Source organism: Aethalodelphis obliquidens, unplaced genomic scaffold, assembly GCF_003676395.1.
Source record: "Aethalodelphis obliquidens isolate GAN/ISIS:26980383/991018 unplaced genomic scaffold, ASM367639v1 scaffold118, whole genome shotgun sequence".
NCBI lineage: Eukaryota > Metazoa > Chordata > Mammalia > Artiodactyla > Delphinidae > Aethalodelphis > Aethalodelphis obliquidens.
The window spans coordinates 2,596,002-2,733,428 of record NW_020838062.1 but is presented as its reverse complement, the minus strand read 5'-3'; the positions used below and the strand labels follow the sequence as shown (position 1 = coordinate 2,733,428).

Here is a 137,427-nt window from a genome sequence, read left to right as displayed (position 1 = left end):
CTTAATGTCACTTAATACACACTTTCCTTGCCTGAAAGATGCCTTCTTATAGCTGGTTTGTTCAGGTATGAACACTAGCAAGGTGCCCACTTAGCTTGGGGTTGATTCACCTCTCATGTCTTTTAAAATCTTGAAGAAGCCAACTCCTTCCTGAAGCATTCCTCACAGCCTAGATGTGGCTGATGGCATCCTTGTGGTGTCTACTGTGTTCCTTTGCCCCCTGAATTTCCTATAAATTTTTTTTTTTTTTTTTTTTTTTTTTTTTTGCGGTACATGGGCCTCTCACTGTTGTGGCCTCTCCCGTTGCGGAGCACAGGCTCCGGACGCGCAGGCTCAGCGGCCATGGCTCACGGGCCCAGCCGCTCTGTGGCATGTGGGATCTTCCCAGACCGGGGCACGAACCCGCGTCCCCTGCATCGGCAGGTGGACTCTCAACCACTGTGCCACCGGGGAAGCCCACAGGTTAAATTTTGTTGGTAAGACAACTCCTCAGGTGGGGCTGAGCGCTTCCCATCCTATGCCAGGAGACACACCTCATCCAGTTGCCCACTTTCAAAGTCAAGATGGATTGGTAGGTGCACGTGGGGTCAGCCTGATACAGCAAATGTACACCTAGCAGTTTTAGTAGGCATTGATGATCTCCATCTAGGGCCATTATTTTGGGTTACAAATGGTGATTTTCTGATTCTATAATTCTTCCTGCATTTTCTAGTTGGCTCTCTGGATGCAGTGATTATGGTGGAGACTGCTGGTTGCTTCTCTGTTGACAGACCCTTAGCTGGGCCCATGACCGCCTGAGTAAAGACCACACTTCTGAGCCTCCTTTACAACTGGGTGTGGCCATGTGGCCAGTTCTGGCCCGTGAGATTAACTGGGAGTCTTATAAAGTATAGCTCCTTCTGGGAGACACTTTTCAGAGACGCTGGTGTTCTCCTCGTTCACCCCTTCCCCTATTTTCTTCCTCATCTCCGTCCTGGTGCTATGGCTGGATCTCTGACTGCCATCTTGGATCAAGGCAATGAAGGCCACACTCTAGGAATTACGGAGCAGTGAGTTGGAATGATCTGGAAGGAATCGATTTTATTTAAAATGTATTTTATTTTTATTTATTTATTATTTTTCGCTGGGTTGGGTCTTCGTTGCTGCGTGCGGGCTTTCTCTAGTTGCAACGAACGGGGGCTACTCTTTGTTGCGGTGTGTGGGCTTCTCATTTTGGTGGCTTCTCTTGTTGCGGAGTACAGGCTCTAGAGTGTGTGGACTTCAGTAGATACGGCACATGGGCTCAGTAGTTGTGGCTCGTGGGCTCTAGAGTGCAGGCTCCATAGTTGTGGCACATGGGCTTAGTTGCTCTGAGGCATGTGGGATCTTCCCGGACCAGGGCTTGAACCCGTGTCCCCTGCATTGGCAGGTGGATTCTTAACCACTGTGCCACCAGGGAAGCCCCTCTGGAAGGACTCTTGATCCCCAGTGATTTTGTGGAATATCCATACTAGTCCTGAGCGTTTTACCTCTGGACTTCATTAACACATGAGACAAATGAATGTCTCTTGGTTAAGCCACTATTATTATGAGTTTTTTCTCATAAGTGTAACTGAACCCAATCCTAACTGACAGAGGAGAAAACAAAACAGATGTGGTCCCTGTTATTACCTATTGTGGGGACATTATTATTATTAATATTATTATTGTTATTGCAAAACTATCTATTAAAGAAAAACACAAGGCCACCTCTCAACAAAAAACCAATGAGAGAAAGAAAAATTCATCTTAGATGAATGTATCCAGATTTTTGCAATCACAAAACCAAGAAGGAAGCCGTTTTTATGTCAGTGTGGGTGCAAGGTTTGTGACCTTTCAAAACGTACACATTTATTTCTGTTTCTTTCAGCATTATAAACTAGATGCTCTGCATGACCTTTCTGATGAAAATAACTAAAATTGCTGAATAAAAGATTTAAAAATCATCCTTTTAAATGAACCAATTCGATGGTGAAAAAGTAAGGAATCCCAGAGTCCAAAAATTCAATCAAGACAAAAACCCAGAGAGGTAAACAGAATGCTGAGGCCAATCTTGAGAGCATTTGTGGACCCTGGTGACCTTGAGCTTCAGTTTTCATGGCCTCATAGATTGTGACTCCAGATATTGGAATGATCATATATAAACTTTAAAATAACTAAGCATACGCTGTTCAAAGATATAAATGACAGCATTGATAATTATGGCAGAGAACTGGAGCTATAAAAAGGAGCTACTTAAAAATTCTAGAACCAAAAATGACACTAACCAAAATTAATAGACAAATGAATGGGCATAATAGCAGAATACAGCTAAAGAGAGTATCAATGGACTGGAAGATAAGTCAGAAGGAACTATGCAGAATAAAGCAGGGAGAGACAAATGGATGGAAACTAAAAAAAGGGAGAAAGAGACAGGATGTGTGAGAGCTCAACATATGTGTAATTAGAAGAAGAGAGACGAAGGGGGCATAACCAGTATTAAAAGGCATAATAGCTGAGAACTTTCCAAAAATGGGGGGCAGAATCTCAAACCACAAATTAAAGAGGGCTTAGAAACTACACGCAGAAGAAATGCACACTTACGGATATCAGGGTAAAATAGCTAAAAACCAAATTACTGAATTGTGAAATGTTGAAAGCATTACGTTTGAGATCAGGTACAAGATAAGATTACCAGCTAATTCTATTTGACATTGTACTTGAGTTCCTGGCTAGTGCAGTAGGGCAAGCCAAATTTTAAAAAAAAGAAGATTTAGAAATTATTTGCAGGTGGTGTGGTAGTCTATGTAAAAAACCTGAAGATTCTACAGATAAATTATTCAAATTAATAAGAAAATTTAGCATAGTTTCTGGATACAAAATTAATATCTAAAAATAAACAGGGACAGAATTTATAAACAAAAGAAACATAACATTTACAATAGCATAAAATATCTATCTAGGAATAAATATAAAAAAGGGCATGCAATAATGTCTAAATTATGTAGAAATTTACAATCATTTGAAAGACATTGAAGGAAAGATTAAAAAAAACAATAGAAATATATGCTATGTTCATGGATTAGAACACATAATTTTTTCCCTTTAACTTCTTTTTTTTTAACGTAATTTCAAATTTGTGAAAGATTACAAGAATAGTAGAAATAAATGGAGGGGGAACATCTTCAACCTGATGAAGGGCATGTAGGAAAAACCCAGAGCTAACATTATACTTTGTGGTGAAATACTGAAAACTTTCCCCCTAATATCAGGAACAATACAAAGTTGTCTGCTCTTGTCACTTCCAGTCAACATTGGGCTGGAGGTTCTAGCCAAGGAAATTATGCAAGAAAAAGAAATACAAGGCATCCAGATTGGAAAGGAAGAAGTAAAACTATCTCTAGTCACAGATGACATCATTTCGTATCCTAAAGACTCCTAAGGAATCCACTAAAAAGCTGTTAGAACGAATAAATGAGTTGAGCAAGGTTGTAGGATACAAGGTCAAGGTACAAAAATCAATTGTGTTTCTATACCCAGCAATAAACAATGGGAATGAAATTAAGAAAACGTTTTAGGGCTTCCCTGGTGGCGCAGTGGTTGAGAGTCCGCCTGCCGATGCAGGGGACGCGGGTTCGTGCCCCGGTCCGGGAAGATCCCACGTGCCGCGGAGTGACTAGGCTCGTGAGCCATGGCCGCTGAGCCTGCGCGTCCGGAGCCTGTGCTCTGCAACGGGAGAGGCCACAGCAGTGAGAGGCCCGCGTACCGAAGAAAGAAGAAAAAAAAAACGTTTTATTTATAAATCACAAAAAAGAATAAAATACTTAGGAATAAATTTAACAAAAGAAGGGCAAAGCTTGTACAACAGTATTTTGTTGGAGGACATTAAAGAATATCGAAATAAGTAGAAAGACATCCTATGTTCATGGATCAAAGGACTGATATTAAAGTGGCAGTACTCTTCAAATTGATCTACAGATTCAATACAATGCTTATCAAAATTCCAGCTGGGATTTTCTCAGAAATCGACAAGCCAACCCTAAAACTCACATGGAAATGCAAGGGATCCAGAACAACCAAAGCAAGCATCTTGAAAAAGAAGAACAGACTTAGAACACTCACACTTCCTTATTTCAAAACGTCTAACAAAGCTTCAGGAATCAAGACTGTATGGCACTGGCATAGGGATAGACTTATAAATTAATGTAATAGAATCAAGAGTCCAGAAATAAACCCTTACATTTATGGTGAATTAATTTTTCGACAAGGAAGCCAAGACAATTCAATGGGAGAAAAAATGTGCTTACAACAAATGGTGCCAGGACAACTGGATATCCACCTGCCAAAAAATAAAGTTGGATTCCTACCTCACACCATACACAAAAAGTAACTCAGAATGGATCAGAGACCTGAATATGAGAGCCAAGACTATAAAACTCAGAAGAAAACATAGGTGTAAATCTTCATGACCTTGGGTCAGGCAATGGTTCCTTAGACATGACACCAAAAGCAGGAGTGACGAAAGATAAAATACGTAAACTGGACTTCTTTTAAATAGTTGTGTGCTGCAAATGATACTATCGAGAAAGTGAAAAGACAGTCCACAGAATGAGGGAAAGTGTTTGCCAATCATATATTGGATAAAAGGGGGTATAGCACAGGGGAAGAGCATTTGACTGTATATATTGGATAAAGGACTTGTGTCTAGAATACAAAAAGAAATCTTACAACTCCACAACAAAAAGACAAGTTACTCAAATCTAAAAATGGCAAAGAATTTGAATAGGTATTTCTCCAGAGAAGATGTACAAGTGGCCAATGAGCACATGGAAGATGCTCAACATCATTAATCACCAGGGAAATGCAAATCAAAACCATCATGAGATACCACTCCATACCCACTAGAGTGTCTGCAATCAAAAAGATGAACAGGGACTTCCCTGGTGGTCCAGGGGTTAAGATTCCTTGCTTCCAGTGCAGGGGGCACGGGTTCGATCCCTGGTCGAAGAACTAAGATCCCACATGCCCGCAGTGCAGCCAAAAGAAAAGAAAAAAAAAGACGAACAAAACATGTTAGTGAGAAAGTGGAGAAATTGAAGCCCTCATACATTGCACTGCTGATGGAAAGGTAAAGGTTGTGCAGCTGCTTTGGGAGTTCAGCAGCTTCTCAGAATGTTGAACATAGAGTTACCATATGACCCAGCAATTCTACCCCAAAGTATAGTCCCAACAGGTAACTTGTATGGCATGTGAATTATATCTCACTATAGCTGTTAAAAAAGAATAGTAGGTCTTCCCTGGTGGCACAATAGTTAAGAATCCACCTGCCAGTGCAGGGGACACGGGTTTGAGCCCTGGTCCGGGAAGATCCCACATGCCGCGGAGCAACTAAGCCCGTGCGCCACAACTACTGAGCCTGCGCTCTAGAGCCTGTGAGCCACAACTACTGAGCCCGCGTGCCACAACTACCGAAGCCCACGTGCCTAGAGCCCGTGCTCCGCAACAAGAGAAGCCACTGCGATGAGAAGCCGCTCACGCACCGCAACGAAGAGTAGCTCTAGCTCACCGCAACGAGAGAAAGCCCTGCAGGCAGCAATGAAGACCCAACGTAGCCAAAAAAAAAAAAAAAAAAAAGAATAGTAGATAAATTTCTTGTATACCTTTTGTGTAGATTCCCCAAATGTTGACATTTTACTCTCTTTGCTTTATTCTTGTCTCTTACATCTACACACACACACACACACACACACACACACACACACACACATCCACACACACATTTTCTGAATCTTTCAAATCAATTAAGACACGATGGTCCTGTATCTCTAAATACTTCAGTGTGTATTTCCTAAAAACAAGGAACATTCTCTAAGCACAGTACAATTATAAAAATCGGGAAATTAACATTGATACAACACTATAATCTTATCCTTGTCCAGAGTTTGCCAATTGTCCCAATAATGCCTTTTCTAGAAAAGGAGCATCTCTGATCACGAATTGCATTCAGTTACCATATCCCTGGAGCAGTTCTTTGGTCTTTGTGTTTATGGCATTGACATTTTTCAAGGGCGTAGGTCAATCATTTGATAGAATATCCTCTGTTTTGGTTGGTCTGACGTTTCCTCGTCATTAGGTTTAGGTTTTGCCCTTTTGCTAAACCTGGAGGCACACAGTGGTGGTTTGTCCCATTACTGGTGAAGGTAACTCTGATGACTTAGTTAAGGTGGCATCTGCCAGGTTTCTCCCCTGGTGAGTTGCTACTATTTTCCATTTGTGTGTGTGTGAGGGGGACATTTTGAGACTACTTAAACATCCTGGTCCTTGTCAAACTTTCACCCACTAGTTTTTTCAGTCATTGATCATTCTTGCTTGAATCAATCATTACTACGATGGCTGCCAGATGGTGCCTTTCCAGTTCTATCATTCCTTCTACATTTATTCTTTGGCTTCTACTGCGAGGAAGAGCTTCCCTTCTCCCCACTTACTTATTTATTTATATCAACGTGGACTCATGGATTCCTTACCTTCTGGAGGAACAAGATGTTCCAAGCTCTTCCAGACCTTCCCTGGCCCCCATTCTTACAATCAGCCATTTATCCTAGGATCCTTAGTTCATTTTGAGTGGATAATTATTGCATTTAGAAACCTATTAGGAAATTAACACACACATACCCCACGTGCATATAAGCATATATGCACACATTCATGCATATATGTAGATGTATATCTATGGATATATGGACACTTCCACACATCTGTATTTATTATCTAGCATCTATCATCATTTAGTGTCTATCTGTCTCTCTCTCTCTCTCTCTCTCTGAGTTCATACCGACATCTCTAATTCCAGATTCATTCTAGCCTTCTTCCCACATGCTTACTTGTAACTTCTTTCTATCATTGAGAAAAGCTGGCTCCCATCACCCACAGTTCGTTTATGTGTTTGCTCAACCCTCGAATACTCAGAAAGCAGTTTCAGAATTGTCAACTCATGTCTCTGCAAACAAGAAAACTACTCTCTGGAGTTCAATATTTGTTTCTGGTTCTTTGTCTTTAGCTTAAGGGCAGATATAGGCCAAGGACTCCGTTCAAAGGTTACCTGGCTTAGTTTCTTCCCCTCCGGAGTGGTTATACATTGTCTGATGTATGGTTTGTTTTTTTGGTTTTTGTTTGTATTCCATTTTTAGGATATTTCCCCCTCCCCCGTCCTTGTGATTTTATTTAGTTTAGGTAATTTGAAGTTTGGATGCTGTCTGTTTTCTAGTTATGCTGAGGGCATGGGTTTTGTGTGGTTTTATTTGTTCTTGTTTTTTTAATTGATTTTTGTTTGGAAGCTATGCTGAGAGTTCCAGATATATGGACCCCTCTGCCATTATCTTGGCTACCCAGAATGCTCCAAAAAAATCAATGTTTTGAATATGCCAGTCCTTTTCCATTTGATTTATAGATCGAATACAGTAGTAATCTAAATGCCATTAAAAAAATAAAAACTAAATGCTATGTTTAAAATGGAGCTTGACAAGGTAGTTCTTAAGAGCAAATGGCCGGGCAGAGCTGAGTCGCTCCCGAGGAAGGAGGTGGAGGGAGCTGCCTTAGCAGATTCTGAGACGGATTCTAAAGGTTCAGCGTTTAAGCCGCTGCGGTGTTAGCAAAAGGGGGACAAACAGACCAAGGGGGCAGAATAGGGAAAGTGGAAGCAGACGAGCCACGTGGAGAAATTCAATGTATGACAAAGCTGGCATTGCAGGTCAGTGGAGAGAGGAGATGTTTTTCAATGAATAATCCTGGGACAATTGGCTGTCCACGTGGAGAATGAAGTCTGGCAACGTTAGGTGTTGGCAAGCCCGGGGAGCCGCGAGCAAAGTCAGATACGCAGGTCGGCCTGGCAATCGGTGCAAGCCTTGGGAATGCGATTTGTCCTTCCTTAGCAGGGTGGAGGACGCATGTGGCCTGTGGCCCAGGGGCCTCCACCTGCGTGTCATCACCAGAGAAACTTGTGCTGAGCGTAAGGACGCCTGTCCACAGATGTGCGGAGCAGCCCTGTTTGTAACAGCAGGAAAGGTGGAATCAACCCCACCGTCCATTAAGCGGACAATGGGACGCAACGGGTGGAGGTTAGTCCCGCAAGAGAGTGAGTACGCAGGGGCTGGTGGCACTGTTCTTCCTACTCACACACGTTTTGTCAATATTCTTTTGTGTCTTCTCTACATCTACTAGAAACGATTTTAAAGACTAAGAGTTCTGCTGAATTACCTCTGCTGAGGCACCGGGATCCTGTCCTGGCTGGAAACCTCAGAAGCCGCCCTCAGGCCCTGGCGTCTTCCCAGGGAGGAGGGCCGGGTGCTGTGACCCTGCAGTCCTGGTCACAGCAGCTGGAACCCCGGGTAAGGCGGTACCCGCGGTTAAAGTGCTGAAGGACTCCTGCACCTATCCGCTCCCTGCCTGCTGCCCCCCTGCCCCCAACTTGATGCTGTAACTGGCGCTTGTGCCCGGCCCAGCAGAGGCCCCCTGAGACCCTGCTCTCGCCCTGCCCCCATGCCTGGCGCCCCCCCACCCCAGGTCGAGTGCGAGGAACATTGGAACCGCCCCTGGGGCCTCTGCTGTGCAAGGGCCCAGCACCCCTGCTCTGGGAGGAGGGAAGAGTCAAGGTTACCTCCGCCCACCGGATCCATTTGCCACCCTGTTCACAGCCAGTTTACCTAAAGACCAGTTCACCGGTTCGCCTAATTACCAGGTCACCTCCAAGCCTGAATTTGGAATTCAAATGAAGGAATTTATTTCCACCTTTTATTCGAACAGTGGCTCCAGCTTAATCAGTTCTCTAATGATCAATTTGCCTAATTAAAAAAAATTAAGCATTTTGAAACCAGTTCACCGACGGCCCTTCTGTCTCTGTGGTGTGTTTCCAAGGATTGTTTTGCGCTGGGTTAGGGGTGACTGGCTCCCCTGGGGGCCCTTTTGGTTCTTCTTTCAAAAGTAGACTAGCTGTAAAGCGTTTCCTAGAGCTGCCCGGCCCGGGTCTGTCCAGTGAAGGGGCAAGTGTCTGCCTGTGAACGTCTCACTATATCCAGTCCACAAAGGAAAACAGGACCAGAAGACAGGAAGTGATGTACAAAATACCCTAATAAAATATACTTATTCCTAGAACAAAACAACTTTAGGGAAAGATCCTTATATCAAAAGGCAAAAAAGTCCTTAAAGTAACTCCAGAGATAAGAAAAGAGAAAAGGACCGGTCTGGACCCAACGGCTCCACTGTCCCTGGCCCTTGACCCTGGGCAGGTCACACCAGCCTCCTCCATAAAATGGGGCAAGAATGGTGTGTCCTTCACACAGGTGAGGAGTTAACCGGGTTAATCCATTCACTGTTTACCGTGGAGCTGGCCTGGAGATCCACTTCAACTGCTGCAGAAACACAGATTAACGCAAGCTACTCTTAGAGGAATGCTTTGCTTTCTTTCCTTCTTAAAAATTCTTAAAATGCTAAAAATCTGGGAGAAAATCAGGCCCGATAGCTGCAGATGCAGCCTCACAGTAGCTTCCAAACGCAACCTCGCTGCCTCCCCATGACTTGTTTCTGCTTTTCCCTCCGCCTGAAGAGCTCCACCCGGGCCTCTAGCTCCTTCTCTCCATCAGCACCCGCCCCGGAAGCCTTCCTTGAGTCCCCTCCGCACCCCACCATGAGCCTCTGCCATCTTTGGAGGACAGGGCCTGTGCCCCTCTTGCAGCCTCCCCCCTCCCTCACTCAGAAGCTGTTAATGGTCTAATGGTGGGAGGGGTAATCCCTAGTCCACTTGGGGAGAAGGACCCCCCTGCTCTTCCCAGCTGCCTTCCAAGCGGGAAGTGAGGTGTGGGGAGAGCTGGGTACGTGGCCCCGGGAATGGGGGTGCACACTGGACTCACAGCAGGTACCTCTATCTCTCCGCTGGGATTTCTGGAGGCAGGAGGCTGGCTGGAGGGGCCCCCAGCTGAACCAGGAGGGACTGAGGGTGTGTGCAGAGAAGGAAAGGCTGGGTCACCTGTACCCCACTCTCCTCTGCCTTGAGAGCAGGAAGCTTGGGGGCCAGAGGGCCGAGGTTGGGAGAGGAGGCTGGGCTGCGGACACGGGTGGGACCCCAAGAGGACAGGGCTGGCTGGCCCCAGACGGTCCTTAGCAAGGAGGGGCTGAGCCCGCCCTGGGAAAGGGGTGACCCCCTCGGCAGGAGCCACAGTCAGGAATGGAGCACCCTTCCCCCATCGACCTTGGGCTGGTGGTGCAAGACAAGGCTGGTTGGCCCCAGCCTCAGGACGGGGGGTTAGGACCGGAAGGGAGGTCAGAGCGCCCTTGTCTCCATTCCGGTCCATTCCAGTCCTGGGGATGGGCATGGGGAGCTTCAAATGGGATGTGAGGCTCGGCTGAATTTTAATTGCCCAAAGGGACCAGAAAAGTTAATGGTCAGGGGTGAGGGGCTGGGGGTGGGGGAGGTGCCAGAACACACCGTGAGCAGCATAAACAAAGCCTTATAGCGAGTTACACCGGCAGGGAAAGGTCTGCAATTGCCGGCGGAGCCCCAGGAAGTGGGATTCCTGTTCCGGGCTCTGGGTGCCCAGCCCCAGGCCAGGCCTGGAGGTGGCCTCCTCCGCCTTCCCCTTAGATGGGGCCAGCGGGTGGGCCTCGGCTGGCGTTGGCACAGGGCAGAGCAGGGAGCAGCAGGCAGGACGGGGGCCCGGGGGCACGATGGCAACACCCCAACGGGCCCTCTAGTTTCTGAAAGCCAAGCCTGGTTGACCGCGATCCCTTCCTACCCCAAGAGACCTTTCCCAGAACTGAGGCTATGGGGGCAGGGTGGGACCCCTGAGTAGTCTCAGGAAACTGAGTAGAGAGAGGGTCCCTGAGTCGGCACAGTGGCTGCCTGCAGGTTTGGAGACCAGAGGGGCTCAAATTCTTACCTATTTTCCTGAGACGGTGGCGGGCTACCAGGGGTGGGCAGACCGGGCCCAGCAGGGAAGCTGCAGCCTATGGGGCCCCCAGCTCAGAGGTACTAGCGATTTCCTAGGTTCCAAACTGCAGGGTGCAGAGGAGCGGGACCCCGGAGTCTGTGGTGCTGTGCAGTCTGGGGACCCCCAAGATGTCCCTCCGTGGGGAGGACAACCGAGGGGCTCTCCCCCTCACTGTGTTCTTCTGGCCAACAGAGAAATGGGTTCCTCCGTCCCCAGAGCCCAGGCCCAGGGCCCAGCCAGCGGCGCCTTCTGCCCAAGCGTGTGTTGGCTTCAGCGTTTCCATTTTTTTCTGTGCACCCTTCTTGCAAGGCCCCTCGATCTGGGCGCTCAAGGAGTATATCGTGCCCTGCCGCTTACTCTCTGCCGCAGGGGGAGGGCTCTGGGACTGGGTTTTTCTCGCCGTCTCACTCGCTTTTGGCTGCCACAGCTGCACACCCAGGCAGCACCAGTATCCCATTGCGGGAAATGGCTTCCACCGCACCCGCTGCCTGGTAGCCTGGTAGCCGAGTGGAAACCATGGCAACAGGAAGCAGGGAGGATCTTCCCGTCACCCCGTGGAAAGGGCAGCCTATTTCTGGGACCTGAGCCCAGTTATTCACTAGTTCTGCATTTTGATGTGCATTTCAATTCTCGAGAGCTGGCTTTGAGGGTGCTGGGCCTGAGTTTGGGGGGCTGGGTAAGTGACCTGCTCCCCTTCTTTCTCTGAAGGAGACTGAACTCCTGGCCCCCAACAGGGCCGTTTGTGCCGCCACAAGACTCAATCTGTAGCATCCAATCGGATCCCTTCTTCTGCCTGAACAGGGGGAGATGGGTGCTTTGGGCGTGACTGGGGTGGAACCAGGACCCACTGAGGGGTCCCCTCACTGCATGACCTCTTCCTGTTCTGAGAGCCTGCTTCCCTGTTTCCATCAGAGAGGAACCTTTTTTTTTTTTTTTTTTTTTTTCCGGTACCTCTCACTGCTGCGGCCTCTCCCGTTGTGGAGCACAGGCTCCGGACGCGCAGGCTCAGCGGCCATGGCTCACGGGCCCAGCCGCTCCGCGGCATGTGGGATCTTCCCGGACTGGGGCACGAACCCGTGTCCCCTGCCTCGGCAGGCAGACTCTCAACCACTGTGCCACCAGGGAAGCCCAGAGAGGAACTTTTGAGTCGCCCTGGCAGCGGGCAGGAGGCTCCGACATGGTTGGGGAAGAGAGTCGAGTTTCTTCAAGCCAGCAGTGAGCATGTCCCCAATACTCCTGTACACACACACACACACACACACACACACACACGCACGCACACATGCACAAACGCACATGCACACTCCAGCGGTGTGGTCTTTGGTGTAGTCGACTCTGCCCCCTAGCGGCAGTCTGTGGCCAGCACACTGGGCTCGGGGGCGGGGCAGGCTGCCACCCGACTCACTGGGATTCCTTCCAGGCTTGACTTAGGAGGGGGTCTTTGGAGATGAAGGAGACAGAGAGGAGACTGGTCCTTTGATGCTAGGTTCAAGGAGAAAACTGCAGGCTACGCTTGGGGTGAGAGCACTTTCGAGAACATCCCAGGAGGGGATCGCAGCTGGCCTCCACCAGGCCATTCTTTCCACCTGCCACCTGCCACCCTCTCCTTGGGTGATCACCTGCCCTCTCGTGGCTGTCCAGGCCTTTTCCCTGGGCTGCCCCAAGCTGGGGACAGCTTCTTGCTGGCTCCCCGCCTCCTCCCCAGTACCCAACTCCTCACCCATCCTGGGGGGTTACATCCCAAATAGATTTTAAATAATCCACTGCGATAGGCAGAATTTGGGCTTTTGTGACCTTGGTCCTCTGATGTCACGCCCATGAATATGTTAAACTGCATGGCTGAGGGGACTTTGCAGATGTAATTAATGCTACTAACCAATTGACCCGAACATAGGGAGATTAGCCTGGACTACTGGCTGGGCCCAGTGTCATCACAGGAGCCCTTAACAGCTTCGCCGGCTAAGGCCAGAGGGGAGGCAGAAAGATTCAAAGATAATGAGGACTCCACTCGCCACTGCCAGCTTGAAGACGAAGGGGCCACGCGTCAAGGAAGCAGCGAACTCCGTCCTTCAGCCTCCAAGAGATGGATTCTGCCAACAACCTGAATGAACTTGGAAACAGAGCCTCCAGATGAGAGCCCAGCCCCATCGGGCATCTTTTGTTTTTATTTTGAAATTATTGTAGATTCACAGGAAGTTCCAAAGACAGTACAGGGAGGTCCTCCGTACCTTTCCCCCAGCTTCCTCCATGCTGACATCTCACATAACTACAGTGCAGTAGCCAACTGGCTCCGAGGTCAGGGTCGGGGGTCTTCACTCAGGACAACCTCCTCTACTTTCCAGGCAGAGTTGCCCTAGGGCAGTAACAATTTCAGGGTTCTCTTCTGGCTTTCATTTTTAAAAAATACAGCTTTATTGAGGTGTAATTTACATACCAACTCACCCATTTAAAGTGTACAGTTCAATGGTTTTAGAATCTTCACCACCATCACCATGTGGTTGTGCAAACATTACCACTCTCTTAGCCCCGAACATTTTCATCACTCGCAAAAGGAAGCCCACGCTCACTTCCTAGTCCCTCCCGCCGCAGCCCCTGGCAGCCATGACTCTCCTTTCTGTCTCTGTGGATTTGCCTATTCTGACCCTTCATAGAAATGGAATCATACAGTATGTGACCTTTTGTGTTTGGCTTCTTTCACTTACAATGCTTTCAAAGTTCATCCATGCTGTAGGCTGTATCAGTATTTCACTCCTTTTCATGGCCCAATAATACTCCATTGTATGGATAGACCACGTTTTATTTATCCAGTCATCTGTTAATGGACATTTGGGTTGTTTCCACTTTTTTTTTTTTTTTTTTTTTTTTTTTTTTGCGGTACGTGGGCCTCTCACTGTTGTGGCCTCTCCCGTTGCGGAGCACAGGCTCCAGACGCTCAGGCTCAGTGGCCATGGCTCACGGGCCCAGCCGCTCCTCGGCATGTGGGATCTTCCCGGACCGGGGCACAAACCCGCGTCCCCTGCATCGGCAGGCGGACTCTCAACCACTGCGCCACCAGGGAAGCCCTGTTTCCACTTTTTGACCATCAAGAATAAATCTGCTGTGAGTATTCATGTACAAGACTTTTTTTGTTTTTTTTTGCAGTAAGTACGCAGGCCCTCACTACTGTGGCCTCTCCCGTTGCGGAGCACAGGCTCCGGACGCGCAGGCTCAGCGGCCATGGCTCACGGGCCCAGCCGCTCCTCGGCGTGTGGGATCTTCCCGGACCGGGGCACGAACCCGCGTCCCCTGCATTGGCAGGCGGACGCTCGACCACTGCGCCACCAGGGAAGCCCCATGTACAAGATTTTGTGTGGCCATATGCTTTCATTTCTCTGGGGTAGGTACCTCGGAGTGGAATTGCTGTGTCGTACGGTAGCTGTGTTTAATCTTTTGAGGAATTACCAAACTTTTCTGTATTGGCTGCACCGTTTTACATTCCCACCAGCAATGTATGAGAGTTCCAATTTCTCCACATCCTTGACAATTCTTGCTATTATCTCTTTTTATTTATAGCTACCCTAGTTGGTGTGGAGTCGTATCTGGTGGTTTTGAGTTGCTTTTCCTTAATGTCAAGTGATGAGCATCTTTTCATAAACTCATGGCACGCTGGGTATAGTCTTCAGAGAAATGTCTATTCAGACCCTTTGCCCCTTTTTAATTGGGCTATTTGCCTTTTTATTATTGGGTTGTAATCGTTCTTTATATATTCTAGACTCAAGCCACTTACTGCTGTCTGACTTGCAGGTAGGTTCTCTCATTCAGTGCACTGTCTCTTCACTTTCTTAGTGGTGTCCTTTGAAGCACAGAACTGTTTAATTCTGATGAAGTACAATTTATCTACTTTTTCTTTTGTTGCTTTAATTTTTATGAACAATGTAGTGACTTTTTCTTTTGTTACTCATGTTATTTATTGGTCTCATATCTAGGAAACCACTGCCTCATCCAAGTTCACGAAGATTTATGGCTCTGTTTTTTTTTTAACATCTTTATTGGGGTATACTTGCTTTACAATGGTGTGTTAGTTTCTGCTTTATAACAAAGTGAATCAGTTATACATATACATATGTTCCCATATCTCTTCCCTCTTGCGTCTCCCTCCCTCCCACCCTCCCTATCCCACCCCTCCAGGTGGTCACAAAGCACCGAGCTGAGCTCCCTGTGCTATGCGGCTGCTTCCCACTAGCTATCTACCTTACGTTTGGTAGTGTATATATGTCCATGCCTCTCTCGCTTTGTCACAGCTTCCCCTTCCCCTTCCCCATATCCTCAAGTCCATTCTCTAGTAGGTCTGCGTCTTTATTCCCGTTTTGCCCCTAGGTTCTTCATGACCATTTTTTTGTTTGTTTTTTAGACTCCACATATATGTGTTAGCATACGGCATTTGTCTTTTTCTTTCTGACTTACTTCACTCTGTATGACAGACTCTAGGTCTATCCACCTCATTACAAATAGCTCAATTTCGTTTCTTTTTATGGCTGAGTAATATTCCATTGTATATATGTGCCACATCTTCTTTATCCATTCATCCGATGATGGGCACTTAGGTTGTTTCCATCTCCGGGCTATTGTAAATAGAGCTGCAATGAACATTTTGGTACATGACTCTTTCTGAATTATGGTTTTCTCAGAGTTTATGCCCAGTAGTGGGATTGCTGGGTCATATGGCAGTTCTATTTGTAGTTTTTTAAGGAACCTCCATACTGTTCTCCATAGTGGCTGAACCAATTCACATTCCCACCAGCAGTGCAAGAGTGTTCCCTTTTCTCCACACCCTCTCCAGCATTTATTCTTTGTAAATTTTTTGATGATGGCCATTCTGACTGGTGTGAGATGATATCTCATTGTAGTTTTGATTTGCATTTCTCTAATGATTAATGATGTTGAGCATTCTTTCATGTGTTTGTTGGCAATCTATATCTTCTTTGGAGAAATGTCTATTTAGGTCTTCTGCCCATTTTTGGATTGGGTTGTTTGTTTTTTTGTTATTGAGCTGCATGAGCTGCTTGTAAATTTTGGAGATGAATCCTTTGTCGGTTGCTTCATTTGCAAATATTTTCTCCCATTCTGAGGGTTGTCTTTTGGTCTTGTTTATGGCTTCCTTTGCTGTGCAAAAGCTTTGAAGTTTCATTAGGTCCCATTTGTTTATTTTTGTTTTTGTTTCCATTACTCTAGGAGGTGGTTCAGAAAGGATCTTGCTGTGATTTATGTCATAGAGTGTTCTGCCTATGTTTTCCTCTAAGAGTTTGATAGTTTCTGGCCTTACATTTAGGTCTTTAATCCATTTTGAGTTTATTTTTGTGTATGGTGTTAGGGAGTGATCTAATCTCATACTTTTACATGTACCTGTCCAGTTTTCCCAGCACCACTTATTGAAGAGGCTGTCCTTTCTCCACTGTACATTCCTGCCACCTTTATCAAAGAGAAGGTGTCCACATGTGCGTGGGTTTATCTCTGGGCTTTCTATCCTGTTCCATTGATCTATCTTTCTGTTTTTGTGCCAGTACCATACCGTCTTGATTACTGTAGCTTTGTAGTATAGTCTGAAGTCAGGGAGTATGGCTCTGTTTTTAAAAAGAGTTCTACAGTTTCAGCTCTTACATTTGGGTTTATGATCCATTTTGAGTTAATTTTTCTACATGGTATGAGTCTGGGCTCCAGCCTCGTTCTTTTGCATGTGGCTACTATCCAGTTGTCCCAGCACCATTTGTTGAAGAGACTATTCTTTACCCATTGAATGTCTTATCACCCTTGTTGACAATCGCTGAACCAAAGCAGTATGGGTTTCTTTCTATTCCATGGATCTATATCTCCATCTTTGTGCCTGTACTACATAGTCTTGATTCCTGTAGCTTTGTGGTAAGTTTTAAAATCAGGAAGTGTGAGTCCTTCAACTTTGTTCTTTTTCGAGATTGTGTTGGCTAGTTTGGGTCCTTTGCATTTCCATATGAATTTTAAGATGGGCTTGTCAATTTCTGCAAAAAAGCCAGCTGGAATTTTGATAGGGGTTGCATTGAATTTGTAGATCAATTTGAAGAATATTACCATTTTAACAATTTAAATCTTTTTCTATATGAGCATAAGATGTCTTTCTATTTAGATCTTTTTTTTTTGGCTGCGTTTGGTCTTCGTTGCTGTGCACGGGCTTTCCCTAGTTGTGGCGAGCAGGGGCTACTCTTCGTTGCGGTGAGTGGGCTTCTCATTGCGGGTGGCTTCTCTTGTTGTGGAGCACAGGCTCTAGGCACATGGGCTTCAGTAGCTGTGGCATGCAGGCTCAGTAGTTGTGGCGCACGGGCTTAGCTGCTCCGCAGCATGTGGGATCTTCCCGGACCAGGGCTCTAACCTGTGAACCCTGCATTGGCAGGCAGATTCTTAACCACTGTGCCACCAGGGAAGTCCCTAGATCTTCTTTAATGTCTTTCAAGAGTATGTTGTAGTACAAGTCTTGCCCTCCTTTTGTTAAATTTATTCCTAGGTATGTTATTCACTTGATGCTTTTATAAATAGAACTGTTGTCTTAATTTCATTTTGGTTTGTTCATCGGTAGTGTATAGAAATACAGTTGATTCTTTTTTTTTTTTTTTTTTTTTCAGTTGATTCTTATATACTGATCTTGTATACTACAAGTTTGCTGGACTCATTTATTAGCTCTAATAGTTGTGCGTGTGTGTGTGTGTGTGTGTGTGTGTGCGTGTGTGTGTCTTTCTTAGGACTTGCTCTATATAAGATTGTGTGATCTGTGCGTACAGGTAGTCTTCTCGCTCCCTTTCCAGCCTGGATACACTTTGTCATTCCTTCATTTGCTTTTGCCTTCAGCCTAATACTGTAACTCTTCTGATAGTTGCCTCCACATCACCAGACAACTGGCTTTCCCAGCTATTTCTTCATCTAGCAATTTAGACCATCTCTATTGACCGTCTGCCAAGAGAGTTGAGGGCTTGATTTCCTTGCCCAGTGAACAAATAGCAAAGACAAGATCTCTGGCTGACCTCACCTCATCCTTTTCCCTGAGTCCCTTTCTGGGTGTATGGGGGTGGTGCACAAAGTGTGACACCTGAGGCCGTGGGCTCGGGTGCCCTTAGAGTGACCCTGCCAAATGGGTGTCCCGCACTCCTTCCGACGTGAACAGACATTGGACACCTCCCTCCACCCCCGCAGCTGATTTGACCAAAGGTGGCTTCCTGTTTCGGAAGGGTGTATTCATAAGTGAGACTCATCCAGTCAGATTCTCCCTCTGGACTTAGACCCTTAGAGACAGACTTGGTCAAATGATGGTGGGCACGTGAGTAAAATCTGGGCTGCACTGTCCCTATGGCCAAAAATATGGCAGTGAGGAAGCCAGCTGGAGGGTGGGGATGGCAGTGGGTCTGGCCCTGAGCCTTGGCCATCCCAAACACAGGAAGGGCTCTGCTGGAGCTAGAGAGGCACACAGGAGAGAGGGGCCTAGCAAGGACAAGAAAAGTGGTGAGAATTTCACTTTCTAACCTCAGTGGGGGCCACTCAGGATGGCAGGGAAAAAACTGCTCCAGGAGCTAAAAGGCCCCCATTTGGAGTGGCACCCACGTGGAGGTCACCTGTGAGATGGACTCGGGTCAAGATGTCCCCATAAGCCCCCACTCTGGCTGGCGGGTCCTGGGTGTGTGGAAGCGTGAGCATCCCCAGGCCTGGGTGTTCCCCCATCTCCAACACTCCACCAAGCTCCCCTCCCCAAGGGGGAGCAGAGCGCCATGGTTCAGAACGGACATCATTCACCCCATTTCGGGACTTTGAGGGTCTGTGAGTTCACTTGTCTTTGAAGAGCTCCCTGGCTCCAGAAACAGGGCACGGTCCTTCCGCCGGCTCTGCTCCGCCCTCTGACTTTCTTTGCCGGCATGGTAATTTTTTAAATAACAGCTTTATGGGGATATAAGTCACATACCGTAACAGTCACTCATTTAAGCTGTGCAATTCAACAGTTTTGAATACATTCACAGAGTTGTGTATCCATCACCACAATCTAATTCCAGAACGTTCTCACTACCCTTCCAAAGAACCCCTGTGCTCGCTACCAGTCACCCGCATGGCTCCCCAGTCCCTGGCCCCCACTAATCCACTTTCTGTCTCTTGATTCGTAGCATCTGTTTGTGCACGTCTGTAGCTGGGATGCGTTTTCTGACCCTCACGCCGACTCTCAGCCCTTCTCCTGAGGCCCATCTTGACTACACATGAGATCTCATGGGTGCTCAGAGCTCCCTCCATTTTCCTCTCTATTGAGTCTGTCTTTACTCAAAACTCGTTTAGTCAAAAGGAAATAATCCCAGGCAGTAGGTTAACCAAGAACCGTAATCCCACCAATGTCCACACTTGTGAGGAAAGTTCCACCTTCTTTAATAGAACCAAGCCCTGACTTGCCAGGTAAACAGAGCTGCGTTCTGGCAGCCAGTATGGCTCCTGCAGGCTCGGAAAGGGAAGGGCACTGATCAGACTTCGCTTTTACAAAAGTCACTCTGTCTGGAGAGGGAGGGGTGGGGGGAGGGCAAGGCTACAGGCTCACCAGGCGCTCTGCTGATGGGGGAGGGGAGAAGAGGAGCCAGGAGAAAGTGTTTGGGGCGGGAAGGCGTGCGTTGTGGTCACTCTGTGGTGACAGGATATGGAGACTGGTGGTCCACACTCACCAGGAGGCTCTGAAAGGGTTCCTTACTCAGGTGCTGAGGCCCCCGAGGTGGTGGGCAAATGGCTTGCGAGCACGGAAAGGAGACTGGTGGGGTTCTTTGTCATGGGTGGGGCTGGGGTGAGGGTTCCTGGGTGGGCTTTGAACTCCCCTCTGGTGCCAAAGGAGGGAGCCCCCCGGGTTTTCTGATCAGCTTGCCCAGTCGTGGGGCATGAGGGGACTGGGGGGATGAGGCTTCCAAGCTGTCGGCAGTGAGACATCCAAGTACGGAGCCAGCCCCTGTAGTAAGCGGTCAACTGCAACCAGTGCTGCGGGTGGGAGGCAGCTCAGAGGTGACACTTGACCTTGGCGAGTACTATGGTCCGAATGGGGCCTCCCCCAAACTGATATGGTAAAGTTCGAAGGCCCAAGGTGATGGTACCGAGAGGTGGGGCCTTTGGGAAGTGATGAGGCAGGGCCCTGTGGAATTAGGGCCCTTATAAAAGCAGCTCTGGGGACCTCCCTGGCGGTCCAGTGGTTAAGGATCCGCCTTCCAATGCAGGGGACGTGGGGTCGATCCCCGGTCGGGGAACTAAGATCCAACCTGCCACGCGGCAACTAAGCCTGCCCGCCGCAACTAGAGAGCCCGCATGCCATAACTAAGACCCGATACAGCCAAATAAATAAATATTAAAAAAAAAAGAGGCTCCAGAGAGCTCCCTTGCCCCTTCCGCCATGTGAGGGCACAGCGAGAAGTTGGTTATCTGCACCCCAGAAGAAGGTCCTCCCCAGAACCCGACTGTGCCGGCACCTTGACCTTGGAATTCCAGCCTCCAGAACAGTGAGAAATCAATGTCTGTGGTTTATAACCCCCCAGTCTGTGGTGTTTTGTTATGGTAGCCTGAACGGACTAAGATGAGGATGGGGTGCGGGTGGGGTGGGAGGACAGTCTCCTGTGGCAGGGGCCGTATGTGGGGTGGGGGCCAAGGGCAGAGTGTGGGATCCAGGGACACGAGTGGCTTCAGGGATGTGGTGTTGAGAAGGGTGGGCGGGCAGAGGGCAGTGGGGGCGGGGAGAGGGGCCCAGAGGGAGGCTGCTGGGCTTGCCTACGGGGAGAGGGAGGCTTGAGCACCTGCCCTCACTGGCCCGGAAGATGCCAGTGGAGAGGGGGGAGGGAGGGCTGAAGTGGTGACAGTGGAAAGAGAAGTTTCCGGGGACAAGTGGCAGGGCTGGCCTTGGACCAGGCTGTGCTTCCACTGACCACTCCTCGGGTGGAGGCCCCCGGGGATGAGGTGGGCAGGGCGGGCACTTTAGAGATCACCCCTGCCTTTGAAGACCACGTGGGCACGGGCTTTCCTCTGCACCCTGCACACCTCTACCCCTTCTCTGCCCCATCCTGTGAGCTTCAGCGTGACCTACTCATTCACTCCCCCGTTAGGTGACGGCACCTTCGGGAGAAGGACGCTGAGGTTTACTTAGTGTCAGGGCGCACAGTCAGGGGGTAGATAAGGAGGCGTCGGCCAATATCAGAATCCTCTTCCGAGATGAAGTCCGCCCCGCCTTTATTGATCATCCTCTCTGTGCAGGGACTGGAGATGATCCCCAGGTGAGGTCAGGGGAGGGGGATGAGAGTGGAGATGCCACCTTTGGGAGTGGTGACAGGGGGCAGGGAAGGGAGGGTCCCCGTGGTGGGTGTGGCTTGCCCGTGGGAGGGGAGACAGTGCCTCGAGGTTTGCTGGCTCCAATTGGTGGCTACTGAATGATTCATTTATCAACCACTGTGCCCAGGCTGCCTGCCAGGAGGGTGCCCTATGACCCAGTGCTTTCAAAATTAATGTGTTCTTTGAGTCGTCCCCTTGAGTCACATTCACAGGCACCTATTGCTCGCTGAGCCCAGACTCCTCACACTACAGAAGGCCCAGGGGAGAAGGAGGGGTCCCAGCAGGGCTGTTGAACCAGCAAACAGTGGGCCAGAAGGTGACAGGCAGGCCCCTGGGCCAGGGGCCAGAGGGAAGAGTGATACGATCTGGGTGTGTGCGTGCGTGTGCCCACGTGCACCTGAGTGTACGTGGGGGGAGTGTCTGACTCGTGTGCGTGCATCTGTGTGTGCGTGCGTGGGGGGGCGTGTGCATTATACACAGATGTGGGGAGCTCGGAGGCAGTGGACCCACATCCCAAGACCCAGGGACAGACAGCAGTGACGGAGTGCTCAAGGCATGACAGGGGTCAGCAGCCCAGGAGGCTGGGGCCCCCAAGCCCCCTCACACGCGTGCACACGCATGCCCACACAGAGGTACTCAGCCCAGAGGGTCTGCCTCTTGCCCTGGACAGAGACAGAAAGGGAGAGACACAGACACAAGGGAGGAGGCCACGTGAGGAGGGAGGCAGAGACTGGAGAGATGCGGCCACAGGCCAAGGGACGTCTGGGGCCACCGGGAGCTGGAGGTACTATGGTCCTGGTGACACCTTGATTTCAGACATCTGGCCTCTAGAATCGTGTGAGGATAAAGTTCTACTGTTTTAAGCCACGTAGGTTGCTGGTCATTTGTTACAGCCGCGCCAGGAAACCAACCCAGCTGGTGTGGAGAGAGGGCTGGGGGAGGGGGAGCTCAGTAGGGGGGTGGGGGCTGAGGAAGGAGATTAAGGTTGGCCTGAGTGGGTGGGTGGGAAAAGGTGGCCTTTTTCCTCTCAACGTTCCCAGCTCTCTCAAATCATAGCGATTGTCTGACTGTAACAGAATGCCCAGAGTAACTGTCTGTCACTAGCTTGGGCGTCCCTTTGGTGTTCTACATGCCTGACTCCTGACGCACAGTTTCCTACTTGTGGAAGACACAAGTGAAACGTGGGAAGCCACTGTGAGCTGGACATTCAGCAACATTCATTCAGCAAACATTTATTAAGCTCCACTGCGCTGCCAAGCTGCAAAGTCGAGCAGCAACCAGATCCCCAAGGGCTGCTGGGCCCCTGGAAAACCCTGGCACGAACAGCCCTCATGCCCTCATTTCGTGCACAGCATTCCCTTCAGGGCTCATCTGTAGGTCTGGGAAACTCTGACAAACCTGGATTCGGGTTTTACGAACACTGACATTGAACCCCACGTCTTCTCCAGTTGGGAGACACCGATGTGAGCTCCGGTAAGCGATCCCCCCGCACCCGGCCCCCGCCGCGGCTTGGCAGACAGCCAGCTCTCCCCGTCCTGAACCACGCTGGGCCACCAGCCCGGAGGCACACCTTAGTCGGACCGCAGGGACTTGTAGCTCAGGGGCCGGGGAGGGTGATATTTTCGTGCCCTGATCTAGGACTGTAACGTCACTTCACCCTGGAGGAGTAGCCCCGCCGGTTCCGGTTGCCGCCGTTCGGCTCCCGAGGGCGGAGCGTGAGTCTCCAGGAGGCGGGGCGTCGGCCTCCCGGGGGCGGGGCCTCGGCTCCAAAGGAGATGTTTGCTGCATCTAGGGGACAGGGCGGGCGCCTTCGGCCTCTGCGCTTGCGCTTGAGCTTGAGTCTGCGTATTCGGCCGGACCCGCCTTTGGCGGACAGCTGCGCTACCCACCCTGGGGCGGGCGGGCCGGCCTGGGCTGGGCTGGCTGGCGGGCTGGCGGGCTGGCGGGCTGGCGGGCTGGCGGGCGGGCGGGCCGGCCGGGGCGGGGCGGGATCTCCGCTCCCGCCGTGAGCACCCGGGGAGCCGGCCGCCTCGCGTCCGGGCCCTTCTCGTGGGGGATCTGGGCCCGTGGGGCGGGACCTCATGGAAGCAGTTGGCCCGGGGACCTGCGATGGAGGGGATGCGGCACTGGGCGCGGAGGGGCGGCCAGCACCCGAGGCGAGGGTGCACTTCCGAGTGACGAGGTTCATCATGGAGGCAGGTAACCACGGCCGGGAAGAGGGCGGGCCCCGCGCGGACGGGACGTGGGAGCCAGAGCCGCATTGCTGCACTTTCACCCAGCTGGCCCCAACCCGCCGCGGGAGCACCGAGCAGGCAGGCAGGGGCTGGCGTAGCGGGGATCCGCTTCCCGAAAGATGGGACCCGCCAAATTCGGTGCTGGCGTGGCTGAGCGGAGGGAAGAGATCGGGCCTGCACTGCCCTAGCGGAGGCTGGGAGGCTCGGCTTAGGGGTACCGGCCTCTGCCTTTCCGCCACGCCCTGCATACTAGGCTTTGCGCTGCGAGGCATACGCGGTCATGGCCATTTCATGGGCGGGCGCGTAGGTCCAAAGAGAGGATGTGGAAACTAGAAGGCCCCAGCTAGAAGGTGGCGGAATCGGGGCGCCCGCATCTCGACTGAGTGTGCCGCGCCTTCTGACACACCTGCCTCGCAGCATACGGGGACGCTGGCACCTGGTCACACGGAGCCTTTTGGAGCATATGCCCTTGGTGAGGCTCCTGACAAACCTTGTTGACGAGGTCCCATCACATCTGGGACCCAGGGGCTTCCCTGGTGGCGCAGTGGTTGAGAATCCGCCTGCCAATGCAGGGGACACGGGTTCGATCTCTGGTCCGGGAGGATCCCACATGCTGCGGAGCAACACAGCCCATGCGCCTAGAGCCCGTGCTGAGCTGGGCCTGCAGTGCTGTAACTAGTGAAGCCGGCGCGCCTAGAGCCCGTGCTCCGCAACAAGAGGAGCCACCACAGTGAGAAGCCCGCGCACCGCAATGAACAGTAGCCCCCGCTCGCCACAGCTAGAGGAAGCCCACGTGCAGCCACGAAGAACCCAACGCAGTAAATAAATAAATAAATATACAGGGAACTCTGGCAAATTTAAGTTTAAAAAACAAACAACCCCCCCCCCCGAAAAAAAAAAAAAACAAAACCACTAGGAGCCAGGGCGCAGCTCACGTTTTGAACCCGGCCAGGGCATCCACACCGTGGTGTTGAGTGCTCTAACTCCGAAGGCGAGGCGATGTAGCTAATTGGATTCCGGTAGAAACACTGTTTCCGTCAATAGTGGTTTCCTCCGTTGTTGTTGATCTTTGTTAATTTGTATGCAGTCTGCCGAAGAGGGCGATCTTTGTTACTTTGTATCCATTCTGGCGAAGAGTTCACTTTCAAGTCAAGGTGGGCAGAGTCTGGGGAAAATAGTGCAGGACCATTAATCCCAGTGATTTGTACATTTAATTTCCAGGAAGTTTTGCAAAGTGTATAAGGAAGGATGGCAGTGCCTCCTCATATACCCCCTACATCTGCTTGGAGGATCCGTGTGAACCAGGCAAGCATGCTACTCTTTGAGGGTTTGCTCTATGAAAGCAAGACTTGGAGGGTCATGTGCAGTAATACCACCTAATCTGACATCTCTGAGAATGAGGGGTCCCATGTAGGAACTGTCTATGTAACTGAAGTTTAAACCTGGAAATGCTAAAACCTAAATGCTAAAAGCTAATGCTGAAGTGTTTTGCATATGCCCTTGCCCTCTGTGTGAGGCTGAATACCGGTCCTCCAAAGATTTCCCCATCCTAATTCCCAGAACCTGCGACTGTTACCTCATGTGGCCCAATATAATCACACCCATCCTTAGAGAGACAGGCAGGAGGAGCAGATAGGCCACGTGATGATGGAAGCAGAGTTAGAAGACGCCGCACCGCTGGCTTTGAGGGTGGAGGAAAGGGCCGTGAGCCAAAGATTGCAGGCGCTTCTAGAAGTTGGAAAGGGCAAGGGAGTGGATTCTCCTCTGGAACCTCCAGAAGGAAGCAGCCCTGCCGACACCTTGAACTTAGCCCCCTAAGACTCATTTTGGACTTCTGACCACCGGCATTGTAAGAGAAAGAAGTATGTGTTGTTTTAAGCCACTTAGTTTGTGGTGCCTTGTTACAGCAGCTCTGGGGAACTAATACACCTTTTTAGGTAGAGGGTGTTGAACACAATTTGAATGATTGTCGGCTGTTCTCCACCTTCTTTCAGTCTATGGGGTGTCATTTAACCTTCCCTTATTAACCCTGGTCATTGTGAATTTGTTTTGGTTCTGTGACCCAATGCGGTGATTTCCCTAGGAGCTGTCGGGGGGATTTAGGGCTTTAACCCCTACATCAAACCATCATGCTCTGGTTTTTGAGTTCTGTTCCCTTTTCCCTCGAGCCTGGCTGTGGCCTTTCTCCTGCTCTGCCGGCAGTTGCCTTTGGCAGTCACCCTGCTTCGCTTTTCTTGCCTTTGCTAACCTGTGGATCAGTAAACCAGTGCTGAGTATAATCTTAAACTGTGACCTCAGGACTCGCGGCACCTGTTTGATACTCAGAGGCCTTTTTTCCTCCTGTCACATTGGCAGGATTTTGGTTAGGTGAGCTGCAGAGGTGGGGGCAACCTCTAGTTAAATGCCTGCTAAGGTGGAAACAGACACACAACTTGTTCCTTTTCAAGATGTGCAGAAAGGGATATGCCAGGTGCAGTAGCTTGAAGCCTTGCTTCTCCTGGCGTGGCCTTGAGGCTTGGGAGAAGCGTGGAGCCCACAGAGCTGCTGAAGGGAATGCTGCACTTCAGCGTGACCCCCAGGGGCTTGTTAGCACGTTAGAGTCTGAGAAGCTCACGTCTAAATCCCTCAGGTCGAGGACCCAGTGGAAGGCATGGCAGCCCCTGCCAGCTGGGCCCTGAGATCTCGGTCTTGTCAGAACAGGGATGTGCACCCTTAGGGCCCAACCTGGCGGCTCCCCTCACACTTTGCAGGGGGCGAGCCCTGGATGAAGCACTCCCCTGCCTGCCTGCTTTCTCTCGGTAGGTGTCAAGCTAGGGATGCGGTCCATCCCCATCGCCACCGCCTGTGCCATATACCATAAGTTCTTCTGCGAGATCGACCTGGACGCCTATGACCCCTACTTGGTGGCCATGTCTTCCCTTTACTTGGCCGGCAAAGTGGAGGAACAGCGCCTGCGCACTCGTGACATCATCAACGTTTCCAACAGGTAGCCGCTTCTGGTGTCCCCGTGAATGGGAGGCCAGAGAAGGATCTCACTAGGCCCTGCCCCCCCTCCCCATGTCCAACTAAGGAGGAGGCACCTGGGTGGCCGTGAACTGGGGCCGGGAGCAGTAACAGCAAAGGCAGGGGTGAGCCAGGAGCCTAGGGGCACCTGTACGAGAGAAGCTGGGGCCAGATTTTGGGGAACCTCAGAGGCCAGATGGGGTGCAGAGCGGGGTGGGAAAGAGGGTGTCCCTAGCGTCGCACGCGGGCACAGCTGGAGCAGAGTGTGTATGAACAGCTGATTCACTTTGTGATACAGCAGAAACTGACACACCACTGTGAAGCAACTATAGTCCAATAAGGGTGTTAAACGATAAATAAAAGATCAAATTCTATTCTAAAAAAAAGATTCTCGTGGAATCTTGGACAGGATGGATGGAGCCAGTTGGGTTCTGGGGCCAGTGTCCTGTTTAGATGGTGTGGAAACATGGTCAGAGTTGCTCAGGAATGTCTCTCGCAGAGTCCTGGGCCGGAGCAGCTGTGTTCCTGTTGGGGAAGGACACGGGGGTCCAGCCGGCTGGGCGGGCTGTGCCGAGGTCCTGGGGCCTGGGAGGAAGCAATTATGGAAAGTTAGTGCGTCATAGCCTTTCCAGGAACTCTAATCATTAGGGGAGAAAACTATTTTGTGCTGCTTCTCTTTTAAGAAACAGTTAACAGAAAAGCACTCCCCACCCCGTAAACATGACAGGTTCACGGTGTACCTCGAAAGAGTAGGAGAAAAACAGGGGAGGGAACCGCGGAAGGGCAGCTGGAGTCCACCTGTCATTGCCAGGGCCCCAGCAGGGAGGGTGGGCGGGCACGAGGGGAAACTGTGGGGCGCTCTAATAGGACGTTGGCGCCCGGTGTGGTTCTGTGGGGAGATTGGAAGAAGAGGGAGGGGCCGGGAAGGGTGAGTCAGCAGCAGAGAACTGGGGTCACTTGAGTGTGTATCCCATTCCCGCACAGCCTGGTGATCTTGCATAGGTGGGAGTGTCGTGGACGAATAAGGTGTAAATAAGGACACAAAGATCTGGAATGAAACAAAATGGAAAGCTAAAATACATTTACATTTCTGAGGGCAACATTCTTGTGTTCAAATGCCTTCCTTGGGCCCAGAGTGAGAGCCCGGAGCATCGCCACCCTGGGTGCAAAGACTGTTCCTCAGGAGGCACTGCAGAGAGCCCATCTTTACACTCGACGTCCTGCTGAGGAGGTGGGACAGCCACGGGGCTAACGCTAGAAGTGGCTTCCTTCCTCTCTGGTTACCGTTTTTATGGCATTCGTACGCCCGTAGGTGGAGAGTGGTTGATGGTGACCCTGTGCTGATCAACAGCACAGGGGCCCTGGCGTTGCCTCTGGGTATCCCACGACTGGGGGCTCCTGGGGCCACCCACTTCTGCCGTCAGCTGTGCTGTTTCTCTGCACAGGTACTTCCACCCGGACAGCGAGCCCTTGGAACTGGACTCGCGCTTTTGGGAGCTCCGGGACAGCATCGTGCAGTGCGAGCTGCTCGTACTGCGGGTTCTGCGTTTCCAGGTCTCCTTCCAGCACCCTCACAAGGTATGTGCTGGGGGGGTCGCCGACAGTTCCCAGAGGCACGAAGCTATTTGCAGCCCCCTGAGCCTGGAGCCACGCGGGGCCCTGGGGAGAAGCAGTGACCGGCTCGGGCAGCCTCACCCGTCACCACTCTCGGGGTCCGTCAGGCAGCTCTAATTGCAGCTGCTGCCTTTCCGCCCGCGCGTCTGTGGCTGCAAGCCAGGATCCGCGTGCCCTCTGAAGCCCGTGCCCGTCCCCAGACCCGTATGAATTGTTTGTTCACTGAGCCACGGGGAGGCAGGGCCCGTGTCCTGACCTGCCGAGTCTCTGTGCCAGGAGTTGCTGCCCCGCCTCAGAGCTCAGTGCCAGCTCAGCTGTGTGTACGAACCCACGAGAAAAGCCTGGTCACTCACCGTTCACAGCTAGGAGTGCGTTCGTCCCAACAGAAGAATTGCTTCAGAAAGCAGCAGAAGGGGCACGTGAACCCTTACAGCACTCGGAAGGACCTGTGGGCAGCTGGAAAGGTGGCCTGCAGAGAGGCGGGTGGGGGGGGCTTGGGACGTGTGCCTTCCCGACCCCCTCCCTAGTCCCAGAGCCGCTGGTGGAGATTCCAAGCCGTAGTGTTTTCTGTCGGCGTGCGGTGCAGGGCTGCTCTCCTCAGTGGCACTCCCCGTGGGCTCAGGAGAGAGTGGTGTTCGGGCAGAGGGGGAGCTGACGGACGGCCGAGCTGGCCCTGGCGCCCCGAGAGCCAGTGTCCGGTGTCTGGCTGGCCCCTAGCCTCAGGCTGGACTGTGGGTGCCTTGCCCTGTCGTGCAGATCGGGACGCCGTTTCTGGAGTTTTAATGTTTGAGCTGGGCCAAGGGCATGAGGAGAATGATCGCTGATGGTGGCCGGCACAGGGCCACGTTGACGGAGAGGGACAGTGGCGGGGTGGCCATGGAGAGCGGCCAAGCGGGTTTTGGGAGCTGGGCCTGGAGGCTGAGAGCAGGCGGGCCTGAGGGGACCGCGGCGGGGCTGGAGGTGAACCTGGCAGGAGGGTGGGGCAAGGCCTGTGGAAGGCACTGGGGCTTTTTTCCAGTGGCACTGGGGCTTTTTTCCAGTGACACTGGGAGGCGACATCCGATCTGTGGTGTACACACATCGTGACGCTTAGGGGAGAGTGGCTGGTGGGCAGACAGGCCGCAGGCTCACAGTAAAGGAGGCAGGTGACGGGGGGCCAGCTGACTGGCGTGTCTTTGCAGTACCTGCTCCACTACCTGTTGTCCGTCAAGAACTGGCTGAACCGTTACAGCTGGCAGCGGAGCCCCGTCTCCATCACCGCCTGGGCCCTGCTGCGCGACAGCTACCACGGGGGGCTGTGCCTCCGGTTCCAGGCTCAGCACATAGCCGTGGCGGTGCTCCACCTGGCCCTGCAGGCCTATGGGGTCGAGGTGCCCGCTGAGGCCGAGGCCGAGAAGCCATGGTGGCAGGTGAGGTGACTGCGTTGGCAGTCCCCCTTGGCGTGCGTCCCCCTCTTCTCTGCCTGAGGTCCCTGTACCTGGTGTCACATTTCTTTGTAGTAATTATCCACAAAGAAAGAGACGGGCTACTTGGGAACCTTGAAGCTTGAGGATACTCTGTCCTAATAGTGTAAGGCAGGTTCTCGCCCTCGACACCGTGGACGTTCAGGGTCGGATGTAGGAGCAGGACAGCGCCAGACGTTGCCAAGTGCCTCGGGATAGGGGTCGCCCCTGGCTGAGAACTACTGAGCCAACCAAGCACTTTTTTTGAACTGAGTGGGAGCTCGTAGATCCGAGGTTAATAAGTCTGGCTTCACGTCAGAAGATGTACAGGGGGTGCTCTAAAAAGACAGCGGTTGGTAGGTAGGTAGATAGATGATGTGTGGATGGATAGGTGATGGTGGATGGTGGGATGGAGAGATGATGGAAAAGGAGGTAGTTGGATGATAGATGGGTGGGTGGATGCATAGATAGATAAGACAGATGACACCCCGCCTCCCCCAGACGTACTGAATGCTGAGAGCAGTTTGTCGAGAGCTGGGTGAAGTGTGTCTGTCAGAAAGGCTGCAGTCCTAGCGGGTTTCCCTGGGTAGTCCCACCGTTCCTTAAAATGGGATTTTGACATCATTCTCCGTTTTTCCTTTCCTGTACTTGAAGTTTGCTGGCCCTCTCTTCATGATACCTTTGTCCCTCCTTGTCCTACAGTGAGATTCCATGTAAACAGACTTTGAGGTGACGGAAGGCTCCTCCTTTTTGGGCGCCACCCCTCCCATGCGAACCCACAGTGGCTGCCTCCCCCTTCCTGAGGCTCCCTCCCCCGGCCTGCTTGCCCTTCCTGGGAGCTCACAGCTTCTTTCTGTGATTCACTGTCCTCTATTGCCTGTCTGCCCCCCAGCCCCCCACCCCACCCCAAGGCCAGGGACCTTGTCTGCTTCATCAGCTGCCCCATGCCCAGTGTCTGGGCAGGTGGGGGGCAAAGGGCAGCTGCGTGGACAAAAGCATTGCTCCGTGCCGGGCTTCTTGGGGACTTCCAGATCACGTGAGCCCAAGGTCCCCACTCTGCTGAATCAGGTGGCGGCGCAAGGGGCCGCTGCTTCCCGGCGCGTCCCGGGCTGCTTTCCTCTGTGTGTCCTCCCTGCTCTCCTTTCTCTTCACTTGTTCCTGACGGTGACCGGGGCCGGAGCTGCCGCAGCATCCTCTGCCTCCCGCTCTGGGCCGTCACCCCTCACCCCTCGTGAGAGGAGAGCACGGGGAGCAGCTCCGCCACGGGCCTCTTTTCTGGGCGACACACACGTGCCCAGCAATCGTTCTCCTGGACGAGGCCGCCCCTCTGGGCGGTCCGCCCGCGCTTCGCTCGCTCTTGTCTTTCCGGGTGGCTCCGAGTTCCGTGCACGGGAGCGGCCGGGCATCCTTGGGGCATGTGAGGGCCGCTTGCTTGGCGCTGAGTGGCTGCTGACGAGCCGCCTGCCCAGCCCCGAGGTGCTGCCTCTAAATCGTGAGACCTTCTTACTGCTCATCTGCTCTCAGCCACCACTTCTGTGAAGTCACCTGTCTGCCCTCGAGCGTGGCAGCGGTGGCAGCGGGGTGGCCGTTCGTGCCCAGGTGCTTCGGGCCTCTGGGTGGATGAGGCTCTGGCTCTAAAGCAGTAGCGAGTTGTAGCGGGTGTCGGAATCCCCATCTTTTGGAGGCCGAGTCCTGTTCCGTGGTGTGGCTGGACCGCGTCATGTCGGTTCGTTCCTCCATGAGGGACATTTGGATTGTTTCCAGCTTTTGGCCCTGGACTACTTTTTTTAAAAAAAATATTTATTTATTTATGTGGCTGCGCCGGGTCTTAGTTGCGGCAGGCGGGCTCCTTAGTTGCAGCTCGCATGTATTTCTTTTCTTTTTTTTTTTTTAACATCTTTATTGGAGTATAATTGCTTTCCAATGGTGTGTTAGTTTCTGCTTTATAACAAAGGGAATCAGTTATACATATACATATGTTCCCATATCTCTTCCCTCTTGCGTCTCCCTCCCTCCCACCCTCCCTAACCCACCCCTCCAGCCGGTCACAAAGCACCGAGCTGATCTCCCTGTGCTATGCAAGCCTGTATTTCTGAAGTATTTATTTTCCAACCGGAGTCCAGGGGGTGACGGCTGATCTTCCCAAGCCAGTGGTCGAGGGAGGGGCTGTTTCCAGGTCACTATCTCCCACCTGAAGTGACAGCCTGTGGAGAGTTCACGCTTCCTTTGGTGGCCGTGCAGGAGGGTGGACTCAGGTCCAGCTTTTGCCCCAGCTCAGCCCTGGGCCTTGACCTTCGTGGTACCTTGATTCCCCAGGCAGCACCCCCCCGGCCCGGGGGCCACGGCATCCAACCAAGTGCTCCTTGTTTGGCTTTTTACTTGCCGTGTCATCAGGGGTCCCCAAGGGCATCCTCAGGCTCGCTGTGTTGCCGGGAGGACTCACAGAGTTCAGAAAAGCCGCTATGCTCGTGGTTATGGGAGTTCGGGTTAGTTACCGGGGAAGGGTACAGGTTGAAATCAGCAAAGATAAAAGGAACGGAGGACAGGTCCAGGAGAGACCAGATATGAGCTCCCAGGTCCCTTGGCCCTGGGCGAACCGAGACCCTCTCATCAGGCAGGGGCCTAGAGTTCCCCTCCCGGGAGCCAGGCCAGGACCGGACCTTCCTTGGGAACGTGCAGAGTTAAGCCCTCTTCACTTGGGCCCCTGGGGACTCACGTTGCAATTTTATAAGCTCCGTGACACAGTCAAGTGGCGGCCCAGTGGTTAGGACTCAGTGCTCTCACTGCCGGGGCCCGGGTTCAGTCCCTGGTCGGGGAACTAAGATACAGCAAGCTGTGCAGCGTGGCCAAAAAAAAAAAAAAGACACGTTGTGGTCCAGGCTAGAGAGCAGGTCCACGTGCTCCCTAGGGGTTGGCCTAGGGTAGAGTGGGGTCCAGGAGACCTAGCCTATTTCTGGAAATGAACTCCCCACCCCTGCTCCCATACCCAGAGACTGGACCTGAGAGCTCCAGGGGGAGGCAGGAGCCTGTCACCAGCTTCCCATGTAACCCAGGGCAAGTCCCCTCTCCTGTATGAGTTGGATGATCACCACAGCCTCTTCCATCTGGAATGTTCTCTGCTTTGTGATCAGCCTCGGCAGGCTGGACCTGAACCGGCTGTGCAGAGAGCCACCCTCGTTTCCAATAGCCGAGTCCCCATGCCATCCCCCACCCCTGTGCACTGTGATTCTGTGCTTAGTGGCGGGTGCCTTGTTTAACGGAGAGGGAGTCTAACCGGAACCTGTTTTCCTTCTCCTTTCTAGGTGTTTAGTGAAGACCTTACCAAGCCAATCATTGATAACATTGTGTCTGATCTCATTCAGATTTATACCATGGACACAGAGATCCCCTAAGGCCCTGGTCCAGGCCTGCCCAAAGAGAAGTCCGTGACGCTCGGCAGCCTGGGGATGGTACCGCCACAGGGCCGTGAACGCCAGCCCCCAGAGGACCCGCTGGAAGGGCTGGTGAAGGCGATGACTGTCCCCGGCAGCCGTGGTCTGGACAGTGACAGGAGCCACGCCTTCAGCGGGCGGGCTTGAAGTTCACCGCGAGGGCTGCCGAGGCCAGGCGCCGCGTCTGCTTTTGTCCTTTGAGAGGACCTGACTGCCGTGGAGGGTGACGTCATCGGAAGGAAAATCAGAGAAAGGATGGGACTGAGCCCCTGGGGATTTTTTAAAAGCCTGATTTATAGAATGAATGAATGTGCAACATAGATGGAACTTTATTTTGTGTAATAAAAGATACAAATGAACTGGGACACCCGGTGTTTGCTCTCTAGCCCGTGCTGCCCTGGGGGGTTTGTGGGTACCATCCAGACTCGGTTTCCCCTCAAGCGCTCTCCAGGTGGAAGTGCCTGGGGTACGCCCTCCACCACTTCCGGAAGGCAGGATGGCACTGTGTGCCCGTGTCACAATGATGTCCCCTAGAAGGGCCCACGTGTCCTCCCTCCTCTGCTGGGACCCTTGCAGGGCTTGGCAATCGTTCTGCTTGGCGAGTGAAGTTACATCTTGGAAAGAGGGGTTAAGGAGTATCATCTGAGTTCAAGAAGACCAAAATGTATCTAGAAAGTTACAACTTTTTATTAAGGCCAAGACAGTGAGTCAAGATGCCGAGTCTAGGGACTCGCAGAGCCGTGCCCCGCCCCCCGACTCCCACTCAAATGGCACTGCTTCGGGAAGGACTGCTCTTGGGCGTGCCCTGGGGGAAAGAGGCCAGCCTGGGCGGCTGGTAGGACGCACGCTGGTAGGACCATCCTTCAACACATGATGGCATGGGGGCTGGGGGACCGTCCCAAGCACTTCACCACATTTGCGAGGTTGTCACCAGGGGAGCGCAGGCTCTGGCCACTGGCCACCATGCCCTCTGGCACCCACAGGTATGGGGGCTGGTCGGCACGCCCAGGGTCCACTGGGTGAGGGGCACAGGGAGGGGCCGCTCATGGGTGACAAGTCAGGCAGTAGGGCTTGCTTGAGTTTGCAAAGTGATTGTGTTATTTGTCTTTAGGGTGAAGGATATGAGTAAATGTCCCCTCTTCCACTGTGTCCTTTCCAGCTCAACGGGGCACCTTTGATGACAGAGTCTGTGCCGGAGCACAGGGCCGGGGCTCTGAGCGCAGACAGTGGAGGGTGAGGGGCCTGGCTGGCGGGCCTCTGAGGGCGGCCTCGGCTCTCTTGCCAGTCCTTTCTGCCTCGTGCTTTTTAAAAAGCACCTTGCCTCCATCACCCCCTTCCTCCCCACAGGCTGGGCCCAGCTGCTCCCCACCCCGGCCTTGCCTGCCCCATGTGGCCTAGCACTGCCCTTGGTGTCCCCACCCCAGCCGAGAGCCACCGTGCTTAACAGGGCGAGCTCTGGGCTGCGGGGCTAACAGCAGCCTCTCTGGAGTTTCTGTGGCCCTAAGTTTCCTCTCACGATTCCCAGGTATCAGGCAAGTTCCTCTCTCGATGGGACTCAGTTTCCCACTATGTAAATCAAGCAGGTTGGACCAAACAACTTCAGACTGTGCCTGCTCGTTGCTATTTAAAATCCCTCCACCCACGTGTGTGCCTGTCACACTGCCCTGGGGACTTGCTGGCTTTGTGTGCTGGCCTCTGGGCCTGTCAGCTCAGTGCTTGTCACTAAGGGGTCATCTGTGTGTCTTCCTGATGCCGCTAAGGCTGTGAGCCCCACCTTCAGTGTGTGTTGTCATTGGAACAGAGATAAGGACAGGTATTGGGACGTATGTGACACTTTTGAGGAATATGTGACACGGCCAGCTGTGCTTTGTAAGGACAGTTCGGCCACAGAATATGAATGAAAACCTGGTGCAGGGTGGTTTCCTTTTGTTTGCTTTGGCTTCCTATTCCTGAGGCTCTTATAAAAGATATACAACCTTCCATCTCCTTTATTTTAGGTTCAAAAAGGAGAGATTGAGATAAGATTTTCTAGAACCTGAAGCTTCCAGGAGCTTTTCATTCCAGAGCACGTCTTAATTACTGTAAAGTGATAAATGTTTGATCCTTCCTCGGCCTGTCAAGCCAGAGGAAGGAGGGGGCAAAGCAGGTTCTGTGTGGGGCTCGACCCATCTCTTCTTTTCCAGCTGGGATGGGGAGTGGTGACCCCCAAAGACACGTTCACGTCCTAAGCCCCGGAACCTGTGGATGGGACCTTATTTGGAAATAGTCTTTGCGGTGTTGTCAAGGTAAGATGCGATTCTACGGGAGTAGGGTGACCCTAGTCCAATAGGCCTGGTGTCTATAAGAAGAGGAGAGAGACACAGAGATAGGCCTGTGCAGAGGGAGAATACCAGGTGAAGACAGACTCACAGGGACAAGGCCCTGCAACGACGGAGGCAGAGACTAGAGCGATGTGTCTACAAGCCAAGGACTGCCGGCGATGCCAGAAGCTGGAAAAAGCTAGAATCTTCCCCTAGAGGCTGCAGAGGGTACGTGGCCCTGTCACACCTTGATTTCAGACTTCTGATCTCCAGAACCGGGAGAGAAGAAACGCCTGTGCTTTAGCGCCCCCCATCTTCCGGTTTGTGGTACTTTGTTACAGCAGCCTAGGAAACGCACACGTGGGCCTTCCCCCAACTCGTGGCACCCACCCCCGTTCCCAGGCTGCCAGCTGGTAAAGATGGCGTCCGGCTTCGTGAAGGGATGGGTGTTATAGTACCTTCCTCGCCCCAAGGCATTTGGCTAAGTACCAGTTTCTTCCCATGGGAACCTGGGTCATATTTGATAGTGGAAGTCCACGGAAAAGAGAATTCAGACATAAATGAATGCGATCTCTCCAGAAGGTGCAGCTGTCTTGATGTGGCATTTGGCCCAACCTAGGCTTACTTAGAGTATGATTCGAGGTGGCTCGTGCGTCAGTGAAGCAAGAGCTCCTGTATTTGTCCGTCTGCTGTTTTCCGCCACTTGTCTCTGGCCGTCTTTGGAAGCATGGACTCCGGTGGTTGGAAGGGAACTTAGAAGCCATTTTGCTCGTTTCTTGGCGGCTTCCCTGGAAAATGCTTTCTCTGGCCAGAGCTGCCTTCGTGGCTCTAGTGGTGCGGCACGGCTGTCCCCAGCACGGGTGTTCAAAGACGCCTAGTGAGCGAAGGAATGAACGGGGCAGTGACGCTCGGAGCAAGTGAATGAGTGCAATAATGGGCTTTCTTTCCATGGCTTTGGTTTAAAGAGGAAATCTGTGATTGGAACCCTCGTGCACTGCTGGGGGGAATAGAAAATGCTGCTGGTGCCGTGGAAAACGGTCTGGCCGTCCCTCCAAAAATTAAACAGAAGATTACCATAGGATCCAGCAATTCCACTTCCAGGTATCTGCCTAAAAGAAGTGAACGCAGGGGCTCAAATAGGTATTTGTACACCCGTGTTTACAACTGCGTGATTCACACTAGCCAAATGTGGAAACCACCCAAGTGTTCATTGAAGAATGAATGGACAAACAAGATGTGGTCCATCCAATCAGTGGAATGTTATTCAGCCCTGAAAAGGAAGGTCGCTCTGACACCTGCTACAACATGGCTGGACCTACAAGGCATCATGGTCAGGGAAATCAGCCAGACACAAAGGACGGATACTGTATGACTCCACTTGTATGAGCTGCTTAGAGCCGTCAGATTCCTAGGGACGGAAAGTAGGATGGGGGCGGGGCACGGGCTGGGGGAGGGGGAGGGGGGCTAGTGTCTAATGGGGACAGGGTTTCCCTTGGGGAAGATGAACGGTTCTAGAGATGGATGGTGGGGATGGCTGCACACCAACCTGAATGTACTTAATGCCGCCCAGCTGGGCGCTGAAAAATGGTTAACGTGGTAAACTTGATGTTATCTGTACTTTTCCACAATAAAAAACGAAGCCGTCTGCATGTGTGCCAGGGTTCTGGCATTTGGGTGGCGTTCCCTGCTCCCACCCTCCTCTGAGGATGCCACCCTGGAGATTCAGGTCAGGCCCTTCCAGGTCAAGACAGTTTGAGGCCCACCATGCGAACCTGACCCCACAGGGTGGTCGAGCCCTCTCCTCCTTCCATTAGGATTGGCAAGGTGGCCACAACCCCAGGGGAACCCCGCTGCCCCCCGGGGCTCACCCCAGCTTGGTAAAGGGAGGAAGACACTTCTCTTTAGGTCTGGAGGAGAATTCACCAAATAATAAATCACACACGTTACCCAGACTGAGATTGTGGGAGCCTTTCATTTTTTTTTTCAATACACAGAAATTTTGGTCTATTCTTTAAATTAGGAAATTCAACTACAGACTTTAAATTATTATGTATCTGTGGTCTTCCTCATTAAGATATTTTTGTTCATCTTTATAACAGGCAGATAAAAATGTAAAACAGATTTAATAACTGAACACAGTTGACCAAGCCATTCCATATAAGATAATGCTTTAGAGAGAGGGGCTTCCCAACGAGATGGGGCCCCTGGCCTGAAGACACACAGAAATGAGAGCAGCGATCTGCACCCCACACCCCAAGGAAAGGCAACCTAGGGACTAAACAATCGCCGTGTACAGGAGGCAACTTTGGACAGCAGCAGCAAGGCTTGTGTCTACAACAGAGGATGAAAAGAAGCCCGTGAGCATAGCATTACTCAGTGTATATTCTTCAATTTAAACATTTCCAATTTCAGTTCTTGTTTAAGAACACACAGACCCTCAACAAATTGAGTTGCCCTGTTTGTTGTTGTTTAAACAAGGACATTAGGGAACAATTTACAAATGGGTAACATTCTCAATGTGCCCTTTGGAAGAAAGGGATGGCTTTAAGTTATCGGTAGCTGGCATTTGAAGTGGGATTTGCTTTTCTAACCGAAATTCCTTTGCCCGGGGTGACATGGCATTAATGTTAACAGTGGGGACCGAGCACGCTTGGGACGCCGCCTGCCCGGAGGCACACAGACACAAGTGGAGGCAAGGCGAGCCCTGGCCAGGGGCTGTGGGATGGGCACGGGATGGGCGAACCAGCCTTGCCACTGGTCCAGCTGCTGCTCAACTGCGGAGTGAGCCCCTCCACCCCTCAGCTCCCAGCTGTCCCCCAGCGGCTCAGCCCCAGGCCCGAGCGACAGGCACCTGTACTAGCCGTGGCTGGACCCCAACCTCCTCCCTGCAGAATGTGAGACAGAAAAATTCTGAAGGTAAAAGAACCTCTGCTATTTCTGCATTTCCCACCCCGGTTGTCGCGCATTCAAGGAAAACTGAGGCTTGGCACGCCGCGTGCCCACACTGCCAGGAGAGGCTCCTGAGGGAACCGTCTGGGGAGCCCAGGCCCAGCTCTCCCCACCTGCAGACCAGGTGCTCAGCCGATGACGTGGCAGAGCTGACCTCCTCAGCCTTCCGCACTCGCCATTATAGCGACAGAGACGAGGGACCATCGCTCCCAGGGGCTTGGCCTCCCCAAGGTCGCCGTAGGTGTCTGCAGCCCCAAATGCATGCCCTTGAACGAGAACACCAGGATCCGAAGAGTGCTTTGCGGGTGGTGACTGAGAACCTTTCCCAGTCGCTTTATGGGCGTCTCAGCGACAGCTTCTTGGCATTTGCCAAAGCGGAGCGAGAGTCCAGGTGGAGGCGTCCAGGGGGCTGGGGTCTGCGCTGCGGCCATGCCGGCTCCTCCTGGGTTTGGAGGGAGCGTCTGTCTCCGCTTTCTTTCTGACTCTCTGCATTCTTCCCCACCTCCACCCGTGGACCTGGCTCTCCTGGGGCCAGGATTCCGGATCATCCCAGGAGGTCAGGCACGGCAGGTGGCCTGGCTTCGTGCTCTTGAAGTTGGGGCTCTGACAAAGAAATCCTACCCACTGGCCAGATTGCAGGACTTGGAATTGGAGTTGGAACCAAAGGAAACCGAAAGCAAAACTCCCCCTTCGGCCTACTGGAGGGAATCATTCTGGTCAATACTTTGGTATTTTCCTTTTAAATAAAAATTCCATCGAATGGTGTTTTTTTCTCTATAGGCAGGGGTCTCAAAGTGCAAATGTTCCAACTGTTCCAACTGTAATCGCTCCGGCCTCGCGCCTGCCTTCCCAGGAGCTGTGCTGGGAGTACGGAGGATGGAGGGGACTGGGGGGAGGGGAGCAGTGCGGGGGAGGGGCGTCCCAAGCAACCAGAAGGCTATTCTTGCAGTCTAGTTCCCTGAAAAAAACCCTGCCGCGATAAATAATGAAATCTCAAAATGAAAACACCCGATAAGAGAAATGGAAATATCATGCCGTTAAGTAGTTCCTTATCCTTTAGATACGCATCTGGTCCTGTGTGCACGGACACGTCTATACGCGCACACACGTGGCTACGCACACATGCACACACAGGCTGACTGCACGCGTCCTGGGGAGGGGGTGCTGGGCCGGTGGACCATCTGGGTGGGAGCATCCTTCCTGCAGAGCGGTGCTCGCCTCTGGTACCTGTGGATCCAATTGCTCTGCAGCAGGTGCCACGAAGCTCTCAATAAACCGAAACCGGCCCTCTGCCACACTGCACAGCCCGAACAGGGAACATCTGGTGGAATTACAGTGTTCGTTTAAAAAAGCTTCCATAGAAAAAGGGGGGAACACAACTGTTCTTGGTCTCTCCTTCCTCCTCCTTCCCCTTCCTGGTCCTCCTGAGTAAGAAGCCTAGAATGCATTGGCTCCTGGCAGGTGCCTTCGAGCATCTTCAGCGGCCTGGCAGGCCCTCCTCGTGGCCGGTGCCCTCGTCCGGCCCGCCCGGGTGCGTGTGTGTGCGGGGAGTGCGCGTGCCGTGCCGAGAGCAGTTCTGCTTAGAGGGACGTCTCCACGCTGTGGAGCGGGCTCCCGGGGCGGGAAGAAAACACTGACGAGGTAGCTGACTTGGTGCCGCGCGTAGTCAGGTAGACGCCGCTGTCTATGGCGTTGTTGTTCTGGTTGGGGGAGGGCGGGGGCGGGGCCCGCAGGCGCTCCTCGTTCTCGTCCACGTCCGTGTCATCGATGAGCGGGATGTTGTGGGTGTAGTCATTGATCAGAAACTCGGGCGTCGCCATGAAATTATGGATGGAGGTCTTGGATTCGGGTTTCTCCAGGCCTTCGTAGAGGGAGCTACGGAATGCTTTCACCACCCGGATCTGGAGGGGGAGGGGGAGGGCCAGTGAGCAGGAGGGAGGGGGGGGGCGAGGAAGGAAGAGGGAAGGAGGCCATCAGCGGTGAGTGCAGCCCACACCCACGGCAGGGGTCACCGCATGACAAACGTCTGTCCTTTGGAACAGAACAGTCAGAGCCCTCTGCCCCGCTGCGGTCTCCCTCCCGTCACCTGATGCACATGCGGGACGAATGGCGGTGGCTTTTCTAGGCTGACCTGGGCAGATACTCTGGAACTCAAGAGCAATGGATTCACGGGACTCCTGACTGCTCCCTCCTGCCCCTTCCCCTGCACTGAGTGGGGGGGATTCCAACGTGGGAGCCCAGAAAGATGACTGGGCAAAGGGACAGTGCTGGACACTGGGCTCTCCACTTTCTCTTTCCAGAGAGTCCGAGGAACTTTCTGGCAAGAGAAAGTCCCCAGCCTGTGGGCACACTGCAGGCCTTTCACGCGTTGGTTCCCCTCCCTGGCTTCTCGGCGCCCTCTCCCCTGTCCCCCGGCTCCTGTGGCAGCAGCCCGTGCTGGCCAGGCCCAGACACATCTGCCCATCACTCTCCGTGCTGCTAAGCCCAACGGCCCTTCTGTGTCTCCATCTTATTTGATCCCCCAGGGGCCACCTGCCCCTCTTTCTGGGAACTTCTCCTGGCTCCCCTGACACTGCCCCTGTCTGGCCCTCCTCCTACCTCACCGGTTTCTCTGTCTTCACCTCCTCCACTGCTTGTGACTCTGTCCCAGAGTGCCCAGAGCCCCGGCCTGTCCCTGTCCCCCTCCTCCCTGTGCACACCCCCAGGCTCACCTCCTCACCCTGGCCACAGCTCTGGGCTCATCTGGCTATAACCATGGACTGCGGCCCAGGCCCCTCATCAGAGCTCCAGGCCTAAGAGCCTACCAGTCCCCCATCTGGAGGCATCCAAGATGGAAAATGGCCCCATTTTTAATTTACACCGACCAAGCCTGTCCTGCTCGGATGCCCTGATTCACCAGGTGGATGTGTTTGATCTGGTCATCATTTCCCTTCTCAGACCGTTCCGTCCTGCATCTCCTGCCATCAGAGGCCCTTTGTAGTCTGCCGATACCCGCCTCTCCAGCCTTTCTCACCCTCCTCATTTTCACTCTCCAAACCACACGACTTCTTTCAGACCCTGGAATTTGGTTGGGGGCCATATGCTTCCCCCACTCACATTTGCTACACCTTGTTCCCTGGCTGCCCCACTGGCATCTGCAGACCTCAGATCAGCACAAGTGCCCCCTGGGGAAAAGCTTCCCACAATGCCCTGCTCCCCAGCCACCGAGGCCCCAGCTGAGCTCAGGCACCCCTGACCTCCGCACCTCCCACAGGACCCTGCTCTCAGAACTAGCCTCTTGGCCTCCGCTGGCTGTCCTGCCTTCACCTCCACATGTGCTCAAGTCTCCTCGGTTTGCTGCCTCTCTCTGCTCCTTCCTTGGGCCCCCAGCCTGGGCTCCCTCATGTTTCTAGGAGGCAGAATCGATGGGAAGCCTTCAGCTGGGCTTCGCACTAGCCAGCTGGTCCTGTGCTGAGATGGGGAGGCCAGAGCCTCCCTATGTGAGTGGGTGGACACGAAGTGAGCTCGAAAGCCATTTCCAGGTCCAGGGTCCTAGGCTTGGGTTTCCTTGGTTTAGACAAGGTGTCGGAAAACTGTGGCCCAAGAGCTAACTCTGGCCCTCAACCTGGTTTTGTAGATGAAGTCTCATTGGTACACGGCCATGCCGTGTCCTCTGAAGGACATGTCCAATGTTCATTGCTGCCCCCTGGTTTAGACCATGAATCCCTTTCAACCCTCCAGTGTCTGGATCCCGGGGTCAGCCAAGCTCAGTGCTCCTAGGTCAGTTTAACCCAGGAGAACCTCACAATCAAGTGCAAAAACAAAAACTGAGCCCAAGGGCTCCATAACATTGGACTTTTCTGATTCCATATCTTAAATCCTGCATTCCCCAGACGGGCTTCCGAGCTCGGGGTGACACAGAAGTTGACAATCATTTGCCATTTGTAATGGAAAGAAACAATTCACTTATTGTGGCCACGGCAGATGTGGCCTCATGACTTGGGCCTTTTCTGGGGCCAGGATTGTGGGAGAGCCCATGGGACACTGGCTGTGGCTGTGTGGTGGTGGAGGACCTACTCCGGCAGCCAGCCACCCCCTCAAGCCACAGAAATGGGAGCAAGCGGCGTGCTGCCACCCTTGGCCCTGGAGGCCTTTGTGGGAAGTTTGCCAGCAGTGTCCCGGTGCCCCTGGCTACATCCTTTCCCCTCACCTGGACCTGGGTCATGTGATCAGGCCAGGCCCCTGCTCAAACTCATCCCAGCTCCCCCAGAGGGTAGCCGGCTCTTCCCTCCCCAGCTTCTGTTGCTCTGGCCTGGAAGGCTCCTTCAGGGCCCTCCTCCCGGGTGTAATCAGAGACTCACTTTGATGCCCCTCACTAGCCTCGTTTGCTGCCTGTCGCCAGAGCCCGGCGCAGAGCGGCCGCTCAGTCACCAGCAGAAGGTGCCAGGCTGCCCACTCCAACGTGCGCCGTCGGCTTGAGTCATCCTGAGTGTCTTACAGCTGACGGTGAGTCAGCTTCCCTCCAGCTTCCATTTCCCTGCATGCAAATCTTGGGCTCTTAACACATGGCCTGGGATTGGTCTTATGATGGGGAGTTTTCAGGCCACTCCACGCTGAAGGGCACAGTCAACCCCCGGGACACGGGTTTGGTGGGAACTGGGAAACGTTTCTAAGAGAGGGCCGCCCTGGAGGCCTGAGCTCGCACCTGGGAGTCTGAGGACATCCCCACCGTGGAGTTTAGCGCGTCCCTGCGAAAGCCTGGTCACAGCTGGGTGGGTCCAGCGCTCTTCCCCAGTGCGTGACCCTTACTGCCTCCTGAAGCTCCTCTCCTGGCCTGGGACTGTCGCAGGGGCCAGGGCAGTGTCCTCAGGCCACCTGTCCATCTCTAGGACGCCCAAAGGGATGTCATTGCCCTCAAGGCTGTGAGTGCCACCCACAGCGCACAGCCCACCTCGACGCCACCAATGCCCCCTGCACCGCCTCCGCCTGCATCTGCTGCTCCTGTACCTCCCGTCGATGGCTAATGGGCCTCTCGAACTGGAGGAGGTCCAGGAGGACCGTCAGCCTTGCCCCCCGCCGACCCTGCCCCTTGCCTAGTCCTTGCATCCTGGTGCAGGGCTCTGGCTGAAACTTGCAGGCACAGACCCAGTGCCGCACATCAGCGTGTCTTGGGGCCCCTCTTTCCCGAAAGTCTCCAGGGCGGAGCCGTCCCCGCCTCAAGCGCTGCGGCTGTGTCTCCCTGCAGCCCCCGAGCGCAGAGACGCCCCCCGCCTGGTCCCTGGATCTTTCCCGGGCTCCAGCCCGCGTGGCTGCCGCCCCTGGGGTCTCTGGTCCTCCTCTCTGACCGCTGAGTCAGGCCCTGCCCTCGCTGTGTGGCAGGCAGCGACTCCAAACACCCCAGCAGCTGCTGAAGCTGCGCTGGGTCCCGACTGGTGGCGCTCACACTGGTCTGCGCAGTGCGGGACGCCCCCAGGTCCAGGTTACTGTGAGAGAATTTAAAGGTAAAGAAAGACGTGAAAGACGGCCAGTAAAGAGGGCTTCTAGATCACAGCCAGCCAGGAGCAGGTCCGGCTGGGGCCGGGGGCTGCCCCACGGCTTCCCTCCCCTTTCCGAGTGAGGCCTGCTGCGCGCCACCGCCTGGCCTCTGACACCGCGGCCCGCTTCCTCCTTCGCTGTCAGCTCCGTCCCCCTCGTCTAGGTTACTCTTTGCCCCTCTCTCGGGGCCGCAGCCCCTCCAGCTGTTGGTACGCAGGGGCCCAGCTTCGTTTGGCCCTGTTCTCTTCTGCCCCCACTCCCCAGGGACCTGTCCGTTGGGCGCCCCGTGCCCCCCACACCGCACCCCTGCTTCCAGGTCCCCCTGCTGCTGCCCATCTCCTATCGTGGCCAAGGGCCCCAGGGTCGTCTGGGCCTTTTCTCCGTCCACATCCACGCATTTCCTGGGTGCTTCTAGCCATCTGCCTGCTAAGGAGCTCCCGCCTCAATGTCCAGACTCGGGGCTCTGCCTGCTTCTTCAGCTTTACCTCCCACCCCCCCACGTCTCCTCCCTTGTCTCCCTGTTGCCACCCTTGACGTCCACAGTCTCTTCTCAGCATGGCAGCCTGAGCAATCTTTTCCAGCGGAAGTCAGAGCGTGTCGCACCTTCCACTGGTCCAAACACTTCAGTGGCTGTGTCTCCCTCAAAGGAAAAGTCCTGCCAGGGCCTGCCTCGGGCCATTCTCTTCCTCTTTCGCCTTTACCCTCTCCAGCCTCCCGGCTCTTCCTCAAGCACGACACTCCTGCCTCAGGACCTTTGCACTGGCTGTTCCCTCTGTCAGGAAGGCTCTTCCCCAGTGAGCCTCATGGCTCCCCCTCAGCTCTTTCCGTTTACAGCCGCAATCCACTCATCTCCCTCAGCACCCCGGCACCTCTTCTGCCTCCTTTTCTCCCCAGCATGGTTCACCTTCAAACATCCCACACATCCCATTATTCTCTCCTCTGTCTCCTGTCACTGGAACATAAGGCCCCTGACGTCCCCAGCACCCAGCACAGCACCCGCATGCAGCAGGGGCTCAGTGGGTAGGTGCTGGGAGTAGGGGGCCCACGCAGCCTGGCACGTGTCTCCCACCATAGCTTCCCCGACCAGCGCTCTCCGCCCACGGTGCTCGGAACAGCAAGCTTGGGTGTCCCCCAGGGCCATCACCCCTGCCCTGTCCCCCGCCTACACTCTTCTTCCACCAGATCATCCCATGTCGGCCGTGCCTCCTTATTTGGAACTCAGCTCACAAATCATCCTCTGAGAGGCTGTCCCGGACAACCTTTATCCAAAATAGTGCCACTAATGTTTCTCTCGTTCTGCTTCCTTTCCCTCTGAGGCTGGTGACCACCTGCACTCAGCGCAAACTTCCTTCTCTGTTGTTTGCTGCCCGGCCCTCGCCCCCGCACGTGAGCCCTGGCCTGTCTTCCCCTCACCGTGAGCTCCATTAGCGGGGATGGGGCACGTGATACTCCAGACCCGCAGGACTACCCCGGCCACAAGGAGAAAGGATGCTTGTGTCCGACTCTGCCACGGGACCATGCTACTGATGAAGAGTTGCAAGCAGAAGGGGGGAAGGTCGCGGCTGAAAGTGGATGTACCCCGCTTTTGTTTTGAACTTTAATCGCTTGCGTTTGCAATGTAGGTGGTGGTGGAGGCGGAGAAGGGACGTGGAAGCAGGGAGGAAAGCGAAGGATGAAGGATCTCCCACCCCATTAAAGGAAAAGAAAAGGAGAGAAAAATAAAAGCAAAGGCTCCCGAACAACAATGACAATGGCCACAACAGAAACTGGGTCTGACACCTTTGGACTGTGGGAGGAGCAGGCCCTGGGGGCGTCGTCACCCTCTGCACCCTCCCTTCTCTCTCACTGTGAAGCTCACAGAGCTCAAAATACTTCCATCCAACTCCTGCCCTGTCCTTCCGTACCAACCACTATCCAGAACCTTCTGTGGGAAGAAGGAACCTGGCAGCTTCCCTGGCAACGGGGCTTTGGATTTAGAGCAAATTCTGAACACAGCAGCCCGGGAGAGCCATGGCGCCTCCATGAACTTTAGGCTGCCAAGTCCCAAACCCTCCCTGTAGGCATGAGGGTGAATCGTGACTTGAGACCAACACAAAGAGGTGTGCAGTGATGGACCCAGAATCAAGGGGGTAGCAAGGGGGAAGGCTCCCTTTCCTCACCATGGAATTAGAAGACGTGAACATTCAGACTCCACAGTCGGCTCTTTCACTGAGGGATTGAATCCCAAACCAAAGACACAGCTTTGTGTGTGCCGGCCAGCCGAAAATGCTGGTGGCTTGTGAGTTGTGAAGATTACCTCCCATTCTGTGGGCGTGCACGTGTGCCCAGGACCGGGACAGGCCAGATTCAGTGGCCGGTGTCAACAAGATGTTGCACTGAACTGACCCAGGCACGGAGAGTCCTGCGTTTTCCAGGGGCTTGGCCTTGCCTCTCATCCTGGCTGTCTCCAGCTGCAGGGCCTCAGATAAGTCTCCTGGGCTTCCTGGGCCCTGGCTCCCAGCCCCAGGAGTCGGCCAGGAAGTGTCTGCGGGGGTGGGGGGCTCTGGAGCAGGGCTTTCAGGGTCTGCCTTAGGCTGCAAGCTGGCATGTGCTTTAGGAATTGCCTGGAAGGTTCTTCCATGTGGTAGGGTCCCTGGCTGCAGGAGGCTCAGGTAGGGCTGACACTGTTCGTAGTGCGGAGACAGTGTGCACACTGTCAAAGAGCTGACCAAAAATGCCAATACACTATTCCCAGAAAGCCCCGTGGGCAGACTTGCCTCGAAATCAATGGATTTCCTGAGAAGGAAGCAAATTCCAGCAAACAAGACAGCTTTCACTCTGCAGGGCTCCTTCCTCAGTGGGGCTCTAGGAGTGTGTGAGGGGCGTGTCTCCCCAGGCTCCAGAAGGGCGTGTCCACGGAAGCCCCGGGGGCTCGCCGGGCTGGGCTTTGCCAAGTCGGCAAAAGCCAATTAAAATAAAGCAACTGTCATGATATGTTTTCGGTTGATCAGAACTGAAGGGCCCTGAGGGGTCCTTCTGGGCACATCTGAGCAAACTCGCCACCTGCCCCTGGGACAGTAAGCGTTTGAGCACAGGGGCCCACTGTTGCTGCAGGAGGGCCAGGCTGCTGGGGAACAGGCTGCGGATATGTGGCTGGGGGGGCGCTCGCACCTGGGGGCAGCCATCTGGCGGCCCGGGCTTGCCGCTCATTAGCAAACCTGAGGGAATAGACACCTCCTGTCTGCCTACACCTTGGGGATCCTAAGAGCCAGCTGGGGAATGAGGCCGAGCTTCCTGAAGAATTACTGTGTGAGAGTGTGATTGGGGCAGGAATGAGGGTGACTGACACACTAATGGGATAGGATTTCACACCCCCTTCGTTTCCAGAAGACTGATGGTGCCCTTTCAACTATAGTCAGCACTCCTCAAGGGGAAGCTTATGTTCTGGAAGTTTCTATGAGTTATTTTTTCATTCAGTGAGCTTCCTACATAGTGGCACAAGGCCCGGCATGGCTGGGGTCCCGTGCAATGGCTGTGGTGGGGCGGCCACGAAGGCAGGCAGGAGAGACGGCTGAGTGGGCAGCGGGGAGACAGGCCAAGGCCATTCTGGAGCCGGGGGCGGGGTGTCGGAGGTCAAAAGGAAGTGTGCGTGGCTGTGAATGTGGGCGCGCTGAGCCCCGAGGACCATCGCACCTCTAGCCTCCCCCCATCACTCCTCTGAGGGGCTGTCCTCCCCCTCGGACTCTGGCCACTTCTTGCGTCGATGTTGCGTGCCGGGGCCTGCACTGGGTGAGCGATGTCACCTGTCACTCTGGCCTTCGGGCTCCTTGTCCACACCCGCAACCAGGCCTTCCACCTACACAGCCTGAGGCTCTCACCGGAAGCGATGTTGGGCCGAGACTGGCCGCGGCGCTCGGGAGGAGGCGCGGCCTGGCCGGGTGGTAGGCAAGGAGGACAGAAGCCTTCCTGAAAGAGCTGGGTTTTCCTGAGGAAACCTTGTGCCCCGTGACCACTGCACCCTGCCTTTCTTCTGGTAAGTTCCGAGAGAGAGACTGAAGGCCTAGGGCTGTCCTCCACTCTGCCAGGCCTTCCCCTGATTCGTACGACGTGGGTGCCAGACTTGGTGATTTCTCGGGGTCTTTGAAGCTTGGACTGGGAAGCGGTGATGGTGCAGGGAGTGGTCTTGGTCGGCAGCTTCTGGAAGCAGGAACGTCCCCTGGTGCCACCTGGCCCTCCATCCAGCATCTTGTGAGTCAGGACATCGGGACCCTCCTCAGGCAGAAGGCGCTCGTCTCCCAGTGGTACGTGGTGTGGATGGACAGTGACCCTTCTTCTGGCCAGGAGCTACCTAGGTCCCCCGGGAGCGGCTCCTACCCCACGCTGCTGGGCTCCCGGCACTGGGAAGGGGGACAGGACAGGTGGCCGCAGAAAGAAGGAAGGTACTAGAAGCCGAGGAAGAGAGAGGAGAAGGAGGCTGCCCCCAGGGAGGCGGCCTGAGGCCCCCAGACAGCGCGGCCTCAGCAGGAGTGTGGGGAAGGCCTAGGGGTGAGCAGAGGAGGGACGGGATGCCTTCCCCCAAGTCAACACACAGGCGGATGGACAGACAGACAGAGAGGAGGCACAGAGAGAGATGGCAAAGGAACACGTGAAGGAAGTGACAGGGGAGGGCAGCTGCGGCCCAGCAGGCCCTGGCCGAGCCTCCTGCCGGCTTCCCCAGGTGGAGTGGTGCCAAGTGCCCTGTGGGACGAGCTTTCCAGCTCGCCTGTGACGGCCGTCAGCCAGCGTCTGCGGCCCCGGGTGGGTGGCTCAGTGAACGTTCAAGGGAGCTGGACACGTGTGTGGCCTGTGGGATGGGAGCACGCTCGTGTGTGTGTGTGTGTGTTTACGTGTGCGCTGTTTCCAAAGGGGACAAGGTGGCCCCAGTGGGGACCAGTACATCCCTTCCATAAAGGGCAGAGTGGTCTGAAAGGACAGCTTAAGCAAGAGGAGGGACGCCCTCCACTGGGGACCTCTTACCAGTTCCTAAAAAAAAAAGAAGAAGAAGAAGAAAAGAAAAAACAAAAAAGAAAACACAAGACAAAAGAAAACAGGAAAAGAGAAGAAATCAAGCAAAAAGAAAATCCCAGAGTCTGGTGTGGGAGAAAAGCACAGTTAACAACTTCCGCCCATGGGGAAGTGATGTGTTCACAGAGGCGAGAGCTGCCGGGTCCCACTGGAAGGAAAGGAAACAGGTAGCAGTGAACCATCCTGGCAGGGGCTCTGGGCTCATACTTGAAGGTGTACTGTTTGGCTTTTGAAATCTCGAGTTTGCTGTGAGAAGCAGGTGGCTCTGGGGGGCAGTGGGGGGCAGTGGGGGGCCCACACTGTTCCTTGTGTTGTCTCTGACTGGGCGGACCGTGGGGTGCTGGGCTCCATGGCCTAGTGGCTTGCCCTTTGTCTTTGTAAAGAAATGTGGAGCTTTCTACCTCTTTAGGACAGCCCCTGGGTTCCTTTTAAAATGTGACAGACATGGCGGGAACTTTTCAGAGGGACGTATGAAAAGGAAGCAATTTCTCCCAGCTTCTCGAAGGAAGGAGGAGAGAGAGTCTGGACCAGATCAGGTTAAGACCTTCCAATCCTGAGGCCTGCTTGGAAACAGCGAAGATGCTTTGGGAACAAAAGGAAACGTGGCCGAGGGCGGGCTCGAGGCATGAGGAGTGCTCCTGGGGTCACCTTTAACGCCCGGGGCTCAGGTGTACTGCCTTTGGAAACCACTCCAAGGAGAGCTCTGGAAGCTGCTGCTTTAGTCCCAAGAGGGCGGGCTGGGTTCTTCCGCTGTGAATGGCGCTGCAAAGGCGCTCGCCTCTCCTTCCAGTCCTGGGGGCGGCCCTGAGCCCGCACGCCTCCCTCGAGCTGCCCCGTGGAACACTGACCAAGGCCCCAACCTGACTGACACCAGACACCACCAGAAGCGGCCAAGTTCATGAAGAACCATCAGCAAAGGCAGACAAGTTCAAGAAAAGAAAACCAGCGACAGAAGGAGCGCTAAACAAAACCCCAAAAACCAAAGGAAAGAACAGAAGGTCCAGCAGTGCCATGGATTCAGTACATTTCATAAGAGGATATGGCTTTAGAGAGACACACCGTCTGGGCGGGAAGGACTGAACAGGGCGATAAAGAAAGAACGGAAAAGCCTCGGTGAGCGGAGGATGTAAGACTGGAAAAAAAGAGAAGGAAGAGGCGGGAGGCTTTTTCCTCCCCCAGAGATGCCATTTATGAGAGAAAAGGGGACTCAAGACTCACTCCCAGCGGCACTGGTGGGATTGGCAGCAGAGAGAATTACGTGAGTAGGGGTAGAAAGATTGGTTACGTCATGGAGCTGGCTGAGGACCGAGGACCGCCGGCGCACAGCACCCTGAAATGAACCGCTTCTCTTGAAGGTACTCACTACCTCCATCTGTGGGAGAGAAAATGAGATAAAGGTTGGCTTGCACTGTAGTCCCCGCGACCGCACGGGGGTGGGGCTGGGCGGGGACAGGGGCCACACTGGGTGCATATCGTGACAGCAAAGCCTCATTGAGGCCGCCTCGGTGCTTCTGCTGGGGCCGAGGCCGAGGCCGAGTCTGGCCTCTGCGTCATCCACCACGAGAGGCTTTGCTGAGCAAATGATTAGCGCTCAGAAGACCCGGCGCGCGGGGGTTGACGCTGGATCGGGTGCACCGCAAACACTTTAGACAGAGCCATTTGCATTCACGATATGTTCATCGCAAGCCACTCATCAGTAAGTACCCTTCCCTGGCCCGTCCTGTGTTTATATTGCCATAAGTGACTGAGGGGTACTCCCTGGGAAGTCTCAGTGTAAGAATGGATTTTAAAAGAGGGGGAGGGGGTTTCCCCAAAGCCCCTGCTTTCTCTCATCGGAATGCCTTCCCACAGGCAGGGCAGGAGGGAGAGTGGAGAGCCTGGGTCTGGGGAGCAAAGATGGCTTTACTTTGTCCCCCACCCTTAAAGCCTCCTAGGCGGCTTCAGGAAATGAGAGCCATGGGGGTGAACTTGCCAGAGATGCAGTATCTTTGGGTTTCCCGACCCGCCTTTGGCTGGCAGGGGGGCCTGGGGGTGGAGCAAGCCCAGGCGTGGGGTCCCAAGGAACCGTAGCTGGGTGGCCACTGTGAACGTCCCCCCATCAGAAGACCGTGTGTCTAGATTCTGGGAGGCCAGCCCGCTGTGGCGTACTTCGGGCCGCTTCTTAGAGAATGTCCCCTCTTAGTGGGGAGTGTGTGTGGAATCTCTGGCCTTAGAAGGTGGATCTGATTTCTAGAAAGTGCCACATAGTTCACTGGATGACGTGAGCAGCGGAGTGCTCAGACGGCCCCCATCCCAACCAAAGTGAAGACGGCCGGCATTTCAACCCTTGGACGCGCTGCCAGACAGACTAATTGTTGTGTACGCACCACTGAGCCTCCTTCTGCCCAGCAGAAGTAAGGCATACTGAGTGCCCACGGGGACTGGCGCAGTGCCGAGTGCCCCAGCACACTGAAGGAAGATGACCCATGCCGATGTCGCTGTCTCTTTGCGGGGCGGGGGGCATCTCCTCCCTAGATTGAGATGTTTCTAAGGCTACGGAGACAGGGGACTGTCTCAAGAGGGGACTCTTACTGTGGCAAAGGCGACAAGGGAAGGGAAAAATGCCTTTCCTGCCTCTGATTGGGCCTCTCCGCATGGTGTCCCGAGGCGATGATGGTATCAGTCAAAATACCACAGAATTATCCCTCCGCCCCACGCCTACCCGGAAGCCCCCCACACTGGGCCAGGAACGAGGCCCAGTCACTGCTGAAGCTTCTCTGGTTTAGAATGGAATGCGAAATAGACCACGTCGTGAGCACTTTGAAAAGCTCCACGTCCTGCATTTGGAGGACTCTTTTATTCTGGAATGACACCCTTCCTGGCTGGTGCGTTTCTATGTGCCTGGAATGATGGTGAGAGCGGGCAGCAGCTTAGGAAATGCCTTCACTTAGCAACATAAAAACTTGTGCTGGTCTCTGAAGTCTGGGGAGCAATTTTGTGCCTTGCAAAGGTTGGAAATCTAGGGCTGGCTGCCTAGAGAACGTTTCTCTTGGCATGGGGCGTATGCAACTTGAGGGGCTTTATTTCTGCTTTGCAAGCAGGTATTTTGAATCAAAATGAACAAGCGCTCTTAAAAAGTGAACTAAAGCGACTGGTTGGTTCGGCATTCCTGAGAAGTGTGGTGGAGTCAAGGGGAGGAATGAGTGGCTCCGTGGAGAGGCCAGGGCTAAGGGATGGGGGAAGGAGACTTGGGTGACCTTGGGCAAGTCCCTTCTCTCTGGGCCGCATTTCCCCGTGTGGAAAGCAGGGACCCGACCAGCCCGGAACTGCAAGGCTCTGACTGAGGGGACCCACTCTACCAACGGGGTGGCAGTGTCAGGTCCAAGAGCCTGCAGGCAGTAAGAAGACACAGACGCACAGGTGACCGGGGCACCAGAGACCTCTTCCCGGACACCTAGGATTGGGGCAGGGCTGTGGTCTTGGCTGCTAGAAGAGCTAACACTGACTTTGGCTCAGCGAAGGAAGCAAATAGGCTCTGCTGCAGAACCCGCCCAGCATGACACACCGGAGCCCGTCGGGGCGGGATGGGTGGGTGGGTGCTCACAGTTGAGCAGCCAGGAGGCCACGGGGAAAACCTAGACAGCTGGTGACAAAGGCTCCTCCCATTCTACTGGGCGCTCAGTGTTCTGGCCGGGCCCAAGACATCCTTCCCCCGCCACGCTGGCCAAGGCGCCTGCGATGCCGGGAGGGCTGAGCCAGAGGCCCGGAGCAGCCCCTTGGGACTCTGAGAAGGCTTCACGGGGCCGCCGTGGGATGAGGAGGGGCCCCAGGGGACACGGTGGGGGCTGCGGAGGCCTGGGGCCCAGACAGTGGCCAGCATGGAGGCACAGCAACGCGGCAAGCAGAGTGGGAGTCTGGGAAGGCAGCAGGAGTTCCGGGGACGCAGGGCACGTGGGGTGATGCCGAGAGGCAGACGGGAGGCTGAAAGCTTCTGGCCGGGGAGCTGAGGCTGGCGCCTGGGGAGGAGAGGGGCGCCCAGAGACTAGGCCCCCAGGGGTTGTGTGGCAGCAGCTGGTGAGCCGCGTGCACTGGGAGGGCGCTTTGGGCACCTGGCATGGAGGATTCTTTGGGATGAGCCCATGGTGACTTGTGACAGGCTGGAGGCGGGCGCTGGGGAGAGCTGTGCCCTCAGGTCCTGGCCCAGGCCAAGCGGCCACGCGGGAAGCCACCCAAGCAGGCGCCCGGTGGTGTTCTTCCTGCCGGTGGGTCTCCGGGGCAAGAGCAATTGGAGCTGGGTCGGGGCAGTGGGGCTGTGGGTCCAGGACAGAGCACGGAGAACGGCCCGGGAGGAGCAGGGAGTGATGGGGTGTCACACGCTGGCTATGTTGCAAATAGGCTGCAGGGGTCCAGGGTGCACCCTGGGAGCCTCAGTCCAGGCAGAGACGTGGGCGGCTGAGCCAGGAGGATGTTGGGGGCGGGGCCGGAGGTGGCTGGACCGGGCATGCGCGTTCGAAGGGCCATGCCAATGTGCCACGTGTGTGGGGAGACAGGAAGAGGGTCTGGGACAGCTCCAGGGCTCTGGCTTGGGCAGTAGAAGTGAGGGAGCCATGGATCAGGAGCTGGGGGGCGGGAGGAGGTGGGCTTGGGGAGGTGGGGCCTGAGTCTGGGCTGACCTGAGCCCAGGGTGGGTGCCGTGAGGCAGAGGAGAAGGTGGTGCATGAGGGGCGCCTGGTCGCCATCTGGAGGCTGTGCGGGGAGGGCCAGGCCACGGGGAACTGGCAAGAAGAGACCAGTGCCCCGGGGACCGTGGGACTTCCAGCAGCTAGGGTCACAGCCAGGCGACAGGGCAGACCACGGTCTCAGTGGGAGGTGGGAGTGACAGGCAAGGAAGATGGAGAGGGGCCAGCAAGCTGCCAGGAGAGCAGGGCGGACCGCACTTCCGGAAGGGCGCTGGGAAACAGTCCGCAAGCGGGAGGGATGGAGGGACAGCCCAGCTCGGGAGCCAGAAGGGTGTCTCACAGACCTTGGTGAGAACCGCCTCTGGGGTGCTGAGGGCTGATGTCAGGCTATGATGAGAGAGACAGCAAGTATGGAACATTCTGGCAAGAAGGCTGGCCAGGAAGAGCTGGGGGCAGGAAGCGAGGGTGGCTCTGTCAGGCAGACTCTCAGGAAGCCTTTGCAAGCGCCCACAGCTGGGCAGTCGTCCTGGCTGTCTGAGTTTATAGAGGAGATTGGGATGCACAGAACGGACCAACTTGGTTACCAGAGTTCACTTCCCAAATGAAGCCTTTCCACAGAATTCACAGTATAACCCAATGAATGGTGAGCTCACCAAAGGCTATTGGAAACGGGCATCTGCCTCATCCCGAGAAGGCCCCTGCCCCATGACCTGGGGCAGCTCCCAGCAAAGAAAACGAGTCCCAGCAGCTACTCAAACAGTGGGTGGCCCGTGCCCCCATCTCCCTGAGATACAGCTCTGGGTCACAGCACACGCCGTTAGCTGACACCTGTGCCCACTAGCGGGGAGGGCCACCTGGGCTCTGAGCGAGGCGTCAGGGAGAGGCCATCTTGGAGACGTACTGTCATCCGGCACATCCGGCAACTGCCCTTGTGGTCGTGGCGGCAAGCCCCAAGGGCTTCCCTGTCCTCTCAGGCTCATCTCGCCCATTCTCCGCCTCTGGCTTGTTGCCCCCCTCGCGAGGCGGGAGAGCCAGAGCGGCCGAGCAGCCCGGCGGCTTACCTGCGTCTGGATCCGGTTGAGGCCCCGGAACCAGAGGATCTGGCCTCTGCGCAGCTCCCGCTCGGCGTGGTCGATCTCTTCCTCGCCCTCAGCCAGCTCCTCGTCGGTCATCTCGTCCTTCCCGGGCCCATGCCCCGCTTCCTTCAGGCACTTGAGCTGGCTGGTGGGGATGGTGGCGATGACCTGGGTCGCCAGAGGTGAGGGACAGCAGGCAGAAGTGGCCGTCAGAGGTGGGAGCTCTGCTGGGGCCGGGAGCGGATGCAGGCTGCCCGCCTTCCGCTGATGCAGGCCCAGGCCGTGTGTGCGCCCGCCCCTGCACAGTCCCCGGCACCGTGTGCAGCTCTCTCCTCAGTGCTTGCTCCCTGCGGGCGGCCCCTGGGCCGCCTCTGCCTGCTGCCGAATCCTGCTCTCCAAAGCAGTGTGCGTGCCGGTGGACCCTCCTCCGTCGACGCCCAGAGGAGCGGCTCACGCCACCTTCCCGCACAGTGTGTGACGTAAGGGACTCGCTTCGCCAGACCAAGGTCTGGCCCTGGCCTGGCTCATGGTTTAGCTGGGGCCGAGGGCAGGCGGGCTACACTGCCGCGGTGATTTGGGGCGGGTCCCTGGGTCGCATGTACCAGCTTGACCTCCGGGGCGCGGAGATTGAGTAACTAAGTCACACGGGCTCCCCAGGCCTCCAGGACCGACGCCACTCAAGTCCCCGGACCGCACCACTCAGGGGAGCTGCCCCGATGGTGGTACCCGTGCGTGTCATCACACATTACTGCTGGGAGAAACTGCACTGCCACGCGACTCCCCTGGCGGGGGAGCTGGGAGCTCGTGCCCGGCCTCTCCTGGGCCTGCCCTATGTAAGCATGATCTTGGACATCTAGCCTCCAGAGAATAACACCTGCCGTTGAAGCCACCTTGTCTGGAAGGTTCACAGAGGTATTGTGTAGCTTCAAATATGTGAGCATTTTCCAAGCCACCCAACTCTAAGGCACGATTTTCAGCTCCTACCGTGGCAAGGGGAGCGGCGGGTGGTTTTGCTGGGCGCTGTGACATCCCAGCCATGGCCCTTTGCATGCTCTCTGCTGAGGCTGTCACTGGTGGCCCTGCACCTAGGTCATGGCCTGTCCCAGAGGCAGGCTAGGGGACCCTGGGCTGCCCACAGTTCCCCAGACAAATTGGAAAGGGGCAGGGCTGGGAAAGCCACCGAGGCAGACACTTACCTGTCCCCAGACCAGCTCCCCAACACCAACAAACAGGCACCAGAGCCACTGTTCCGTAGACAGCGGGGAGCAGCTGAAGGGCTTTCCGCCGAACTGCACGATGACAATCTGTGGAAGAGGGGTGGGCGGGAGGCGCGTCCGGCCAGCTCCTCTAGCCCTCGGGGCTCCCCCTGTCCTGTGGGCCGAGCTCAGGGAGTCAGAAGGCTTGTTGCTTCACCCAGGTAGACAGGCAGTTCCCGGGAGCCTTCTTTTCTCTGGCCTCCTTCCCTTCGTCCCCACCTCAGCCAGTGCCTAGAGAAGCTTCCTAGACCGGCTGACCACAGGCCGTGGGTGCTGTGCCGGACGGGCACGTGGCCTCGCTTGCTGCAAGGTGCCCACTGAGCCAGGCGCCCCGGACTGTCCCTTTTCCAGCCTTCGGGCGAGGCTCGGTCATGTTAGCCATGTTCCTCCCGCAGCCTCATGGCCCCTCCGTGGGAGGAGTCCTCTTCCAGGGGTGAGCTTTTCAACTACAGACCAACTGGTCCCAAGGCCACACTCCAACTCTCTCTGTTCCTGGGCTCTCACCGTCCAGGCCACTGTCCCCCTCCCTAACCACCCAGGGCTGGGTCCCAGACCACAAGGTGGACAGCCCTACACCCCAGAGCCCGGGAATTATTCACACCATCAAGTGCTCAGCCTGCCCCTCCTGCCTCAGCTCCTGCTCTGGGTTTCCCGCTCTCCTGCCTGCCGACCAGCCCGGGTGCTTCCCCAGGTGGTCCCTGTGCCATGGCTGGCCCCCCCTCTGAGAACTGCGAGAAACCAGCTATCCTGGCCTGTTGGCCTCGCTCTACCTCACATTTTCTATCAATACGCCCTGGTTTTGAACACTCAGCGCCTCCTGGAGTTAAGGTGGCCTCCCGCCAAGGAATGGAGTTCTAGAAATGGGAGTGGCAGACCTGGAGGGACCTGCAAGAGTGGAGCCGTCGCTCCTACCTGGATGGCGAAGGTGCCCAGCACGATGGTGCAGAAGATGGGGTTGCCGAAGATGCCGTGGAAGACGTTGCGCTCGCCATGGATCTTCCGCGCGTTGATCTCGTTGAAGAGCTGCATCATGACGAAGGTGTTGAAGATGATGGTGTAGTGCTCGGAGGGCGGCGAGTGCAGGGGCGCGTTCCTCCCGCTGTCAATGTCGAAGAAGAGCTCGCCTGCAAGCCCAGGGCCGCGTGAGGGGAGCCGGGTCCAGGTGGGCGCGTCACCACCGGGCGACACGGCTGGAAGTCATGAGCCCCCCAGCCCCCAGGCTAAGCAACGGGAGATCACAGCCAAGGCCGGGTCCAGACCAGGGGGGTCTGGCACTGAAACCCCAGGACAGGGGTGAAGACATTAAGACCCGTTTGCACACTGGCTCGAGCTGGGGAAGGAACGGCTCTCGGGTCAGCCATGACCAGCTTCTGCTCCCGAGATAGCAGAGAAAGGCCCCATGAGAGGACCCCAGGTGCTGCCGTTTGGGCGCCCTCACGTGGTGACTCTTGCCCCTTGGCCACCGCCATGCCTGCACTGAACTTTGAGTCTACTCCCAGGAACATGTGCTGAGAGCCAAGCCACCACGTGGTCAAGGCTCATCAGACCCGTGGAGGCCCTCTGACGTCAGGAAGAGAGGCCACACATAGACAAAGCGACAAACCCGCCCCCACGTAAATAAAGGAATCTCCTAAAAGGAGCCGATGCCGTACAGAGAACAAAACTCCCAGGATGGCAGGGAGGTGAGGGCCGAGGGGTCCTCACCGGAAATCGGGTCCCCAGGTGCCCGTCTGTCCCTGCCACTGCCGGACAGCGCCGGGGCCTGCGGGGCTGGCCACAGCACAGGGTGCCCTGGGCCAACCTACCGACGAACAGCAGCGTGAAGATGGTAGTGAGCTGGTAGGCGGCGTGGCCCAGAATGTTCTTCATCATGGTCCGTGAGATCAGGGGCTTGTCCCGGCCATACGGCTTCCGCAGCAGCAGCGACTCAGTGGGCGGCTCTGTTGCCAGGGCCAGAGAGGCGAATGTGTCCATGATCAAGTTCACCCACAACATCTGCACGGCTTTGAGAGGAGAGTCCTGTGGAGAGGAGCCAGTTACCCCAACATGGGCCTGGAAACCCCACCGGCCCCCCACTCCTGGCAGGAGACGCAGCTTGGGGTCAATGTCACTGGAATTGAATTCAAGTGAAAATGCAACAAATCCAACCTTCCCATAAAAACGCGACATCTCCATCCCTATGTTTTCTTAAAGTTAGCAGAGAGTTTTCGCTGGGCTTTCAGATTCCTGCTCTTAAAATGTTGTCAGTCTCCCTTCTTCTCTCACCTGCTGGCAGTGATCTAGAAGGTGTGGTCCAAACTGTTAGCAGGAGGCTGCCACGCCCTGTCACTTGGCCCAGACCATAAAAGAGCCCGACAGATGCATTCCTGCACCCAAGGGCCAGGAAGAGGTAGAAACTGCACTGGACCTTCCTTCCCATCGCCTCTGACTTGTTGGTTAAAAATGAGCCTCACAGAAGACAGACACCAGGGACCATATCCTGCAGGATTCCATGCCTATGAAACTTCTGGAACTGACAGACCCATGGAAACAGAAAGCAAATGGGTGGATGCCAGGGCTGGGGGAGAGGAGAGTGGGGAGTGGCTGCCTGGTGGGTACAGGGGTGATGAAAAGGTTCTGGACTGAGGTATAGGTGACGGTTGCACAAGATGGGCAATGCATCAAAAACCACAGGATGGCACACTTTGGTTCAAATGGCTATTACGGTACAGTCTATGTCATGCGGATTTTATCTCAATTCAAAAATACCTTTGAAAGGGAGACAAATTCTGGACACTCACTAATGGGGAGAATTGGAGAACTGAAAAAGGAAAAGAGGCTCCTGCAAAGGTTAACCACGGAGTTCCCAGCAGACCTAGGACAAGCGCAAATGCAGGTCTACCAAGACTTGCACACACATGTCCACAGCGGCCACAGGTGGAAACAACCCAAATGCCCATTGATGGAGGGATGCAGAAACACAAGGTGCTTGCTCCACACAATGGAACATCAGTCCACCATCAAGAGGAATAAAGTACCTGCTACAACATGGATGGACCTCGAGAACATTGTGCTAAGTGAAGGAGCCAGACACAAACAACCACCTATGATTTGGTTCCGTGTAGCTGAAATGTCCAGAATAGGTAAGTCTGTAGAGACAGAAAGCAGATGAGCGGGTGCCGGGGGCTGGTGGAGGGGGAGTGGCGCTTCCTTTTGGGGTGATGAAAACATGACGGAACTACATAGAGGTGATGATGGTACAACACTGTGAATGTACTTAAAAGTCACTGAATTGTATACTCTCAAACGGTGAAGTTTTTGATGGGTGAATTCTATCTCAACCAAAAAAGTCTGCAACAAAAAAAACCTGGCTCCCGCCACTGGGTCCTCAGGTAGGGGCTCTTCAGCCCTCACCCTGCTGGGGGCGGGGTCCCCTGGGCTTGCTCTGCACACTGGGGTCCAGGTGCACCGGGCGGGAGGAGCCCGGCCGTGGGAGGGAGAGCCTGGGGCCTTCCCTGGGCCCCGGTGGCCCCCAGTGCCCACCTGAGTGATGCAGGCACCCGTGAAAGCCACAATCACGGCCACCACATTGACCGTCAGCTGGAACTGCAGGAACTTGGAGATGCTGTCGTAGACATTGCGGCCCCACATGACGGCCTTGACGATGCTGGTGAAGTTGTCGTCCGTCAGGATGATGTCCGAGGCTTCCTTTGCCACGTCAGTCCCCGCGATGCCCTGGGGGACACACACACCGTGTCCACGGGGCCCCTTCCCCAGCCCCCCTCACCCACTCCAAACGTGTCCTTGTACTAGAGAGGTTTTGCTCACAAACAAAGAGGGCGCCACCGCTGCAGCCGCCACCAACAAGGCAGAGCTTGCAGAGGCCCAGGTGGCCAAGATGTGAGAGAAAGAAACTTCTGGCACTCTGCAACTTGCCTCAACGCTAGCCCCCACACTGCTGCACAAAGCTTACGTCCTCCATCACAAGGCCCCACCTGGCGTGGTGAGCCAGGCTGACAGCGGGTGGCTTACCATGGCGAAGCCCACGTCCGCCTTCTTGAGGGCTGGCCCATCGTTGGTGCCGTCCCCAGTCACGGCCACCACCTGCCGCTGCTCGCCGGTGTTGCTGTCGATGATCCCTGGAACACAGATCAGGGCAGGTCTGGTGCCACCTGTGGCCCCGGGTGACCAGCCCGGGGGCGGGGGGGGGGGCAGTAGGCTCCAGTCCTCCGTGCTGTCCACCATCTTTGGGACCAAGTCCTGTGCCTTCACTGGCAGTCGCATCCCCCTTCTCCCACCCTGGCCCATCACCCAGTGCGATGATACAGGGTGGTGGGATTTCGTAGAAGGCAGGGGCTCGGCACTGGGCAACTTGGAGAAATGTCTCCCTCTCCTGGGCCCCAGTTTCCCCATCTGCTATGAAGAGAGCTGGTCTCTACTGGCGTCTTCCATTGATACTGTGAGCGCAGAGAAGTGGAGGCTCGAGCCCTGGCAGGTCAGCCCTTTGAGGGAGTCTCCATTATTATCCCCATTTTCCCGATGAGGTTCAGGGAGGGCCAGTGACTTCCTCTGAGACACAGTCTCCAGCAGCAATGGGTCCAGAGCTGAGTACCCTGAGACCCAACTGGAAGCTCAGCTTTGGGCGTCTGGGAGCAGACGACGACCCGAGGGGTGACGGCCATACCCCGCCTGCGTCCCGCCCCCCGGGGCAGGGGCAGGGCAGGGTGAGGAGTGAGCCCACTCCATTACCTTTAACCAGAGTGTGCTTGTCGGTGGGAGACGATCGGGCAAGGACCCTCAGCTTGGGCCACACCTTGTCCAGACGCTCCTGTTCTATCTGGGAGGGAAAAGCACAGACGCTGCAGAGCCTCGGTGGCAGGGTGGGCAGTCAGGGCTGAACAGAGGGGGCGGCGGTGGAGAAAGTGCCAGAACCGTGGACTCGAGGGAGGGCTGGCGGCCGGGAACTACCTCGCCTTTCTCGTTTCGGATCCGCCGGTTGAACTCCTTCCCCTCCAGGCACAGGAAGTCCTCCCCGGGCTGAATGATGCCGCACTTGGCCGCAATGGCACGGGCCGTGTTGATGTTGTCCCCCGTCACCATGCGGACTGTAATGCCAGCGCGCTGGCATTTGCGGATAGCTTCAGGGACCTGGAAGGGACAAGATGGCTGGAGCCCAGAGCCGTTCCTCCATCCAGATCTGGAGGAGGCGGGAGAGACGGCCTGTCAGCTCTGCCCCGGCTGGGAGCCTGGCCCGCAGGGAGCAGGGTGCCCCCAAGCCCAGGTGCCTCCTTCCCTGTGCTGGCCCCGGGGACCACCGACGACTCAGAACCAGGCCCTGACACCACGAGCAAGGCTGGGAGAAGCCACTGGAATGCTGTCAAGGGGCACCGTCGGAGCTGTGTGCAGCAAGGTGACCGGAGAAATCACCCAGCTCTTTCAACCTCAGTTTCCACTGGGGAAATGGAGACCCAGAGCAGCCGAGCCAGGACCAGTCCCATTAGCAGGCCAGCTGGCAGGGGCCATGCCAGTGAGCTCCGGAAGGACAAGAAAGGAACCTCTGGCCCCAGCTGCCCCGCCAGCTGGCAGGACCCACCTCGGGTTGTACCCTCTCGGGCCCTGACTCAAGGCAGGCTCTGGCCTTGTTGGCCAAGCTCACTAACATCTGTTTCCCTGCCACTTTTTTTTTTAAAATGATATAAAACCTAAGACATTTAGAGCCGTAGGCTTGACATGACAAGGCATTCTCACTGCTCATTAGAGGAAATGGGACATCACTCTGGTTCCTTAGTACCTCTCCATTTTCCAAACATAAGATTAGATTCCGGAAAAGGGAGAAGAACAAGACATCCCTCCAGTGCTGAAGGGAGCGGAGGCCAGCTGGGAGGGGGTGGCATTGTGGAGTGGAGACACTCCCGTTCCAGCGAGGAGGGGACTTGTGAGCCCGAGACAGCAGCGCAGAGGAGAGTCGTGCCGACCGCGCCTGAGGGGCCAGGAGGGGAGAGGAGGGCAAGGAGATGCGGCGGGGCAAGGAGATGAGTCCGCTGGGCCCGGCGCACCCCACTGTGGGCTCCCGGTGGGGCCGGGCTGAGCCCCCGGAACCGTGTAAGCATGACAGAGAGCACGGGAGCACGCGGTGTCCCGGGGGTGGCCTGGTGGCCAGGCCGGGGGAGCTGGGGCCAGGTGCCAGGGGGTCAGGGCAGCTGGGAGACCCCAGGGGAGGTGGGCAGCAGGCGGGGCCCGGTCGGCTGCAGGGGACCACTGGCCCGGGAGGTCCGGGCACGCTGGTGGCCCCCAAGCCAGGGTGTGGAGGCTGTGATCTCAGCCAGGGAGAGAGTGGGAAGAGGAGGGGGACCCGGGGCCCAGCCAGAGGGGCTCCCACTTCTGGGCTGGGACAGAGTGACCTTACAATCCCTGCAGCAAATATGGCCAGGCGGCCTAGAAGGCCCCGCCCCGGGAAGGGGGCTTGCGTCCCACACCCCCGGTAACGCGTCTCCTCGCTCAGCTCAAGGACGCTTTCTGTTCTTTGGGGATCCTTGAGCGCTAGAGGATGAGCTGCCGGGAGATACCTCCCTTTCCAGCAAGCTCCCCCCACCACCTCTGATGCGTCTGGGAGGAGCAGCCCCTCTGCTGCCACCAAGTGGCCGTGATGGGCCTGAGCCCTGGGAGCCCCAGGTCCAGCCTCTGCTGGCCTCCTCTGTGTGGGCTCAGCCCAGGCCCGGCTCGTCTCTGGTCTGAAAGGCCCTTGGCCTCCAAGCCAGGTGGCAGGAAGCTCCCTCCGTCTGCAGGCGCCCTCTCCCTCATCGGGTGACTGTCCTTCCTCGCCTGCCTCCCACTGGCTGAGGCCCGACAGCACAGCAGGCAGCCAGGTGTCTGCAGGAGCCCCCAGGCCCTCTGGCGTAAGTACAGCCTGCCTACAGGGTCCATGCGGCTCCCCAGGGCAGAGACACCCCCCTGCCAGGCCCTCCACAGGCTGTAGCCGTCCCAGGCCCCCAGGCATCCCGGCAAGTTGAACAGCACCCTATCGGCCTTCCCGCCTGCCGTCAGCACCTGGGGCTCCCCTCCTTGGCCACTGCGCGGATGGCTGGTCCCCGTGGGCTTCTGCCTGGCTTCCCCACCTGCTGCCCAGCCTCTCACTCAGCCACTCTCCAGCCAGAGAGGAGCAGTCCTGCCCCCTGGGCCCTTTTGCCAAGGCCGTTTCTGGATCTTAAACGAGCTGCCCATTGCCTGGCCTTGGCGGCTCTCTCACCCTGTGCTTCTAGCCGCCGGGACAGCCACTGAGGCTGAGCCTTCAGGGTGACCTTCAGGGAACTTTTATCCATGTTTTCTCTGAGATGAAAACGTATAAAAACAATAATATCCCTCTCTGAGAAGAGCACGGACCGGGGGAAGGGCTGGGCCTCACCCCGCCTGTGTGCAGCCCTTCTGGACTGTTCCATCCGGCCCCCAGCCTAGCCTCATTGGCGCTTCTGTAAATGAGCTGCCGTGGGCCAGAAGAGGGCCTCTGCAGCTCTGCCTCAGAGATCTACAAATACGTCTCAGGCCTCCAACCTTACATCGATGACTAGAGCTTCAGTTTGCAACAAATATTTATGCTGGAACTTAGGGGAAGCTTGCAGGGCTCCTTGGCCCAGGGGGTCAGGCAAGAAGGGCTCCCCGTGCCGTGCGGCTGCCAGCCGCTTCACACCTCACACCCCTCCATCCGGGCAAAGGGTGGAGGTGGAAGGGCTGGGGGGTTTGTTATGATGCTGTAGAAATGGCCTTGGCCAGGGCCCTGGGGGTCCGTGAATGTCGCCTTCCTGGGTCTGTGAGACATTCCAACAGGAGCTCTGGCTTTCCGGCAGCTTCATTCAGTCCCAGTTATCTGGATGGAAAAGTCTAGAGCTGCTACTGTCGACACGTCCCAAGGAGTAAGGAGAGGACAACCATCACCCTGGAGCGGCCACCTGGGGTCTCTGTTCAGGTGGAGAGGCCATCGGGTCTATGCAAGGGCCGCATGGCTTTAGGACTCGGCTCGCCGTATGGACACAGCCTTCCTCTGCGCCTCAGTTTCTCCTTGGTCCGGTGAAGGGAAAGGCCCAGTCCCTGTGTCCCTGGAGGTAGCCCTGCCTCCCTCAGCGGCATCCTGTGCCCCTGCTCTCCAGGCAGCTCCTCTCCCCACCTGCCTTCTCTGGGCCCATTCCTTGGCTCTAAGTCTCTCTCCTTGCCTTTGCCACCACCCGCTTCCTCCTGGGGCCAACTCCGGGTGCCCCTTCTCTGCACACGATGGTCCCTATCTCCTTGGAATTCGGGGATGCGCTGTCGCTGATGACCCCTGACTTCTGAATGGAGGGTCTGTGGTGTCTGATCCAGTACGTGAATGCCTGTCTCCCGAGGGAGAGCTGAGGGCAGCCCGTGCACGCACATGTTTTCAGGCTAATTGGCAGGATCAAGGTGCCCGTGCTTCTGACACGAGGTGGGCGCCACTGGAGAGGCCCTGGGAGAGAGAGGATTGTTCCCTGCCTCACAACCTGCACCCCCCGTGCCTTGCACACTCTCTCTGGGGGCTGGTGTCCTGCAGCTGCCGCCAGCACCCCGCTCCAGGGCCAGCCTGGCAGGCTCTCTCCCTCGGGGGTCTTGCATCTTGAAGGACCAGCACCGCCTCCATTGCTCTTCCTCTCTGCACCCTGACCAACCTCTGCCCTGTCGCTCCGTTCCCTGTTCAGCAGAGCTCTGGGTGAAGTTGCGTCCACACGCTGGCTGCCCTGCTCAGCCACACGCCCCTCACAGTCTCCCCTCCCCGCCCGGCCCCTTCCTTGGAGTCTCCTTCGCAGGCTCCTCCCACCTGTGCTCCGCTGCACCCACGACCATCACTCATGAAAAGACGCCTCTGGAGAATGTCTCTCTGGCCAGGACCTAACCACGTGACATCTCCATGGGGATGTCCCGAACCTCACTCGGCCCCAACCAAACCCTCGACTGAGAACTGCCTTCCCCTCCCCCAGCCCCCCAAACACCATCTACCCAGTTCTCGGAACCAGATCCCTGGGAGTTGTCCCCGGCTCCTGCGTCTCCCTCACCAGCCCCTCTGGTCCATCAGTCCTGCGGGCGTTGGCAGCCGTCGAGGTTCTAACTGCCGCCCTCTCTTACCTGGCGGAGGCCAAGCAGGAGGGGGCCTTCCAGACGGCAGGACCGAGCCTCCTGAAGGGTGCAAGGGCAAGAGGACGAGGGTGGGGGTCCAGTGTGCCGGGGAAGGTCTGATCTGGGGCGTGTTGGCCATGCCCCTGGAGGACCCCGAGGCTCTGCCATCGCCCACCCTCCCCAGTTGGTCCAACTCTGGCGGGCTGCCATTTGTTCTGCCTACAAAGTCTGGCAGGGAGTGGCGTGACGGCCAGGAGGGCAGGAGAAAGGGGCAGTTCCCTCCTTGCATTTACGTCTAAAGGCCTCACCACCGAGGCCAGACGCGAAGAAGCGTGGCCCCTCCACCCGTCCCGACAAGCGGGCAGCTCACAGAGGGGCTCTGGCTACCTCGGGCCGCACGGGGTCCTCGATGCCCACAACGGCTATGCAGGTGAGGTCGCCCACGACCTCGTTCTCGTTGTCCCAGTCGGGCTCCTGGGCAGCGGAGAAGTCCCGGTAGGCGATGCAGATGGTGCGGAGCCCATCGCAGGCCATCGGCTCGATGATCTTCTGCACCATGTCGTCCCGGTCCCGAGGGCGAAAGCTGCGCAGCTCCCCATTGCTGTTTAAGATGTTGGTGCACCTGGGGCGGACAGAACAAGAGGAGCCCTCGCCGTGAGGCGGGGGAGCCAGGCCTCCGGCTGAGCCCTCCATGTGATGCAGTGGAGGGCTTCTCCCAGAAGGGGGCGCTGTGCTTGTGCGCGGCCTAACAGTGTGCCCCTCCACGTTCTGCCCAGAACCTCAGAATGTGACCTTATTTGGAAAGAGGGTTGTCGCAAAGTTAAATGAGGTCGCAGTGGAGGAGCGTGGGCCTTTAGTCCAATGCCTGCTGTCCTTATAAAAAGAGAAGCGGGGGCTTCCCTGGTGGCGCAGTGGTTGAGAGTCCGCCTGGCGATGCAGGGGACGCGGGTTCGTGCCCCGGTCCGGGAAGATCCCACATGCCGCGGAGCGGCTGGGCCCGTGAGTCATGGCCGCTGAGCCTGCGCGTCCGGAGACTGTGCTCCGCAACGGGAGAGGCTGCAACAGTGAGAGGCCCGCGTACCGCAAAAAAACAAAACAAAAAAAGAGAAGCGGACACGTCGAGACACAGACACAGGGACAAGGCTGTGTGACGATGGCGGCAGAGATTGGAGAGATGCAGGTACAAACCGAGGGAGGCCAAGGGTGGCCAGCCACCACCGGCAGCTGGGACGGACAAGGGAGGATCCTCCCTTGGAGGCCTTAGGGGGAGGGCGACCCCACCCACACCTTGATTGAGGACTTCTGGCCTCCAGCACTGGGAGAAAATAGGTCTTTGTTGTTTGAAGCCCCCAGGATGATGGTACTTTGTTCCCACAGCTCCGCACAGACTCGACGGGAGTTGGGGGGCTGTCACTCTTGCCCCGTTGCGCTTTAGGGAGAGAGGTGGGACATCAGCAAAAACCGAATGCCACGGAGCAGGGCCACGACAAGGCAGCGACCACAGAAGGGCTGGGATGGGGAAGGCTGGCAGGATTCAGGTGCAGAAAACGAAGGAGCAGAGGAAACACGGGCCCCAGAGGCTGGCATGGCAGACGGACAAATGGGGGCCCCAAGCAGACTGGTGAGGAAGGAAAGAAGCCGGCTGTGGAGGCCACGGGAGGAGCCCAGAGGTCCTGCTCGGGACTCTGTCCCGAAGGCCCCAGAAAGCCGGGGGTGAGCACGGCAGCACAATCAGGCCAAGTCTTAGAAGGGTGCGTGGGCGCTGCAGAGGCCAAGGCCAAGGGGAGGTGTGAACGCTGAGCGGGTGCGGGGCATGGTGCACTTGGAGGCAGAGCCGTGTGTCGCCCACCTCAGTTTCCCTAACAGCTCTGCTGAGATACAATTCACACAGCACACGACTCACCCGCTTAAAATGTCCCATGCAGTGGCTTTTAGTATATTCACAGTTGTGCTACCATCACCACAGTCAACCCGAGAACGTTTTCACCACCTCTAAAAGGAACCCCGCACAAGCGACAAAAGACAAAAAGAGATAAGCTGGACGTCACAATTGAAAGACATTTGTGTATCCAAGGACAATCAAGGCAGTGAGCAAAAATCTATCGAGGGAGTGAGAAGACGGCAGCCCACAGAACGGGAGAAAATACTGCAAAACCAGAATGTGTTAAGGATCTAATACTCAGAACATACAGAAACTCTTACAGCTCAACAATCAAATGACAAAGAATTCACATCCAAGATGGGCATGGGCTGGAATAGATATTCCTCCAGAGAAGACAAGCAAATGGCCAATAAGCACATGAGAAGGTGCCAATGTCACTAGTCATCAGCAAGATGCAGATGAAAGCCACCATGAGATCCCGATGGCTATAACAACAACAACAACAACAACAACAATAATCAGGTAATAACACGTTGGTGAGGATGAGAAGCTGGAACCCTCGTGCACTGCTAATGGGGAAGTAAAGTGGGGCAGCCCCTGTGGAAAACAGTTTGGTGTTTTGTCAAAAAACGAAACATGGAATTACCATATGACCTGGCAATTTCACTCCCAGGAATATACCCAGGAGGATTGAAAACACGCGTTCAAGCAGAAACTCACACATGACCACTCAAGGCAGCGTGATTCACAGTCGCCGAAGGTGGAAACAACCCAAGTGCCTGTCGCTGCATGACTGGGTAGGCAGAATGTGGTCTACCTGAGCCATAACAAGGAATGGATGAGTGAAAAAAGCCGGGCGCAAAAGGCCACATGTACCGTATGATTCCATTTATAGGAAACGTCCACAGAGACAGAAAGCTGATGAGTGGCTGCCAGGGGCTGGGGGGAGGGGGAGGGGTGCTTGTGTAACGGGCACAGGATTTCCTTCGGGGCGATGAACTTGCTCTGGGACTGGGTGGTGGTGATGGCGCACAGCCGTGCGAATGCACCTAATGCCACTCCACTGTCCACTTTAAAGTGATGAAAAGGGCCAGTTTTATGCTATGTCTACTTTACCGCAATAATACAACCAGAAATGCCACACGCTTTAGCTAGCCCCAGCCCCGGGCTGGGTCCTGCTGCCCACTCACTTTTTCAGCAGGATCTCCGAGGCGCCCTTGCTGAAGAGGCGGAAGCCGCTGTCGGGCATGCGTATGACTGTGCTCATGGACTTGCGGACCGAGTTGAAGGTGTACACTTTGTAAAGCTTATCTTCAGGAATCTGCTCCCGCACGGGCTGGAAGTCCTGCTTCAGGTCCAGGACGAAGCCCAACAGAGCGCACTCCGTCTTGTTGCCCACTTGGCGTGGGAGGGCGCCTTCCTTCTCTGGAGGCTGCGAGGTGAGGAGAACCAGCATGGCCCTGGAGGCCCAAGGCCACCCTCCTTACTGTCCCCGGGCCCAGCCCAGCCTCGGCCGCCACGTCTTTCAGGTGTGGTGGCAGGGAGCTAAGGAGGGCCTCCAGTACGGACTAGATGGGCAGGTTTTCCACGACTCACTGGGCTGGGAAGGGCTTCCAGAACCTGCAGGCCCCGCCCAATGTCCGGGGACGAGGAGGGAGACCAGCACCCCAGAAACGATTGTGGCTCTCGGCTCAAGAGTCCTTAAGAGAACTTATCAAGCCCCTGGTGACGCCCACGCCGTAGCCGGGCCAGGTTCCCTCCCCTCATCCTACCCCCGCCTCGGCCCGCCCTGGCTCCCAGCTCACTAGTATTTTGGTGGTGTAGGCACTGTTGATGGAGATGGCGTGGACCAGGAGGTCGAGGATCTTGGGGGTCAGGGCGCTGGGGGCCGGAACCTCTTTATAGTGGGTGTCCCCGAGGTAGGACTGCACCACGGTCATGCGGTTGGTGGTCAGCGTGCCTGTCTTGTCTGAGCAGATGGCCGTGGCATTGCCCATGGTCTCACAGGCATCCAGGTGGCGGACCAGGTTGTTGTCCCTCATCATTTTCTGTAAAGGGCACAGATGGAGGCTTGGGTAGCCAGCTGTCCTCGCGGGGTGGGGGAGCACAGCGGCATGTAGGATTCTGCTCCGCCCACCAGCTTCCCTCGCGGCACTAACGGCCCGGGACCTCGGGCAGCAGGTGCACAGCTCAGATGGCAGTGGGGTGGTGGTCAAGCCGAGGCAGCGGGCCTGTGAGACGTAAGGACTCTCGTCAGACAGGCCGAGCGGTCGACTCTGGGTGGCCACTCTCCCTGGAGCGCAGCTGGAGCCTCCCTGCTGCCCAGAGCCCCCTCTTGGGTCACCTGCAGTCCCCGTGGCTCCCCTGCCCACCCCGATCTCTGCCCTGCCCACCGTCTCCCAGGGGCCCCCTTTCCCCCTGCCCCCACCTCAACTCCCCGGCCCCTCGGCGACCCTGCCCACATCCTGCAGATGCTAGCTCGTCATCCCCCCCGCCCAGGGAGCCAGGTGGGCAAGGATGTGCAAGTCCAGCTCCACGTCCCTGCTTGGCCTACCGTTCTTCCCCTGAGCAATCCCAAACTTTATCCAGTCCTTGCTTCGTCCAAGTTGCTTAACGGCTTTGCACCACAAGTTCTGGGTCTGTACCCCGGGATCGCGGAATTCTTATTCGTGTCATGTTTATTTTATTACCTTGACAGAGTAAGCTAAGGAGATGGTGACAGCAAGAGGCAGGCCCTCTGGGACAGCCACAACCAGCACGGTGACACCGATAATGAAGAACTTGACGAAGTACTGCACGTAGACAGGTGTGCACTCTGCCAGCCACGCCCGGCCATCCACCACGAAGGTCTCGATCACGAAGTAGAGGGCCAGGATGATGACGGTGACGGCAGACATCACCAGCCCTGCCCAGCCACATCAGAGGCCACGGAGCACGGAGGCGGGAAGGGTGGCCGGCAGGGGTGAGGGAGGGGAGACAGCAAGAGGGAAGAGCTAAGGGGCGCTGCAGCCACATTCCCGTGGCCCCGAGTCGGGGGAGGCGCTCCTGGTCTCTGGCCTTACGGAGCTTCGCAGTCCACGCTCACCAGAGGGGGCGGAACCAGGCCCTGAAGGCCATCACCTGCTCCCAGCCCGTGCCCTTGCTGCCTGGCCCACACCCCACGTCACATCCCTTTCCCACTTGTTCTCCTTGGTCCGGCCTCGAGTCCGGGAGCCCAGTGTCCGCCCCTGCCCGTCGGTGGCCCCTGGGCCGCCCCCTCGGCTGCCCCCACCTGCTTTCCCGATCTGCACAGCCAGTTTGGTGAGCTTTCCCTGAAGGACCGACTTCTCCTTCTTGGGCACGTTGGCTTTCTTCTTTTCCCGCTCCTCCGTCTCCCCACCTTCTGCACTCTTCAGGGGCTGCATCTCCATGGCAACGGCCCCATCCTGCTTCTTAGCTGCACACAGAAGAAACCCGCAGCCCAGGTTAGGGCCTGGCCGCTGGGGTGACGGCTGCAAGGGGCTTTCACGGAGAAAGATATGCCACACCATCCGAGAGGAAACAGGGGGCTCTGTCCTCTCCCTCCTCTCTCATCAGCCCAGGCCCTCCTGAGGTGGGCAGCAGCTCCAGCGCTGTCCTGGGCAGGACAGAGATGCTTCTCGTGGGGCCTCGCAGGGGAAGGGAGGACAGACACAAGCACTTGGGCACACAGACAGCGTGGCCAGTCCTGTAACGCCCCAAATCTCAATACCTGAAAGCAGAGGCCTGGGGCCCATGGAATGTTCCAGAACCCAGAGCTGACTCTTGCCCACTGCTGTCTTAGCCATGTTCCCACTCCCCTCAGGGAGGCCCAGGAATCCCCGCGCTCTCCTCCCCCGCTCCCCGCTCAGGCCGTCTCTCCTGCCAGCCCTCAGGTGGACACCCCTCGGGCGGATGCCTGGACTTCCATCGGGGCCCCAGCTCGGCACGCGCGCAGTCCTCAGCCCATGCCCCGGCTGCTGGCGGGCAAGCCTTGCACCTTTCTCTCGCCATGGGGCCTTCCCTCCTCTCCCCTAGGTGCCTCTCCACCTCCTCTCCGGAACCGGCAGCCCTCTCACAGCCCCCTTGGTGGACCCTAACGTGGTGGTGCTGTGTCCCCTGCCCCACACCCGCCTCTGGCCCGTCCACCGCCTCACACGCCGCCCCATGTCATCTCATCCGTCCCCCACCCGCAGGGGGCACCCAACCCTGCCACTCGTCCTTGTCCCCCCACCCAGTGGGGCTCTCAGTGCCTCTGCATGCCTCCTGCCACCATGCAGTGTCAGCCGCTCCCTCTTTCTCTGTCTCCCCGCCCATCCCTTCTCCCCTTGGCTGCCTGAGACTGCTCACCGGTGGCCTCTTCTTTCCATGGCCTCGGGCCACAGCCTCAGCGACACTCAAGGTCCCACCCCACTGGGCCACTCTAGCCTCTACCCCACTGACTGCCACTCCCTGCCCCTGCCCGGGGCCCTGGCCATTGGACTGTCCTGTCCCAAGTGCCATCCCAACCCCAGCCGGCCTCTGAACTCCAGTCGTCTGTCTGCGTTCCTGGGTCCCACACTGCACTTGAGTGTTGCCCCGGGTTCACGTCTGTGGATCGTGACCTTCCTGAGGGCCAGGACCGTACTTTATCCATCTCTGGATTCCCAGCACCTTCAACCCTTCACCCTGGCTACAGGGTATCGGCACCCACCAGGCATTCCGGCTGAAAGGGGCGCAGGCCTCGAAGGCTCAGCAGATAGGCAGCCGAACCAGGAAACCCACAGGCCCGATTAAGTCTCAGTTTCCTCAGCAGGATGCTGGCTCACGGGCCATATTTGCGCACTTCCGGCGGGGTCTGCAACCGAGGCGGGCGGCCCCCCACCCTGCGCCGCACCCTCTGCCACCCATCCTGAGCGCAGGGCGCGCGTTACCTTTGGTCTGGCTACTCTCCATCGCCCCATCCTGCTGCTTGCCTACAACGGGAGAGGAACGACAGACACGGAGACTTGAGAACACCCATGTGGCCTTGGCACACACGCGCACACAGGACAGCGGGGCACAGACAGTGCAGCCAGTGAGTGTGGTGAGGGCGGCGGGCGGGGGAAGAGGGCCTGCTCTCCAGCCCTCCAGAGAAGCCGCGGGCCAGCCCTGGACAGACCCTGGCTCACGCATGGTCGGCAGTGGGAGGTTTCTGGAAGGGCCGGCACCACGGGTAATGAGAGCTGCCAGGTGTCAGGTCCCAGCTCTGCTGCCTCAAACAGGGCCCCCCAGTCGGGATGGGTGCTCCCCCCAGAACCAGTGTGAGGGGGTTGACCTAGATGGTTCCTAAGTCCTGGTGGCCTAGAGATCAGCTTTCTGTGCAGCGTGGCCAGCAGTCAAGTCTGTGGGCGCTTTAGAGGATAAAGGAGCGAGACGGCTAGCCTCGGGGCACCCACAGTGCTGGAGGGGGCGGCAGGGGCACCGGCCGGGCTGGGCCCCACTTGGAGCTGTGCGGGCGCGCCTTCACAGACGTGCTCTGCCACCATGAAGCCCACAGCTGGGTGCTAGGGACTGGGGCAGTGACCAGCTTCCCCAGGCCAAGGTCAACAGTGATGGCTGTGCCTCTGGGGCCGGGAAGGACTGCAACTCTGGGAGGGCCCAGGAGAGCCGGCAGGTGACGGGCTCTGAGCTGGGGGTCAGGCTCCGCCCCCCAGCTCCACCTGCCTCACCTGCCCCAGGGCAGCAGCCGGGAGAGCTCTCTGCAGGCCACACACACACTGCCCTGGATCCAGAGACGACCAGCCTGGGACAGGAAGGGCTAGTGGGCCGGCCTGTCAGCCACGACCCAACAGCTCATGTCACTGGGGACCCAGGGACACAGACCGGAGGCCAGGTGGCTCCCAGGCAGTGGGGTCTGGTCTGGGGGTCCCAGGGAGGAGGGAGAGGTCCCCTCGCAGCCCCAGTGGGGTGTCAGTTGGGCCCTGTGGGGCATTCATAGGTGAAGAAGATTTCTGGGGCGGGGCAGGGGAGACACCTGTAGACACACGGTGGGTGACAGTGCAGCACAGTGCGGGCGTGTTGCCCTGGGGCCGTGGCAACTTCTGGAGGAGGGAGGGAGGTTTGAGATGAGCACGGTGGGAATGGGAAGACGAGGGCTGGGCCTGGCCTGAGAAGGGGCATAGCTGAGGCAGGGGAAGGAGTGGGGAAAGAGGTCAGGGCCGGAAGGCAGGAGACAGGCGGGCGAGCAGCGCCCTTGATGGACAGATCGAGAGGTGGCGGGGGGCGTTGAGGGGGGATGCTGAGGGCGAGGTGCCACCTTCCGGTCTCTGCAGCGGCCAGGGCCTTGGCGGAGACGTGGGGGAGGCGAGGGGTCGTGGGTGCCACTGCCCCCTCCCCGGAGCCTGGCCATCTCTGCCTCCCCTGCAGGGCCCCCCCACGTTCCCCTCCTCCAGGGAGCCAGCTGCTGCTGGTGTCCCCTCTGACTCTCAAGTGGCACAGCAAGCCAGGGAGAGGAACCGGGGCTGGGGGAGAGCCGGCGGCGGGGGGGCCTGGAGGGGTCTTGTCAAGGTCGAAGAGAAGGGGCCTAGGACCGAGTCCTGAAGGATGGTGACATTTAAGGGAACCTAGCGGGAGGGGAAGAGCCTGGGAAGGAATGTGGAAGAGGCGTCCTGCCGAGCAGCCGTCAAGGACTCCAGTCCAGCCCAGAGGAGGCCCAGGGCCTGCCTACCCACCCACTTGCCCTCCTGTGGGCCCCAGGGTGCTGGCTGTGGCGAGACACCGGGCTGAGCCCCGCGGGGAGGGGGGCCTGGTGTGGCCAAGGTGGCCGAAGGTCCGCCGGTGCCCACTGGCTGTGAGGGGTGGGCCGGGTGGGCCAGGAGCAGGGAGGAGTCCAGGAAGGGAAGCCAGGCCCAGGCTGCCAGGAGGCGGGGCCCACGGAGGCTTTTAGGCAACAGCGGCTCATCCGTTTTTCCTCCCTCACGTGCCCAGGTCCGGGAACACGAGTGCGCCTTTCCTTACGCTGACTTGTCCCCACGTTACTGGGCTGGGCGGACCGATCCCGCCTGGCGACCCGCACGCCCTGTCCCCAGGGCCCTGGCTGCGCGCTCTGGCACATGGTCTCCCCGCACTCGTGCGTGTCTTTGTCCTTCTAGTGGGCCCAGGCGGCTTCCCTCAGGGGTGGGGTGCACGTCTAGAGAACGGCATTCCTTACCTGGTTTGATGGCAGGAGTGGCCTGAGGGGAGACCCAGGCCAGAGCAAGGCGAGCAGATGCAGGCCTGAGTCGTGGGAGGGAGCGGGGTCCTGACTGGGATGGGGGCGGGGGAGGATGCTGGCCGAGCTCCAGAGCTTTGTAAACCCTGTTCTGAGGAGTGGAGGGGGCACCAGCCACGCCTGGGGCTCGGGACGCTGGCAAGAGGAGGCGGCTGGGTAGCCGTGTGCCAGGTAGGCCAGGGTGAATACAGAGCTGGGCCGTCAGAAGACATCTGTCCCTCGACACTGCTCTCCCTTAGGGTGAGGGCCCTGGCCCCATCTCAGCTTCCTCTGGCCCTGGCTGTCCTTTGGGGTGTCTAGTCCTTTCTGCTTGGGAGCCCTCCACCTTTGGCTGCATGGCCTGTTTCCCTAGCTGCCACGTTGGCCTGGGGCCCTCAGTGCCTCACCATGTGGGCTGAACACCCCCAAGTCGGGTGCCTGGTCCCTGTCCCTCCAACCCCATTCCTACCCAGGCAGGGCACTCCCCCGACCCTGGCACCCACGCCCCCAAAGCCTTAGGGGAAGAGCCATCCGAGGGAAACTGCCTCACACAAAACGGGGGGCCCCAACCTGCTGGCTCTGGGGCAAAGACCCCAGAAGAGGGGTCTCCAAAAGGAACCAGGAGACGGTATGGCCTCCCACCCCCTGAGGGCTGGTTCTCCCCAGTGCCAGAGCCAGGGCCTGGGCCAGCAAGGGGCCGTCACCAGGCAGGCGCGGAAGAGAGCACAGCTACGTATGAGGGCCAGCGGCCTGGTGGCACTGGAACTGCAGGGTACTGTTGCCTTACCTTTCTTATCCTTCTTCTCCTCCTCTCCACCAGCCCCAAGCAAGGTAAAGATGATGCCTGTCTGAGAGTTCACACCAACGGCTGTCACCACCATTCTTCCAGAACCTTCCATGACATGAGTGCCTGGCACAGCAACACACAGAGGCTGAGACAGAGATCTGCACCGCTGGATGGGAGGCTTGCTCAGCACCTACAGGTTTTGTCCCGGGCATTCCAGGAGCAGGGACTCTGGTCCCGCTGGGCTCACCTGACAGCAGCATGGGGTCTTTGTCTGCCGACTTGCGTACGTGGTCCGACTCGCCCGTCAGGGAGCTCTCGTCAATCTTGAGGTCATTGCCCTGGATGAGCACGCCATCGGCGGGCAGCAGGTCTCCTAAGGCCGGCCAGGTGGCCAGAACCACAGACCATGCGTCCAGGAGGCCTTCCTCCATGCCGCCTCCCATCTCCCCCAGAGGAGGTCCTGTCGGGTGTGCGGCCCTCTTCCTTTGCTCTGCTTTCTGGGGGTACCCACCCACTCCTAGCCCTGTCATCCGTCTTCCAGGGAATGGGGCCCACAGGAGCGCCCTGCCGTGCTGGGGAGGCCCTCGACAGGCTGTGGGGACAGCCTGCTCCTGGGGCGCTGAGGCCGCTGACACGCCCTGTCTTTGCCGGGCCTGCTGCCCGAGCTGCCCGCCTGCAGCCTCCCGCCCCACGTGCTCCCCGGAGAAGGCCTGCCCCTGACGTGGGAGCTGAGCCCCTCCGCAGCGTGGGTGGCGATGGGCGCGCTCACCATACTTGACCTGGGCGATGTCCCCTACCACCAGCGCAGCCACCGGGACCTGCAGGAGCTGCCCGTTCCGGATGACGGTGAACTTCTGCTCCTGTTCGATGCGGCTCTGCAGGCCCCGGAACTGCTTCTCCTTGCTCCAGTCGTTGAAGGCCGTGACCAAGACCACGCAGATGACAGACAGCAGGATGGCGGCCCCCTCAATCCAGCCCGCCTCGGCCTCCCCTTCGTCTTCTGCCCCAGCCGACACATTCCCGCACGCTGTGCCCGAGGACAGGAGGGAAGGGCAGAGGTGGCAGAGAAGTCCCTCGGCCACCTTTCTTCTCTCCGTCATCTCAGGCTCTACCCCTCCCCTCCTCCTGCCAGCACCTCTGCGCTGCCACCCGCGTCCCGCCCCCGTCCACCAGGTCCTCCTTCACCGCCCTTCCCAGACCTGCCCCTCACCTTCGCTCTCCTCTCCAGGTGGCGCATAGAATGAGAGGCCCAGGGATACGATGGCGGCCACCTCCAGGATGATGAGGGTCACATCCTGCAGGGCCTCCCATACCAGCTGCAGGAACGTCTTGGGCTGCTTGGGAGGGATGAAGTTCTGCCCGTAGATCTGCCTGCGCTTCTCCAAGTCATTGGTGTTGTCGGCCAGGCCTGTGCAGTGTGGGCACGTGGAGCAGAGGCACAGAAGGAGAGGATGGGAAAGGCCAGCCCCGCATCCCCCTGCCCCTTTCTCCGTGCCTGTCTTTCCCTCTACACCGATAGCTCCCAGAAAGCGGGCACTGCACTGGCCTGGCACCTGGAGCCCTTCTGCAAACCCTGGGGGCATGTAGGCGGGAGCGCTGGCAGCCTCTCCAGCTGCCTGGAGGGCACCGGTGCGCGACCGTCGCGGTAACTCGGAGCCCGAGCGCAAGGAACGGGGGACCATCCTCCTGGTGTGCCTGCGGAGCTCCAGGAACTACAGTCCCCTCCGCAGCCCCGACAAGCTGTGTGAGCCGGGAGGAAGGGAGGGAGGGGGGCGGTTTGCGCAGCGGCTCAGAATCAACACCCACAAAGGGGCCCGCCCCAGCTTTTGGAAGCTGGGCCCTGACTTCTCAGTCTTGGGACGACCCACTTCCCACCCAGGCCTGCACCAAGGCCGCTGGGTCTCTCCTTGTAGAGCATGAGTCTCCTCAGGCCCATTCCTGAAGGTACCGAAAGCTTCCATGTGGGACTGGTGTCCAGGCCATTGCCTCCGAAGGCCAGGCATCCACTTGGCCATCTTCCCCAGAGGCAGGCAGATGGGATGACACAGTCCCCTGGCCCCGACCTCAGCGCTTGGGACTCTGCTTCCTTCCAGGCCCATCCACGGGCCCCCCACCCCCCACTCCCCCCAAGCCTTTCTGGCTTCTCTGCCCCCAAGTGCCTGGTCCCACACTGACACCTCGTGGACAGACAGTGGCTTGCAGTTCCCAGACCTGAGTAGCTGCCGCTCCCCAGGCCTCCAGCGGGGAGGGGAGGGGCAGGGGGTGGGCAACCAGAAGGACCCGGGTGCCAGCCCTTGGGGTGCCCCCTGCTGGCTTGGAAAGCCACACAAGACCGGGTCCCAGATGAGTTGAGAACAAGAAAGTGCTGAGTGTGGTGCAAAGGGGTTGGAAGGAAGGAGGGTGGGTGTGTGCTGGACAGGGAAAGGTGGCTTCTGGGGAGGGGAGGGGGGGGGGAGGAGGCGGGGGGGAGGGGGGGAGGGGGAGGGGGGGGGGAGGGGAGGGGAGGGGAGGGGAGGGGGAGGGGGCCCCTCGGGGTGGAAGAACTGACAAGAGCAAAAGCCCCCAGACACACTGCCTTGGCACGTCCCCCGAGCTAGGCCATGACCGCACACTGTCCGCCCCCCGCCCCCCAGCAGGAGCCACAGCTGTCTCTGCCCTTCCCCTGCCTCACTGTGCCTGGGCCCGGCCACGGCTCAAGTTTCTGGAGGCTGTGGAGTTGGGGGTCTGGGAGAAGCTCAGGACCTCAGCTCCTAAGGGCTGGGGACCCAGCTCAGGGCCCATGTCCCACTCCCTTCACCTACAGGAGATGTGAAAAGTGGGGTTGTTACTAGGAAGGTCCTCGAACCCTGAATCTCCCAGACACTCAGGGTCTCCACTACCCCCGCCCTGGGAAAGGGCACTGATCTGGAGGCCCCGAGAATGATAGAGGAGAGCCCATGGGTCCTCGTCACGCCTCAGGAATCTGCATCTTGCCTGCCCTGCCCCCTATGCCCGGCTGGTCCCCGCAGGAAGCTAGGCCCCCAGGGCCCCTTCCCCAGGAGCTCCCTCCCTCCCTCCTTCCCTCAGCCCGTCCCTTGGCCTTGGTTTGCCCTTGGTGCGGCAGCAGTGCTTCTCTATGCCTTGCTCTAGACCAGCCAGAGGCCCTGGCCTTCCTGTGGGTTCAGGGGTCCGGAGAGCTGCTGTTGCCGAAGTGCTTGCTGGGGTGACCGAAGGCAGCTGCAGCCCCTCTGGCTCTGAGCACGCACTGGTCCAGCAGGGCCCCTGAGGTGGCCCAGGTCCTGGGTGCAGGGGCAGTGGCCGGCAGTTGGCATGGACTCAGGTGGGCACCCTGCCCAGAGCAGAGGCCAGATGCCATCAGAATTGGATTAGGACCACATGGGGCAGTTCTCGGCTAATCTGCCCTCTCCTTTCCACGAGTGCCAGTGGAGGCCAAGCGGGGGAAGGGCCGGGGCCCAGGTCTCCGCAGCTCGGCCTAAGACCCAGGCTCCCTGGCTTCTGGAATCCTCCTGGATAGCTGAAAATGCCCTGGTCTCCTCACCGTCCCCAGAGCACCAGGGGGTGTGCGGGGGGCCTGGGCTCAGCTAAGTCGCCCCTCCCCCAGCTCAGGTCACTGCGTCTGAAGCAGGAGCGGGGCGTCCAGGCGAGAACTCTGGGGCCTTGAGGGCTCCCAGGGTCGGAGACGGGAGGGTGGTCCTCGAACCGCTCGTTCTTCGGGATGCAGACCAAGCCAGGCTGGGGTCTCTCTGTTGGGGTCACCCACCTGGGCACCCGCCCTTCTTTACGCCTGCCCCTCCGCAGGCACCGGGCGAGCGCCAGAGCCTCTGTGGCAGAATCGGGCACGTTCCCAGGGGCCTTGACATTTTAAATATTTAACAAGGCCTGACAGGCAGAGGAAAGAGCTACCAGCTGAAGCCCATCTGCTTCCTTTTATCTGGGAGAGGCCAGAGCCCTTGTGGCTAAATGGCCCTCCACCCCGGCCTCCCCCCCAACCCCGGCCCCAAGTCCGGGGGCTGGGGGGAGGGGATGGGTGAGGAGGAGAGCAGGAGAGAGCTCCTCCGGCCCTGAACCAAGCCATCTGCCCCGATCACACACCCACACCAGGCCGGGTCCCTTTAGAGCACAAAGCAGGAGAGACCCAGGCGGCCCCTCAGAGCTCCTGAGCTGGCCGTGCGGGCGCCCCCTCACCCAGCCTCAGGCCCACCTCCTCTGCAGGGGGGGCGGGGGCAGGAGGAATCTCCACTGCCCGTTCCAGCCCAGGTGTCACCTGCACACAGACGGAGCCAGAGAGCAGGAGACAAGGGTGGCGGCCAGGGCCCTGGGTGGACAGAGGTGTGATAGCCGAGACAGGAGCTGATGCCATCAGCCGGCACTGGCCGGCAGCAGCCCTGGCACCAGCAGCCCTGCCGGGGAAGCGGCAGCTGGGCCAGAAATGCTCCGGCCTCTGGAAACTGGGGCCAAGCCTGGCTCCCGGGGTCCTGGCCTCCCAGCAGACCCAGCGGGCAGGACTGGGGAAGGCTGGTGCAGGGCAGGGCAGACGTCTGCTCTGGAGCAGGGGAAAAGGGCCACAGGGCAGAGGGGGGGACCAAGGTGGCAATCAGGCCTCCACCCCTAGAACCTTCTAGAGGACACACCCCAGGCTCCCTAGAGGCTCCCTGAAGCAGATCTCAGATTTGGACCTCTTCAGGATGGCCTGCGCTGGTGCCACCTCCACTCAGCACTATACCGGGCCCCCACCCCAAGCCCCTCCCTAGAGGACCGAACCCTACGCCTTTCCTCCTCTTCCTGCCCCCCTCAACTGCACAGAGGGCCGAGCATATGGGGAACCGGGGGCACTCGGTCAGGGGCTGCCCCGCTCGTCTCTTGGAAGAGCTGCTGGGGTTTCAGTTTGGGGCCCATCCCGCCAGCATGTGCGATTCGGTGCCGGCTTCTCCCTTCCTCTTCTCTGTCGTTCCATTTCTAGTTAATCCAAAGAAGAGATGCAAGCGGGAACTGCTGATTACGGACGCACAGGTGCAGGGGGTCGGGTTGCCCCACACAGAGCATGTCCCACTCAGGGGGAAATGGGAGCGCACAGGCCCGATCGTGGTCATGGTCGTGGTCAGGAGTGCCTCTGGGAAGCTGCTGCAAGCCCGCCCAGCCCTTGACGGGGCCTGCCCCCGGGGCCAGAGAACGTCTGCAGGGAGGAGTGAGGGGCGGCGCAGGGCCATGCACCCCCGGCGCACACGCCGCCCGTGCCAGGGCTCTGCTGGCAGACTTACCCTCCGTGGGTGAGGTCTTCAGCCTCCTGCAGAGCCCGCCCACATCCCCGTAGGTTTCCTGGACTTTCTGCAGCGCCTCGGCCCCTCGGAGCTCCATGAGGGAGCGCAGCTCAGCCAGTGTGCACCCAAAGCCCCCTGAGTGGGGGGCCTCCCGCTGCTGCTGGGGTTTGGGGTGGAACTCGATGGAACTGTTGGCCACGTCCCCCATCCTGCCTGTGGCGCGGGAGGGGAGGGTGTCCTCCAAGGTCCCAGCGCCTGGGTGAGGTGCGGCGAGGTGGCGGCAGAGGGAAGTGGCCGCACACAGACACCTGGGGAGAAGGAGGTGAGAAGAAGCCCGGGGCTCGGTTGAGACAAAACCAAGGTCCACTCTCCTGGAATGTTCTCTGCAAATCTGCACTCCGTCTGAGCCACGACTCACTGAATGCAGAACTGCCCTCCCAGGCCCACCTGCCAGCTCACCCCCGTGTCCTGCCACCGTAAGCTCGCTGCGTGGGGAAGCAGGCGGCGTCAGAGGCTCCTGGTGGGGACCTGCCGCCGCCAGCAGTAGCCAACCTGGGATGCGAGGCTCTCACTGCCCCCTAGTGCATCTGGGAACCCACACCAAAGCAGGGGTGACGTGTCAGGGTTGAATAGTGGCTGGTCTTGCCCTGGCGCGGTTAGGTTATCTGTGCCTGTGCCCAACCTCGAGCTTTCCTCGTCTGCTCCAGCATGCTCCCACGCTTGCCTGATTAAGACTCGCCCGGTGCAGCCGGCATGCTATAAATCCCTGCGGGCAGTGGTCTTCTGGCGCGGCCTCTGCGCCTCAAGGTTTCAGGCCTGGCGCTGTGCAGGGTTCCGGGGAGCAGGCCAAGCCATGGACAGAGCCAGCTGGGCGCTAGGTCAAGGCTTAGCGTGCAGGGTGTTTCTGCTGCCTTGAGGGGACCTGGGGTCAGGGGCAAGGGAGGAAGGGGGGTGCGGTGGGGAGGGTAAAAGGAGGGGAGAGGGAGAGAGGGAAGGGGAAGGAGGGAGGGAGGCAGAGAGCGGAAGGGGAGGGTGGAGGAGAAAGTGGAAAGCAACCACAGGTCACTGGTGACTTCTCCGTCACCCTGGCCCACAGCACAGTGCCACCCACTCCCCTCCACACCCCTCTGCCCTCCAGATGGCAGAGTAAGGAGCTGGGGTCTCCCCAGGTTAACAGCAGAGTGTCAGGAAGTTGTCGTCCTTCGCACTGTCCCCACACCCCGCCGCCACCAACCCACCTGCCTGAGGAACCTCGGCACCTGGCTGCCCTGCCTGCCGCCTTCACAGGGTCTGGTGGCGCGGGCCACGGGGGCCTGCTGGGCCGCCCCTCCTCGGGCCCCTAGCTCCTCCTGCTGGCCTTTCCCCACCTCTCATTCCCAGCTTGTGGCCTGAGTATGAGTGGTAGCATCCCCCAAGGCCGTGCGCTAAGCTCCCTGGACTGAATCGGTCTCAGCGCACGTGGCCTTGGCCTTCACACCAGCAAAGAAGCCTCCTGGCGGTGAGGCTCAGTTGGGCCCGGTCCCTCACCTTTGGGGAAGCTCCTGGCTCAGAGGATCCTCTTGGAAGCAGAACTCGGCCACCAATCCAGGTTTCTGATCTAGAACCGCCCATGGAAACACAGTAACCCAGAGCCTCGTGGCCTCTGCTCTCAGGAGAGCCCTTACCTCTGTGAGGCCAGCGGACGCCAGGAGCATGGACGTGCCACAGTCCTCAGGGGATGAGACCAAGGTCCCTGGGAAACCAGGTCCACTCCCCCATGCCCACAGGCCTCAGGGGGTCTCGGAACATGGTGGAGGCCTCAGTTCCTCTGGACACTGGCCTCACGCTGTCAAGAAAAATCTCACGTACTTAAGGCAGTCCCGCCAGAGAGGTCTGGGAGACAGAGAGGCACCTCAGCTAATGGCCATCCAAAGTGAGCCAGGTTTTAAAAGTTTGGGCACCTAAGTGTTAACTCTCTAGATACTTTCTGCACGGAGCAGCCTTCACTGCCAGAAGATGTGGGGACAAGACGGCGGACACACGAACGCACCGTCCTCTCCGCTCCCATGCACCTCCCCACCTCCTGTCCCTGCTGTTCACCATCTGACCAATCCTTACTGAGCATCTACTGTACGCCGGTGCCGGCCGTCTCTGCTGGGGACAGAGGGTGGGCAGGATCGAATGGCCGGGATACGGGTACCTAGCAGTTCCCGCTGGTGGGAGAGATGGAGATAAGAGCTTCAGAGCAATGGGGGCGCAGTTTCGGTTGGGGGCCGGGGGGCCAGGGAGGGAAGAGTGTTCTGATACCAGGAAGGAGGCGGATCCCATGGGGCCACGAGCGGCAGAGGCCACCACCGAGCAGAGGGCTGCTGGGTGATGATGGACTGTAGGGGCAGAAGCCAGGAGACGATGGAGGGGTTTGCAGGAGGGGTGGGGGCAGGGACCCCGGGGGCACGACCAGAGCTCAGGGGACTTGAAGGAAGCCGGGCTTCCGGGAGGTCGGGGCAGGGCAGGCTCCTTCTGGGGTGCTCTGTGAATGCACCTGCGCACCCAGGTGGGCACAGCAGGAATCCTCTGCCATCTGTCAGCTCGGGAAACTGAGGCTCGGCCAGGTGTTCTGACTGCAGGGTTTCAGGAGGCGCTGGAGGCCGTGACGGCAGCTTTTGAGCCACCAGAGCTCCCCGGCCCTCTGCAGACGCCGCGGGCCGTCATTCCCCCGCAGCGGTTTTCTTCCCCTCCTTTCTCTGCCCTGAGCTCCGTGCCCCTGTCTCTCCATTCCCGGAAGGTAGCACCCTGGGTGAAACTGGCGGGGTCGGGCTCTGTCTCCCCAGCCCCCTAGCCTGTTGGTTGCTGGAGGGGAGGGCGGGGCCGGGTTCATCCGCGGACGCTCCGCTTTGCCTTTGACCAATGGGCGCTGTGAGTTCCGGTAGGATGGGGGGCACCCAGCAAATATGTGAGTCACTTGTCCCTGAGCAGAGTTCCCAGCCCTGGCTGAGGGGGGTGGCCAGCGCTCACCCGGGGCTCTGATGCCCCTGCATTCCAAGACCTTGCAAAGTCGACCCAACGAGCTACCAGGGCCTCTCCAGCACTTCCCTCTAAAAGGGAAGCCAGATGGACAATTTGTTCCTTTTATCCTTTTGGCCTCTACACCCTCTCTGTGGAGACCAGTTGAAAGGCACCCAGCCCCGCCCACATGACACTGGTGGGTTCCAGGGGGTGACCCAGTCAACCGCCCATGGTTGGGTGGGCTCTTGGGCCTGTGCTGGGAGGCAGCAGCTCATCCCAGGGGAGGTCTCACACTTCCAGGGGCACCTGCAGGCGGGCAGCACAGCATGGCCTCCGCCCCGACAACCAGGGCTCACCCAAGGGCGGCTTCATCTCCCCCCGCCCCCCCGCCCCCCCCGCTCCCTGCTCCTGTCCCCAGGTGTGGCCCTGCCCTCCATTAAGCAGCAGCCGGGCCCAGACACAGCCACGCCGGGGCCTTGGGCTGCTCCTAACTGGTGTGCTGTCGCCACTGCGGCCAACTGGGCCCAAGGTGACTCACAGTAAGGGGACCGGGCAGGGAGTCGAGGCCTGGCCTTCTGCCCTCGCCGCAGCCCCGTGGCTGGCCTTGCCGTCGCTCCACGCCTCGGTACCCCCGGCACCCTGCCTGCGCCGCAGCCCGCTCTCTCTCCCTCGGCCCCCGCCAGGCCCCACGTGCCGACCAGCACCCCACAGGCCTCCCTCCAGTCGGGTGGCTGGTCACCGCATTGCCCAGTTCAGGTGCTGTCACCCTCTCTGCCTCCAAGCTGCACTGGCCTCTGGAAGGCCGAGCCCGTGTTTCAGTCCTCCCCTGCCCCGTCAAGCGAAAGGCCGCATTCCTTCAAAGGACCCCCACCCCCCAGCTCTTGTCGTGCGCTGGCTGTGGGTCTGTCCACACACGCCCACAGCACTGCTGGCCTGCCACAGCACGCAGCCCGGCCGCCACACCTTTCTGTCCCCTCTCCCCCGATGGCCTCTGAGGAATCTGAGCGGCCATTCAGGCGGACCGTTCTCCAGAAGGTCCCCGCCGAAAGCGATCGCTGCTGAGTCTAGAGTCCCGCGACTGGCTCTATTTCGCTCCGCTTGGCATGACAATGACCTGTGAGCGGGTCTTTCCCGCAGTTGGGTCATCAGCTCTGAGAGACACATGGTTATTGATTCGGCAAGAAGTCTACTGCATGGTCAGCCCTGGGTGGGGACAGGGTCCTGGAGGAGTGAGCGAGCGGGGCCTGGGCGGCCCAGGAGGAGCCGGGAGCCTTGGGAACGCCATGACCCCCAGCTCGGGGCCCCTTAAGCCAGAGACGGTGGTCCTGCTAAACTTCCTCTTCGTTAACTCCACAGGCCACCGGGTACAAGGTCTGTCTTGAGTGACTGGTGGCCGCTGGAGAGACCAAGCAGCGTATACTCTTGTTTCCCTGGGTTCTCCGCAAGCCTGGGCAACGGCCTCCCTCCGTCTGAATAAGGACAGCAGGCATCACCGAAATGGCCAAGAACAGAAGTGACTTTCCGGCCTGGGCTGGCTGCCTAGAACGGTCTGTAGGCACCAAAAGGGCAGGGAACATACCATTTCTGTACTCCTTCATCTCTCAAACCTTAATTGGCTTAATTGAGTTGAAAACCTCCACAGAGGGGGACTCGGACCTTCTGGCTTTTGCTCCATCCTGGCCCAAACTGGCCTGCACTGGCGGGTGGCGGGAGCAGACCCGCTGCGGGCTCCCTGGCCCGCCTCCCCATGGCTCCGTGACTTTCAACAGGCTGCTACCCAGGGGGGCGACAGGCACGGCAGGGGATGATAGCTCAGCTGCAGGCCTGGACATTTTGACACCTGTTGCCCCTGGGCCCCGTGACTCATGTCCACCCAACCAGAAGCCCAGGAGTCCTCTCCCCCCTGCGCCAGCCCTCCCTGGCCACCGCGGACCGGGCTTTGGGGGCTCTCCCAGCACCTCTGACTTAATTTGCCCGGGTCCCCCACTTCGTCTCCTTGGCCCTCCCTCCAGGCCCTGGACAGCTAGGAGCTTCCTAGATGAGACGCCTTCTCTCCTTCTCAGACCTCCTGGCCTCGCCTTCCAGGTCCCTGAGGAGAGAGTCAGGCCACCCCTGGCAGCTCAGCCCCTTGGCTGCCCGGAGAGAAAGCCCTTCTGCTTCCCCAGCAGCCGGTCCTGCGCTCTACCCAGCGCCTTCACAGGGGAGGCAAGGGATGGAGGACGAATCCCACCTGCCGGCCCCCCAGGTCACAGGTCGCAACGCACTAGAATTTACCGCCGTTCACAGCTGTGGAGACACAGTCCCATGGCAGCCGCTGGGGGCCGAGTGGAATCTGTCCCCACACTGGTGACCGGGCATTCGCCACTGGCACCGCCACCTCCCTGTCAGTAAGCTGGTGGTGAGAACACTCCCCCGTCGTGAGTACAACCGGCCCAGGACACCACGCTCCGAGACGAGAAGGGAGCAGAAGCCCCTGAAGTCGAGTCCCAAGTCCCATCTGAGTCCCTCTGAGGCAGTGTCCCAGGGCACAGGATGCCGCCTGATGCCCGCCCGCCCACCCTGTGCCCTCCCTGCAGACCCAGCAGCAGAGGCACTCGCCGTGGGGATTCCTTGAAATAACAGTCCCCTCCTCTCTCCACCTCTGGGCACCTGGAGACTGGCCTCCCGGCACCTTCAGACAGGCTTGGGGCCGGGGAGCCTGGAGGGGAGCGAGGAGCCGCTGCCCTGCCCTCACCTTGCCCTCGCCCTGCCCTCGCCCTGCCGTTGCCCTGCCCCTTACATCCCAATGATCCCAGGCAGGTGAGGACCGTGGCCAGCTACCCCTTTACCCCTGGATTTCCCACACCGCCCCTCCCCCCCAGGCCCTCTCCCTCCTGCCGGCCCCGCCCCCTCCCCTCTGCCCCACGCACCTTGGCGACCGCCCTGCAGGGGAACTGAGGGCTCCAAGGACGAGGTCCCGCATTCAGCCAGGGAGGGAGGGAGGGAGGGAGGGAACCCGGGGGGAAGGAGCCGAGGCAGAGAACAGCCTCATTAATATTTCAGAGGCACCGTCACTGCAGCTCCTGGGCCCTCACAGCTCCACCGCTTATGCTAGTGGTGGGAGGAGGATGGGATAAAAGAAGGAAATAAAACAGAGAAAACAGATTTAAAGGGACAGCTCCGTCCCCCCTCCGCTCCTTCCCCGCCTTGTTCCTGGTACAGTCTGTGCACGCGCCAAGTGGCTCTTGCAGCGAACAGCTTTGGGCAAGAACAATTAACAGCAGAAAAGGGTCAATCACCGCCACGGACCCTCTCCCCAAACTCCCGCCTCCACCCACATGGGGCTGCCCCTGTTGTGCTGTGACCAGGGTACCGGGGCCGCCTCAGGGACCCACGGGGGCTGCCAGCAAGGCCAAAGGATGCTTCCTATCCAGAGCCTGGTCCAGACCCAAAGGACCATGTGAGGCCAGCGGAAAGACAGATGCACAGACTCTGGGCATTGGAAGTCCCCACTAATCAGAGTCTGTTCAAGGAGGATTTGAGAACCCAGGGAAACACAAGCCTAGGTTCCTGGAGGTGGCAGGGACCGGGCTTTACCTGATTCAGCCCCTCTCCTCGGGCGGGTGAACCTCCTCGGTATCCCTTGCTACTTGATGGCCCAGTGCTTTAGTCTTATCTAGAGCAGCGGACACCGGACCTGGAGGGGTCCCCACTCCCCCCAGCCCCGGGGGCTGTAAAAACGCATAGCCCCAGTCAGAGCTTCAGTCAGGAGGGGGTGGCCCTGGGCTCTGTAAAGCTCCCCCAGGGCTCATGAGGCCCAGCCAGGTTCGAGGCCGCATATTTGCCTCTGCCTTCAGAGGCTCCAGGGAGGGCCCAGAATCCTCCAGTTAAAACAAGCTTATCCTTCCCTGGTGGCGCAGTGGTTAAGAATCCGCCTGCCAACACAGGGGTCACGGGTTCAAGCCCTGGTCTGGAAAGAGCCCACATGTTTCGGAGCAACTAAGCCCATGCGCCACAACTACTGAGCCTGCGCTCTAGAGCCCGAGAGCCACAACTACTGAGCCCACGTGCCACAACTACTGAAGCCCGCGTGCCTAGAGCCCCTGCTGCGCAACAAGAGAAGCCACCGCCATGAGAAGCCCACGCACCGCAACGAAGAGCAGCCCCCGCTCACTGCAACCGGAGAAAGCCCGCGCACAGCAACGAAGACCCAACGCAGCCAAAACCAAAACAAATAAATAAATAAATAAAGTTATTTAAAAAAAACAAAACAAAACAAGCCCATCAGGGAATATAAAATGGTGCAGCCTCTATGGAAAACCGCATGGTGGCTCCTCAAAAATTTCAACAATTACCGTAGGACCCAGCAATCCCACACCTGGGTACATGCCCAAAAGAACTGGAAGTAGGGTCTCTAAGAGATCTGCACGCCCACGTTCACAGCAGCATTATTCACAATAACTAAAACATGAAAGCAACCCAAGTGTCCATCAATGGATGAATGGACAAACAAGATGTGGTCCATCCAATCAGTGGAATGTTATTCAGCCCTAAAAAGGAAGGTCGCTCTGACACCTGCTACAACATGGCTGGACCTACAAGGCATCATGGTCAGGGAAATCAGCCAGACACAAAGGACGGATACTGTATGACTCCACTTGTATGAGCTGCTTAGAGCCGTCAGATTCCTAGGGACGGAAAGTAGGATGGGGGCGGGGCACGGGCTGGGGGAGGGGGAGGGGGGGCTAGTGTCTAATGGGGACAGGGTTTCCCTTGGGGAAGGTGAACGGTTCTAGAGATGGATGGTGGGGATGGCTGCACACCAACCTGAATGTACTTAATGCCGCCCAGCTGGGCGCTGAAAAATGGTTAACGTGGTAAACTTGATGTTATGTGTACTTTCTCACAATTAAAAAACCAAACAGGCCCTACTGGCCCTTTTGCTCCGTATCCAGACTAGCTTTCCGCGGTGCCCCAGGCCACACACTGATAGCAGGAGTTCCACCACCTTGACTGGCCGATCAGCTGACGATTCTGCCCATGTGGATTTTGACTTCCTGGAGCGTCCCCTCTACCCGAATGGAAACCTAAGCAGACCTTTCTGCACCCTCACCCTGCGGCCTCAGGGCCCTTCGGCACCACCCATATCCTGTCTCAGCTGGGTGGCTGCCACAATAGGTGGCAGAGGAGCTGAGAGGCTAAGCTCGCTGGCAGCCTTTGCCACTGCTCTTGTCCCCTACTTGAAAGAAGTGTGGCCCTAAGGGCCTCCCCGTGTGCCTCCTCTCTCCCTGCTGCTAGTACGCACTTCCTCAGGGGCTCTGACCCCACCCTGTCCTCAGAAGGAACCAGAACACCTGGGAAGGCCTGGTCTCCAGACTGCAGATTCTGAGCAGACAATGTGGCTTTAGGAGGTGCTCACGAATCCCCAGGAGCTCGTGGCAGAGACTCGCTGATTTCTATCCCACGTTGTATTTTAATTTTTAGCTACAGGCGTCTTGTCATCCAGCTAACAACTATCTTCCCCCAACTCCAGCGCAGCTACGGAGGACCATGTGACTAGGCCCTGGCCAATGGGATGTGAGCAAAAGGGACAAGGAACCGCCTTACTCTTGGACAGCACTGAGGGTTCTCAGCGCAAGGGACAGAGCCAACTTCAAGGTTGTGTCCTTAAAGGAAAGGATGTGTCCTCCCCCGCCCCTCTCCTTCCTGCGGGCTGGAATGATGATGTGAAGACAGGGGCAGGAGCAGTTACTTTGCTCCATCCTTTGCACATGGGATCCACATGTCAAGGATGGCAACACCATGGAAGGAGCCCAGATCCCTGATGGCCAAGCAGCCCTAGGTTGCCCACCTAGACTTATACGCACAGAAGAAATCCTCTCTCGTTTTTGTCTCCATTAAGCTGGGTCTCTGTTACAGAGCTCAAGCCTGTCTCCTAGGTAATTCAGGTGTATAGGGAGGAACCCAGCCTGTCACCAGGTAAGATGCCTGTCTTCCCTCTATGACTAAAGTCAGCCCTGGTTCTGGGAGAGCCAGGAGTCCTTCCCAAAGTTTCCATGACCTACCAACCCCCGACATTTCCATGGGCTCCCTGGGACATGGGGCGGTTCGGACCTGGGCTCCCTCTCACCTGTGTCATTTGATATCGTCCTAGAAGTTCTAGGCAAAGCAGAAGACAGAACCAAGAGAGTATCGGAGAGAGAGACAGACAGAAATCTGGTCGCAGGGAATGCCGAGCACCCTTCTCTGTGCCGTGGCGGAATTCTACATTCCCTCTGTGCTCCAAGCCTCGAAAGTGGGAGCAGCAATTATCCCCACTTTAGAGCTGAAGCCGCCGAGGCACAGAGAGGTTAAAGAACTCACGCGAGACCACACAGCCAGCAACGAGCAGAGGCCAACGTGAACTCAGGTGGTCCGGCTCTAGAGAATTCTACATTGTTCATCTGCCAAGTGCCCAGAAAACCACAGGAAAGCAATGAACGTGTAGCTAAAACCAGACTGGAAATCTGTCCACATACACCTCAGGGCTCGGAGGTGCAGGTGCTGGGGTGAGACCTGGCTGCGTGAGCCGACACAAATCACTCAACCTCTCTCCGTCTCCGCTTTTGAATCCGGAAAATGGGTCCTCGCTCCTCCTGGCTGCATTGGTGTGAACTCCAAGGACAGGGCACCACCACACACACACACACACACACACACCCTTAGGAAGGGCCCCAGGGGGCCCGTTTCCCTGCAGGATGTCTTCGCACCCACCAGCCCTGCCTGCAGCCCAGAACTCAGGCAGGACCAGGCTCCACCAGGGAGGCCAGGGGCTGACCCCATGGGCCTCTCCCATGCTTCCCTATTGCTGAGGGCCATCCTCAAGCCTGATGCTTCTGGAGGGAAGTCCACACTTGCACATGGTGGCCCTCACAATCTCGGGTACCCCCTGGTCCCCGAGGGAAGCTGGAAGCTTTTTTCTTGCTGGGGCCTTGAAGCGTAGTTACGGGGGTCAAGCCTCTACCCTGGGGGGCAGTCATTTGTTTTCTGCCAGAGAGCGCGAGTGCGAGAAAGCAGGAGCAGAGAAGCCGATGGGCAGGAAGCATAATGGCACTAATTATCCAATTACGGCAGCTGTGTGAGGAGAGCGCGCATCGCAGCAGGGAGCCGGGCCAGCCGCCCCTCCCCCGCACTCGGTCTGGCCCACTCTGGCCCACACCCCTGCTGCTTTACCCCGTGAGCAGGTGGCGGCCAGTGAGGTCCCGGGCCTGCCCTGCAGAGCGTGGCCTGGCCTGAAGTCTCGGGAGCATGCCTCTGGCCCCAAAAGGGGTAGAGAACACACACGTGGGGGCCAGGAGGTCGCGGGGCCCTGTCCTCCAGGCCTCCCCGGCCGAGAACACGCAGACAAAATGAAGGCCCCTCCATCCCAATCCTGCCCGAAACATCCCCGGCTCTGTCCATGGTACCACACGGCCCACCCTGCCAGCTTCCGGTCCCCAGAGCCAGCTCCAAGCCACCGGAAGTGGCAAGTCCTAGACAGGTAATTAAGGAAACTATAGACAGCTGGAGGCCACGGGCTGCTGCAGGCCCAGGGTGACCAGATAAGGAGACTGCCAGGACCCAAGTGTCCTCCTAGGGACACGATCCATGGGGGCCCCATGGTGGGTCCTGCTGGGGAAGGGTCCGGTTTCTGGAAACAGGCTGAAGCCCTTGGGAAGACAGGCTTGGAGGGACTCTTAGGGTGAAGGTCAGGGGCGGGAGACTGTCAGGGAAGGACACCCACTTCCCTGTGGCCAGCAAGAGTCTGGAAGGCCAGGCTGCAAATGTGGGCCCAGAGATGTGCCGCTGACTTGGGCTCCACCAAGGGGGTCTCTGAGTGCCGGCAAAGTAGGTCTCCTTGTGTCCCTCATAGGACCCCGTTTGGCTGGAGGTTGGAGCCAGGTCCAGTGCCCTGGCTGAGTCCCCCATGGAGCCGGCTCAACTGGGAGAAAGAGGTGATGAGGGACCCTGGGCACAGGCCACTCTGAGCACGTAGAAAACACCTTGGTCTTGGGCATCCCACTGGGAGGGCTGAGTGGCAGCAGCACGAGAGTGCCGAGTGGGGCAGAGAAGACGTGTTCAGACTGAATACGGGAGTCCAGTCTAGCTGGCCTTCTGTGACCCAGACACGAAGAACTAGCACACCAGAGCGTTTGGGCCACCTTTCCAGGCTGACCTCGGAGGGACACGCGCCAAATGTGTGGATGGAGGAGAGAGTGGCTGGTAGTGCCACCCCAGAGGACGCCTCGGAAGCTGCAGCCCAGGGACGGGCATCTGCAAGGCTCTCAGGCTCCGTTCCAGCATCCTTACCAACCCCAACTGGCAGCAACGGCAGGATCTGAAGGTCACCAGGGCACCAGACGGCAGGGGCCTGGCTGCCATCTGAATCACGCAGACGGCACTCTGCTGGGTCCTGAAAGCTATTTCTCATGGAGAACCTGGCACACAAATCCAGAAGTATTTCCAGCGAACCTCTGAGAAGACACGACAAAGCTCCGCAGGCCCACGGTGTGCCCAGGAGGGAGTGGGGGTCATGCAGAGGCAGGAGGGCCCCTGTCACGCAGGAATGCCTCAATGACAACAACGCAGGGTCCGAGTCCCGTCCCCGCATGCCCCTGCTGATTGCAGCCCAGTGAGGCCGAGAGCCAGGAAGGGGGTGGGGGACGATGGGGGATAAGATGGGGGGCGGGCCTGCCACCACGTGCAATGCGATGGAAGTGCTGCCCCCGTGCCACCCGCAGGCGCAGCCACGTGGGCCCCTCTGGGGGCCGCCAGGGCAGGGGTCCCGGGCAGCAGCCCTCTGGCCGCACGGATGGATGGCAGGGTCGGAGGGACTCTCGCTCCGCTCCGCTCCCCGGGACAGAGGTGTCCGCGAGAAAGAGCCGGGCCACCGGCCGTGGCGCTGCGGGCCGTGCAGCCAGGGGCCCAGGAGGGAGGGATCAGGTGGGCTGGGGGGCGCCCAGGATGGCCGGCGCCTGCGTCCCAGCCCCTTCCTCCGGGCCTGCTGTGGGCACTGGGCCACATCAGGCGGGAGCCTCCCTCGGCGGCAGGGCCGCCCGCTCGCAGGGCAGCACTCGGGAACCCAGCACCGAGGGGACCGGACCGCCCGGCCCCGGGCCACGTGCCTCCCTCCCTGGCCCCTGGCTCCAAACCAAGATGGGACGCTTTGCCCAGCTTCTTCCAGGAGGAACAGAGCTGAGGCCCAGAAGTGGGGAGGGGGTGCCAGGGAAGGTTCCCCCGGGCCTGGCGTGGCAGGTGGAGGCCCGCTCACGGCGGGGAAGCGGGCGCCTGGCCCTCCCCACGCTGCGCACCGCCGCCGCCACCGAGGGCGCCCAGCGCTTGCGGTCGGGGGCTGGTCCTTTCGCGGAGAAGGGCCCTCCCTGCGCAGTGGCCACCATCGTGCCCAGTGATCGTGTGCACAGACGTTCGGCAGGGAGGCCACCACCGCTCCCCGGTCTGGGGTTTGTGTCGGGACGCGGGTGTGCCGGGATTACCGGCGTCCCGTGGTCCGGGGGCTGAGGACGTTCCCAGGCCAGTGGGGAAGAAGTGCTCGCAGCGGCCCGGTGGCATCCACCTTCGTTCAGGGCCGGCCAGAGAGGTGACTCCAAAGCACAGCACGAGGACCAAGGCCCCGCGCTCTGAGGTTCCCCGCGGCCGGGACGGAGATAGTCGGCAGTGACGCCTGCGTCTCCCTGCCCCTCCCTTGGTTGCCCGCTTTGTTCTCCCGCCTCTTAATCAGGAGGGTCTGGCGATCCTGGGCTGTCTGGCCATCCTGAGCCGTGGGCCTTTGCTCTGATCACGTTCTCCTGCCCACACCCGCCTCCCCTGTGTCCCTCTGTGAGGAAAACCCACAGCGTCTGCGGAGAGCCAGGCACCACCCGAGTCCGCAGAGAAGCACCCGCTGCTCCGGACTCTAAAGAGGTGCAGAGAATGAGAGGTTGATTCGGGGACCGGACAAGTGGCTCTAAAGTTCAGGGGACAAGAAGAGCAAAGGAGTTTTGTTTTGCTTTAAGATAACTGACGTGGGACCTGCAGGCCAGGTATCAAAAGATCCAGGGTGTGGGCAGTTACCAGTGTGGGAGCCCACGCCCGAGTCCACAAGATGGGACAGACAGCCCAGAGACAGGCCCTACCACACATCAGGATCACACGTTAACCAGGGGCCAAAAGGTTTCATAAAAGAAACAGGGATGATGGGTTACAGCTTGAGAACCTTACCTCATACTATTCCCCAACACAAATTGTTTTTGGATAAACAGGGCTTGGCAAATTCCGGCCTCGGGGCCAAATCTGGCAGCCAAGTGTTTTTGTGAATAAAGTCTTATGGGTACACAGCCATGGTCAGGACAGAGACCTTGTGGTTTGCCAGGTGGAAAATATATAGTATCTGACCCTTTGCAGAAAAAGTTTGCCCACCCCTGGATTAAAGAGTTAAACATCTTAAAACTGCAGCTACGCATATGCTCGCTCACACACACGCAGACACATGGCCAACCCAGAGGTGGGAAGTTCTCAGATTTCTCCAAGGGACTGTGTAAGCCTAGAAGCAATGGAAGAAATCACAAAAAAAGTGTGAGATACAAAGTGTTAACCTTTTGCATGAAAAAATGAAAAGGCAATGAATGAAGAGGATTTAAAATTATTTGCAACAAGTATGCTAAACTGTCACTATGTTTCATGGATAAAGTTTATTCAGACCCACAAGAGGAAACACTTGGACCTCCACAAAGAAAGGAGAGGAACTGAACAAGAAGAGATACAATTAATAAACGTGTAGAAAAATGCTCACCGTCAGGAACAATTCAAGAACTAGAAACTGAAGTAGATACTCTGGAGCTAGATATTTATGCCAGGTTGTTTGATTACAATGACTAACGCTGGCAAGGCTGCAGCGAGCCAGCCCTTCAGACGCCCAGAAAAGCCCTTTGGCAGAATGAGCTTCCGTCTGGGCACTCTCTCCTCAGGACAGAACGAGTCACCCACCGAGATGCTCTGGAGATGCCTGGATCTCCACGAATAGCCAAATAATTAAGTGAATCACAATCTCTTGAGAGAATATTATTCAGCCATTAAAAATTGTAATTACAGCCCCGAGGACCGCCCTGATACATCCTGGGTGCTCGGTAAACAGCTGTCAAATGAGCCAACGATCATGTTCTTTATTTTCGTAATAAGTACTTACTGCTTCATAATCTTCAAAAAATTAAGCCGTATCCATTTTGAAAAAAATCATTTAGAAAGGGATTACATTAATAAAGAAAATGCTTGTGTGAAGTAAAAAATAGATTACACAATTGTGCCCATGGTATAATTACAGTAATGTAAAAATAAATAGAAAAAATAAATAGCAAAGAAAACGGAGCAGAGACGCGTCCAGTGAAACGGGAAACACTGACTGGTACTTTGAAGACAGGATGAGGGGGGTGGGGTGTTCCTATATCTTCTACGTCTCAGCATTTCATGAATTTTCTGTAAAGAGCATGCATGTTAAGAGCACCATTTTTAAATGAAAGAAGTAAACGTTATTTTAAAGAAACGCCCAAGAGCCTCCCCCTGTCTGCAGACCTGCCCCACGAGCAGGCACCTGGGCTGGCCCTTGGCGAGCGTGGCAGAGCCCCCCAGACTCTCCAGGTGCGGACAGGCTGCCTGGAGGCGTCCACAACCTCTTTACCGGCTCCCTTTCAAGGAGCCACTGGGGGCGCAGGCTTGGGAGTGGCCTCAGGGTCCCTGTGAGGACTTGGTCTGCATTGGCTCTAACGCGGCACGGGGTGACAGAACGTTCTGGAATGACGGAAGCATTCTCTACGTGTGGCTACCGAACACTTGAAACGTGGTGTGTGGGCGAGGGGCGGCATTTTCAACTTTGCTTAGTTTTCGTTCAGTCGCCACTTGTGGCTAGTGGCTACCACGTGGAACCTCACAACGGAAGCAGGCGCCTCGGGACTGCGGATGCAGGACATAACTTCTCATTTGAGTAAAAGGCTTCCCAGGACCCCGTTACATAAGGTGCTCCCCAAGGACACTGGCCACAGCACCCCCCTCACACAACTCTGATTTGGACCCAAGTTTCCGGAAACCTCTTGTGCTCCAAGATCCCTGCCAGCCCTCGGAGGCGGGACTCAGGGGAAGCCTCCAGCCCTTCCCCCCACCTGAGCCTTTCCCCCTCGCCCTGTGGCTCTGGTGTGGGTGCTGCCATCTACTCGGCACGTGAACTTGGCCTCATCCCCTCTTCCCAACCTTGGGCAGTCTGGGAGGCCCAGCCTCCGCTCCTCCAGTGGAGAGTCTCTGTCTTCTGTCCTGGTGGCGTGTGGGCTCAGACCCTGCTCTCCAGGTGGCGCTCCCAGGCCCACTTCCAGCACCTCCCACCCAACAGAAGGTGCCCAGGCAGGGGAGGGCTTTCCAGCCGGGCACCACTTGGTCTGGCTTCCGCCAGCTTAGCCAGGGCAGGGCAGAGAGAAACAGCCAGGAGCTGGGGTCCTAGGTAAAGAAGTGGCCTTCTGGGAAAGGGTGGGGGTGAAGTGGGGAGGAGACATCTGCGCGGTCCAGGTGTCTGCCTGCTGTGCCCGGCGAAGTTCACAGCCGGAGCCTGGCTCCCGGGCCCATCTCAGAGACGGCAGTGGTGAGGCGCCCAGGCAGCACGCCCTGCGCTAGACTGAAGCATCTGCCTTTGGCACCACAGCCCAGGTCTCCACCTAGCAGCAGACGTTTACTCACCTTCGTAGAGGCGCCCTGGACGGGTCACGGGGAAGGCTTACTGAAGGGCCTCAAATCTACGGTTTGTCTGTTTCTCTCAGTGGGTAGATGGGGGGCCCAGGAGGCTCAGCTTCTGACCTGCAGGGTCTTCCCAGGACTGGAAGTGCCCTTGACAATCGGCTCACTCATAGAATGTGCCATTCTGCTGAGTTCAGCACAGACTTCCAGAGGCTCCGGAACCAGTGGCTACGCGCACAAATCAGACTCAGGAGCCTGACGGCCTGCCTTCCGATCTTGGTTTTACCCCCTACTGGCTGTGTGACCTTGGGCAAGTTGCCTAACCTCTCTGGGCCTCGGTCGCCTCATCTGCAAAACGGGGACAGTAACAGCCATTGCTTCATTTGGTTGTTTCGTTGAAGTGAGAGAATGTCTGTGAAGCACTGAAAACAGTGTCTGTCACAAACTATTATCACTGTCACTACTGACATTATTTGAGGTGCTGGTAACCTCTGACAGAGACAGCAGCCATCAATTAAATATACACATCCTCAGTTTAAGAACAGAAGGGAGCGTAGTGGGCAAAGCCCACATACGTGCTGACAACTCTGTAAGGTGGGAGGAGGAAGCTGGGCCTGGCGTCGACGGCTTCGAGAGTCCCAGCCGAAGCTCGGCTCTCAAAGTCCCCAGGCGCCCAGGACACTCTCATCTTGCTCACCAAGAAGGCCAGGGTCCCTCTCTAAAAGTCACACTGGGGGAGGGGGAGAGGGGCTGCAGCCGACCCCAGCACCCTCCGCTGCCACCTTGCGCCGGGAGAAGCTGTTCTGGGCTAGAGAGCGCTCACTGACTCACGGCCAACCTCCCCGCGTTCGCAAATGATTCAACGTCTGGAGCTTCAGCTCCGAACCCTGAAATGTCAGCGGAGTCCGCCGAGGCCCGGAGCGCGAAAGGGACTCAGACAAGGTCACAAAGACCATGAGGCCCAGAGCTGGCAGCAACCGGGTGCTCTCCGCCACCTTCTTTGCCCCTCGGGGGCCTGCTGCAGCGTCCCTGCCGGCCGCCCGCCTGGCGCTGTAGCTCCCCCCAGCGCGCTCTTAGCCTCCGGGGCTTCCTTCCCCGAAGGACTGGCTTTCCTTCTGGCTCTGCACAAAGCCCCCTCCCACGCCGCCCCAGTTCCATCTGCCTGCGTTCCCCCCTCCCCCCAACTTCTGTGCCAGAGACGCCTGCCCCTTCGATCAGACCACGTGGCGGCACTAGGCATGGACCAGGTTGGTCTGATCCAGACTGGCTGTGTCCATGGCCCTCCCTCTCCTCGAGGCAAGCAGCAGGGACAATCCAGGCCCCCAGCCCCCTCCACACGGCTCTCCAGGGGCTGGCTCCACCCTTGGACCCTCTGCTAAGCCTCAGCTGAGGCCCTCCGGGGCCTGATCAGCCCCCCAGCCCTCCCCTCTGCAGGCCAGAGCAGGCAGGGGGTTCCCACTGCCCAGGTCTGCAGCCCAGCTCCCCTCTCGTGACTCATGTGTCCTTGGTCTCCTTGGCTGTGAAAGGGGGTGATGGAAACAGTGGCGTAGCTTGGGAGACTCGGCCAGAGGGTCTAGAAACCTGCTTAGAACTGTGCCAGGACGTGTGGGACGTGCTCCCCCCACGAGGCCCGTGAGAGTGTCCCCAGCCAGCCCCCCAGCCAGCCAACGCAGGGCCGAGTCCCTTCCTTTCTTGGGGCCTCAATTTCCCTGTCTGAAAAATGGGGACAAAACCCCAGGCCTTGCCTCCCTCACCGGGTGATTCTGCAAGTTCAGTGAGGTCAAGGTTGTGAATGTGCCACACAGAAACCCATGCCCACTCTGAGCCAGGCCTGTGCTGGGCACCCAAGCAATGCTCACAGACTAGTGAGGGGTGACTGTGGTGGGTAGGGAGTGGACAGAGCTGGTGGGCAAATGAGGCGGACTGGGTTGGCTGGGGTCAGGCTGGACTTGACCCTGTGGCTGGCAGGGACCCACCTGAGGTCAGGGGCCCAACGGCCTCACCTTTGGAATACTGAGTGGCCCCCTCCCCCCTCCCCCCAGCCCCAGGAATGTCAGGTGCCTAGTTGAGGGAGGCGGCCCTGCCCTGCCCCTTCAGGGAGCCTTTACACACTCTCTCCAAACCCCTCACCAGACCCTCGCCCTGGGCTCTCCAAGGCTCCCTCTGGTCCTGCCCTGCCCCATGCCGTGCCCCCGCCCCTCTCCTGGCCAGGCGTTAAGCCCCAAAGGGACCAGTAGAAGGAAGGAGACCAGGTCTGAGGAGAGAATCAGATAGTCCAAGGGGGAGACCCAGGGCTCCCTCCTCTGGGAGATGCCACACCAGCGCTCCAAATTCCAGAATCCTAAACCCCTGAGAAAACTGAGGACCCGACCCGGAGAAGCCATCTGGCCAAGGTCACACAAGGGAGGAGGGGGGGGACAGCTGTGCGCAGAGGGATGGGGAAGGAGTTACCCAAGTGTGGCCGAGTCTGCTTGCCGTCGGCATGCCGGTGGCGGGGCCGGGCAGCTGTGTGGGCGTGCAGGGGACAGTGCGGGAACGTGTGAGGGGTTCTCAGACTGTGTGTGTCCGGGAAGGATGACACAGTGTGAGGAAGCGGGGCGGGGTGGGGGCGGAGGGGGTGCCAAGAGGCTCCGAGAACGTGCGTGCGCGAGGCCGGCTCCAGCCCAGGCCCTGAGCCCCCCGGCTGTGCCCGCCCCGGGACCCGCCCGCAGCCCCCGGCGGCCTTTCTCCCCAGACGCAGATGCGCGTGCGCGCAGGATGCGGGGCACAGGGTGCAGGGTGCGGGGCGCTGCCCGCTGGCCTGGGGACCCGAGGGTGACGCGCGGCCGCGGCGCCGCAAGGACACAGCAGGCCAGGCGCGGGGCGCAGGTGCAGCGGGCGGGGATCCGTGTCCCTCCACCTGCCTGCCGCGCCACCTGCCGGGCCGCCCTCCCCGCCCGCGCCCGCGCCCACCCCGGCAGCGCCCGAGCGCCCAGGGCACCACTTACCCGGTCATGGGCACGGCCGCCACCGCGGCCTCGGTTCCAGCGGGCGCTGTCGCTAGTCGCTGCGGGCGGACGCCCGGCGGACAACGATCCGCTCCAGGGACCGAAAGGCCCGGGCACCAGGCGGCCTGGCCGGCAGCGCGGGCGCGACCCTCCGCGGCGGGCGAGGGCTGCGGCCGAGTGCTCTCCACGCTCCGCACCGGCGGCGGCGGGCGACGCGGCGCGCTCGGCTTCAGCCGCAGCTCTGAGCGCGGAGGGAGGGAGGGAAGGAGGGAGGGAGCGAGAGGAGGGAGGGAGCGAGAGGGGGGAGGAGAAGGAAGGGAGGAGGGAGCGGGCGCGGGGGGCGGCGCGCGGCGCGGGGGCCGCGGGGCTCCAGAGCCACGCGGCTCCCGAGCTACGCGCCCGGTGCGCGCCCTTCTCTCCCTCAGGACGCGCGGCGGTGCCCGCCCTTCTTGGCCTGGCGGTGACCCCGGAGGGCGCTGGCCAAGGGGGGTGGGGGTGGGCGCGGCTGGGTACTGGGGGGCCCTGGCACCGGGGAGCTCAGAGAAAGGGCACCGAGCAGGCAGGCTGCCGCTCCCTCTCCAAGCTGCCCCTGGGTCTGTCTCCTTGACAGTCAAACGGGGCGTGGAGCTGAGTTGCTGATTTGTAATGTGGGGTCCCTGCCCCCCTCTGACCCTCACCCCTGCCCCGTGGCCTCCGAGGGGCTGGTGATCCTCAGGAAACTGCCTGCTAGCAGTTGGGAGTAAGACATCTAAACACTTTTCCCGGAGAGTAGCTGGAGCTTGGGACAGGTTCTCAAAGTCAATGACCCCAAAAGGTTATCACACAAAGACCCTTATACAGGATGCAGAGATCCCGCACACAGGTGGACACACCCAGAAGCAGACACACAGGGACACACATTCGCAGACACAAGGGGAGACAGACACACAGACAAAACTCCAATGTGGAGAAGACCCCCGTATGCCCAAACACATGTAGGCACGTCCGTGGACAGAGGCCCGAGTGTGTGCCCGTGGACACCCAGTGGCCAGGCGGGAGCTGGCTGGCCGTGCCCCTGGTCCTTAAAGCCCCAAGCTGCCCAGCCCCAGGGACAGTGAGTGCCTCTGGACCTGGATCAGGCCCTGGCCCCCATCCGTGAGCAGCGAGCAGGAGAGCGAGGGGGTGGGAGCGGCACAGGACGGGGGCTGAGTGTGAGTGACAGGCCCGTGGTGCGCGTCACCAGTCCGGAGCAGGTAGGTAGAAGAGGCCTGGACACAGCCACTGATTGCTCCTTGCCTGGGACAAACAGGGTCCCGGGGTGTCCTGTGTGCCAGGCCTGGTCTGGGCACCGAGGACACAGCAGGGACCCCAAAACAAGGAGCTGGCGGGCAGAGCGTGAACTCAAGGCATCACAGTTGGGGTAAAGGCCCAAGGAGAGCACGGCGGGGGGAGACGAAAGATGGTGCTGGGAGCTCAGGGAAGGCTTATTTGAGGAGGTGCCACTGTGACAGACACCTAAAGGGCACGAAGGCTCTGCAGACCCAGGGGGTCTTCCCTGGGCCAGAAGACTGGCACAGCTCCCCACGGTCTGTCCCTCAAGCAGGAAGTAGCTGCTCCACAGACAGCCCTTGAGACCTGGCACCTCTCAGTGCAGGCAGAGGTCACACTTACGTGTGCATGTGCGTACACACACACACACAGAGACTCACACATGCTGACACATCCTCAGGGATGCGGACACACTCGCACGTGCTGACACTCTCACAGTGCTGACACTCTCACACGTGCTGACACACACGCTGACACACTCACACGTGCTGACACTCTCACAGTGCAGACACTCTCACACATGCTGACACTCTCACAGTGCTGACACTCTCACAGTGCGGACACACTCACACGTGCTGACACTCTCACAGTGCTGACACTCTCACACGTGCTGACACTCTCACAGTGCTAACACACACGCTGACACACTCACACGTGCTGACACTCTCACAGTGCAGACACTCTCACAGTGCGGACACACTCACACACGCTGACACACTCACACGTGCTGACACTCTCACAGTGCGGACACACTCACACACGCTGACACACTCTCACAGTGCGAACACACACATGCTGACACACTCACACGTGCTGACACACACATGCTGACACACTCACATGTGCTGACACTCTCACAGTGCGGACACTCTCACACTGCTGACACTCTCACAGTGCTGACACACGTGCTGACACACTCACACGTGCTGACACACTCACACGTGCTGACACACTCACACGTGCTGACACTCTCACAGTGCTGACACACTCACACGTGCTGACACTCTCACACATGCTGACAACTCTCACACGTGCTGACACTCTCACACGTGCTGACACTCTCACAGTGCTGACACACACGCTGACACACTCACACGTGCTGACACTCTCACAGTGCTGACACACACGCTGACACACTCACACGTGCTGACACTCTCACAGTGCTGACACTCACACATGCTGACACTCTCACACGTGCGGACACTCTCACACTTTCTGACACACTCACATGTGCTGACACTCTCACAGTGCTGACACTCTCACACATGCTGACACACTCACAGCCGGTGACACACGCTCACTCAGAACACTCCCTCCCCCCCACATGCTCAGTTACTCTCACACCTTTACACGCTCACTAGTCACACATAGTCACAAACTTGCACACACTTGTACACATTCAGTTATTCACACACTCACACTTCCTCACAGTTATTCACATTTATTCACACTCACACCCACTCTCACCCACCCAGTCACACTCACACCCTCCCGCATGCCTCTCACACAGTTGTTCACACTCTCTCTCTCCCACACACACTTCGTTCATGCACGCTCACTCACGCACATGCTCCCCTTGCACTCCAACCCCGGCCGCTTTTCCTGGGACTTGCTCTCTGAGAGCCAGCTGGCTGTCCCGGTTGGTGGTTAGTTCTGACCCCCTCGGCCCCTCAGCAGCCCTGGAGCCGGGTGCTGACCCGGCAGCCTGGCACTGTTCTCCTGGCCACCCCTGTGCTCGGAGGGGAGCCAGCCCCCACCTGGAGCCGGTGGTCAAGCTGGGCCTGCACTGGGCTGGGTGATGGGGCGCCAGGGAAGAGGAGCCCCAATCGGTGGGTCGCCTCCCGAGAGCCCTTCCCCCAGACTTGGACCCCCCTTCCTGGCCTCCCACGGGGGAACAGGCTTCCCTCGGGCAGGGGGTGAACCTTGGCCAGTAGCAAACACCAGCCTCTTAGCAGACATGTGTTGGCGGCTCTGGGAGGACAGAAGTGGTGGAGGAAGAAATGGGTGCTGAGAGGGGAGGCTTGGGAGTGGCTGAAGAGAAGAGAGAAGACTCACTTTTAGGACTGTGTCACTGTCTTCCCTCAGCGACCGGGGGACATATTATCACTCCTGGGGGCGGTGCTCATTTTACTGATGGCTGCTGTGCACACGGGGGCATTGGCACTGGCACGTGAAGTGCGTCCTGCTCCAAGAGCTCAGAGCCGGCTGCCTCTTCAGCCCTCACTGTTCTCCCCCTTCCCAAACTCTTTCTTTCCCAGGTCCTCGGCCACCACCTGTCCCCAGGCCCCTCCCCTCCGTGGGCCCCGCAGCTGTCGCCCCTCCCTTGCCCAGTTTCGCTCCTGCCACTTTTGGTGTGGCGGTCACCGTCTCCTCCGGGGACAGCAATCCTCAGTCCAGCCCTGAAGTGGGAGCCCCTCTGGCTGGGCCCCGGGTCCCCCTCCTCCTCCCACTCTCTCCCTGGCTGAGATCACAGCCTCCACACCCTGGCTTGGGGGCCACCAGCGTGCCCGGACCTCCAGGGCCAGTGGTCCCCTGCAGCCCAGGGAGGAGGGGCTGAAATGCCCCTGGAGAGACGTGCACATCCTACCCGCCCCCCACCCTGCACTGGGCTGGGACCCTGTGTGGAAATAGGGCCTTTGCAGATATAAGTTCAGGATCTGGAGATGGGGAGACGATCCTGGGTTATCTGGGCAGACCCCAGATGTAGTGATAAGTGTCCTTATAATAAGGAGGCAAGAACAGCTGACACACAGACACAGCAGGAGGTCTCGTGAAGACAGAGACGGACTGGAGTGACGCAACCACAAGCCAAGGGACACCTGGAGCCACCAGAAGCTGGAAGCGGCCGGGAAGGACCCTCTTCTAGAGTTTTTCCAGGGAGTGCGGCCCTACTGATACCCTGATTTTGGACTTGTGGCCTCCAGGAACATGAGAGACTCGATCTCTGTTTGAAGCCGCCCGTGTGGTCCTTTGTTACAGCAGTGGCCCCAGGAAACTCATACCAGCCCTGAGCTGGCAGCGGGAGCTGGGGTCCTTCAGCGCTGGAGCTGCCCTGGGCTCTCCGGGGCCACAGTGGCCCTGTGCCACCCCTGGCGACCATGCCCTGCCCCATGCGTCCAGAGTGGAGCCGGCTTTGCCTCTTCCTGAAACCTCTGTCCTCCCAAGACTGGAGCCCAGAGTCAGGAGCCCATGGGGGTGGGGCCCACAATGGAGGAACACCCCCCAAGTTCTCAGAGTGGGCCCCTCCACCACCCAGGCCCTTCAAGGAGGGACTGTCCCTCTAAGCGCCCTGCCCCCAACCCCCACCATGGCCTGAGGACACCTGGCTGGCTGCCCCTCCGACAAGCCCCGACTCGTCTAAACCCAAGCAGTGGATTGAGCTTAGGCTCCAGCTGGGCCCGGCTACACCCAGAAGGCACCTGACCCGCAGTAAGTACTTGGAAATGTCCCCCACGCCAGCCCCATGCCGCTCAGAGTCAGCTCCCTAGTGGCCTCTCCTTTCACGGGACAGCCCTCCCCGAGCGAGACACGGCCATGACTTTCACTGCCCTGGGTGTGTGTGTGCACGCACGTGTGACGGCCCCAGCTCACCCTCCGGATCAGAGCCCTACTCTGAGTGCAACCACACGTCCACAGCTCCCGGCATGCTCCTGGCCCTCAGGGGGCATTCTCCAGGCCCCGGGGGTGCCACACCCCACCCTGCCCACTCCCTAACTCTCGCCCCACGTCCAACGTGCACCCAAGTGCAGGCTCCTACTCAATTCAAGGTCGACTGGACCTGGCCCCTCCCCCATCTTTCCTGCCCCTTTCCCGCGGGGTTACCGAGGCTTTGGGACTGCACACCCCTTCGCCCATCCACCTGCCCACAGCTCACAGCAGAGCACCCCAGTCCCCTGCAGCTCTGCCACCTGGGGCTTCCTGGGACCGCAGCTGGGCCCTGGGCTCCGCAGGGAGGAGCCTTGCGTGGTGTATAAGGCATATGGGGAAGTGTACACGAGGGACTGTTGGCTGACAGAGATGTTGCCATAGGCTTTTTTCAAAGGCCAGTCAGTCTCAACTTTTGTTATTACTATCATCTCATAGTCTGCAACACACTCGGTACCAGAGTGAGGCTAAGTGGGCCGTTTGCCTTTTTTCTTTTGACTGCGCGCGGGCTTTCTCTAGTTGCAGCGAGCGGGGGCTACTCTTCGCTGCGGTGCGCGGGCTTCTCATTGCGGCAGCTTCTCTTGCTGCGGAGCACGGGCCCTAGGCGCGTGGGCTCAGTAGTTGTGGTTCGTGGGCTCTACAGCGCAGGCTCAGTAGTTGTGGCGCACGGGCTCAGTTGCTCCACGGCATGTGGGATCTTCCAGGACCAGGGCTCGATCCTGTGTCCCCTGCATTGGCAGGTGGATTCTTAACCACTGTGCCACCAGGGAAGTCCCCCCCGCCCAGGGTCATTTGTCTTTGACCAAGTGCTCTGGGTACGGAGACCTCCTTTCCAACCATGATCCCCAGGCCCTCGTGGGGTGCGGCCCTGTTCAACTCCGCGGCGCCTGCAGTGGGGCCTGAGTGGTCCCCTGGGTCTGGCAGGGTGTGGGTCATGCCCGCATGGCGCTGTCCCCTCTCATGTGTGTGACCCACCGGGCCTACGGGACACCTTCCCTGGGGCCCAACCACAGGGTTCTCCTCTGTGCCTACCAGCATTATTACACCGGTCCCACCAGCGTGTCGTGGCACTGGTGTCCCAGAGTAAGAGGGAGGCAGGGAGGAGAGGAAGGGCAGCAAGCCTGGAGGGAAGGCAGCGATCCACAGGGTCCGGTGCCCAGAGCTGCCCGCAGAGAAACAGCCCGAGGGCTCCGTGTTTCTGTCTCCGCCAGGCCCTGTGCCGGCTGCCCCTCCTCCCACCAGCGAGGGGACTTGACCGAGGCCCTGACTCCTGGACCCCCGCCAGTGCCCTTGCCCTGAGCCTGCCCAGCTCAGCAGAGATTGCCGGGCCGTGGAACACACGGCCCAGAATAGTGCTGTGATGCCAACGGGTGACATTCTATTGCTGGGCCACCACACTGAGTGGTGCCTCCCATCCCCAAAAGGAGAAATCTGGGGACGCCGGGTGCCCCAGGGCCGGGCCAGGCGGAAGGGTTCTGTGCACGGAGCCAGCACGTGGTGCCTCTGGGCTCCTTCTCTCCTGGGCTGGCACTCCTGGCGGCCCCGCCTGCTCTATTTTCGTTGGTGGCCCACGGCTGCTCAGGGAAGCCCTGGATCCCATCACCTGGGGCAGAGGCCCCTTGTGTACGACGAGGGAAGAGCAGCCAGGCCATAGCCTGTCTCCTGCTTAGCCCGCTGGGCTTGCCATCCAAGGGGCATTTCTTGGGGGACTGTTTCCCCCCCTACTCCCTTTCCGGGGCAGACCTATGTCCCCAGGCTTCACGGGCTGTGCCCTGGATCCTCTCTTGGGAACCGGCACCCACACGCTGCGACCTGCGCACAGGGTGACCTACTGGGTGGTCGCTGCGCTGAGAGCCCAGACCAAGCCAGTACAGGAGTGCGCCCCCTGGTGCTGACACAGGTGTGGCACACAGCTCTGACCACAGCCAAAATCCGGTATTGTGCTGAGCCCCCAAACCCCATTGAGGCGGGCAGGGGCCCCTAGGGTTTCCCGGCTCCCGCTCGGTTGGGGGGAGTTTCTGGCCTGGTGCCCTTCAGCCAGCGGCTGCTTGGCAGACACTCCACTCTGGGAGGGCAGATGCCACCTCAGCCGGCCCTGCTGCAGGAGCCCAGTCTGAGGATAGCCGGGGCAACAGAAGTGACTAGAAGGGACGGGAAGGGGGCAGCCTGGGGCCTTCTGGTCCAGCCCTGAGCCTGGGGGTGCTCCCCACTGAAGTCAGGGAAAGCAGCGAACAGGCAGCTCAGGGCTCCGATGGGGCACGGAGAGGCGGAACCTGGGCGCCAGCCACAGCAGACCCTCGTGGCTCCCGTTTCCTTTGGGTCCCCAGTCCACCCCGAGAGGCTGCACACGCAGCCGTGTTGCACAGTGTTTCTTTAATTGAAAGACAACAACCGACCTCAGAAGCAGCCCCTCCTTGCTACCCCAGGGGCTGGAAGGCCACGGGAGGGGAGACCTAGCCGTCGTGGGGGAAAGGGGGGCAGTGAGGAGCGTGCTGGGGACTCTGCGGGGTGCTGGGCCCCTCCCGGGGGACAGACTCTCAGGGCCTGGCTGAGTCCAATGCTCCCCCTGGGAGCACGTGGCCTGTGGAGCGCGTGGTTGCTGGATCATCCAGGCTTGGGGGCGAGGCCTGGGTGGGGTGGGGGGGCAGCTGTCCCCCACCGCAGCCCACCTGGGTAGGGGCTGGGCAGAAGCCCAGCGAGACAGAGACCAGACCCAGCCCAAGGATGTGAGAGACGAGAGGGAAGACGAGGGAGGGACAGACGGAGAAACAGAGAGAGATGGAGAGGACTGATCCAGGGGCCGGTAGAGCAAACAGGCTGGGATGGATGGCCGTGAACTCACAGAAGGATGCCAGCGGGCATGGGAGGAGAAGGGTAGCAGGCCAGGCCGAGGAGGGATGTGTGCCCGGCAGGTAGGGTGGGCTCAGCGGGGTCCGCTGTCTCCATCCCTGGCCCCCCAGACCCAGGGACCATTTTCCTTGGACTGGAGCCTCAGACAATTTGGTTTTGGGGTGAATGGGAAGAAAGCTTCGTGGGGGCACCTCTGCGTGGTCATGATGGGGGAGCAGGGGCAGCTCTGAAGCTAAGGGGCGTGTGATGGGGGCCAGGCCTCACGCCTCACCTGCACACTTGGGAGCCAGGGCAAGGATGTTGGGTGGCAACGAGGGGGTTGGGGATCAAGGGCGGGGCTGGGTCGGGTGCAGCTGAGCACTGGCTTCGCTCCCTTGCTTTGCTTCCCCCCTCAGGACATCCGCTGTGCTCCCCAGAGGCCCCGCCCAGGCCACCTTGGTGGCTGCCGCCACCTCTACTTTTTGTAGTTGCCAAACTGGATGGCCAGGCGGTCAGTGACGCAGCGGAAGGTGGCCGGCTGCACCTCCCAGTAGGGCACGGGGTTGCTGAAGAGGCTAATGCCGTTGTAGTAGGCTCGCTTGACCCCGAAGCCCACTGGGCAGAAGTCATTGACGCCCACCTTGGTGATGTTGTTGGCGTGCAGATAGACCACCTGGGGGCAGAGGGGTGTGGCTCAGGGCGGTGGCCCAGTCGCCCCAACCCCCCTGCCTGCGTCTGCCCTGCCTGGGTAGGCCAAGCGGAGGGCAGAACCCCGAGGGCTGGTGCCCTCCCTCCCGGCTGAGTCCCGCCCCGCCGCCTCATGGGCCACGTTTCATTGTTTTGCATCCACACGGCCCTTTGAGGGCGTGGAGGTGATCCTCCCATGGTCTGGAGGAGCAAACTGAGGCTTCGGTATGGTTGTTGGGCGGGTGCTGGCCCGCCTTAAGGCACTGGTGTGTGACTGGGTGCTGGGATGGGGAGCTTGGGGGGTGTGGGTGTGAGGTGAGGGGTACGTGGGGCACGAGTGGTGGGGTGGGACTGTCGATGCGGGAAGGATGGCACGTTGGGCTCACATAAAGTCCCTGGCCCTCCCTCTGGGTTTCCTGGGCTGTGGGTCTGCCCCCAGGGAAGCAGCCTCCCAGTCCAGAGCCCCAGGGGCGTGAGAGGAGAAAGAGCCTCCTCCTCCCCCGCTCCCCCAGCTCCCTGAAGCCACATGCTGTGGGACAGGAGGGTCAGGGAGGGAGGACCCAATGACGGCAGGGAGGCGCTCAGACTGCAGCGGCGCCCTCTAGAGGCGGCAAGGACACGGCTGCTAGAGGGCGCTCTCGGCTTGGCCAGGGGCGCGCTGCCGCTGCAGGTGGGCGGTCCCCACGCCGGGCTCAGGCGGGCTCCGGTGTACTCGGCTCTGACTGGCCAGCCCGCGAGAATGGCGGGTCTCCTGGCACGTGTGAATGGGTTGGAAGCAGCAACTGAGGTCCAGAGCAGGGCCGAGTACGGCCAAGTTCATCCATGTGGCTGACAGCCAAACTGGGGGTAGGGCCCCTGAGAGAGCCCCAGGCCAGGCCTTGTATCCCTCATCAGCCCACTTCGTGCCCTGGGCTGTCCCTGTCTTGCCACAGATCTGTGTACCCCGTGCCCAGACTGTTCCCTCACCTCGTGGGCCCGGCCGCACCTTGCAGGTGTTGCACCCACCTGAGAAACCTGCTCTTCCCTCACGACCTCGCTGCCCCGGGCCCGCCCTCCCTGCTGTCCACAGCGGCATCCCCACCTGCCCCTCTCCTCCCTCAGTGCAGGTGATTGGCGCTGAAGGAGGGATCCCTGAGCCTGCTCCTTTGCAGCGAGGTCCCATTCCGCTCTGTACCCAGACCCCACACGTGCTGGGCCTGAGCAAGGAGGGCCATGGGCTGAGGGGCTGCCCACTCCCTGGCTCTCACCTGGAGGAGTTTGAGGTCCGGAAGGCCAGCAGGCACCCTGGACAGCTTGTTATTGTCCAAGTGCAGCTCCCGCAGGGTGGGCAGAAAACTCAGGCTCCCATTCTCAATCATGCGGATCTGGTTGTGGCCCAGGCCCAGCCTGCGAAGGGGCGGATGAGAAAAAGAAGGTGTGGTGGGGCCCGCAGGCCGCACGGCACTGTGAGGACTCAGGCCCCCAGCCCCCCCAGTCGCCCCAGTGCCCCCAGACCCCCAGACCCCCAGCCCACCTGTACAGCTTTGAGTAGCGGAGCAGGTCCTCTAGCTCGATTGCCTGGATTTTGTTGTGGTCCAGATGGAGTTCATTCAGGGTCTCGGGGAGGTCTGCCAGGAAAAGAGGATGCTCTGGGCTGAATGCAGGAGGGGAGGCCACGTGTGTGGGCTGATGCTGTGTGTGTGTGTGTGTGTGTGTGTGTGTGTGTGTGTGTGTGCACGGTCCCACGCTTGGTGGAGCAGAGACCCTAGCTCTGCCCCAGGTGGGGAGAGGGGCAGCCAAAGCCCTCCCTGAGTTGACTGGGTGCCTCCAGATGGCTCCAGGCCCCCCACCTGTATCCATGTGTGCTCCGAAGGCCAGGTAGTGTGGGAAGCAAGGGCTGACTTCCTACCTTTGGGGATGCCAGTGAGCTTAGCCTCAGAGATGCGCAGGTAGTTGAGCTTCAGGCCATCGAAAGCTCCAGGTTCAAAGCCACTGTTCTCCAGGGGGTTCCCACCCATCTCTAGGAGAGAGGCCCCCTCAGCCCTGGAGCCAGGGCTGGGCATCTGCCCGCACGCCCCCAGAGCCTGTCGGCTGCCTGGCTTGGGCTGGCCTAGTGGGCCCTGCTGATTACCCGCTCCCCCATCTCTCCCTGAAAGCAGTGCCGCTAAGTTACTAACGCTAATGGACTGAATGCAAACTCCTCGCTGTTCAAGGCCACTAACTCCCAAGGGCACTGGGCCTGGCATCAGCCTTAGGGGGCAGAGGGAGCACGGAGAAAGGGAGGGGAGACAGGAATCAAGGCCGGGCTCCCCCGCCCGCCCAGCCCCTGGCTGGCTGGCTGGCTGGTTGCACTGGCCCTTTCCCTTCCCTTTCCCTATGGGCCCTGAGTTTCTCTTCACCTTCCCTTGGCAGCTCTGGGGTGTGCTCCTAGACAAGCTTCCAGAAAGTACCGTGAGGCCCAGCCGGCTGGTCCATGGCTGTCCTGGACAGCCCAGCACCCAGCTGCCCTGGCTGGCAGAGCCCCCCCTTTGACCCTCCTCCCCCATCCACTGCCACCGCCGGGGACGGGTGACGACGCCACTGGTGGGATCTCGCTCACCGATGCAGTTCATGTTGCGCAGCCCACTGAACACGCCCTTGGGCACCTTGCGGATGCGGTTGTCGTGGATGCGGAGCTCCACCAGGGAGCTGGGCAGGTTGGGAGGGATCTCCACCAGGTGGTTCTTGGAGATGTAGAGCTTCTGCAGCTTCCGCAGGGGGCTGAAGGCCTTCTCGTGGATCTTGGAGATCTTGTTGTTCACCAGGACCAGGGCCTGAGGCAGCACGCGTGCTGAGGTGAAGGCCCCGGCCCCCTACCTGCCCGCCTTCTCCTCTCCCCCATCCCTGCCACCTGAGCTAGCGATTCGCGATTAGCAGTTGTCAGGACTTTACAGATGTTTGAGCCCCAGCTCAGCCTCCAGGAGATCCGTCTGTGCTCCTGGGCAGAGTGCAGATCGGGGAGCTGGCGCTCAGGCCCAGCAATACCACTGCTGCTTAGCGCAGCCTGCCGCTCCTCTGTGTCCCAGTTTCCCCACTTGCACCCTGGCTACAATGAAATCTTTTCTCACTGTGTTGCTGGGAGGAGTCAATAAGATGAAAAGTTTTCAGTCAAGAAGGGAATTGGGCTGAGTGATCCTGTCCTGCACTTACGGCTGCTGACACCTGCACATGTGCCCTGTGACCCTGGGCACTCCCACCACAGCCGCCTCCAGACCGCTCTCAGGACTCCCCAGGTCTCCGGTCCCCTCTCGCACTCCACAAGTATGTGCCCACACCCATATGGACCCAACCCCCCATGCTGCGGGCCTGCCACCTCCTTGTAGCCCCTTGGAAGGGCCAGGGTGGGCTTACATAGAGATGCTGGAGGCCTTTGAAGTCATCCTTCCGGATCTCGGAGATGTCGTTGTTCTGCAGGTCCAGCAGAGTGGTGTCGGGCGAGATCTCTTTGGGCACAGCCTTCAGACCTGGGGGCCGGCACCACCGTCACCAGTGTGAGCCATGGCCATGACCCCAGCGTGGCGCGGAGCTCAGGGACTCGCGTGCACGCAGGGACTCCGCCGCCAGTGGGCCAGCGCCAGAGTCGGCAGACGGAGGGGCTTCTCGCTCCCCGCCTGCTTGCAAGCAGACCAGTGGACACCCTCCCACACTGAAACCAGGATTCCCGAGCTGGCTTGGGGTCACCCCCTCCCCACCCTCACGCTTCCACGTCCACCCCACTGGACTGACCCAGGTCGGAGCACTGAACGACCCGCAGGTGGCAGTGGCAGCCGAAAGGGCACATGGCGCTGTAGGTGGGAGGGAGGGAGTCCAGGTCTGGGATGCCCGAGGTCGTGTCGGCGCCTGAAGCCTCCTCGTCGTTCAACATGGGCAGCCCGTCGTCCAGGGTGAAGTCCCAGAAGCCTTTTTGCTCAAAGGGCAGAGCCTGGCTCAGGGCCAGCAGGGCCGCAAGAGGCCACAGGGGCCACATGGTGGGTGTGCCTGCGAGACTGGGGTGAGGAGAGGCCATCAGGAGTGCCCAGCTGGCGCCCACGCCCATCTTCTGGGCCCTTGCCTGGCTACCGTCCCGAGCCCGGGGGGCTGGGGTTCTGCACGTGTTGGCCTCGTGTCCCTCGCCCCTCACCCCTCACGGGTGCAGCCAGGCCCTGGGCTGTAGGGGCCGGGAGGGAGGTGTGGGTGGGCAGGAGACTCCGGACAGGACTTGGCCTCAGTGGGCAGCACTGTGTCTTCCCAGGTGGTGAGTCTGTACCCCTCCAACACGCTCACGCGAGTGCACACACACACTCACGCAAGCGCACACACACACTCACGCAAGCGCACACACACGCAAACACACGCAAGCACACACGCAAGCGCACACACTCACGCAAGCACTCACGCAAACACACGCAAGCGCACACACACACTCACACAAGCACACACTCACGCAAGCGCACACACACTCACGCACCAGCCACTGAGTCAGCTACAGCCTGCCTGGGGGGTCACTGAGGCTAGTGGAGGAGGCGGAGAGGGAAACCCAGCCATTTGCCGCCCACAGGCTTTGAGGAATTCAGATTTAAAGAAACCACTGTGGCCCGGCCACTCCCACATGCTCAGGGCAGTGTGAGCGTGCTCAGGGCTGACTCAGGTGACCACAAGTCGCTTCCTTTCCTGCCTGAGCCCCCCTTGCAGCACACCCACATTTCTCTAAGAGTCAAGAGGCCAAGGCACCAGGCTGGGCACGTTGGGTAGAAGGCTGGGCCAGCCCTGGAGGGAAGGTGAGGAGAGGGGCATTCTCCCAGGCCATGCGTGGAATCCTGGACATGGAAGGGGCGTCCCTTGCCCCCCCCCACCCCGCCTCTGCTCCCCTGGGCTGTGGCTTCCTCCCCTGGCCCATGAGCCTTCCCCTGGCTCGTGAGCCGTCCCCTGGCTCAGCCCGCAGAGCCCCAGGGCTCCCGCCTCTGCTCCCACCCTTCCTTCTGCCCACGGCCCCGGGCCCCTGGAGAGGCCACCAGAGGGGAGCAGGCTGCTGCCAGGGTGGCGGGCAGGTTCAGGCTTGTCCAGAGGCTCCTCTGCTGAAAGGCAGTGCCCAGGAGGAGGCTGGAGTCCCTGCCTCTCCTACCACCCCCAGCTACCTGCTTTCCTGGGAAAGCCCCAGCCTCATTTTCCCATGTTATAGAGGAATAAGTGCACCTGCCCTGCTTGTCTCCCAGGCGCGGGGTGTCTGCGGTTGCCCCGGGTGCAGACGTGAAGCAGCCCCACCCCAGGGAGGCCCTCACTCGGGGCCCATCTTGGCCAGGGGAAAGGCTGTTCGGGGCTTCAGTGGGGCTGGGTGAGCCCCCCGAGCCTGATAGCCGGCTGCAAAGGGGGAAGGAGGCCCCCGACAGGCCCGGTTGACCTGGGGCTGGACTGGCCGCCTGGGGAGGGTGGGCACTGCTGCCCCAGAGTCCTCCCACCAGCAGGCGGGGGTTGGGAGCTGCGGCCACCTCCAGACGTGGGCGCAGCAGCTCTGCACCTCGGGTTCCCATTGATCCCCATCTTGCCGCCCCTCTCGCACTCCTCAGGCCCCCCACTGAGCTGGGCACGTGGCCTGTCCTGGCTCCCACCATCCTGAGGACAGAGCTGCAGCTGCCAGCGAGAGGGGCCGGAGCAGCCTTTCTGGCAGCTGGGGCCGCAGTCTGCTTGGCAGGCAGCGGCCGGGGGCCCAGGGTGCTGTTCATCAGACGCAGCTGCGGAGCCAGCCCCAGAAAAGCTGCCTGCCTGCCGCAGTCACACAACAAAGTGAGGGTCCCTCATGCTGGGGGAGCGCCCAGCCTCCCTGGCTCCTGCAAGCCTTGAGAGCTCATGATGACACTCCAGGTCCTGCCAGCCCCAGGCTGGCCCAGTGGGACCTGGGGAGCCCCTAGAGGGCCTTGGTGAAGAGTTGGGAGAAGGCCCTGGGCTGGCCTCCTGGACCATGAGTCCCTCCTTCTTCCCACGAGTTCGCAAACCCCAGGGCAAAGCAGGGTGGGCCTAGGCCTCCCAGGCTTGCCGCTGTGGCGCAGGGCCCCTGCCCAGGGGCTGCTGGACACCCAGGGCTGCGCGGAGGAAGAGCAGCGGAGAGGACAGGAAGGCGAGGATGACGGGACGAGAGGGAGGGGACTGCCCCCCGGCCTGGCACTCCTGCCAAAGCCACTGCCTCATGGCGGGGGGGGGGGGGGGGGGGTGAGTCAGGGCTGGAACGCCCGGCAGGATCCTTGGGAGGCTCTGGGATCCACCGTCCACCTGGACAAGGGGGGCAGGGGGCTGGTCTGGCCAGGCCGGGGGGAGGCTTCGGGGGGCGGTGGGCGCAGACAGGGCTCTTCCAGCCTGGTGGGACCGGGAAGGTCTGGGGGCCTCCACGGGGCGCCTCCACCCGCATCTGGCCCCTCCACCACGGGGGAGGATGGACAGGCGCTGGGAAGGCCAACCAGGGCAGGACTAGCCACTGGGGCCCCAAGTGGGCTCACGGGACCCTCCGTGGGGGACGGAGGCCCTGGAGGAGGTGAGCCGCTCCGGGCCGCCGTGCCTGATATTCTGATGTCGCTGCGTCTGGGGCCCCACAGAGTGGCTGAGAGAGGGGAAGGGCTGGCTCTAGTGCAGGCTCACTCTGGGGGGAGGGAGGCTGAGGACTTGGAGGCCCCACCCCAGGGCCCCGTGACAGCACAGGACAAGGTCTGGCTGGTTTCACCCGGCTCCTGGCTGGGCCCAGGCAGTGGGCAGGCTGGCGCACTTTCCGGCACAGCCCTGCTTTCCCCGCGGAGAGCTGGCAGGAGACTCAGCGGCCAGAACTGTGCAGAGTGGAGGGGGCCGACTGGACACCGAGCCCCCGGGGGCCGCAACAGACCCAGAAGGAGCCGGGGGTGATGGAGTTCTCTGGCCCGCCGGCTGAGTGTGGGCAGGGCACAGAGGCTGGGGGAGGAAGCGGAGCTGCAGGGCTGCCTCCCCCCACCTCACACCGGGTCCCTCCCACCGCACACACGTGCAGGAGGGGGGTGGGCCCTCAGCCCCGGAAGCGGGAGCCCCCACGGACAGGTACTGTGAGACCCACGGCAAGTCCCGCCAGCCCCACCTCCCACACTACCCAGGCCTCTGGGCCTCCTGGGCGTGTCCCCAAGGACTTCAGGCAGCCTCGAGCCCCATCAAAGTGTTCTCTGAGCTGGATGGGTCCCTCCTCCTCAGAGCGAAGGAAAGAAGCGGTGATGGCGGTGAGGCCTCGCGCCGCGCCCACAGGTTGGAGTGAGGGCCGCCCACCCAATAGGGCTCTCCTTGTCTGGCCCTCTGAAAGCCAGCACAGTCCTCCAACTGGGACTGCTCCAGGTCACAGCCAAACAAGACACACTGGCAGCCCCTGAGAACACGGAGGGGCCGTGCCAGGCATTCAGGCCAGGCCAAGGGCGGCGGGAGCGGGCCTGAGGTCTGGCAGGCCCTGGGAGCTCGCCTGCAGATGTGCGGCCCGCGGCTGCCAAGTCGCAGATGCCGGACGCCTGACGCTGTTCCGCAGCCTCGGCCCGGATGTCTGGCCCCTCTGAGCAGCCCGACCTGAACCCGGACGCGCGGGCCCGTGGTCCCTGGGACTGCGGGTTGCGCTTCCCCCCTCCCCTCTGTCCGCCAAAGCCTTTGAGGCCCAGCTTCTACTAGCAGGCCAGAGGCAGGGGCGCTGCCCAGAGCTCTGCTCTGCGAGCTGACGCCCGGCTGCTCGCCGCCTCCCTCCCGGGCCCCGAGAGAGGAGACGTGCACCATCCGTGGGTCTCCTGAGGCTTACGCGCGTTGGGGTCGTGGCTGCAGGGGTTGGGGTGGGCCCTGAGCCCCGCGCCATCGGTGTCTGCTCGCCAGCCACCCCGAGCCCACCGCCACGGCCTCGGCACGCCTTCCAGCTACGAGGGGAGCAGACATCCAGGCGTGGCTGGCCAGGGCGCTCCTCCCTGCTGGGGTCTTGGCACTGCTGAGGTGACCGGACAGAGCTGGGTCCTGTGCCCCTGCAGCCTTCAGGGACAGACTTGACTTGGATGTGGGTGTCGGAGGCCAACAGGGAGCCAGCCCGTCTGCTGCAGAGTGCTGGCACCGGGGAAGTGGCTAGGCGGCCGGTACTGACCAGGCCGGACGTCTCTCCCCACAGCCTTGAGGACAGCCATCACCTCCACCCCCAGCCTTCTGGGAAACCTCCAGAAGGCTGGCGGTTCCAGTGCCGGCCTTCTGCCATGCCTGAGTCAGGCGGCAGATGAGCCAGGTCAGCTGGGGGTCCTGGGCTGCTGGGTGCCCTGCCCCCCCCCCCGCACCCCCGAAGGCTCGCTGCAGAAACCCTGAGGGCGGGGGAAGGTGTTCTATCCCTTCCCAGGGTGGGACAGGGCACTCAAGGGATTTCTTAGCACAGCCCTCCTGAGGACCAGCAGGAAACTCCTGCCCAAGGCCACACTGTGAGGAAATGGGAGAGGGGGCACACGTGCCCTGCCCCACCCTCTGCCCCCGCAGACTTTGCTGCAGAGCCCAAAGTCACAGAATCCCGAACTCCCTGGGTTGCACAGGGGGCCGAACCAGCCCCCGGTCCCTGCAGAAGACTCCTTGCATCTCCCCCACTCTGGCTGGGAGGTGACACTGACGGAAAGCAGGGCCCTGCCCTGTGGGTCCTGCGCCCCCTGGCTTGCATCACGAATCCTCTAGAAACATGGCGTCTCTCTCTGACTGCCACCATCCATAGCTCCCCTCAGCCCGCGGGGCCAGATGCCCCTCCTCGGCCCCAGCGCACCCATCAGGCCAGCCCCAGCCCCTCTGCCTCCGCCTCCAGCTGCACAGAAGTGGCCTGGAAAAGCCATCATCCCAGCCTGGCCCGGGAGGTTCCCCCAAGCATTTTAGGTCCCAGCAGGTGCCAGACCCCACAGGGAGATGCTCTCAGCCTGGTTCCCAGAGCCTGAGGTCCTGTCTGCCCTCTGCCCCTCTCCTTCAGGTCCTAGTTTTGTTCCCCAAATCCCCGATCCCATGGCCACTCGGGCCTCTGACTGCTGTGTCCCTCTTGGCCATCTGAGCCACCCAGAGGCAGCTGGTGGGGGAGAAGCAGGGGCCGCTTGAGTCGCATGGAACCTGGGGCCACCCCCAGCCCGCTGCCCCTTGTCCTGCAGCTCTGCTCCAGGCTGGGGTTTCTGCCGAGTTTGGCCTTCAGACGCCGTGGATCACGAGAGCTGGCTGTGAGGAGGCCGGGTAAAGCCCCAGTCCCCTAAACCTGAACGATGTGTCACCATGGGGAGGGGCAGGCATGAGTCGTCTGAGTCCCTGGCACCTCCACTGGGCTTGGGAACGTCAGCGATACCAGCCTGCCAATGAGCGCGAGCTGGGCTGCTCTGCGGACTGCTATGGGGGCCGAGCAGCCTCTGGAGGAGCTGAGGCTGGTGGCGTGTGGGCAAGTGGGCAGCTCCCATAGGCACCCAGGAGCTGCCCCACCCCAGAGTAGAGAGGGTGGGGGACAAGCCAAACAGAGTCCCAGAGGGCGTGAAGGAAGTCCTGGGGGACCCTGGGGCTGGGGACTCCAGGTGAGGGGAGGGCTTTCACCCCAGAACCTTCCATCTGGAAGGTGGGGAGATGAACCACAGCCCCAGGGAGCACTGGGAAACTGGTTTTGGAAGCCTGGAGAAGGGCCTGGCTCTAGGGCTACCAGTTAGCCTCTGGCCTGGGGCAGGACTAAGCAGACTCCGTCTCCGTCCTCCCAGCGCAGGCACCTCTGCCTCTCCCCGCACTGGCTTCCTTGAAGATAGGATTCACAGAAAAGGTTTCGTGGGTGATCAGGTGTGGGCCCCAGTATGTGAGCAGAGGGGACAGAGGAGTGGGAGGAGAACTGAGTGCCCCGGGCACCAGCTGACAGGACAAGAGGGGGCAGAGCTGGCAGGGCCCGGGGGTGCCTGCCTCCAGAGGGGGCCCATGTTCACCCCCACCCTATGCTCACAGCAGGGCGCCCCAGGACAGTCACCATCACCCTCTAGCCCCAGGATTTGAGCTAAGCCCTTGGGCTGGTGTGTCCCCTCCCACCAGCAGGGCCGACAGGCACAGGGAGGGGTGGGCAGCTCAGGGCAGGGACCAAGCTCTCCAACCCTGGGGAAGAACTTTCTAACAATCCAGGGTGTTGGCAGGGAAGGAGAGGGGCTCCAGACATGCCATTGAAAGGGCAAACAGCCCAGTGGCCTAGCAGGTGGGGCTCTGGAGGCCCCGAGCTGGGACTGGGGCCCTGCCCGGAGGCGAGCCAGACAGCGCCGGGCCCTACTGGGAGTCTGGGAGCTGGGCTGCCGCCCCGCAGCTCACGTGCTCCAAGGCTGGCCCTGGGGCCGGCCACGGCCTCAGGCTGCATCCCCAGGAGGCCAAGGACAAGTGATGGCTGGGACAGGCCTGTCTCCTTGGGGCTTCTCCAGGGAGTGGAGGAGAGCTGGTGGCGGGTGGGCCTGGGAAGGGGCTCATGACAGATCCCTCCTCTGGGACTCGACGCCGGTGGTGCTGGAAGGGATGCTCTGTGGTCCTGAATGACTAAGGAATGTTGCTAAAGAAAGGAACTGCTTTCTTGTCTTAGGAACACACCCTCTCTTCCGGTCCTTCCCCATTCACGCTCCTCTGATGGGCCAGGGCCACTGATGGGATTGGGGAGAAATTGGGGCCAATGCTTGCATGTCACCCTGCATGACAGTCAGAGGGCCAGCACCCCAGATTTCTGGGCCCCTAAAATGAGCTGGTACAGAACTGCCACCAGACCCATTGGTGAAGGGGCTGGGCCGCGGACTCCCCATCGACATAGTGGGGTCCCTGGTCCCTGCTCCAGGGCAGGGCATAAAAGCGGTCGGACGGTTAATGCCCTCTGTGAGCCGGGTCCTGGGACGTGAAGGTGGGCCGGTTGCTGCCTCGCCGTGGGGGCCCTCCCTGCTCCCAGCCTTCTTCCCACCGCCCGGTCTTGGCGGCTCGGAGACAGTGCCATGGCTTCCTTTCGATGCACACACAGAGAACTGCCCTGAGAGGTTCACCCACGCTGGCCCACGGCAGCCGGACACCGGAAGTTGCACAGAAAGGCGCCTCTGCCGAACCGCCAGCCTTCCCAGGGTGTGGGTGGCACCGAGGGGGGCCTGAGCATCTCCAGCTGGTCTCAATCTCAGTCAGTCCCTACCTCGTGGAGAGCTGGCCGGCCAGGGAGGGGTGAGCTCACAGAAGCAGGAGCCCCCAGAGGGCAGGACTGGCCACCGAATCGGCAACCTGAGTGGCCCTTACGAAGACTTCAGCTGCGTGAGAACGATCTCCCTGGCCTGGGCGAGGTCTGCCCCGCCCGCCCCACCCAGCACCCTGCCCTGGAGGACCCCGGGCCTTCTGCTGCACTCAGCGGAGCAACGCGGGAAGCTCTCACCACCGGGTGCCCAGGCCCCAGCCCCGCCCCGCCCGTGGAGCAGCGAGGTGCTGTTCCCATCCCCCAGCCTTCCAGGATGCTCAGCGGCACACCCAGACAGAGGGCTCCGTTCTCCCTTGTTCCTCTCCTGGGTCCCTCGGCACTTCCCTCAGCATGCCAGCCATCTTGAGAGCTTGCGGGACGGGGCCAGTGGGCCTGCCCCCTCTCACTCCAGTCCCCACGCACTGCACTTGACCATAAGCTATCATCGTCAACATGCAAGTGACTTTGCGGGCTCCCTGGATGCTACGGGGTCAATAGCCTGGATTTGTCAGTCAGGAGCTCTGAGTCCTGGCCCCAGTTCTGCCCCTGACTGGCTGTGCCACTGTGGGCAGGTTCCTGCCCCTCTCTGGGCCTCAGTTGCCCCCTCTGTACAATGGATGGGGTGGGAGTGGGACCAGCAGGGGCCACGGCTCCCCTCCCAAACGGCTCTGGAGGGCAACCTTGTCGCTACACTTTGTTTCAGAACTGGAGTTCTCTCTCCATTCCTGAGATGCCCCCAGGCACCAGTGGGGGGCGGCCTTTGGGGGACAGAGCATCTAGCCTGGGAGCTCTTGAACCTCACCCCTTCCTAAAGGTGCCCATCCTGGGCTGATGGTGTCCTCGCATCTACCCGTGGTCCCCAGAAGCCCTCCGGTGCCACAGGCCAAGCCTGCCTGTGGCTAACACAGCACAGTTGCCTGAGTCTCCTTCTGCACCCCGCTTTGGAACCTCAGTCCAAGGGGGCTCTGGGGCAGAGAGGACTGAGCTGTCCAGGCAGCCCCGCCCGGGGACCCCCCAGCCAGGACTCTGTGGACCCACACCTCGCCCGGGAGGAGGTGGAGGCACAGCATTGGCCTGTGGGTAAGCATGGAATATCTGGGCAGGGAGCCTGGGGTGTGCCTGGGAAACCGAGTCTCTGAGCCCACGCCGTGGACTAGCCCCAGGCCGTGGGGACCGCTCCCCAGTGACGAGCTTGGGTGGCCGCCCAGAGGTCCTCCTAACCAGGGCCGGGTGCAAAGTGCACCCGGGACTTGCAGTGAACTAAGGGGGCCATTGGCAGAGTGAGGGTGCCAGCCGCCCAGCCATGCCTGGATGACGCTCTGGGGTAGCGGCCAAGGGGAAGAACCCCGAGGCGGGAGGCAGAGAGGGCAGATGTGGAGCAGAGCCGAGCAAGGTCAGAGGGGTGAACGAAGGGGATGTAGAAGGTGCCTGGAGGACAGCGGGGAGAAGACGCAGAAATGGGACAAGGACCCAGGGGGCCGCAGGGTGGCGACGAAGGGGCGCGGACCAGGAGCCTGCAGCCGTGCAGTGGGAATCCACAAGCAGCCTAGGGGCGGGAGAGGGCGGTGAGGGGGCAGCGGACCCAGGGGTTAGGCAGTGAGAGCAGCTCAGGGCCAGCGTAGGAACAGCGGGGACACTACGGGGCTTGTGGAGGGGGGGACCCTACCTGAGGAGGGGAAGCGGCGGGCACAGGCTGGCTGGTTGGCGGTCTTGAGGGTCGGGCAGTCCGTGCGTCTGTCGGTCCGTCGGGTCGTCGGAGAGCAGCTGCTCACTCCTGGGCAGTTCGTGGAGAGAGGGAGACAGAGGCGGTGGCAGCGGCGGGAGGGAGGCTAAAGGCTGGGCGGGCGGGCCGACGACGGGAGGGGACGGCGGGGAGGGGGCGGGGAGGGAGGAAAGGAGGGAGGGGGCTGGTGGCGTGGAGAGGGAGGGAGAGAGGGAGGGAGGGAGGGAGGGAGGGGGCAGGCTTCCCGGCCCCCCTGGCAGCTTCAGAGGGAGTAATTTTCTTGTAGACGGCTGGGCTAGCTGCACCCCTCCCCCTTGCGCCCCCCAGGACTCCCCCCACTCTGCCTGCCCCCCCTCTACACCCTGGGGCACACAGTGAAGGGACACACAGTCTAACTCACACAAGGACCCTTGGCGGCTCTGGGCAGGCGCAGCCTCAGAGATTCAAACTTTCCACTATCTGGATGGGGCCACTGAGGCCCAGAGAGGGGCGGGAGCTGGCTTGCGGGTGTTAGGGCGGGCGGAAGAGAGGGAGAGGGCAGAAGTGGAGGGGAGACCAGGGGCAGGTGGCCTCTGATTGCTAGTCCAGGGACGGGGCCCCGGAATTTGGTCCTGAGCCTTCCTCAGCCTGGAAAGGGATCAGGGTGGCAGCTGTTGTGGATTTCTGGAAGGGCTTGATCTAGGCTCCCGGGCACTCTGGGTGCCCCACCTCCCAGCCCACTGCAGCCTCTTTTCCCTAAAAAAGAGGAAGCGTTCCTGTCTGTGTGATCTCAGGCTGGGACTCAGCTGGGGGCTGGCAGGACGCAGCACAGATACTGGGGGTCCTCCCCAGCTTGCCTGCCCCGAGCTGAGGCTCAGAGAAGCTGATTCAGAGAGGAGGAGCCAGCGAGTCATCCTTGCTCCATCTGAGCAGGTCCCCTAGGGTGCAATAACTGTTCTGAGGGTGGCCACTTCCTCGGGGCTGAGCCCTGTGCTGGCCACTTACAGGGGTAACTGGGTCAGCCCGCCAAGCGTCCCAGGAAGAGGCCGTCATCAGCCCTGGCATCCACGCCATCACTGGAAGCTCAGCCACTTCCTGAGGGCCCAGATGAGCCCAGGGCCATAGCACGACACCTCCTTCCTGTTGGGTGGGGTCCCATTCCTCCCCCGGCCCGTGTACCCAGCCTCGGTCATGGGGAGACTCCTGCAAGAGCAGTTTTGGGGAGACAAACGTGAGGGTTTAGACGGGGCGAGAAACCGAGGCAGGGAGCGACACTGAGATCTGCGAAGGAGAAGAGGGAAGAAACGAAGGCAGGCAACACGAGACAGGACAGAACTCCACTGAGAGGAAAAGAAAGATGCGTAGAAAGAGAAACAGCTCAACAGGGCAGAGGCCGAGGGCAGGCCAGGGAGAGGCGGGGCCGTGAAAGGAGAGCAGGGGTGAGGCCCGAGGGTCCCGCGCACCCGGCCAGCTGCTGTTTAGGCTTTTGGTGCTCAGCTTCAGGCCATCAGGCAGGTAAGGGTCCAGAAAGTTCTGCCAGGGGGAGTGGCTGGGCCCAGACCCCTCTTCTGTTCACCAGCATCAGTTCAGGGACCCCTGGTCAGACCTGGGACACAATGGTGGCCTGACCAAGCCGCCTGCCTGCAAGAAGCTTCCAGGCTGGGCCACGGCCAAGGGAGAAGTAAGAAAAGCAGGGCCAGGTCGGGAGCTCCGAATCCTTCTTGTTTTCCTGGGTGAGGCAGTTGCAGATGGTTGCGAGCAGGAGATTGGAGAGAACACGTGCCCTTCCAGACACGGGGAGTCAGTTTTGCTTGTTTGTTTGTTTGTTTGTTTTTTACTGTTTATTGGCGACATAGTCAAACATCTCTGGGTCGCCCCACTGAGCTTCAGCGTCCCCCGACGCAGCTGGGGAGGAGGGGAAAGAGGGTCCAACCCACGTATAAAACACTGCTCCACGAAAGAAGCTAGTTGAAGACGACCACGTATTGCATGATTCTGCGTGAAATGTCTAGAACAGGCAAATCTACAGGGACAACAAGTAGATTTGTGGTTTCTTAGGGCCGGGGGGATGGTGGTGGATAGAGTGGTGACAGCTAAGGGTATCAGTTTTCTTTTGGACGTGATGAAAATGTGCTAAAGTCGACTATGATGATGTTGCGGCCTCTGTGAATATGCTGAATAAAAACCATTGAACTGTACGCGTTAGACAGGTGAATTGTATGGTATGTAAATTTTCAAATGAAAGGAAATAGGCACAAGGCATGCCCATTGCCCAGGGAGCCAAGTCGCTTACTGAGTAAGGTCCCCTCTGTGAGGAGGGGACTGGGGCACGCCAGGGCCACACACAGCACCAGAGGCTCAGGAAGGCTTCCTGGAGGAGATGACTTAGAGCAGACAAGTAGGGAAGAGGGACGGTGTTGGTGGAAGGCAGAGCCCAGGGCTAGGTGTGGAGGGCGTGGGGAGCAGGGACGCAGTGAGGTGGGAAGGCCGAGTGGTGGGCCGGCACGTTCCTGGAGGGAGCAACTTGCGGGCGGTGGTGAGGCAACACCCTGCGCCTTGGAGCTCTTTCCTGCAGTTGGGGGGTACGTCTGGGGCAATATGTCCGTAAGTACGGTTTTTGCGCCTGGAAGGCTCTTGTGTCTGTGGTTTGCAGTCTGCAATAAGCCATAACTGCACACCCGGGCCAAGGCCCACTGAGTCACTGGGCCTGGCCCTCTAATTTGGGGGCCACTCCCAGACCAGCCGGCCTGCACCTCAGTCCTGGGCCTCCCCCTCCCCCTCCCTCTCCCCAGGCCTCAGCTCTCTCTGTGGCTGCAGTGCGGGAACAACCTGGACCCCAGCTTGAGCGGCGCTGAGAACAGCACGTCCCTGCTGGCCAGCGGAGCCGCAGCCTCCTGCCCTCTGGCCTTTCAGGGCTGCGAGGCGGCAGCAGGAGGCAGGGGAGGGCAGGCATGGGGGGCAAGGCAGGAAGGAAGAGCAGGCATTTCCTGAGGCCCCCGGGCCCCTGGAGGAGGCCGATGCACAGCTGTCTTAGCTCCACAAGAACCAGTGGCAGACAGGGCTGGCCGAGCGATTAGAGGTGGGGCCAGGGGAGGCGGGGGGGGGGGGCAGCACCCTCTCCTAGCATGCCCTGCGCCTCTGGGACACCGCTGGACAGGCCCCCAAAGCCCCAGCCTCGACTCTTCCCCCCAGGTACTTCGGAGGGCTGGGTGATCCTGCCAGCACCAGCCCGCCCCTCAGCCCAGAAACCCCAGCAGGCCCCTTGGCAGAAGACCCCTCTGCCAGAAAGAGTAAAGACGCGGCTCTCTTGACCTGAGAAGCAGCCTGGTGGCCGGCTCAGGCTTCCCAGGAAAGCGTCCTGCCCCGGGGCCCCACCCGTGCCCCTGCCCGGGTCCTCAGGCCACACTGCTGTGTCCCGGCGCAGAGCAGCCAGCCCTCATCTAGGCCTTGTTGGGTCATTGCCGCCCCTGCCAACACCCTGGTGCCCAGCCCAGAGCCCCAGAGCCCAGGGCAGGTGCTGAAAGGTAGTGGGGCAGGGGTGCGGGGCAGGCAGAAGCCAGCGGTGGTGGGGAGAGAAACGTGCAGGGCGGAAGGGGGCTGAGAGGAGGGGCGGCAGGGCTGGTGAGCAGCTGTGGGTCCACCCCAGGCAGGGCCATCTAAGCCTGTTGCCATCCTGTAGGCCTGTGTGTGGAGAAGGACCCGGAGTCAGCTGCAGCCCGTCCCTCTGGCTTGCAGCTGTTGGTGCCCTGGCTTCAAAGCGAGAAGGGGAGGCCCCAGGACAGAAGCAGGGCACCCAGAGGGCAGGCCTCAAGCCTCTGATCCCCTGTGGGCACGAAACCCTGCCTTTGATGCGGGTCCCTGAAGGGCAGAGCCTGGGAGCCTGGGAGGTGGCCCAGTGGGCAGGGCTTCCAGGGGCTCAGAGGGAGCCCCTATAGAGGTGGTAGCAGCTGACAGAGATCACCCCCAACCCTGGGCTCCAGCCCACCCAGCTGCTCGGCCCATGAGTTTCTGGGCCCGAGAAAGAGCTGCCCGACCCTGACCTTCAGGGGCCCTCTGCCAGACCCCTTCCAGGGCCTTCCTAGCCTCCCTGCCCTGCTATGTCTGGCTGGTGCCCTGCTCACTCCCCTCTGCCTCTGCTCATCACTCCCCCTGTCTGTCTTGGGCTCCCCACTCCTTTCTCAGGTCTCCCCTCTGCATGGTCTGTCCCTTCCCCGGGCACTGAGCCAATCAGCCTCAACTTCCGCTGGCGCCCTTCACTCTCCTGGAGCACACCGGATGGGGCGCAGGGGGGAGTTCTGGGAGGCGGCGGCTCTGCAGTGGCGCCCTGGGGCTGCTTTCCGACCTCTCCCTGGAGTGCTCCCACAGGGCTCTTGTGCGGCCAGCCCAGAGCAAGGCGTTGCCCACGGGAGTCCCCTTCCACCTCCAGGACCACTTTCCAGGCAGGGACACATCACACACATACATCAAGGTCACTTCTTGAGCGTGCCACCCTGCCTAGAACTCAGCTGAGATCCTGGAGAGGGCCCTCGAGGCTCCTAGGCGCTGCACCCCGGAACCCAAGCTGGCACCCCCGAATTCACGGCCTGCTGGTTTCATCCACCCCCGATCTCTGCACCCTTAGGGGCTGGGCAGGGGCAGGGCAGGGGCTAGGCCCACAGTCACTAGGGGGCGGCCCCTCGCACCTCACTGCTTCCTTGAGGCCAGAGTCATGACACCCTGGAGCCCCAAGGGGCAGCAGGTATAACGTGTGCTCAGGGGACCCTCTGGATGAGGATACTGCTAACGGGAGCCGAACGGCTGCGGAGCAGGCGAGCCTCCGCTCTCTGGAAGTTTACCAGCGCTGATGGCCGAGGCGTGGCCGGTGAAAGCTGGCACTCTCTATGCCAGAGCTTTTTTTGACCTTCCCCTGAGGACATAATCACACAGCGGCTCTATGTCCCGGGCCGCCAGGGCTGTAATTTCAGGGCTCGAAGGGGGCTCCGTGGAGGCCCGGCCTGTGTCTAGCTATCTTTAGAGAGGCACGCTCTGGGTGTGGCCAGACGAGGGAAGCTGGACCGGGGGCTGTGCCACAGGGAGGCATCTGTGGGCCTCCTGCGAAGCCAGCAAGACGCAGGGACGCCATGAAGCGCGGGGCCCCGTGGTCTTCCCCTGGGGGAGGCTAGCCCCCAGCAGCAGGGCCAGGAGGCTCGGGTGGGGGCCACGAGGGGGAGCAGGTGCAGGGCCGGGGGGCCAGGCGGTTTCTGGACTGGCCCCGCATGCCCGTCATGGTGGCACTGCTCACTGACACGTCCTTTGCCTCCCTCGCTCTCTTCCGCTCCTCCCTGGGCTTGTTTCTCCTGCAGGCCACGATGTGGGGCATGAGGCGGGAGGAAGGCTTCGAACCGGCTGTGCAGGAGTTGTCTGCCCACCTGCCGGCAGCTCCAAGGGCTGAGTCCCCCATCTGCAGTGGAATTAACCCAGAGGGCCTGCTCAGTGGGGAAGTGCGAGCGGCGGGGGGTGGGGTCGCCCAGCCTGAACTTCCTGTGCCTCCCGGTGGGGGCCTGACCCCTGAGTGCAGGGAGGGGGCTGGGGGCTGACTGCCCTGGAGCAGGGGGGCCCGGGGCCAGGCAGCCATGCTGGGGAGGAGGGGTCGTGAGAGCTGGGAAAGCAGCGGGCGCTCCTTCAGGGCCAGCGCCTCAAGGGCTGCTGACCTCTGACCCAGTCCAAACAGGAAGTGTCATATCTGTGGGCCCGGAGGAGAAGGAATGCAGGGATGAGTCCAAAGCAAACACTCCGCCAGCTTCCCAGGCCTCTCCCCGCCCCCTTCCAGAGTCTGGCCTTTTCTCTGCTGAGAACTCACGGAGGGGGCGTGGGGGGACTGGCTACAGAATGGGACCGAAGCGAGACTCACGGTTCCCAGGCCCAGACCCCAGCCCAAGGTGCTGGCGGGGCAAGGTGTCGGCAGTGGGCACTTGGGGCCCTGCTTCCTTCACTGCGCCCACATCCAGCAGCACTGAAGGCCGGGGCCCATCCCCATCGGCCGCATCCTCCATGCCTGTCACTCGGCTGTCTTTCTCACCCCCATACCACCGTCCCTCTCCCTCCCCAGCACTGGGCGCGGTGACAGCTGCCGAGGCTGACACACTGACCACGCCCCGTTCCTGGGGGCCCCTCACACAGGCAGGGCAACTGTTCCAGGGGCCTCAGGGGGCTCCGCAGCTCCTGCGTCCCCACCCAGCACAGAGGATGGGTCCTGTCTTTAGGGCTCAGCAGACAGTCAGCAACTCCAGTCAGGGGGTGGTGACACCCTGCGTGCGTCCACTCCTGGGACAGGGATGCGTCCTGGACAAGAGGGTGGTGACGCTGGGACTTCAGAACCCTGGCCAGGGTGGGTGGGGGTGGGGAGGCTCTCGGAGAAACTTCTAGAACCAGGCCCTCTTAACCCTCTGCTGACAAAGCAGTGTCCAGGATGTGGGCTCTGGGGGCTCCATGCACAACGGAGTGCCAGCGTGCACAGGCGGCTTAGATCCAGGAGGGAGGGAGGCTGGTGGAGGCAAGCGGGCTTGAATGAGATGCATTTATTATGTGCAAGTCCAAACCAGCGCCATGCCAGGCTGGGTCATTTACTAAGTTAAGGGGCCTCAGCAGTCAATGGGACATGGGTGCATCTGAAGCAGCAGGGTCTTCTAGATCTTTCTCCCAGTGGTGCAAAGATGCCCCGCCACCCACCCAGTCCCAAAAGAGCAGGGGGCGGGGAAGGCTGATGGGGCTAGGCGGACGCCCCCTCCCCCTGTTGGGGCTGGAGGACCACGCTGTGGTAGGCCCGGATGCAGGAGAACGTGGTGGGTGGGATATGACGCCGGTCTATAAGGTTGTTCTCCAGGTGCGTGGAGATGAGGTTGGAGTCCTGGGCCACGCGTGTGTCACAGATGGAATTCAGGGGCACGTGCCTGTGGAGTGGGGGTAGCAGGGCAGGGCAGAGGAGAACAGACCCCAGAAAGGAGAGTCAGGCCTCAGGTGAGAGGAGAGAAAGAGGAGCCCGACAGCGAGGGGGTGGTGAGACCAGGGCAGAGACACCAGACCCAGGGTGGAGGGTCAGGCGGGTCGCTGCCACCACCTGCCACCTGCCCACTCGGGGCTCGGCCCTTGTTGCTCTGGGCCAGAGCCCTCCCAACCTCCGCCCGCCCACCCCCTGCCCAGATTCTGCTGTCTGCAGCTGTCCACCTTGGCTGCCCGGGCCTGCTAGCGGCTACAGCCTCCAGTCACGGCGACCAAGATGGGGAGGTGGGGGTGGTGAAGGATGCCCCCCACAGTCCCGCCCTCAGCCTCTGAGGCCCTTGGGTGACGAGCCCACAGGCCAGAGCACCTGGCCAACCTCCCAGGCTGGGCCTCCGGGCTTCAGCCGAGCTTCCTCCTGGGCTGGCGGTAGGGACGCGGGTGGGGTGGGGGGACAGCAGGATGGCCACAGGCCACGGCCCTACCTGATCTTGTGGCTCAGGCTCAGCACCTGCAGGGCCCTGAGGCCCAGGAGGCCCTGTGGGACGGCCTGCAGCTGGTTGTGGTCCAGGAGCAGCTCGGCCAGGGAGGCTTGCAGGCCCAGGAAGGACACGCCGCGGATGCCGTCCTCACGCAGGCTATTGTGGGAAAGATGCAGGACCTCCAGGCCCGGCTTCATGTGCATGAACACGTAGCCGGGGATGCGCTCGATGCGGTTGTGGTGCAGTGTCAGGCGGCGGAGGCCCCGGGGCAAGAAGGAGGGCACGTGCACCAGCCGGTTGTACGACAAGTCCAAGGCCTCCAGCTTCCCGCGGGCCCAGGGGTCGGGGTGGGGGTAGCTAGTGGCACAGCCCAAGGGGAAAGTGAGGGTTTGCCCCCAGATGGCAGCTGTGCTCTCCTCTGTCCACTGAGGCTGGGAAAAGGAGTCTGAGGGGTCCTACCTAGCTCACCGCAGAAAAATAAGGCTCTGAGGGGTCAGGGCCAGGGAACCCTGAGGGATCGGGGAGGCGGGCAGTGAGCCCAGGTCACTCCATGGTGGGAAATCAAGAGCAGAGGGTGGTGATGCTTCTAGAACGGGTCCGAGCAAGGAAAGTGACTTCTCTCAGTGATATCCCCCAGCCCCTGTGGGTGGGGTCAGCCCTTTGGCCTTGGGATGGGAGCCGCCCTCAGTCCATGGGGGCGGGGGCTCCGGTGCCTCCCAAGCCTGCCGAGCCACCGGCCTGCTCCCCGTCTACCAGCTGGAGAAAAGCTGGGTGGCCGCCAGCCCCCTGCCCAGGCCCCGCGGCGGGAGTGGAACACGGCTGGGCGGCCCCTCCCTAGGCTGCTGTCTGCTTTCCTTTGCCCCCTTGGCAAGAGGGGGAGAGGAAAGAGGAATAATTAAACCCAAACGTCCTGGTAACTTTTTCCTGGAACACGAGGATGCAGGGTGGGAGGCTCCAGTCTCTGGAATGGCAGGTTGGACTGTCAACCCCTGCCTCCCCCCAGCCCCCCACCCCTGCCCTGCCTCGGTGGTCTTCAGATCCCATGGACTGTACTTCCCCAGCACTTCAGCTGCTCCCGGGGTCACATCCTGACTCCTTAGGCAGTGCCTGTAAGGGCCCTGTCTCCTCCTGGGCCCCTCCTGCCAGCGACCCGACTCAGCAGTCCAAATGAGATCATGGGTACTCATCCTGGACCCTTCTTCCTGTAGTGGGGTGAATAGTGGCCCCCCAAAGATATGTCTACCCAGAACCTGTGAATGTGGCCTTATTTGGCAAAAAGGTCTTTGTAGATGTAAGTGAAGGATCTTGAGATGAAATCATCCTGGTTTAGGATGGGCAATGCAATGGTAGGTGTCCTTATAAGAGATGGAAGAGGAGAGACACAGACACAGAGGAGAAGCCACGTGAAGACAAATGCAGAGACTGGAGGGATGTGGCCACAAGCCAAGCGGCACCTGGAGCCCCCAGAAGCTGGAAGAGGCAGGAAGGACCCTCCCCTAGAGCCTGCAGAGGGAGCACGGCCCTGCCACACCTTGATTTTGGACCTCTGACCTCCAGAACTGTGAGGCCATAAATCTCTGTTGTTTGAAGCCACCCACGTTGTGGTACTTTGTTACGGCTGCCCTGGGAAACTCACATGCCTTCTTCCCATGGCTGCCATCTCCTCCATGCCCCTTCCTGCCCATGTGGCTTCCCACCACCCAGCCTGCCCCTCCATCTGGGCCCACGGCACCTCCGGGCATGGGCAGGGGAGGGGGTTTCTGTGGTCTTGGGGATTCTGTCGGGTGGGAGGGACAGAGGGAAATCTTGGAGGAGCAGGTGTGGCTGAGGGCCCAGGCCACCCTGAGCCCTGGGCAGGGAGGCAGGTGACCCTGGTGACCCACCAGAGACCAGGCCTGAGCAACAGCGCCCTCCCTCAGCCCTCGCAGCCTTCCCTCCTGACTCTCTGCCTCCTTAGGGAGCATCCTCTCTCTCTGGACTCCACAGCTCAGCCCATGGGGGTGGAGCTCGGGCAGTGCCAGGGTGGATGGCAGCGCACTCACGGGAGATCGAGCCAAGCGCGGGGCGCCAGCCGGTCCTCCTGGAGCCGGTTGTTGCTGAGAGCCAGCACGCTGAGGCTGCGGCTGCGGTTCCGTGTGCCCTCTGTCACCTCCTCGATGACGTTGGTGCCCAAGGCAGCTCCTAGGGCCAGGGCTCGGGGTGAGCGCCCCACCCACCACTCGCTGGCAGCCTGGCCGGGTCCCCTGCCCCCTTCCACTGGGTCCCTCCGTCTCTGCCCCTCTCAGGGCCATGGCCAGCTGTGCAAAGGATCCCAGCGACACCCGCAAGCCCTGTCATGACTCTTCAGAGCCCCACAGGACACAGGCTCAGAGAGTACCGCCAAGCACAGGGGATCATGCGGCCCAGAGAGGCCATGAGCCGTGTGCAGGGACACCCAGCGGGTCCAGGACAGTCCTCGAGCCTCAATTTTGGGCTCCAGGAAGGTCAGGTCAGGCGGAGGAAAGGCCCTTTGGTGCGCAGGCCTTGTGGGTTTATCGTCAAAATTCCCCCTCGTGGGCAGCTCTACCCGCCGGCCTGGCTGGCGTGGGCAGACGCTCCAGTCTTTCGGCCACAGCTTTGCCTCTTGTGGCCTCGGGGCTCCCAGCTCACCTGCAGGGAGGCTGGTAGGCCGGGCGGGATGGTCCGCAGCCGGTTCCGGTCCAGCCTCAGGTAGAGCAGGCTGCGTAGGGGTTGGAAGGCCAGCGGGGAGATGTTCCCATCGTGCAGCCGATGGGAACCCTTCCACCTCCAGTGTGAGCAGCTGGCCGAGCCCTGCGGACGGCGGGTAGAGGGGCAGGTGAGCTGACCGCCGAGCTCAGAAGGCCTGCTGGGAGCTGCCCACCGCAGCTCCAGAGACCCCCCGGCCCTCGGAGCCGGGGCCGCCTTCCTGGGCTGGCGCTCCCACGTCTGCCCTCCAGCCAGGCCGCCTTGGACAGCCGCTGCCCTCGGCCTCCGTGGCTGCTCAGGCCCAGCCCCTTTGGCCCCTGTCCCCGGGGGCCTGCCCGCACCCCGGAAGCTGCTGCGCTGCAGGCCCTGCGGAAGGTTGTTGTTGAGGTTGAGCTCCTGCAGGGAGGCAGGCAAGGCCGGCACCGTGGAGAGTGAGTTCCCATCCAGGTTCAGCCGAGTCAGCCGCGTCAGACTCTAGGGGGCTGGGGGAGAAGAGGGCGCTGGAGACTGGGGTGTTGCTGGCTGGCACTAGGCCTTCCGGGCATGGCTTTGGGCTCATCCTGCCCAGGGAGCCCCCTATTTGGTTGCATTGTGGCTTCCTGGTTCCCTCTTGGACCAGGCCTGTCTGGGGGTTTCGGGGACTCCCCTAAGTTTCTCCCAGGAGTGCTGCTTCCTTGTGGGGCCCAAGGATCTGTGTTGCTCCCCATGCTCGTAGCTATGGGCCGCATTACCCCAAATCATCAAAGCCCGTGGCGCTGGGTTTCTGCACAGCTCCCACTCCAGGTAGGGCAGGGGGGCGGGCAGAGGATGCCCGGGGCCTCTTCCCGCGCCACCCCCCAGGACAGCAGGATGAGGGGCTGCCACGCACCTTGAAGGCATCGGGGTGCAGGCCAAGGGCATCCAGCTTGTTCTTGTTCAAGTCCAGCCACTCCAGGTTGGGCGCTCCCAGGAACGCGTGGGCCGGGATCTCGGCAATTTCATTCTCTGTGCGCACACGGGGCAGCCATTTTCCACGCCCCTCTGTCCCCCTCCCCTTTGCCACTCTACCTCTCCCACGCGGGCCGGAGGCAGCAGTGACACTCTTTGAAGGAGCTGGCTCTTCTGACTGTCCCAGGTCAGAGGGGAGGCGGGCCGACCCCAGGCGCGGTGGCGTGGCCGCCACAGTGGCCAAGGGACCAAGGTGTATGGCCTTCTCACCCCTGCCACGGGAGTGGGTGCAGGGAAGAGGGGACACCCACCTGCCAGGTAGAGCGTCGTCAGGCTGGGGTCGGACAGGGCAGGGACGTGTTTCATCTTGACGTTGCCACAGGCAATGGCCGCCTGGGCCAGGAGGCAGGAGGCCGGCAGGGAGGGCATGGCCTGCTCCATAGCGCCCGGGTCTGCAAGCCCATGGCCGTGCCCTTGCCTGCTTCCAGGCCTTTTCCGCCCACGACCTGTGGTCTCCGAGTTGCCGCTGCCACCTTGGCCTCGGGTGTGATCTTTCTTTCGACGCCAGCCTCCAGGGCTGGGTTGCTGGGAGGCCCCTGGAGGATGAGAGATGAGGCCCCAGCCTGGCCACATAGAAACAGGGGCCCGCCGAGGGGCAGGGGCTTGCCCGGGGCTCCCTGGACCTGCCGGTGACTTGGCCAGCTGAGCTGGGACAACAGGCCGCTGGGCCTCCTTCCCTTGGCACCAAGGGCAAAGGCCCAGATCGGGGCCCTGAGGCTGGGGGAGGGGACCTGCCCTGGGAGGGTTCCCCACTTGCCCACACACGGGGCCGCTCAGCTTGGGCACGTTGAGAGCGCGGTGGGGTCTCAGTGGCTGGGGACGTTAGTATGATTGGCGGAGGTTGGCTCTTGCCTCGGCCACTTCACCCCCTGCAGGGCCCATATGGGGGCTGCCTGTCCCAGCTGGTCCTCACCTTTGGGGGGCCTCCTAGGCTCTGGGCCCCTTTTCCTGGCTTCCTGGCCCCCTGCCTGCCTGCCCTGGCCCTCCTCGGCAGCCACTGTCCCCTCTTGGGCTCGGGGGGTCCTGGTTGCCTGCAAGGGCCTGAGCTCGGCAGCCCGGGGCCTCACCGCCCCAGGCCCCGCTGCGGCTGTGGCCTGGAGATGGGACTGCACAGCGCCGGCCCCGTGGTTGTGACCCTGCTCCTGCCCCCAGGCTGCTGGCGGCGTCGCCTTCCTCTGGGCCAGCCTGGGTCTGGCGGGGGCCTTCCAGCGCGGGGCTGGGGGCTGTTTGGGGGCTCTAGGGGCTCCCTCCTCGGAGGTGGGCCGCAGCCATGGCCTGTCCAGCTGCCCGTCACTAGGGCTGTCCGGGCCGCCGTTCCCGGGGGTGGGTCGCACTCGACCCGCAGAAGAAGCCGGTGTGGGCTGGGGTGCCTGGACCGCTATGTGGCGGGGAGGCAGCCCCTCCTTCCCGAGCAGGGGATCAGCTGTCGGCCGGCCCGCCTCCCTCCTTCTGTCCACCCAGGCCTCACTTCTGCCCTCTTCTCTCCTCAGGGGCTCTCAGCCTTCTGTCACCGACCCCCAAGGCCACCAAGTGTCAGAGATTCCCTGATCTCCTCCCCGATTTTTCATGGTCCCAGAGTGGGGGACCCCGAGTGGGAGAGAGGGGGAGCGGAGAGAGCTCAATGTCAAGGGCAGGATGGGTCGCCCTGCCTGCCTCTCAGAACTCCTGGGGACCCTTCAGGCCTGTTGGGACAAGGCAGCGGCAGGTCCTGGACTCATGAGGGGGGACCTGTTCCTGTGCCCCCTGGTTCCCTGTGGGTTCTTCCTGGGCAGGGAGCAGTGGGCAGCCTCTGGGGAGATGAAGGAGTCGCTGGTGGAGGTGATGGCCCCAGTGGCTGCTGCGCGAGCAGGTTGTTAGGGGCCAGGCGAGCCCCGGGGCCACGCTGAGGGGCTTTCAGCCGCTGCAAAGGAGGGGCGGCGGCTCCCCGCCCTGGGCCTCCCCTCCACCGCATGGAGCCCCTCCTTAAGCAGCACTGACCAGGGGCCTGCCGTCTACAGGGGGTGGGGAATTGGGTCCCCCCACCGGCCCCTCCCACCCCACCCCTGGGCGGGGCCCTCACTTCCAGCGCCAGCTGCAGTGGCCCCTCCTAGGGGGCTGTCTCCCCTCCCCCGCCCCCACCCTGGGCAACCAGCGCGAGGGCCTCCCAGAGTCTGCAGTCCCCCCTCGCCCCCCAGGGAGGATTCCCTGAGGCTCATGGGTCCCTCCTGGCCCTGAACCGAACACCCACGGGGGGCACCTCGTGGACAGCCTCAGGGTGACCCGCTCGCTCTCCCTCTGCCCCCGCCACGGGGGGTCCCACTAGCGGGGCAGGGTCCCGTCCTGCCAGCCTCCCTGCTGGTGCTCCCTACTCACCGTCGGGGGGCCCAGACGGGCTGGGCAGCAGCGGCCGCAGGGTGGGAAGCCCTGTGGAGGCTGGCTGCAGCACGGGCTCTCTCAGGCCCGGCCCCTGCCTGGTCAGGGCCCCTCCAGGGCAGCAGCCCGCCCAGAGGGCCAGGAAAGGGAGCAGCGCGCTCTGCATGGCCACCATGCGCAGGCTGCCCGGGCCAGCGGAGGGGATGAAGGGCAGGGAGGGGTGGCAGCGGCGGCCGCGGCAGGATGGGACACCAGGGGGGCGGCAAGTGACAGTCCGGATCCCTGAGCTACAGTGCTGGGATCCTCCCAGACCCAGCCCGGCCCTTCCCCAGGAAGGCTCCCCCCAACAAACGCCTCCACAGGCCTGCCCCCGACTCCCCCCAAGGTCCCCTGCTCCCACCTGAGGAGAAAGAGAGATTGATTTTTTTCTTGGACCCGAGCTCTCTCGCTCCTTTTCTGAGAGGCCTGTGTTCCTTCTCCACCGGCGCCGGCCCAGTGGCCCCCGTGAATGGGGCTTCTGTCTCCACACACAGGGGACCTGTGAGGCCCACCACAGAGCAGGCTGCCCGCCCCAGGCTGCCAGGTCCTTCCTCGGCGGCTGGGAAAGGAGAGGCGCCGGGCCCCGAGAGCAAGCCGCAGGCCCCAGTACCTCCAGGGTCCTCGGGAGAGGGGGCAGGTGCCAGGGCCACCGGGACAACGGCGACTCCGGCCCCTCTGGAGCCGGCCAAGCCTGTGAGCTTCCACCACAGGCACCGGTGCAGAGGCCTTCCAATTCCAGGGGAAAGAGAACACGGGGGTAGCAAGCGTAGACCCCAGCCCCTGGGGCCCCAGGGCCGCCCGGTCACAGACCTCATGCCTCAGACGGGGCTGGAGGATGCAGTTGAGCCCCTGCTCCTTCCACTGGCTCCCTGCCCACCTCTGGGCAGCTTCCCTTCCTCCAGGCGTCCACTTTCTCCTCTGTAAAATGGTGAGCAGGTGTACGTCCTGAATGCCACCTCCCACGCTCCCTCCCCCCACAGCCGAGTTGTGTGGGCCAGGGGCGGCCGGGTTCCTCGGGCTCACTTGGCTTCGGGTGGCCTGAGAGTTCCAGGCCTTTGTGACGGCTGCCCGAGACGCCCCTATGCCTCACGGGTGCCCTCTCAGGCAGAGGGGTACCTGTGGGTCGGGGTGGGGCCTGAGAACAGGGGCTGTGGGCTGCAGCAAGCGGCAAAGAAGGGGTGTCTGACTGCAGGCCCCCCGGCCCGCCCTCAGAGGGCCCAGCCCCAGGCCCAGCTGTGGGAGCCGAGGGCGGGCGGGGGCTGGCAAACAGGCCGGGTCTCACCACATGGCTCTTTGGGGCCAGCCTTGAGGAAGCTTTTCCTACAGCTCTGTCCAGCATTGACTTATGTTTGGAAGCGATCTTAAAAAATGAGTTAATTGTGGGCAAGGCTTGGGTGGAGGGGAGAGGGGGAGGGGAGTGAGCAGCAGGGCCAGGAAAGCTTGTGGAGAAAGCGGGTCCCGTAGCCATCTGGGGTTCAAGGCACCATCGGGGCCACAGAGGAATGTGTGAGACCCAGGACAGGGCTGGGGGCAGGGCACAGAGTCCCCCACAAGCGGGTCTTCGTTGGGGTCTTCAGCGTTTGCCCATGTGGGCCTGGGGATCAGCCAGAGTCCCCAGCGCCAGCTGTACTGTGGCCGGGGTGTGGCAGGGACTCGCAGGGTCTGCCGGCACCCCCTCCCCTGTCCTGTCCAGGTCTCTGGTTTCAGGCCTGAATTTGGGGCCGCGCCGCACACAGACCAGAGACAGAGCCCGGCTGGGGATTGTAAGCAAGCCCCCTGGGCGCCAGGGATGAAGCCACCGTCTGCCTGCGCGCCCGTGGGTGACACAGGATGTGCTGGATGAGCGAGCACGACCCCCTCCCCCCTTGCGCAAAAGGAACCGAGGGGGTAGGGCTCGCCCAACTCCGATGCCAGACGCCAGGCCCCCTGCCTCCTGCCTCCTGGTCGGGCATCACTTGAGGAGGTGGTAGGACCCAGCCTGGTGCGGGACCCTGTAGCTGGACTGTGGCGGGAGCCCTGGCTCTGACCCTCCCCCTGCCTAGGGATGGATTCTGGAATCCTGGCCCCCAACCCATTTCCCCTGTTCGCGCCGCTCCCCAGGCGCTGACTAAACATCCTGCCATCTGGTTCCCATTAGCAGGGCTGGAGGTGGGGGAGGCCTACTCCCAGGTTTCTCTGGCACAGTGGCCTGGAGGAGGGAGGGACCCCCGCTCCTACCCACCTAGGCAGGAAGGGGCGAGGCCTGGAGCACTCTCAGTTCCCCAGGTCCTGTGGAGTCCTGTCCTCGCTGCCCTTCCCCCACCGGGGGCCCTACTCGGTCCAGTGTCAGGGCGCCTGGCCATCGTGGGGACCCGCACAGAGCGAAGCCAGCTTGCGGGCTCAGCAGGACCAGAGGTGCCGTCCTGCCCCGCCCCTCTTGCACACACAGCTTGGTCGTGGACTTGGGCTGCGACAGGCAGGGCCCCTGGCCAACACTAACCCTGAGCTTGGTGTCTGGAGCGCAGGGCGGGAAGCTTGTCAGGATTTTCCAGGAACCAGAGCTGCAGCCTGGGTGTTGCTGGAAGGGTTTTGGGCTCCCAGCTCTGCCCTGGACGTCCTGGCCATGTGACGTCAGGAGGAAGCCTCCCTGCTCAGGGCCTCAGTTTCCCCGTCTCAATGTGGTGGCTATGGGCTACTTAGAAAGTTCTAGAATCTGAGAACTGGAAGGGGCCTAGAGAAGCTGCATAAGATGATCACGGTTGCTTCTGGCTGCACAATCGCAGGGTTCTGAGGGCTAGGAAGGGACTCCTGCCCCCTCTCCTCCTGTCCTTCCCTTACACGTGGCCCACTGTCCACACACTCTTGCCCCCCAAGAACACACGTACCCTCGCAAGTCAGGACACATTCCCTCACAATTGGCAGCCCGGAGGATGCCAAAGCAATGCCCTTTGTCCCTTAAGCCTCCTGAGAACTGCACAGCGGAAAGCTCCCCTCCTGTCAAGGGAGGATTGGAGAATGGATTCTTTGCTCACAGAACATTCCTGAGCCCCTGTGGTGGGCCAGGCACCGTTCCCCAGCACAGCGTGCAGTACAATGGTGAACTACATGGCCAGCTCCCCTGTGCTCACAGAGCTGGCCGTCTAGTGGGGTGCACGAGGACCCCATCAGAAGGAAACGGCTGGTCAGGGTGACTGCAGGAAGAAACACTTTCGACAGGGGATCAGATGAGGACTGTGAGAAAGTGACATTTGGGTGGAGATGTGAGTGAAAAGGAGATAGCCACGCAAAAAGGGCTCCAGTAAAGAGCCCTCCTAAAAGGAGGGACAGCAGTGCAAAGGCCTTGAGGCAGGCAAGGCTTTGGCCCAATTTGAGAACCAGCAAAGAGACCAGTGAGGCGGAGCGGGCTAAGTGAGGGGTGAGGGTGGGGAAGGGCAGGAGGGCCAGCTTGATAGGGTATCAAAGGGTGGCGGGTGGACTTTGCCTTTGACCTTGAGGGAAGCAGGGAGCCACTGTGGACTTCTGAGCAGAGGAGTCACACATGATCTGACTCTTTAAAAAAAATTTGTATCGAAGTCTAGTTGATTTACGACGTTGTGTAAATTTCTGCTGTCCCGCAAAGTGACTCAGATACACATATATATATTCTTTCTTTCTTCATATTCTTTTCCATTATGGTTTATCACAGGATATTGAATATAGTTTCCTGTGCTATAAAGTAGGATTGTGTCGTTTATCCATCCTATATATAATAGTTTGCAGCTACTAAACCCAAACTCCCAATCCTTCCCTCCCTCCCCTCCCCCACCAGTGGCAACCACA

General features: G+C 59.4%; 4 protein-coding genes across 14 annotated transcripts; 1 reads left to right on the top strand and 3 right to left on the bottom strand.

Moving 5' to 3' along the window:
* Positions 1-23,079: 23,079 nt before the first annotated feature.
* CCNQ (cyclin Q) lies at positions 23,080-33,391 on the top strand. 6 transcript variants are annotated; one of them, XR_003431031.1, is made up of 6 exons: positions 23,081-23,501; positions 24,758-24,841; positions 26,339-26,522; positions 27,985-28,117; positions 28,430-28,617; positions 29,335-29,446. XR_003431031.1 is itself a non-coding variant. In XM_027097919.1 (6 exons), the coding sequence occupies exons 1-6, from the start codon at positions 23,384-23,386 to the stop codon at positions 32,985-32,987; spliced, it is 837 nt and encodes a 278-aa protein (XP_026953720.1). In that variant the 5' UTR covers positions 23,085-23,383; the 3' UTR covers positions 32,988-33,391. The 6 variants fall into 6 exon arrangements, 5 of the variants coding, with proteins under 5 accessions (XP_026953724.1, XP_026953720.1, XP_026953721.1 ...); XM_027097919.1 differs by lacking the exon at positions 28,430-28,617 and adding an exon at positions 32,898-33,391 and having other exon boundaries at positions 23,085-23,501; positions 29,335-29,562; XM_027097920.1 differs by lacking the exon at positions 28,430-28,617 and adding an exon at positions 32,958-33,391 and having other exon boundaries at positions 23,086-23,501; positions 29,335-29,562.
* A 5,724-nt stretch (positions 33,392-39,115) lies between these two features.
* ATP2B3 (ATPase plasma membrane Ca2+ transporting 3) lies at positions 39,116-80,260 on the bottom strand. 6 transcript variants are annotated; one of them, XM_027097912.1, is made up of 21 exons: positions 80,053-80,260; positions 76,005-76,202; positions 75,564-75,821; positions 75,042-75,167; positions 74,795-74,917; positions 71,711-71,752; positions 70,072-70,236; positions 69,491-69,705; positions 68,606-68,848; positions 67,991-68,232; positions 65,306-65,540; positions 60,770-60,949; positions 60,551-60,638; positions 59,834-59,940; positions 59,345-59,536; positions 57,628-57,841; positions 56,735-56,946; positions 55,763-55,870; positions 54,552-54,734; positions 50,091-50,204; positions 39,856-40,176 (listed from the first exon to the last, which is right to left on the bottom strand). In XM_027097912.1, the coding sequence occupies exons 1-21, from the start codon at positions 80,258-80,260 to the stop codon at positions 39,856-39,858; spliced, it is 3,774 nt and encodes a 1,257-aa protein (XP_026953713.1). The 6 variants fall into 6 exon arrangements, with proteins under 6 accessions (XP_026953716.1, XP_026953713.1, XP_026953714.1 ...); XM_027097913.1 differs by having other exon boundaries at positions 50,118-50,204; XM_027097917.1 differs by having other exon boundaries at positions 40,090-40,176; positions 50,051-50,204.
* Positions 80,261-106,039: 25,779 nt separating this feature from the next.
* On the bottom strand, positions 106,040-120,195 carry BGN (biglycan). The gene is made up of 8 exons (XM_027097935.1): positions 120,053-120,195; positions 110,946-111,205; positions 110,571-110,683; positions 109,780-109,993; positions 109,090-109,200; positions 108,715-108,808; positions 108,449-108,587; positions 106,040-107,187 (listed from the first exon to the last, which is right to left on the bottom strand). The coding sequence occupies exons 2-8, from the start codon at positions 111,184-111,186 to the stop codon at positions 106,990-106,992; spliced, it is 1,110 nt and encodes a 369-aa protein (XP_026953736.1). The 5' UTR covers positions 111,187-111,205; positions 120,053-120,195; the 3' UTR covers positions 106,040-106,989.
* A 6,475-nt stretch (positions 120,196-126,670) lies between these two features.
* Positions 126,671-131,619, bottom strand: LOC113615516 (extracellular matrix protein 2). The gene is given in 8 exon segments (XM_027097998.1): positions 126,671-127,017; positions 127,549-127,868; positions 129,584-129,723; positions 130,191-130,323; positions 130,325-130,356; positions 130,593-130,725; positions 131,120-131,235; positions 131,490-131,619. Coding segments are annotated over 8 exon segments (1,185 nt in total). The 3' UTR covers positions 126,671-126,836.
* Positions 131,620-137,427: the final 5,808 nt, after the last annotated feature.

Excerpts from the sequence above, each read along its gene's own strand:
- ATP2B3 (XM_027097912.1), bottom strand. The coding sequence starts at position 80,260 with ATGGGGGACGTGGCCAACAGTTCCATCGAGTTCCACCCCAAACCCCAG. Across the intron at positions 75,168-75,563 it reads CATCGCCCAGGTCAAGTATG|GAGACCTGCTGCCCGCCGAT; the intron begins GTGAGCGCGCCC and ends GGCCGGCCTTAG. Across the intron at positions 50,205-54,551 it reads TCAACCGGATCCAGACGCAG|ATGGAGGTAGTGAGTACCTT; the intron begins GTAAGCCGCCGG and ends TCTCTCCCACAG.
- BGN (XM_027097935.1), bottom strand. The coding sequence starts at position 111,186 with ATGTGGCCCCTGTGGCCTCTTGCGGCCCTGCTGGCCCTGAGCCAGGCT. Across the intron at positions 109,994-110,570 it reads AAGGCCTCCAGCATCTCTAT|GCCCTGGTCCTGGTGAACAA; the intron begins GTAAGCCCACCC and ends GTGCTGCCTCAG. Across the intron at positions 109,201-109,779 it reads GCGCAACATGAACTGCATCG|AGATGGGTGGGAACCCCCTG; the intron begins GTGAGCGAGATC and ends CCTCTCTCCTAG.
- CCNQ (XM_027097919.1), top strand. The coding sequence starts at position 23,384 with ATGGAAGCAGTTGGCCCGGGGACCTGCGATGGAGGGGATGCGGCACTG. Across the intron at positions 23,502-24,757 it reads GAGGTTCATCATGGAGGCAG|GAAGTTTTGCAAAGTGTATA; the intron begins GTAACCACGGCC and ends TTTAATTTCCAG. Across the intron at positions 28,118-29,334 it reads CCTTCCAGCACCCTCACAAG|TACCTGCTCCACTACCTGTT; the intron begins GTATGTGCTGGG and ends GTGTCTTTGCAG.